The sequence below is a fragment of the Notechis scutatus genome, chromosome 1 (assembly GCF_049901735.1).
Source record: "Notechis scutatus isolate UNSWTSFEM ecotype Mainland chromosome 1, rNotScu1.2, whole genome shotgun sequence".
NCBI lineage: Eukaryota > Metazoa > Chordata > Lepidosauria > Squamata > Elapidae > Notechis > Notechis scutatus.
The window spans coordinates 266,154,889-266,299,067 of NC_142009.1; the positions used below are offsets into that span (position 1 = coordinate 266,154,889).

Consider the following 144,179-nt stretch of genomic DNA (forward strand, 5'->3'; position numbering starts at 1 on the left):
CTTTGCCTGGTTTTGGGTAAAAGTTCTTTTTTACAAAAAAATTCAATATGTATATAAATATTTATAATATTTACATACAAGCCATGCCCAGGCAGTCACATGACCACCAAGCCACACCCACAAATTAGGCCATGCCCACAGAACCAGTTAGTGGTCCCTGGGATCTAAAATTATGAGTTTGGTGGTCCCTGAGGTCCAAAAGGTTGGCGACCCCTGGCTTAGAGGACCGTAAAGCACTGCAAAGCGGTATATAAGTCTAAGTGCTATTGCTCTTGCTATAAATAGGCATTTTTGATAAAGTTGTGTGGATGTTCATTTTGTTGGGAGATGTTGTATAGGTGATCTGTTTTTTTACTGGTTTTCTAGTTTGCTACAGTGTATTTGTGCTCATCTGAATAATGTTTTTATATACCTTGTATTATTTTCTTTTTCCCTTGAGAATGTTACAATAAATAAAAATACAATAATAAAAAAACTAAACAGGAAAGACTACAACATCTCAATACCAGCAATCAACTATCAGGTAAAACAATGACAAACACATGTCAATCAAGCAATAAATAATACCCTAAACAAGGAGTTGCCAACTCAGACAATTAAGCCATAAACAACAGCCTAGTGAAGGAACTATCAATGAGAAAACAACACCTCCACCAACTTAGACAGGCAAACTACTGTATGTAAACAGAGCAAACCCTATTCCCTTCTAACATTGAAGATGTTACTTAGCCAGGTAATGAAATGTCTGCACAAAAACAGCCAAGACCAGAGACTCAGAGACAAAACAAACAAGCTCCATAAAAAGCAACATGAATCAGGACCCCCATCAATTCTGAAAGATTACTTTTATTTAGTGGTTTTAACATTCTTATCAAATGGTTCTGGGTGCCTTAACAGTTCCTGAGTTAACATTTACCTCATGCTGCAGATGCTCTAGCTGCAAAGAACGACACCCACATTGATGGCAACAAATCTCCAGCCATCAATTTACCACACACACCATAATTTAGGGAGACCTCCAGTGTGTTACACCCAAAATGCTGGCACTGAGCCTCAACTCCTTTGGGTTTGTACCATTATCTGCATATTTAACACTTCATTGCAGATCCTAGCCAAGCCATAAATCCCTTCTGGGAGCAGAAATATGAACGCTTCAATTGGCACTCTGCACCAACAGCTTGAAGTACTTCTGTTGACCAGAGTAGTTGCAAACTGCCCCTCCTAGACAGTTAATTGTACAGTGAGTAAAGATAGAAGTGTCAGCTCTGTGCCCTACTGTTTTGTCTTCCAACATTTAGCAATTGGACTGAGCAATCCTATCTGGGATCCATCAACCATACAGGGCAATTGTCTGCTTCTTCATGTTAATTTCTCCATTTCTCCAGAAGCTGACTGAAACATATTGATATAGAGTTCAGCTGATTAATAATACATGAAAAAGAAAGCAAGGAAATATTTCCAAACCATCAATATTTTCTGGATTAAGGCATAGATATCCAATTGTTAACAGCTATTCTTTGTATATTTCAGATTTTGGCCACTAGTCATTGGTTTTATAGCAGTGAATTTCAGCTGCTCATACTTCACATTATGTCAGATGCAACATGTTGGGTGCTCAAAAAGCACTCCATTGTTTGATGCTGTCCTATTAATTCATTTTACTGTTAATTCCAGTTAATTCATTTTGCTGTTATTTACTTGCAGACATTTCATTACCTGACTAGGTAATATCATATAGGCATGATTTTTTCCTTGATCATTCTTTGATTGGGATATTGTTTTCTGCTTGTTTGCCTGGTATTAATCCCTGCTTATCTTGATTGCTGGTAAGGAGGTATTTTGGTTTTCTTGTTTCCTTTTTAGATTTTTTATTGTATTTTCTAATGGTATGTATATGTTATGTGCCTGTTGATGGCTGATTGGTCTGAATGCCTAGGATGCTCGGTTTCCCAGTTGAAAGTTTGGTTGAGTCTGTCCATGTGTGTTGAGGTAATTCCCTGTTAGGAGAATGAGTGCACACAGGGAGACATAATGAGAGTGCTGAGGAATGACACATGACCAGCACACAGATACAGTGAATAGTAAAATGTAGGTTTTACTTCCAGTAAAAGGTTAAGCAAAGTCCAACAAGCAGTCCAAGTCATACACGGTTAAAGCAGTCAGTATTCAGTCCAAGGATAATCCAAAATCAAAGTCCAGTATCATAAACAGTTCAGTAAATAGACTCACATCAAATCCAAGAAGAACGACAATCAGCAACAGTCAATAGGGAAAAATGCAGGAACCAAAAACATCCAACAAGCAACTACCAACAACAGAACATAACAACCCAGGTTTCTGGCTCCATCTTATGGCCGTTTGAGGAACCACACCCAATTACCATTTTTGGCATTCCCTTAAAGATACAGTATTAAACGTCTGTCCTGGTTTATATATTTCCAACCCAACTGTTAGGTGACTATCAATTCCTAACAATGTGTTGTGAAATTGAAGGAGTTTTCTTTATCTCTGTTGACTGCTTGTTGATGTTCCTGGATGTGCTCTGCTAATTTTCTGCTGAAATTTCCTACATAGTTGATTCCATATTTCTGTGGTTCTTTTGCATTGCCCTGCCTTGGCACCCATAGATCTTCTGGCAGCATGCCCATGAAAGGAAACACTTGATAAACCTTTGTCCTTGAGGTGTTGCAACAGTTTTCTATGTGCCAAGGAAATTGCCGACACAATGATTATCCTTCTCAATTTGAGCTTCTTTCAAATAATGCTTATTATCAACAAGCTGATTTTTGTATGGTCGTTTTCATAGTAAGTTGCTTATATAAAAGAGCCACATTCTCAAGCAGTGCAACATTGGAGTACAGGCTTTCTAGATCTGTCTCTCTGGGCTGGATCCACTTCAGGAAAAGCAGGTTACTGCAAAAGCCAAATTTGTCAACGTACGAGTCTGCGGCTGAATACAAGTAGTTGAGGACAGCCACAATTGAGTCCAAACTTTCACCTGCTAAGCAAAACAGTTGCTAAGTCTGTTTTCTACCATTTTATGACCTTTCTTGCCACAGATATAAAGTGAATCACTGCAGTTATTAAGTAAATCATTTCATCGTTAAACGAATCTGGCTTCTCCCATTGATTTTGCTTGTCAGAAGGTCACAAAAGTTGATCACTGCAAGAGTCATAAATACATGACAGTCGTTAGATGCCCAAATTTTGATTATGTGACTATGGGATGTGACTCCTGCAATGGTTGTAAATGTGAAAAACAGTTACAAGTTACTTTTTCATGTGCTGTTGTAACTTTGAATGGTCACTAAACAATTGATTGTAAGTCAAAGACTACGGTAGTTTGTTTTCAAGGCATTTCAGCTTTAAATATATTTGTCATAAAATTATCAGCATATGAAGTTTGGCATTTCAGAGTCCCTAACCATACTCTACCCTTCTGCATAGGTATTTGTCAATCTAGGCCATAAAAATTTGTGCCATCAATATTTCTTAGACATAAGATACTACAATGCTCTGCAGTTTTCTTTTTTATGAACCTTATTTTCTTATAAGATTCCCTGCAATTGTTTTAGTCTCTTGGTTTACTTATCAAATGTTTCACGTGCTTTTTCTTCTTTAGGTCACATATTTATTCTTTCTTTTTCTTAGATGAATTGCTTTTTCTGCTTCAAAATGAACCTCTCATTTCAGCTTTCTGAAAATGTTCCTAATCAAGCTATTCTTCCTTCTTTTTTTTTTGGCAGAATATGAAGCGTTTCTTTCAATCTGCCTCCATCATATTTTAAAGGAAAAGAGGAAAAATGCAGACTTTGCTTCAATTAGTCTTTTTCAGCTGGCAAAAGAATTCAGTCAACTAAACAAAATGTTGCTTGGACCATGACAATAAGGACGGGAATGTAGGGAAGTTGATAAATGAGGATGTCATTGTATGAAAGATATCCATGATTTATGGCAAAGACAGTAAGGATTGTACGTAAGAATATTATTAGCTTCAATTAAGGAAAATAACTTTTTTTAATGAAAACCATTTTTATGAGCTCTTTACACTCCATGCAAAGTTTAACATAAATTTTCCAGCTGAAATGAATAGAATATTTCATGTGGGTGGCCTTTAGGGAGCATTGGCATGAATAATATCTATTGTGGTCTCTGATCTCCTCATCCTTGGTTATTTTTCAGGTGTTTTACAAGAAATTTCAACTGTTACTTGTCCTGTTGCTTGGGGCCTCAATGTGGGAGTACCACACTGGAGGTGGTTGATTGTCCAAAAGCAGCTCCCACCTCCTTCTCCCATCACATTCTGCTCCTTTCCTCCCCAACTTTTAGCTTTTGTTATAATTTGTATTTTTATAATTTTATTTTGATTGTACACATTTGTGTGTGTGTGTTGCATGCGCACGTGCGCACATATGTAAGTATACGTATATATGTTGTGGCTCTGAGTCCTGAGTCTGCATTGTTAGAGGAAGAGGACTCGGAAGATGAGGAGGTGGAATTGGGAATGCCTTCCTCCCCAGGACCTTCCTCTTCGGCAATGCCTTCCTCCCTGATTATGCCTCAGGTTTCGGCAGATAACCGAGAGGGACAGCCTGAGGCTAATCAGGAGGAGGAGGACATATCGGAGCAGCCTCTGACAGAGAATCAAGCAGACGAATGCTGGCTTGATGCTAGGCAGTGTCGCAGGAAAAAGTGTGAGCTGCAGCGTAGGAGGCGTGGACGAATGAGAGAGTGAGCTGAGTCATGGAGACACCCCCCCCAAGGGATAAAAGTGGGTGTGTTTTTTCTGAGAACTCTGTACGGGACAAAGTGTGAATTTTCTGTCGAGCTTCGGTGTATCTTGTTTCTTGAAAGCTTTCGTGATTAATGTTTGTGGTTATCTTGTCAGACTTGGCAGGCAGCGTGTTTGATACTGCCAAGAACATTGCCTGCTTAAAGGAATTAACTCTGTAAATACTGAATCTTCTTGCCTGCCTGTATTTGGTCGGAGTTTGGGACTTCTCATCTTCCGTGGAAAGGTGAGACATAACATACATACATACATACATACATACATACATACATACATACATACATACATATATATATATATATATATATATATATATATATATATAATTGTGATTTTAGCAGCTTACAACATCCATATATATGCAAACAAATGTAATAGCAATAGCACTTAGACTTACATGCTGCCCCATAGTGCTTTATTTTTTCTGGAGGTATACAAGGTCAGCATATTGCCCCCAACAATCTGGGCCCTCATTGGAAGGATGGAAGACTGAATTAACCTTGAGCCGGTCAGGATTAAACTCCTGGCTGTGGGTAGAGTTAGCCTGTAATACTACATTATAACCATTGCACCACCAGAGCTATTTAATAATTAAAATAAATATATTTATGGTTATATTTGGATGTTGTAAGCTGCCTAGAGTGACTTTGCAGCAAGTTGGTGTCAAATAAATTTAATAAATAAATAATGGTAATAGCAATAATAATAGCACTTAGACTTACATTCAGCACCATTGTGTTTTATGGGAGGTGTACAATGTCAGCATATTGCCCCAAACAATCTGGGTCCTCATTTTACCACCTTTGGAAGAATGGAAGGCTGAGTTAATCTTGAGCTGGTCAGTATTGCACTCCTGGCTGTGGGCAGAGTTAGCCTGCAATACTACATTATAACCACTGTACAACCAGGGCTGTCTAATAATTAAAATAAATAAAATTTTCCTCTGCCATCCACTGTCTTCTTCCTCTCAATATGATAAATTGGCAGTTTTATCATATGCATTTTAATGAGGAAATAATTAACTGAAAATTAATTTTGTAGAAAGCCCAAAAGCAAAACAAACAAAACAAACAAAAGGAACAAAGAAAAGATTAAACAAACAAAAAATATATCGGGAAATTAGAGTACAGAATGGAACAGGATATGAGGTATAACTTCAGTGGCTCATCTCCTCTGCTGTGTTCCAGTTGTTACTGACTCTAGTTTTTAACTTCATATATAATTGGGGGAAGCTGTGCCAAAATGTCTGAAATGTGGTTTATGCATTTAAAATAAAAGCTATCGAAGCCAAACTGGAGATGGTAACGAATGATAGCAATAGTAATTATTTTAATCCCTATCCAAAAGAGCACATATCCCATTAAAAAGAATGTGGACTGATTGCAAATACAGATTTGAAACCCTTGTTCCATGTCTTTAACTGTATATCTGTCAAAGAAAACCTTTTCTTATTTAAGGTCAGGAGTGGGATTCTATCGGTTCGGCCCAGTTCTATAGAACTGGTAGCTCTGAAGAGCAGTTGACACTGAACTGGTTTGCTCGGAAGATCTTCTTTGCTTTGGTTGGGCCCACCTGCCTGCCAGGGCTCTAGATGGTCCTTTATTTCCTGCTAAAGCAACCTTAGTTGCTTTGCGCGGCACAGCTGAGTGCCATGCATCAGCAGGAGATGGTTATTGCTTGCAGGAGAAGTTGATTTGCAAGTACTGCGTACATGTGCTCAGCAAAGTGCGCGCTCACCAACCTGGTTGTTATGTTGGTAGGATCCCACCCTGGTTTAAGGTGATTCTTTTTATTATATGGAAAGGTAGAAGGTTGGGCAAAATGGCACGATTCCAGCTTGCCAAGATGCTTCCTCCTGATGTCCTGTGGCACTTTGCCTTCCCCAAGGATTAAAGGTGAGATTGATTCATCATGACTGGTCCCCTCAGTAAACAAAGTTTCTCTGTGTATACTTTGCATGCAGAAAAGTCTTTTTCTCTGTTAAAACATCCAGTTTTCAGAGGAGAAAGACCGTTCACCTTGTCAATATACTTTGAAAGGTCATTCGAAGCTCTGCAAACTTCTCTTATGTAGCAGTTCTACCAACAGCTGTTCATTAGTTGCTGGGCTGCTCATCCAATTACATGGCATGGTCTGTGTTATTCTGGAAGTGCAGCAAACCATTCTGATCCCTAGAGTTTGCATCTGAAAAAATTTAGTGCCTCCCTCTGCTCTCTAGCACAGGGAAGATTTAAGTCTTTAATGGTGCTTTAGCTTTTTTTTTTTTTAACCAAAAGTGGGCACCATTTTCTAGGATGATTAAATACTGAGAGGATAAAATTTCATAGCAATTGATGCTAAATTGATGTACATTCCTTTGAATTCAAGGAGCCGTAACTTTTTTTCTTTTTTTCTTTTCTCCCAGAACATAAAGAATATTACAGGACATTATGAGGGAATGATTTATGCCTAGGTTCATAGAATTCGACGGTTTCAAGCAGTATGACATTTTGGCTGCCACAGTCTCATCTTGCACAGCATTCCGAAAACCAATCAGTGATCTTTTGCTAGCACAATTTGAGTTGTACGCTCAATTCTCACTCTCTCCAATTACACTATGAATGCATGGGCAGCCTTACACACACATGCACACATTAAAAAAAACAAGAAAACTAAGGAACTATCTGTGAGAATGAACAAGGGAAGTCATGCATGAAAAAAAGTTTCATGCATGTGCAATTCTAACCTGTTTCTGCTCATCCCCAGGGATATTAAGTACAGTGGATGTGCTCCAGGTCCTTTTGGTTAAATTGTGTCATTTATTGGAACCTCGGCCTTCTCTGTTGTGATCCCTGCCCTCTGGAACACCATTCTCCCCAGAGATCTGTATGGCTCCCACTTTAATGACGTTCTCCCAGGACTTGCAGAAGGATGGGTTCACGAGACTCTCTTGGTTCTGTTTTGTTATAGGGCATGCTTTTATTTCTGGGTATGGGTATAGTTCCTTTCAGTTTTTACTCTTAAAACAGTTTTACCTCTCTTACTTTTCATTTAGAAGCTGTCCAGAATCATCTGGAATTGGATGGCCTCTAAATAAACAACAAATAAATACTGTCTCCACCTCCTCCCCTGCCCAAATTGTGGGACAGAATATATTGAGAGAGAGAGAGAGAGAGAGAGAGAGAGAGAGAGAGAGAGAGAGAGAAAGAAAAGAAAAACAGAAGAAAGAAGAATGGAAAGTTGGATAAAGAAGTACACTGAAGGGGAATCAAAAATCATGTGTGTGTCCATCAGGTGCACACATACATACACACACACAGAGCCTAGGAAGACATCAATGTGAGATGCACCGAATATAGACTTAGTTCTCCTTCCATTTTCTGATGTTATCATCCACTCAATTACAACTGGGGCATCCAGTCATAAGTGGCAGTTGGATTATGTGGCATCCTTATTAGCAATAGCACTTAGATTTATACACCCACTCATAGTGCTTTATAGCTTTCTCTAAATGGTTTACAGAATCAGCATATTGTCCCCAACAGTTTTACCAACCTCAGAAGGATGGAAGACCGAGTCAACCTTCAGCCAGTCAGGATCGAACTCCTGGTAGTGAGCAGAGTTTGCCTGAAATATTGCTTATTCATCCCGAATCCAATATTCTTCTTTCCTGCCTTCCCCACTAAGTTGCTTCCTTCTTCACTTTCTTTCTTACGATTAAGATTTTCTGTACAGAAGTGCCTCTGTTGTGGCAACAGCATGTTTGTATAATAGGCCAATATTCAACATTGGTTGAAAACTATGGCAAAGCTGTTAAAAGAGTATATTCATGTGGTTCCTATAGCCCCAGCAACTGGCATTTCAGTCTAGCAGGGGTGGCAGGCAGTGGAAATTAACACTGGGTTTATCCCTGAAGGAAAAATTCTCTCTCAACTTTTGGATCCAGTGTTTCCTATGGTCCTTTAGATGTTTTTACAGAAGCCACACAATTGCACAATTTGTTTACATCCAGCTCAGTAATAATTCAAGATCCTTGCTAAATACAAACCTTGGCAATGCTATCAAGCGATTGGGACTTGGAAGATGAACCAATGATGGATGGATTTGCTGGGACATTAGACTACTGTGATTAGAGCTAGGGGGAAGTTCTCTCACTTTTAGCTGGTCCTTTAGAAATCTTATGGAAGGATTAAAGATGGCTTTCCCTGTAACTATGCCTGTAATGGGAGACGAAAGGCAATCCAAAACCATGAGCTACATCAGCACAACTGATTCAGCTGGGGGAGAAAGCCTTGCATTTCAAAGTTTCCACAAGCATCAGTTGCTCTTTAACCAGAGTTGTGCTTGCCAGGCACCATCCCAGTTCCTTTTCCATTGTGGGAACTGAGCCTTTCAAACTATTTTGACTGTAACCAAGGAATTAGGGAGATGGATGAAGGCAGCCGAACATGTGACAGTTTCCTAAAGAATCACAGATGGAGAGCAGGCTGTAGGACAAGAATCATCCAGACACATCTTGGGCACAATTCATCAGAAAAAAAAAAATGACATGGGAAGAACTCACTTCTCTGCCTGAATCCTGAGAAATAAAATAGCCTTTCCTTTTCTTTTTGCACAGACTGGGATAAGTTTTATATGGGGTTTTTTTTTTCTCCTCCCTGATTCAACCCATAAATATTTACAGCATTTTCCCTAATCTTGTGCTCTCCAGATGGGAGAACAACTCCCAGAATTCCTGACCACAATTTAGTGTCCCTTTATATTTATATTTTTAAACACCCCACTTTAAAGAATCACCCATCCCTGGACTCCAGATTGTGATAGTTCCCAAGTGAGTCAATGCCTCAGAAATTTGCAAGATGAGGGAGAGCCTTCCTGGTGGTTCTCATCCTTCTTGAATTGATACATGGGAATGTTCTGATCCAGCTGAGCAGAAGGTTTGTAGAAACAGGGTAAAATGCAATAAATGCTGATCTGCTCAGGGGCCTCTGCTGGTGGCAAAGAGGATGGTGTGGGGGGGTGGGGAGCTGCTAACTGTTTCACCACATCTAAAGACCTATCCTTAGCAGCCTTGGAACAATGAGTTAACAAAAAGGTCAACAGCAGTTTGTAATTGTTTGATATATTTGAAGTATAGAAGTGCAAAAGAAGGAGAGGCGGAAAGAAAAGCTTAGGGTGATCCAAGTGACCGAAACCAAGGTGGTGTAGGGGGAAAAAAAAGCAGGTCTGGAGACTGGATTAAGAGAAGAAATTCTGTACAGCAGGGGTCCCCAACAACCGGTCCGCGGACCGGTACCGGTCCGTGGAACAAGTCCTACCGGGCGCTGGCTTGCTGGCGCCGCCATCTTGTTTTGATGAAAAAGTGCTTCGGTGAGCTTTTCCGGTAGAAAGCTCACCGGAAGCACTTTTTCATCAAAACAAGATGGCGGCGCCCAGCTGATGTCGGTACCGGGCCGCGCCATAAAAAAAGGTTGGGGATACCGGGCCGCGGTGTAAAAAAGGTTGGGGATCACTGCTGTACAGGACAGTGACAATCACAGTTACCTTTGGAACTCCTACTTCCTTCTTATAGCATCAAATTTAGTTCATCTCAATGCTTTTATAAACAAGTGGGACTTGTAGCTGTGATGACCCAGGGTGTGGCAGAAAGGCAACACAGCCTGATAATAAGTAGGAATCCCTTCATGAGCTCCAAACTTTCCCCCCAAGGTCTTGATTACCTTCTGGGCTGGAGAAAAACTCTCCCAGGAATAGCCTTTGGTTGCAGAGATTCAAGTACAAAACGTTGTCAACAGAAAACTTTTAACTATAAGTCCAATCAAGGAAAGATGAGGTAATTAATCCAGCAAGGCAAGATAAGGAGTTCCAGAAGGGAAATAGCATGGCAGTGAATCAACCCAGTTGGAAGGATGCCAGGAACGCAGGTAACCACAGTCAATACAAGAAAAATTCACATTTGTTCCCAGAAAACGCAGCTCTCAGCTGCCTCTCCTTTAAACTCTCTTCTCAGTTGTGCCTAGTGAAGGGAATCAGGGCCTTTCCTCCCCCGTAAGCCACACAACCCACATTGCTCTCTTCTCCGGTCTTCCCTGCATGCCCTAGGATGAAGAGAGGGTAGGCCTGGGTCTTCCTCTGAACTCCCTCTCCCTTGTTCTACCTCTTCCCTGCTCTGCCCAGCCTGACCCTTCCCCAGTTTCCTCCACAGCCAATGGAATCACACTCCTGCTCCCTGTCAGCTGTTCGTCTTCCTCCTCGGATTTAGACTCCAACAGGAACATGACAGTAGCAACACAGAAGCACCTGTATTTATGCCCTGCATCAACTTCTAAGATAATTATTAGTCCAGTATTAAATTCATTCACTTTGGTTGATAAAGTCCATAAATAATTTCTTGGAACCTGTTTCTCTCACCTGGGTTTAGCTCAAATCCCACCTATACCAATACGGCATGTCAACATATTCCCTGATGATCACTAAGCTGCCATTCCACATAGCTAGAAAACATCCAGTTGAATCCATTGATTCTAGAGCAAAGATTGGCAACTTGCAATCTGTGGGTTATGCTGTTTTGCAGTTCTGTGAATTTCTTAAAATTATTGATTGAAATTTGATGCAAGCCATTGAACAAGGGTAATATGCGTTCTCAACAGTATTCAATAGGAAATAAATGCATCTGTCTACCATAGATTCAGATACTATCCCCAAAATTATCTCCCTCCCTCATGGTAATGCTATAGTAACATTCACTTCACCCTTCAATTGCCAAGAAAGTAGTAACAGTAGTAAAGGAGTAATTGTAATTGTACTAATGCTATTTGTTTCTCCTGAAAAAAATTGACTTCTCTCCCCTTGAAGGTTTGTTTGTTTGTTTATAAAACGTGCATGCTGCCCATCTCGCGGAAGGATTCCTGAATACAATGAAACCCACCCTCTAGACCAGGGGTGTCAAACTCGATTTCATTGAGGGCCACATCAGGATTGTGTTTGACCTTGGGGGGTGGGGGGGGGCACGGCCAGTTCGACATCACTTGTGTTGGGGGTGCCTGTGACAGCCCCAGCAGAAATGGAACTTGGGCGGGCTGTGCACAGCAGAGGTGGTATTCAGCAGGTTCTGACCAGTTCTGGAGAATTGGTAGCAGAAATTTTGAGTAGTTCAGAGAACTGGTAGCGGAAATGTTGAAAACTGGTAGCGGAAATGTTGAACTCTCGAGTTCCAGATGATTGGCTGGGTTTTCTTTTGTTGCCCTGAACAGGAGAACGGAGCTGGAAAGCAGGTTAGTGGGGTGGGGAGAGAATAGGAATTTTACTGTATCCTTCCCCTGGAGTGGGGAGGGAATGGCGATATCCTTCCCCTGTCACGCACACCAAGCCACGCCATGCCCACCAAGTCATGCCCACAGAACAAGTAGTAAATTTTTTTGAATCCCACCACTGGAGCACGCCCTTCCCCAGCTGGCAGAGGCACTGCAGGCCAGTTGTTCACTGTTCCAAGGCAGCCCCACAGGTCAGATCTAAGCACCCTGCATGCCAGATCCAGCCCACGGGCCTTGAGTTTGACACCCCTGTGCCAAACCACTTAAGTCCCTTGATTTTAATAGATCCATGCCTTTAACTCTGCAATGGAGTATAGCTTTTGATAGCCACGTAATATTTAGAGGGCTCTAACTGGGAGTAGATGACTCTGGCCCTGTTGTCCTTTCATAAGACTGTAACTACTTGGTTATGTGCCCAAGCCTGGAGAGACCAAGGCTATGAAGGGCTCTGTTTCCTGGCTAAATTAAGATCTATGGCAGTAGTTTTACTTGTTTTGACTTGTTTTATGTTTTTATGATTGTATGCTGCTCAGAGTTACTGAATAGGCAGCTAGAAAAATCAAACGAAGAAACAAATAAAATTCCTGATATCACTGAGTCAGAAATAGTTCCATATGGATTGAATGAAGTGGCAATTCTCAGAAATTCTAGAAAATTAAGTCCTTGCTTGATTATGGATGGCTTAGGAGGCCAGAACATAAGGGTTTCAAACTGAGCAAATAAAAATTTGACTTCAGAATATGACAACATCAGTTGAGAGCATAGATAAGCACCTGGTGAAAAACAGGACCATTACTTAATTGGCACAATTCTGCCTTAACATTTCTTCTGTTACATTTGCTCCAAAGATCTATCACTCAACCCATGTCTGGTTACCTGCCTGAAAAGATAAAACGAGTAGCAGAAATGAGAAATGTTTGTGTTTAAATGTTTGAACATATTTAAAATTTTCCTGTCTGCTACTATTTGGTTTTACTAGAGTCTGAAACCAGGACAATTTTCAGATGTTTAAGGCAACCTTTCTTTGAAGCTGAGCTTGAAATATTTCAACATGTCATGATGCACTTTTAGCATTTACTTTGGTCTTCTGTGAATGACTAAATATTGAACAAATGCACATGGTTGAATGAAAAGTGAGAATATTGAAGCAAATAAATCTAGTTCATTCCTCTCTTTTATTGGGTGTCTTCTTGCCTTACTGAATCTCCCAGTTTTCAGCAGCCATAGCAGGTTTCCAATGGGCAAAGTGGCTTCTCAAATACCTTTGCATAGAACTGGAACCAGAGAATATAGATGGAAGGCACCGAGAGAAGATTACAAACCATTTATTTTCCATGAAGTGAGGTAGAAGGTGTGGCATTTTTTAATTGACACACAATCTGGGGCAATTATCCTGTCCCTCATTCTCAATATTATGAAGTCAGTGAAAGAACAGAAAATAGAGATCAAACTTTTTGTTCATTTTTATATTTTAAAATTAAAAAGCCACAAGCTTAAAAAGATGCAGAATTCAAAATACTATAAAACTATAATAAAATAAAAAAACTTAGTAAAGAATATATATATATATATATATATATATATATATATATATATATATATTTATATTTATATTTATATTTATATTTATATTTATATTTATATATTTATATTTATACATAAATACAGATACAAACATATAATGAGTCATTTACATAAAAATATAAATATATTAATCATATTTCTTATTGAGAATGTTCAGAATGATATTTCAGTTTAATTTGTTACATTGTCAGTATAGACATTAAATGATGAGAACAATTTCCTTCAGCATAAGATTTTTCAAAATCCCTTATATTAATTTTTTTTATAGAAAAAGTGATTTCCTACATGTTGAAATTCTAGGAATCTCATAATAGTAACATGTTTGGCATATAACACCAAGAAGTGAACCAATATCTAATATAGTAGAATATATTATGAAAGTTTGTTATTTTTTTTTCAAAGATGTTAAATCAGAATAAGAAATTGTGCATCCCCACAAAATATATATATCATATCTTGCCTACAACTGCATCAATAGAACCTAGAAGGATCAAAATTAATGTGGTACATTTTTAATGTGGACTTTCACACCCCCTATAGGTCATCTTCGTGATAAATTCCTGATGGCTTGTTAAAATATACTTCAAAAGTGCTTGAGACTCTTTATATTCAGGTCATTCTCTTAAGATAATTTATTAATATATGAAATTGCAATATATGTTTGCTTGTAAATCATGGAAATATTCAGCATTCTAGGTCAGGGTCAAACTTATTATTTCAATAATGCTTTTGAACCTTTTAGAAGCTGCATCATGAAGCAACATGTTTTCCAGTTTCCAGAATGGAATAAAACCTTTTTCACCCCTAATTTACTTCACATTGAGTGATTGTCTCCTCCAGCATTTCTAATAATGGGAAATTGTCTCCTGGTGCTATGAGGTAATTTCTGGCAACACAATATCACTGTAAATTGCTCTTGCTTTATACAGGCCTATACCATTCTTCAAAAGTGGTTAATGTCTTTCATAGATGTGACTCCAAATGTTATTCATTTGAAACCTGATTAGTACTTGTATCTATTTGAGGGTCTCGGAATAGGGAAAATGATGCTTTAGAACATGGGTGTCCAACTTTTACAACATTAAGTCTTGTGGACTTCAACTCTTGAACAGCTGGGGAATTCTGGGAGTTGAACTCCATAAGTCTTAAAAGTTGCCAAGGTTGGACACCCCTATTTTAGAAGCATTCTTAGAGATATTCTGGTACTGAGATATTGTCAAAAGTGGTAGCTACAACTGCATGATTGATGCCTTACACTTTTTACATATAGAACTTTCATCATGTGGTCTGCTGCCATCCTCTATGGACACTTTCTGAACTCTTAAAGGGAAAATTTAAAATATTCTATTCTCCGTTTGAATCTGGATTCTGCCAGTGAGCTGAGGGTGTGTTCTGTGTGATTGTAATATGTTATCTTATAGAAATTCTAAACTTAGTGGGTTATACCAACAGAAAACGTGTGCCAAAAGTCATTTGCTGACGGAACTCAGTGAACCCGAGAGTCCTATTTGCAAGGCCAACATTTTAGTCACACCATTCTACTATAAATACCAATCAGTTGTTATAATTCGTTCTGTGACTTTACAAAAAGGATTTATAACCATAAGTTATATCATTCTGTTTTTGCTCATCACTAGAATAAGGTCTCAAAATGAATGCAAGGTATGCTTATGATTACATAGTTTTTTTGACAGAATACACTGTCTTAATTGTACGTTGCAAAAACACTTACTTAAAAGGCAGGACAAAAACGAGATAGATAAATAAATAGATAAAACTAGTTTGGCCTGGTGATTAAATCACCAAGCTAGAAACCAGGAAATGGGAAGTTCTAGTCTTGCCTTAAGGCATAAAAGTTGACTGGGTAACCTTGGACCAGTCACTCTCTCCCAACCCAACTTACCTCACAATAATAACAATCACAGCCTGAGATGGGCTTCCAGTTTGGAATTGATTTTCAAGCTCAATATATATGACATACACACACACATATTGTAAATTTGTATATATTTGCACATATTTAGTGCGTGTATATTGCAACTGATTAGAAACAGACCTGTATAAATTATTGTAAAGGCTATTCTAGTGTTTTCTAATATAGTAACAGGTAGACAGTGTAAACAGTATCTACCCAATTGCCTTACTTTCTTAAAGGGGGAACCTAGTTGTTTAAGATAACATTTGAGATTACAGAGTGACACCCAGTGAAACTTGAGAAAATTGCAGCTACTTGTAATCATTTGCTATTTTTTTTAAAAAAAATAATAATATCAGCTATACAGTACATAAACTTAAAGCTTTTCAATCCACCCAAAACAACATACCAAGAGATAAGAACAGATGTGGAAAAGGCAGACTTTAGACTCGAAGGAATAGCTCATAGTGATATATTTATACTATTGAAATATTTTAATCATTAACTGGGAAAACATTAAGACCAAAAGAGAATGAGATAAACTGAAAGCAGAAAATGTTTCTGAGCAGAATTCCAGTAACCTCTCTTTTGCAATTAAATAAATGCTCCTCACTGAAGAATAAAGCATATTTTTCTCTATTTTTTTTCTTCCGTTGATATGATTATAAATATATCAACATATGCACAAGTTAAATTTGACCAGAAGGTGGCATACATTGCTGTCTGGAAAACAATTGTATTATAGTACTGACCAACTTTAAAATATTCTAGTTGTCCATGGGGTAAATAGCAAAACCAGAGGAATCAGCCAAATGCTTTAGTTAGCGTGTACAGCACATAAAGATATCTGCAACACAGGTATTGGTAGGGGGTAAGAACAAATTCCTAGAGGCAGGATAAGGCTTAGGATGGGAAAACAAGAACCAGCAGATGAGTTCTATCAAAGTCTTCCCATTTCAGTCCCCTTTTTGCTTTGTGAATAGTAAACGCAAATGATCACAATTGACAAATGGATGCGAACAAAAACCTTTAGGTAAGCAAGAATAAATGAACCATAGTACTTATTGATCTAACTCTACCCCCCACCCCCACCCCATGCTATGAAATACTAATACCTTTCAAGAGCCCTGCTTCAGTTCCAAGTCTTTTTGGATAAACACAGAAAAGCAGATAAAGTCTGCAGTAATGATTACAGAAAAAAATGAGATTTTTTTTTCTCAGAATGCTCATGAAAGTTTTGTAATGATTTTCTGTCAGATCCATCTGTAGGAGACTAACTCTTTAGAGACTGTAACAGAATTTATGATATTCAAGTACCTCTACCAGGATCTTCCTGGGGAAAAACCCAGCAGTAAATAACTAAAAAAATACAAGAAAAGGAATCTGTCAGAAATATTAATGTAATAAATCATCTGCAGATTTTTATTGAGTATATAGTTCATGGTTATTAATGCAGTGAGGGGAAATCCAGCACTAAGGTTGAAAATATACAGTATTTTCTTCCATTATCCAACAAAACACCAATTACACAGTGCAATAAATATTAACACTTTTATTACTGCTATTCATTGACAGGGATTTATGTGTATAAGCTGTAGTTTTCCATCCACTGAAGTCTCATTCCTTCATAGAAGATAGAATAACAGATTTGGAATGGACCTTGGAGGTCTTCAAGTCCAATCCCTTGCTCCTACTATGCTGGTCAAATGGTTTTCCAGTCTATTTTTGAAAACTCCAGTGATGGAACATCCACAACTCCAGGAGGCAAACTATTCCACTGATTAATATTTCTCACTGTTGGAAAAATTTTCCTTATTTCTAGGTTGGATCACTCTTTAACAAGCTTCCACCCATTACTTCATGTCATGCCCTTTGATGCTTTGGAGAATAAATCAACCCACTCTTCTCTGTGGCAACTCCTCAAGCACTGGAAGACCATTATTATGCCCCACCTTCATCTCTTTGATAGACTAGACATACTTAGCTTCCTCAACCATTCCTCATATGATTTAGCCTCCAGTTCCTTTATCATATTTTGATGCACATTCCTAGGATCTCAATATCTTTTTTGTATCATGGTGACCTAAACTATATTCAGTATTCCAATTGTGACCTCACTTGGGCAGCATAAAACAGCATTATCACTTCTCATGATCTTGATGTTATCCCTCTGTTGATGCAGCCGAGAACTGCATTGGCTTTTTGGGCAGCTGCAGCGTATTGCTGGCTCATACTTAAATACACTTAGGATGCTTAGATCTCTCTCATAGTTACTACTGTTCAGCCAGGAACCATCTATTTCTGCATCTAGGCATTTGGTTTTTCCTGACTAAGTGCAAAACCTTACTTTTCTCATTACTGAACTGCATCTTATTGGATAGGGCCCAACGTTCAAGTCTGTGGCGATTGTTCTGAATCTTGAGTCTATTTTCCAAAGTGTTAGCAATTCTTCCCAGCTTGGTGTCAGCTGCAAACCTGATGAGTTCTCCTTCTAGCTCTGCATTTAGGTCATTTATGAAAATCTTGAAGAGTACTGGGCTTAAGACAGAACCTTGTGATACCTCAGTGGATGTTTTCTGTATCCTGTACAGAGGTGGATTTATAAACTGTACAGATGCAGAGAGATAACTCAATAAGACATCCATAACAAAGAACATTTATTGGTTCATCAGGTATCCTCATAACTCACGTTTGTGATGAAGTTCTTCTTTTATGACCAATCCTTTGTATATCTGCCTTATAGTAAAAGATGGTTATCTCCTAACCCATCTCGTAGCGATAAAAAGCAGCTACCATGAGTTAGTGAGTTCAGGCAAAAGTGAGGAAAACTCCCCCAACCCATCGAGGGTCAAACTAGTTACCAATCAGGATTACAGATGTGGTTACGTGACATGGACTACATTTCCCAGGATACCTTTAACTACATTTACCAAGATGCATTCCCTTAAGGGGACAGCTCATAATTCCTAAGTAACTATCCAATTCCCATAGACTGGCTGGGATAGCACACTCCCCACCTGGAACTGTAAATTCCACTATTAAAAGAAGAGAAAAAAATTAACTATAAACTAAGATAAGCAGTAGACAGTAATACTAACTGAATAGCATATAACTATATAACTAAGATAAAACAGTAAATATTAATAAAGCATCAAACAAAGCAAAGCATGCAAAGCTTGAGGTTCAATCTTCAAGTTCAGCCTCTTGGTGCAAGTCTGCTGGTCACCTCTGGTGGCCTTTTAGGGTGTATATGTTGCTACGCCCATGTTAGGTTGCAGTCACTCTTGGGACATTTGAATTAAATTGATTAAATTGTCCACAATGGTTTCAAAAAAGGGATTATCAATGGAGAAACACTCTGGTCAATATTTGAGAAACTGTGTAAAAAATATATATCAAAGATTGGGAAATTTCTCCTTGAGCTCCAGATGTAGCTGTGGGCAGCATTGCTTAGCTCTCATTTCTTTGTGGAAGAAAAAAAGAGGGAGGAGAATTTCCTGCCTACTCTTGAAAAAAGGAAAGAAATGGTAAGAATTCTTTAACTTCACTGTAAATTTTTCTTGACCACCAGATGGGGCTGTAGGCTGCTTTACCAAGATGTGATGTTGCCCTTTAGGAAAGGGGTGGTTGGTCCCAAAGGTATTTATTCTTTACATGATGGAAGAGAAATTCATCAAACAAGTACAACAGTTCAAAGAGTTATTTGCAGTGTGCCCTTGTTATGCTTAAATTTTTCTAGCATAGAAATAAGATGGATAAACTCTATGCTTCATGAGGGAAAGGGAATTTCTCTCTGTTCACATAGCTTACTTGCTGGAGCTTTAATTTATAGCCCCAATAAACCGGCCAGACAAGTTGTGAAAATAGCTGGAGGCTTCTCTTATTGCCTCTGTGGTTGGATAGAGAAAGAGTGGGGGGGGGACTTTCTCCCAGCAGCCAACCAGGCTTTTTAAAGTTGTACAGGGAGGCAGAGAAATCAGCATTTGTAAAGAGCTTCTATCTCGTGGGCAGCCCATTTCTATGGTGACGAGGTATTTTAATTACTGACTTCCTGTGGAAGCTTTTGGTTGGAATGGCCAGTGAGATGCAGTCCTTGTCTCAGAAGGAAGAAAAAAGGAATAAATTCTCTTCAGTTGCTGAGAATTGTAGCTTCATATGCATTTGAAAAAAAAAATTGTAGGTAGTAACTGAGGAGCAGGGCAGATGGGTAAAACCTGGGTCCTCCCTTTGTTTTACAAATGGACTCTTCCCAGTTAGGAGTTGTAATTTGAGACACAGCACTTTTCCTGGAACCACGATGTGTCTTTATCAGTTGTAAATTGGCTGGAAAGGATCTCTTTTATGGCTTTGTCTCCCACAGCTTTCATTTCCATTTAAGACTACAAACAAGATTTCCCAAACTTTCCAACTGCATTTGTAGAAGATTTAAAGGCAGAGGCTTGGCAAATGGAGTCTCTGAGATAGCAGGAAGACAAATTGAGCAGAGAAGACGGGGGTAGTTCTCTTTGTTTGTAACATGTGGGGGAATTCCAACCCCTCCCACCATCCACAGCATATAAAGAGTTCTGATGCTCAGAGTGAGAGACGATGGGAATGCAGGTTTAGATTAACATTGCATATTCACTTGTGACTTCAATATCACTTTGCTTTATCACCAATGTAAATTAACAGTTTTATAGAGATAGGTTAGGACTTCATCTTTTACTTTTCTGTATCCTGTACAGAGGTGGATTTATAAACTGTACAGATGCAGAGAGATAACTCAACAAGACATCCATAACAAAGAACATTTATTGGTTCATGAGGTATCCTCATAACTCATGTTTGTGATGAAGTTCTTCTTTTATGACCAATCCTTTCTATATCTGCCTTGTAGTAAAAGATGGTTATCTCCTAACCCATCTCGTAGCGATAGAAAGAAGCTGCCATGAGTAAGAGAGTTCAGACAAAGAATGAGGAAAACTCCCCCAACCCATCGAGGGTCAAACTAGTTACCAATCAGGATTACAAATGTGGTCACATGACATGGACTACATTTCCCAGGATACCTTTAACTACATTTACCAAGATGCATTCCCTTAAGGGGAGAGCTCATAATTCCTAAGTAACTATTCAATTCCCATAGACTGGCTGGGACAGCACAGGATGCTTCCGTCCATGTAGAGGTAGTTCAGTTGTGTTAGTAAGTGTTGTTGGTCAGCCAATTGTGAATCCATCTGGTGGTGATGCTGTCTATCCCCCTATCTTACCAAGAAGTGGTCTACTTTGTCAAATGCCTTACTGAAATCTAAATAAACTATGTCCACAGCATTTCTCTGATCCATTAATTTTAGATATTTCAACAAAGAAGGCAATAAGGTTTGTCTGGCATAATCTGTTGGTTTCTAGGTGCTTCATTTATTTCAGGTCAGAAATAAATTTATTAGGAATACTGGAACAGTCTCAGCCTCAACTTCTGACTCAGAGCAGTTCTACAGGATCCTGAATAAGATACCAGTGAAAAAGCGGTACAGTCTTTTACAAAAATTTGGAATGAGATGAAGATGAATGAGATGAATTTCTGCCTTATGGAGGCAGAAATTAATGAAGTTTATGAATCAATAAATGATTTGCAAAATTAAGAAATGTACCAAGGAATATTCTTGTACTTTGCCAGAAAGAAAACCACAGATCAGATTTTGCAGCAACATTTTGCTATCAGATTGAACATTAACGATACAAATGTAATTGTACTTAAACAAATCTTGACTAGAACACTGGGCAGACCAAAATAGTAACATTACTGAGAAATTCAAACAGAAAAATATACCATTTTGATGATAAATTGGAAAGAGTGTCTTCACTTTTTTTTTTAAAAAAAAATTTTTTATTGGTTTTTAAGACAAACATAGACAGACAAAACATTGAAAACATCAAGCCATCTGCCATATATATACATACAGTGTGTCGGTTGGTTTACAGATTGTTTTGTGCTTCCATTTCATAGTCTTCTTTTTTTAAAAAAATTTATTTGAGTTTTCACAAAAAAAAAACCCATAATATAAATAAAATATCTTTTTTGAAAGTAGCATGGTCCCGGGTTACACTTCTTCGTACAGACACAAATTCAATTTCATGCTCATTTTTATGTTCTGTTTCATATCTTATTGCTATTTTACATTTTCTACATAGCTTTTCCCCTCTTTTAATTTTCTCAATTTTATTTTAATTATCTCGTCTCAATTCAAACCATTATATTTATACTTTTTGTCTGTCCTGTTTCAATTTCATATTATCTTTTCTCATTAAACAAATTTTCTCCTGTAATTACTAATTAGAGTATGACACCATTTAACTCTTATTTAAGCTTCAATATATACCTTAAAGTTATAACATTCACTATAATACATAACTTCCATTCGAATTCTGCTTGGTACATTCTTAAAATACACACTATATTATTAAAAAAAGATTATAAATATATGTAAATAAAACACTTTCCATTCCAATTCAGTTCTATCATTAATATTAATGTTCATTAAAATCTTAACTTCTTTAATATTACTTTTCAATTAAACATCATACTTCTTTGGGAACAGTTATAAGCTTTCCATAATTAATTTTTCCCCCCTATTCCTCTTCACTTATATTTTATAAAACATTAAATAATTAAAATGTTCTCATCCTTTCCTAATTCAATTCTCTCATTCGTTTTATTTCATTTATTTATTAACAAACATTTCACTGGGTTACAATAACTATTTTATCCATCATTTTAATCATACATTTCAAATTTTCTAAAATTATTTCTCTTTCTAATATAACAATACAATCTTATGTACATTTACAGAATCCCTTTTTCAATTAAATTTTCACCCATTATTTCTAAATAGGCCCTGTTTCTCTATATCTTGTTTCTGTCCTTTGTAACTTCTTTTCCTTTCCTTCTTCCCTCTCTTCTTCTCCCTCCCCTTTTTACCCCTTGTCTCTCTACTTCTATTTCTCTCTTCTGTATTCCCCTCTTCTGTTGCTTTCCAATATTATACTTGTTTTTCAAACTATTTTTCTTTTCTTTGGTTGTTTTTTTAAATCTTAAACTTTTCATTCTCTTTTCCCCCTTTCCTTTTTCTTCCCCACATAAAATTACTTGTTCATTGAAGATGGCTTCTTCTTTGTCCCAATCTTCTTGTTCTGCAGGAGTTTCTTGTTGTTTCTCATAGTTCCAAAACTCTTCTAAAAATTGAAATACAAAGCCAAAAGAACTTCTTCCTTCTTGTGCATCTTCTTTATACTTTTTAAGTTCCATCTTCAATTCTGTGGTGCCATTTTAAAAACTTTTAAACAACCACCTGATTGATTTTAGTCATTCAAATGCAATAACCAAAAATCCAGAGATCACCAAGTAATCCAAATACTCCCAAGCTGTTTCTTTTTGCTTCTTTTTTCCACATTCTCTTCTTGGGGTTCTATTATTTTGTTGCCAAGTTTCAGTTAAAATGTATCTTTTAGAAGTCTTGTTAAAGTTTTACTGTAGATTCCTTTTAATTCCAGGCAGTCTCCTCCCTTTTTTCCAGATCCTGCCCTTTTATTCTTTTTCTCTCCTTTCCCGCTTTTAAAAACTTTTAAGTATCCAGAAATCTTTATTATCCCTTTGACATTTTATTTTCAGCTTCAATGCCTATTTATGTCAAAATGGATTTTTTTTCCAATTTCTTGCTTAAATCTCTTAGCTGTCAATATAGGGAAAGGGAGAAAGAGAGAAAAAAACCAAATCCTTTCCCTTCTCTCTCTTTTGCTGCTTCAAAATCTTCTTTGGGAATGTTACTTTTTTTTTGGTAGTTTAAATTCCAGGGTACCTTAGTTGTTGCTTTTGCAGTTTAACCCAGTTAACCAAGACTTTCTCTTCTTATCTTCCTCCTGCACATTCTTTTCCGGTCGAGTTCTTCTTTGAGGTGGCCATTTCTGACCACTGCTGCAACCACCTTCGGGAAAGGGAGTAATGGCCAGCTGAGGAGGAGAGATACGGCTCTCCTCAACCCTACTGGCAGTCTCCCCCTTCTTCACCACCTCTACGGGGTGGCTTAGCCCCGAAATCAGCTGGCTCGGGGCGCTCCAGCAGCGAGCACGGATCAAAACCATGCACGATCGCGGTTACGGTCTGCCCGCGAAGAAGCTCAAACCGGAAGTCCCCATTTCATAGTCTTCAATGATACATTGTATATATTCTCATATTTTCAATCAAATATTAAGTACATCAATATCATTGTTAATTAATCATTTGACTATACTTTTATTCATTCACGTTTTATGAAATAATCCATATTTTACTTAATTTGTTTTATGACAGTTAATATTATCATATCAAATCTATCCTACAATCATTTTGTAGATATAATAAGAAAAGAATACATCTTTATATATTTATTATTTTCTAAGAATCTACATATTTCATTACCATGTTTTATTGTCTAACCATTGATAGAATAGATCCCAAATTTTATAAAATCATTTATCATCTTGTTCTCTGATTTCAAATGTCAATCTACTCATTTCAGCACATTCCAATATTTTCTTAATGATTTCCTCCTCCTTTTCTAATTTTTCCAGTTTTTGGCAAATACAATCCTAGCCGCTGTTATTACATTTACAATCAAGTATTTCAATTCTTTACTATATATTTCAGGCAAAATTCCCAATAAAAATATCCCTGGTTTCAAATCTATATGCTTTTTTGTCATTTTTTCCAACTACGTGTGCATTTTAGTCCAATATTTTTTGGCATCCACACAAGTCCACCGCATATGGTAATATGAGCCTGGTATCTGATGACATTTCCAACATTTTTCGGATTTGTTCTTGAACATTCTTGCTATTCTTGTCGGGGGGAAATGCCACCTGTAAAATATCTTATACAAATTTTCTTTATATGCTGTTGACATTGTCATTTTATAATTTTGAGACCACAATTTTTGCCATTTCTCAAGATCAATCCCATATCCAAAATTCTTCCCCCAAGCAATCATAGTTTCTTTAACTTGTTCTTCTTCTAGTTTAATTTCTAATAAATATCCATATAATTTTTTAATCACCTTTTCATCAGTACCTGTCAAAATCTTATCTAAATCAGTCAGTTTATCATAGAAACCTTCTGTTTTAGAATCTTTGTCATACCTTGAATGTATTTGCGCATATGAAAACCAATTCATCTTTATACCTTGTTCCTCTAATTTTTGCATGGATTTAAGTTCACCCTTTTCATTCAATACTTCACCATATCTAACTGTTTGTTCCTTTTTATATATTATCGGATAAGAAAATGCTTCAATAGTCGATAGCCAGACTGGTCCGCGGCCCGGTGGTTAAGGACCCCTGCTTTATACCACAGAAAAGCATGCCACCCCAACAACAGATCATGACCTTCTAATGTCAACAATCTAGTATTTCTTAATGTTATCCATCCCTTAACCCAGGGGTCCTCAACCACCGGGCCGCGGACCGGTCCCGGTCCGTGGAGCACTCTGTACCGGGCCGCAAAGAAAAAAAATTTTAAAAAATGGCGGCTTTCTTCACCTTCGGTGAATGCTGCTGGGATCGGGGATCAAGGACACAAATGAAAGAAGGGGAGGGAGGAAGCAACCAAAGCCTGTCCTGCTCTCTGGCTCAGCAGCTTCGGTTTCCTCCCACCTCGTTCCTCTCTCAGTTGCTCTCTCGCTGCTCCACCAGCCCAGGAAGAAACTGCTTCAAAGAAGCCGGGGAGGCGGGTGGCTTTTCCTGTCGCCGCAGCTCCTCCGAAGCGCTCGGTCATCCCCACCCCGCCCGCCCACGCACGGTTCAATTCAGTGCTCCGTTTTGCCTGCCTGCCTGTCTGGTTGTTTGGGAGCAGCTTCGGCTGAGAATAATAACTATTCGCCTCTTTTTATCAGCCGAAGCTGCTCCGAAACGAAGGCAGGCAGGCAGGCAGGCAGAACGGAGCACTGTGGATTGAACCGCGTGCGGGCAGGCGGGGTGGGGGTGACCGAGCGCTTCGGAGGAGCTGCGGCGACAGGAAAAGCCATTCCCCCAGCGAGAGAGCGACTGAGAGAGGAACGAGGCAGACACCTGAGGGAGGGAGGGAGACACCTGAGGGATGGGGCTGAGGGAGGCAGGGCCGAGGCGCTCCCTGAACTTGGTGGTTTGCTGGCAGACGTTTTATTACCCGACTAAGTAACAACATCAGATGTTACCTAGTCAGGTAATGAAACGTCTGCAAGCAAACCACCAAACTCGGATTCTTCTCCCCTTCCCCCCCCCCGGTCCTTGAAAAAGTGTTTGTGCTTGAAACTGGTCCCTGGTACAAAAAAGGTTGGGGACCACTGCCTTAACCCACATCAAATTTGTAGCTTGATAATACAACTCCCAATTAGGCAAAGCAAATCCTCCTCTTATTCTGGCATCTTGCAAAAGTTTTAACTTTATTCTCGCTTTCTTACCTTGCCATATATATTTCAACACAGTTTTATTTAAATCTTCAAAATAATCTTTTCCAAGCCTAACTGGAATTGTTTGGAACAAATATAAAATTCTGAGTAGTATATTCATCTTGATTGTTGATATTCTCCCTATTAATGACAGTTGTAAATTTTCCCATTTCGCCAAATCTAGCGCTATCTGCTGCTTAAGTTTGATAAAATTATTCTCTTTTAGTGTACTACATCTTGCTGTGAAATGTATCCCCAAGTACTTGATCTTATTCGTGACCTGAATTTTCAGTACATCCGCCAGTTCTTCCTTTTGTCTTGATAGGATATTCTTTGTCAAGATCTTTGTTTTATCTTTATTTATTTTTAAACCAGCCACCTTTCCATATACCTCTATCTTTTCTATCAATTTTGATGCTGTTTCTAGTGGGTCTTCTAAAATGAAAACCAGATCATCTGCAAATGCTTGCAACTTGAATTCTTCCTTTTTAATTTTCATCCCTTTTATATCCTCTTCTTCTCTAATATTTCTGTTTAACACTTCCAAGGTTAACACAAACAACAAAGGTGATAGTGGGCACCCTTGTCTTGTTCCTTTTCTTATGTCAATAGAGTTTGTCAGTTCTCCCTCTATCATTACCTTTGCTGTTTGGTTATGATATATAGCTTCTATTGCTTGAATAATTTTTTTACCAAAGCCCATCTGTTCCAGCTGTAATAACATGAATCGCCAATTCACATTGTCAAATGCCTTCTGTGCATCTAAAAATATCAAAGCCATTTGCTTTTCAGGATGTGCCTTTTAGTATTCCAAAGTGTCCAAGATTACTCTCATATTGTCTTTAATTTGTCTCTTTGGCAGAAATCCATTTTGATCAGGGTGGATAAAATTGTTTAAGTATTTTTTAAGTCTTTCTGCCAATATTGAAGCAAATAATCTGTGTTTAGTAAGGAAATAGGTCTATAGTTCTTGATTTGTAATGGATCGGCCTCCTCTTTTGGGACAAGTGTAATATAAGCTTCTGACCATGATTTGGGTATCTTCTTCTTTAACATAACTTCACTCATAACTTCTAGCAATGGGAGGTTTAACAATTCTTGTAGTGTTTTATAAAATTCTGCCAGAAGTCCATCTGGCCTGGTGCCTTTCCATTGTTTTGCTTCTTAAGTGCTTCAGTTAACTCCATCATCGTTACATTGCTTTCTAACATTGTTTCAATCACTGTAGATACTGTAGGTATCTGGGGTAGATTAGCATTCTGTAAGTACTGTTTAACTCTTTCCTCATCAATATTTTCCTCATCAATATTCTCTTGTGTATAGTTTCCCAAAATCGTATCTATTCTGGACCATGATAAACGTCTGTTTGAATAGAAGTTGTATTGTTTAGTCTTAGCATTTCTTTCTCTCCATGTATCTTGTTTCATCTATCATTTTAAAAAAGGATTTAGGGAGAGTCTTTCTGTTTTGCTTTGTTGTTTTCTGTGCTGTATAGCAGGGGTCCTCAACCACCGGGCCGCGGACCGGTCCCGGTCCGTGGAGCACTCTGTACCGGGCCGCAAAGAAAAAATAAATAAAAAAATGGCGACTTTCTTCGCCTTCGGTGAATGCTGCTGGGATCGGGGATCAAGGACACAAATGAAAGAAGGGGAGGGAGGAAGCAACCGAAGCCTGTCCTGCTCTCTGGCTCAGCAGCCGGTTTCCTCCCGCCTCGTTCCTCTCTCAGTCGCTCTCTCGCTGCTCCACCAGCCCAGGAAGAAACTGCTTCAAAGAAGCTGGGGGGGTGGTGGCTTTTCCTGTCGCCGCAGCTCCTCCAAAGCGCCCGTTCACCCCCACCCCGCCCGCCCGCGACTGGTTCAATTCAGTGCCCCGTTCTGCCTGTCTGGTTGTTTGGGAGCAGCTTCGGCTGAGAATAATAACTATTCGCCTCTTTTTATCAGCCGAAGCTGCTCCGAAACGAAGAAGGCAGGCAGGCAGGCAGGCAGAACGGAGCACTGGGTTGAACCGCGGGCGGGCAGGCGGGGTGGGGGGTAAACGGGCGCTTTGGAGGAGCTGCGGCGACAGGAAAAGCCACCCCCGGCTTCTTTGAAGCAGTTTCTTCCTGGGCTGGTGGAGCAGCGAGAGAGCGACTGAGAGAGGAACGAGGCAGACACCTGAGGGAGGGAGGGAGACACCTGAGGGATGGGGCTGAGGGAGGCAGGGCAGAGGCGCTCCCTGAACTTGGTGGTTTGCTGGCAGACGTTTTATTACCCGACTAGGTAACAACATCAGATGTTACCTAGTCAGGTAATGAAATGTCTGCAAGCAAACCACCAAACTCGGACTCTTCCCCCGGTCCTTGAAAAAGTGTTTGTGCTTGAAACTGGTCCCTGGTACAAAAAAGGTTGGGGACCACTGCTGTATAGTCCAATTTATTATCTACAATCCCATTAAAGTCTCCCATCATAACTATATTAGCATAGTCCAGTTCAATTATTTTCATATGTAATTTTCTATAAAATTCTTCTTGATTGACATTCGGGACATAGATTGCAATCAGGAGTGTTTTCATATTATTGTCCATTATTTCCACCATTAGCAATCTTCCATCGTCATCGGTATAGATCAATTTCGCTGGGATAATATCTTTAATGTATAAAACCACTCCTCTTTTCTTGCATTGTGTCAAAGAGGTAAATATTTTCCCTAATTTTGTTGCTTTTTAATATGTACTTCTTGTAGGCAGATTATATCAAATTTTAATTTCTCTAATTGATGGAAAGTTTTCCTTCTTTTAACAGCTGAGATAACAGTAAAACAGAAACAAATTAGGAATGGATCCCTAAGTTTGTGAAACCATAATAGAGGTAAAAATAGGGGAAATGGCTGGACCAGATTATATATCATCCTTGTTATATATGTTTTAAATTATTACATCTGCTGTAAAAAAAATATGAATTTTATTTTACAGACTGGAAAGACAACAGTTGAATATAAACTAATATACTATTAATACTTAAGTTAGTCAATATCTTATTTCACCAAAAAGCTACAGCAAATAATGGCAATAAGTTATTTATGATGATTTTAACTGAGAGGGTGAAAATAGTACTACAGGATTTTATTGGTGGAATTAGTGTGGGTTTTTACTCAAAAATAATTGAGAGACAATAGTAGAAATGCATTGGATAGTTTGAAATATCTAGAACAACACAATGTATTGCAAGCTGCATTGATTTTTTATTTTGATGCAAAAAAGGCCATTGACAATTTGAACTGGACACTCTTGTATACATTTTTGGAAGATATGGACATTGATAAGGGTTTTATTACATGAGTAAAATCAATTTACACCCTACAAAGTGGACAGAGAATTGTAAATAAACCAACAAATTTTGTGAAAGGAACAAGACAAGCTGTCCCATCAACACTGTTGTTCATATTAGTGGAAGAATTGGAAGTATTTTGGAAGCATTGAGAAGAGACACAAAACATAAGATAAAAGAATTGTTGAAATGAGAATTAAAAAGAAATATATAAATTATGGGTGTTTGCTAAAGATTTAGTCATAATTTCTGAAGTTCCTTTGGAAGTAATAGAAATATTAATGGAAAAACTAAACGATTTTTGTGTATTAGCTGGCTTTATAATTAATAACCAAAAGACAAAGAGTTTAACAAAACACATGAAAAACCCTAAAATGAAACTAATACAAAATTCCCCTCATTTTAAGTCGAAAAAAGTAAAACATTTGGGTATTACCATGCCAAATATTAATTGCATATTATATCAAAATAATTATGTCAAGACATGGAATGAAATTAAGAAACACATGTTAAGGGGATAAAAATAAATCTATTATCTTGAATACAGTTTTTGTTTGAAAGAATGTTCATTTTGACAACTGATATACCATTTAGGAAATGGCAGTAAGATATATCTAGGTTTGCATGGCAAGAGGAGCAACCAAGGATTAGATATAAAGTCTTTCAAGATGCAAAGGAATAAAAAGGAATGGGATTGCCTGATTTACATTTCATTTTGTAGCCTGGTTAATAGTGAAGCATGTTAAGAGTGCAGGCTGAAATGCAGCACACATTTGGAGTGTCATCCCTGATGTAAACCTTTTTCTGGGTATTATAGTTTCAGACTGTAAATAAACATATAGCTTGTTAAAAGAAATAGTATAATTGTTTTAGCCTGATCTCGACTTCATATATCTAGATGTGGGGTCCTTAGTTTTCTCTGATCTTAGTTGCTTTCTTGCAGACTGTTTCATTACCTAGCTAGGTAACATTTGCAATGTAGTAGATATCTAGATGCCCCTTAGATGGTAGCAAATATTTAGAGCAAGTTATTTGATATTACCTACTGGTGCTCTCGATTGTTTGGCATTAGCAAAATGTTTGGGGATAATTTTTCAGCAACCATTTACAGATGAAACATTTTTTTTCTTTTCAGTTTTCAAAAAGTAGAAATTTATCAGGCCGTCTGTTCTGATTTAAAGAAAACATTGCCTGTTGAGTGCCTCCTGATTGTGCAGCTGTTGAAAGCATGGGAAGACTGCCAGGTGACAGCTGGCAATTCTAGCTTAAACACGCACTTGATGGTAGCACAATCAGCCAGGCATTTGCCTGTTTGGGTAACAACCGAACAGCTTGGTTTTGTCGCCAAAAGGTGGAATCATCCTTTAAGGGATGATCTGGAGTAGAAGCCTTGTAGAGAAACATAGGAGGAGACCTGTGTTAAGTCTATTGTAAACAAGGTTCAGAAGGAGTCTAGTAGCACCTCTTCAGGCAAACATTTTTTTTCATTACAATGTTTTTCTTAAAAAAAACATCAGCTTTTCTTAAAAAGGCATCTGATGCAGCAGTGGGAGCCTGCCTGTTCCACTACCGGTTTGGTGAACTTGCGCACCTAACGTGTGCGTACTTCTTTCCACACACCAGCTGAGGCCTGCAGCGCCAATCAGCTGAGAGGATAAGGGAGAAAAAAAGCACAGGGCAGGTGGGAGGGCCAATCCTGCACTTTTCTCTTTTTTATCCTCTCAGCTGATCATTGGAGGCTTTTTTAAAAACTACCGTTCAGGTGAACCGTGCTGAACCGTTGAATACCACCATTGATTTGATGAAATGAGTAAACAAACGCCTTTTAAACAAATTATACTCCGAAAAATACCTGACTCCTTCTAAATTTTGTAAGACAAGATGGTTACCAGCAAGCTGATTGCCCTATGACAATAGTCCTTATCCCTTGGATGAAGTAAACTATAAAAAAAAAAATCTCAAGCTATCAGTTTCTATATCTCTTTTGGGTCTCTTGAATTTGCACTTTAGTTGCAAAGTTAAGTCCTCCGAGCTGGAGGTGATAAATTGACGATTACTATTATTGTCCTGTTGCTAGGAGCTAAAAGGCAGATTTGTCAGCAAAAGATAATGTGAAGTTGCTAGCCTCTGGATGAATCACAACTGCTGGACTGACAAGCAAAGATTAAGTGTTTTTTATACTTAAAATAGAAAAGGGCATTTTAGCCTGGGGTACACAGACTCCTTTGGAGTCCGAATAGCTTTCTAGATGTCTGTGAACTTGGATGGGGGGAGGGGGGAAGTTACTTTATTTTTTCTAACCTATTATTGAGATTTTGCTTTTCATTCAACTGAATGTAGATAAAAAAACCTAATTTATGCCCCCAGATGCCAGAAGTGCTAATTTTAATAAACTGAATTTATGTTATTATTATGTATTCTATTCTATTATACATTTGAACATTAATTTCCTTTGTAAAGCAATTAAAAACATTTTTCAAAGAAAGGATTCACAGGTTTCACCAGACTCTCAAAAAGCACAAAAAGAGAACGAACTCTGAAATACCCTAAGTAGGGATACAGTATATTAATGAAGAAACTTTGTTCAGTTTAAATCTTTGCATTTTGCATTTTATTTCAATGAAAGCCCCCTAAGGAGAGAATAACTTCTCTCAGATCTGGGGCTTATTTGGAATTTGAACTCTCAAAATGGTTGCCATACTTGTTTGAGTTATATTCAGGACCTCATAGCTGTAAGCATAGCCCTGTCCCAAACATGCTTTTCCAAAAAGGCAACTGGACTTTCCTTGTTGTTCTTTGAAGACGTTTCGCTTCCCATCCAAGAAGCTTCTGAACTAAAGAAGCTTCTTGTATGAGAAGCAAAACATCTTCAAAAAAAAAACCAAGGAAGTCCAGTTGCCTTTTGGAAAAGCACCTTTGGGACAACTATGACCTCTCCATAGACAAGCATATTCCTGGATTAAAAGAGGAAGTGTGGCTTCCAAACATCTAATGCATTTCCATAGCTGAAGATGGGCTAGAACATGAACTTCCCTCTCCACAATGCCAGTCCAACCCTTTAGCCCCTCGGCTACTTTGTGTTATTTGTAGAAGGCATATTGCAGAGATTGTTCCCAATTACAAGCTTAACTACCCTTGAACTAATACCAGAGGCCTGCTTCACCATATGCTCCACAGCAGCCTTTCACAATCAGATGCTTCTAGAACCTGGACTTCACACTGTCGATGGATTCTGGAGATGGAAGACCAACCCATCTGATCAGTACAGTGGTGGGATGTCGCCAGTTCAGACCGGTTCAAGTAAACCGGTAGTTCCGATGATCAGTTGGCTCCGCCCACCTGCACCTGTCCTATCCTGTCCTTTATTTCCTGCTTTGTAGCTCATCTCAATTGCGCGGCACAGCTGATTTCCCCCCCCCCCACCCCCTGCTGTTCTACTTGCTGTTCTACTTACTGTTGCTGACTTGGAAGGTAAGCACCTAATGGCTGCTTACCTTCCATTTTCTGCGCTGCATGCAAGCGCTCCATTTTCAGCGCTGCGTGCAAGCGCCTTAGGCAAAGCGCGTGCTCACTGAACCGGTTGTTAAACTGGCAGCATCCTACCACTGGATCAGTACTAAGTGGTAGAAGGCTGCTTTGGTGTAAAACAGCTGCAGACTTGAAGTAATTGAGACTGAAATCTAAATAGGTTGCCCTTGAGGCCCATAATCTTGATAGATAGCTTTGGTGAGAACTGGTTGTAAAATGCTTTCTGGAATGTCTGTCTGTCTGTCTGTTTATCTCGCCTCTCTTGCCAGCACTTGCTCAGGTCCATTTTTGGAAACACAGAAGATGCCTTCTCTTGTATTGCTCCTAATTCAGGGGACCCCCAACCTTTGATTCATGGACTGGCACTGGGGCATGGCATGCCAGAAATCAGGCCATGCAAACAAGTGAAGCCCCATCTGTGGGATGCAGGTAGCCCACCCCATCCAGTCCATGGAAAAACCTCTCTGCATGGAACCAGTCCCTGGTGCCCAAAAGGTTGGGGGCCACAGTCTAAACTATAGAATGCAATTCCTTCTGATTTATTTATTTTATTTTATTTATTTATTTATTTGATTTGCCAATTGTTTACAAGATAATAAGTATAAGCGTATACATAGTTGTGAATACATGAAATGGGTACATATAAGAAAAATAAAAGAATAAGAGAAACAATAGGACAGGGACGGTAGGCACGTTGGTGCGCTTATGCACGCCCCCTACAGACCTCTTAGGAAGGGGGTGAGGTCAATAGTAGACAGTCTAAGGTTAAAGTTTTTGGGGTTTGGGGAAGAGACTACAGAGTCGGGTAGAGTATTCCAGGCGTTGACCACTCTGTTGCTGAAGTCGTATTTCCTGCAATCAAGTTTGGTGCGGTTTACTTTGAGTTTGTATCTATTGTGTGCTCTTGTGTTGTTATGGTTGAAGCTGAAGTATTCATTGACAGGTAGGACATTGCAATGTATGATTTTATATACCATGCTTAAGTCAGACCGAAGGCAGGCGTAATTCAAGGTTTTCTAGTTCTAGAATTTCAAGTCTGGTGGCATAAGGTATTCTACAACGAGTAGAAGAGTGGAGAACTCTCCTTGTGAAATATTTCTGGACTTTCTCAATTGTGCTAATATCAGATACGTAATGAGGGTTCCAGACTGATGAACTGTATTCGAGTATTGGTCTAGCAAATGTTTTGTATGCTCTGGTTAGTAGTGTGATATTACCAGAGAAAAAGCTACGTAGGATTAGGTTAACAACTCTTAATGCCTTTTTGGCTATGTAGTTGCAGTGGGCTCTAGCACTTAGATCATTAGAGATGAGTATTCCAAGGTCCTTTACAGAGCTTGGGTCATCAACAAGTTCTTGACTATTCAGCTTGTATTTTATTTTCTGATTTTTTTGCCAATATGTAAGACAGAGCATTTATTTGTTGAGATTTGAAGTTGCCATTTGTTTGACCATTCAGATACATAGTCGAGATCTTTTTGAAGGGTAGCAGTATTGTCTGTGGTATTGAACAGCTTTACATCATCAGCGAAAGAGAACGCAATTGCTCTTAATATGATCGCAGAGGTCATTTATGTAGAGTATGAAGAGAGTTGGTCCTAGAACACTGCCCTGGGGGACACCACTATTGACAGGTACTGGATTTGATAGGACGCTCCCGATTTTGACCATTTGTTGTCTGTTTGACAGGAATGCTTCTATCCAGTTATTCAGTTGTCCAGAGATACCATAGGATTTTATTTTTAGGAGTAGTTTGTCGTGTACCACTGAATCAAAGGCTTTACAGAAGTCTATGTAGATTGCGTCTATTATATTAAAACATTAACCTGGCTTTTTCAGTCTGATTGCCTTTTCAGCTGATTCAAAATTTATATTAATTTTTGGAATTTTAAAGTTGGAAGAGGCCATTTAGGTCCCTATGTTCAATCTCCATTTGGGGCATACATTTAAATGAAGGCTATGCTGATAGAGGGCTATCTTTTCTCTGTCTAAAACATCCAGTGAAAGGATCTGATCATCACCCCACTCTCAATGGATAGTTGGTTTCTCTGTTGACCTGCTCTTCCTGTTCAGACTTATTTGTTTAATTTTTGGTTGCAATCTCTCTTCCTGTAATATTAACCTCTATGTTTTACCCTCTCAAACGAGAGAGGATCCATGTCAACAAACACTTATATGGAGACTTACAATACTTGAACATTTTTCAAACATTTGTGAACAATGATGACACACTCAACTATGAACTATCCTATCCATTTTATATACCATTATGTAAGGGAATAAAGCCATTCAGACAAACCCATTTAAGAGGGTAATAAGAAATACACAGCAACAATGCACTGAAATCACTGTAGAAGACATAATGTTTGATAATTTACCAGTTTTGGGACATGACAGTTCCTTTTGGTTTTATTTCTCTGAATGTGTTTATTGGAGGCTATCATTTTACTTCCCAACAAGGATTGGAGGTCAGAGGTTTCTAAAGGGCTGCAGAAATGGATTGAAGATGTAGTTCACGACAGTAAAAAATGTATATTGGACAGTAACTGAATAGTGAAAACCAGTTCATCAACAATTATACCACACATTCCACCCTGAAAAGAAGGGTTTTTAAAATATAATTTAGGAAAGGCCAGGTTCACCTATTTGGGGAAAGGCACACCAGTCAAAGAGAATCCCCAAAATGTAGCAGTGATGAATCTTCTCTTCCTGGTTTTCTCTAGCTATTTGGACCAAGGAAGATCCCCAAATTGAAACTTATAGGGAGAATTAATACTTGGAATTCTCTAAAGTGCCACACCCACCACTTGCAGGTGTGAAACCAACCAGCTGGGAAGAAAATACGACAAGCAACAAGTGGTTGTTTCTATGAATCCTAGCACTTGCCCAGCTGTTGGGCACAGTTGGCAATCAAATATCCACTTGACCCAGAATAGCATTTTTATTTATTTTTATTTGCCACACATCTTCTTTGGTGGCAGCTGCTGGCATATTTGTGACTCAAACCGATATTCATGAAATATTATGCACAGGCTGAAAGAAAACAAGGTTGCAGCTGCCATGACCTCCAACTGGCTGCAGAACACTCCCTACTCGTGCATTTTAAAATCCTCGGGTGCATCTGACAATTTCTACTTTATAACAAGATTACGAAGCGGCCATGAAGGTTTATTCCCCCCCTCCCCTCCTCATAAAAATAAGCAAGGTTACTTTCAGAAAATGTTTAGCATTTCAGAAAGTTAAGATATTCCCATCCCGTTAAACATGTAACTCTCCCAATCACCACCTTCCCCGGTTATATGTTCCACAGTGGGGGAGCCAGTACTACGATTCCCAGAATTCTCCTCTGGCATGGCCACTGACAACTACAGGTTGCCGCTTGTCCCCGTTGGAGCAACTCGTGTCTTTTTTTTTTTATGCCGATCCTTTCAGGCATTCTGGTGCCCCTTCACCCACCTACACTCTGGATGGCGTGCAGGCATGTCTAACTCTCGATGCAAAGGGCATTTCTGAATAGTTTGCGTCTGTGCCTGGAGGGAACATTCAGGCTATTAACCAAAGGTGCATATATAAATCGAGGGACAGGAAGACGCCAGGATCGCAATGCATTGAGCTCCTTCTGAATGACGCCTTGATCTGTTAATTAGAAATTCTGGAATCTATGCATACGATTCTGTCCCATTGCTGAAAATATGAAATAAATGCCCAGATCTCAGCGCGTTGAGCCGTCCGTCTAAACCGCAAGAAGAGAGTCCTCGCCTCCAAGGCTACAGTGCACCTGCAGAGAGGCTGCCACGTGATCGAGAAATTTGTATAATTCTAGATGGTCGGAATTCCCCGCTCCCCCCGCGAATCCTGGTTAACCGAAACGGCGATTTTTTTTGGGGGGCGGGGGATTTCCCCGGTTTCGCTAAACTCGGTTTGGCTCATGGGCGGTGAATCTGGATCCTAAGCCTGGAAAATCCATGAGCGCAGGATGTCATCAAGCTAACCACGGTTTACTCCGCACGCGCGTAAGTTCAGCGCAAGGCGCGAACACGGGGTCCGTGGGGCGTTTGGAAGAAAACGCCCCGCGGCATATCCACGCGCGCGTGTAAGGGGATCAGAAATCCCTGCGTTCAACGCCGAGCACGGCAGAAGAGAAAACGCAGGAGGCAAAAGAGGGAGGGGTGGAGGTGGACGGAGGTCCCACTGGTATTTTGTGAAACACTCGGTCGGCAGCGCTTAAAGTCAACGTGGAAAATAAGGCGTGTCGTTCCACCTCCCTCCTCTGGCCTCCAGGTTACGAGCAGAGTTACTGGGCTGTCCTTGCTTTCGGGCAAGCAAGGGTTAAAACGTGGAAGGCGTCTCTGGGCTGCCCCAGAGGTTGGCCCTTGCCGCTGCCACCACCTCCTCCTCCCGAGCGGACTGAAAGCAGCTGGGGCTGAGAAACGAAGCCAAGCGGAGCCAAGCCACCTCGGCTCACGTTGTTTTTCTGAGCCCGCGCGAGCCTAGAGCCAGGGCGCTTTCATTGCACGGCGGAGCTTCTTGTCTCAGGTAACGCCGGGCGTCGTTGCTGCCCCTTGAGGGGAGGGCGATTCTGGGCTGCACGGTTGGGGGACTTCGTGGCTTTGGGTGGAGGGGGGAGCGAGGACAGATGGGGTCCGCGAAGTGGGGCTTGCCTGCCCTTGCTGGCTGCCTCTGCTTCCTTAGGGGCGGGGAAGGGGGCTCATCTGGACCAAGGGTGAGTCTCCCCCTCAGTTTCCCCTGAAGGATCGCTTTTGCCTTCTCCCTACGTCTTCCCTCTGTTAAAATCCCCCACACACACATACACTTATTTTCGGCGGATAGATTTCGTGTCTGAGCATTCTCACATGACGGTGGGTCTTTTTTCCCCCTGAGCAGAGTTTCCCTCCCCCCAGTTTTTTTTTTTTTTCTGCTACGCGCTGAAGGCATGCAAGGATTGTGTAGTAGGGCAGTGATTTATGTTTGGAAGGGACTGGGGATGAGAGAGGAGGGGGAGAGGGGCCACGTCTCCACTTAGGAGAGCCAGCTTGACAACTGATTAAAAAAATAAATAAATCCGGAGGCCTTTTCTCGGGTCTCTCTTGGTCCTTTTGCTTATTCCCGAGGATCCGAAGCTCGCTTGATTGATTGAGTAGGGCAATGGACTGTTTCTTCAGGGAAGAAGGGAAGGGGGTAGGAGGAAAAGCCCCCACCCTGTTGTTTTGGCTCTGCTTCTTCTTCTTCTCTGGACAATAGTGGCCAGGCAAGCAGAAGTTCAGTAGGCGAAGACTGTTCCTGGCATTAGGGGCATTGCTAGGAAATGGTTCCACTTGAGAAAGGAAGGGATTTTCCAGCTAAACAGCACTGGTGGGAAGGGCTGGTGGGAACTCTCTCCCTCCTTCCTAAGGGCAACTGGTGGATTCCTTTTACACTAATCCTCTTCCCTGACTAGCAATAGCCTTTGGAAGCTGTCTGGCTGTTGTTCAGGGTGTCAAGAAGGGAGTGGGTTCAGTGACTGTCAGAAAAGCTCTCCCAGATAAACAAGCACCCACACACTCTTTGCTATTTGAGCATGAAGTCCATCAAATTACCAGCCAGCTACTTGCTGAAGTCAAAGTGTTGGCTTCTTGCTTTCTCCAGCTGTGAATGAAAAGCAAGTCAGTTTTGAGGCCATAATATGTTAAATAGACTTTTGAGCTTCACACCCTCCTTCTGAAGGTAAAACAGCTGATTGGGAGTGAGAGGCAAACCACTAATAAAGAACAAGGTGTTCCTTTTTACTGCCAGCTGAGAAGGGCAGGGAGCTTCCCTTTGCCCAAGGCTGGAAATTCCAAGGTTTCTGTCTCTACTCTTCACTGAGTGAGCATGGAGGGAGGCAAACAATAGATAGTTGTGTTTGCTTGCTCACTGGGGCATCTCAGTATAGAGAATGACTTCTGCATGCTGGAGCCATCTCATCCTGCTTATAATCTCTCTAGGTAGGGCATTTTAGAGGCTAGGTCATCCCAGAAGTAGCCATCTGGCCTCTTGGAACTGTGTGTTAAGCTCAAATTGTCCAGTCCTTATTATTATGGATTGAAAAGGTGAGTCATCAGGTAGAATGCTCAGTTTAACATTCAGGGAGATTGAGCAACTAAGCAACCTATTACTTCTTTCCCGTCATTTTCTATTAAGCTCCTTTTTACTTCCTTGTCTAAAGAGAAGAACTGAGCATGCAGATATTCCAGTTTTCCCAACTTGTTAACCTGGTGTTATGTCATACTAATTACCCATTTAATAAGGATGATGGGAGTTTTAGTGAAGCATACCTGGAAAGCACTGAATCGGGGGAAGTTGTAATAGCAGGGGGGAGAAGGAAAGCGATGTAAGCAATTGCTGAACAACAATACTGTTGCTTCCTCAAGTCCTGCGGAGAAGGTCAGAGAATTTCACATGAACTGAGCAAATGTATAGATGTGGCAGTTCTCTTTTTGGAAGAGCAGCTGTTTTCTCTTGCTCACTATCCTACCACTTTGAATAATACAGTAGGAAAGATTTGAACCTCTGGGTAGAATCTCTTGTATCTTAGAACACAAGATAAGGTTGGAAGGGACCTGAGAGATCTTCTATTAGCGAGAAAATATTTCTTTAGCGGCCAACCTTCCATGTTTTATTGCTTGCTGGGTTCACGGAAGCTAAATCAGGATTGCTTGATTCACCTGAAGTTTCCAATTCATAAACCAGAGATCAAGATTTCAAAACCATGATACTGTAGTTGATAAAATTAAATCAAAAGTAAACAATCTCCTTACAGTTTCACACAATATGTGTACACTGTGAGATAGGATTCCCATATTCTAAGATTAAGTTTGTTTGTTTTTTCTGATGGGCACCTGAATGTTGTTTGATTTTTGGTAGTGTGATGTAACCTAATCAGGATAATTGGTAAATCATTGTGTATAAATGAAATTATTATCTTATGTTCAACACATTGTGGTTAAAATAGGATGGTTTAATATGTAAAACAGCTGCCATGTGGCAAGAAGTTCTAAGTATTTGAAGTAAGAGGTAAATAAATGAGAAAGTGAATCTGGAGAGCCAAATCTACATGCTACACTGCCCAGAATAAAGCAAATCAAGTGTACAACAGAGGCTGTTTGCCTGTTGGCTCTACACCAGACCTGCCATATTGGACTTGCAAAGTTCTGAACAACTTTGATTCTACTGATGCTGGAAACTATTTGTTGCCATCCAGCGATCTTCTACATTTTTGCTTTGTTGAATCACTTCATTTTTTATCTTCAGAAAACTAGGATCTTGGAAAACTGGCTGGGCAGGGAAATTCCAAGGTTCTATGAAAGGTCTTGCTCTTGCTTTCTTTTTCAACCTCCATTTTTGTGTGTGTGTGTGTGTGTGTTGTGTGCTGTGGTGGTAGGAGAGTGACAATATATCATTACAATATGTCATTTCCTCTGTTGCCTTTCTTTCTTTCAGGATAAAACTGAGAAGCACATCCATTCGATTTAGCATTTGATTTGCTGTCCTGTATGGTTGGGCCCTCAGGAGTATGTGGAGAGAGTTAGTGGGTTATTTTGCTGCAGAGTTGGTAAATCCAGTCAATCTTCAAATTGTAGGCTGATTGCACTGGTACCAGGCTGAAAGTTCACAAGACATAATTGCCATAATAGCTGGCTATTGGGAGTCTGACGATATTTGGAGAGGGGTGAAAAATAATCATTGAAATCATTTTAGATGTAGAGGCAGGGTTGGGGGATTGTATGTAATCAGTTGAACAGGAAAAATGAACAAAGGGGCCTGGCCTTGAAACTATATTAGTAAAAGAAACTTAGGTGTGACACAGAAGATGTATGTTGAAGCACATCCCTGTATATCTCCACCTGCCCTATCTTCCAAGCTTGTCTCAGCTAGTGGTGTCTCCTGATGATACATTGAATTTGTTTGACAGTCATATTTTGCTAATGAAGTGACCTAATGTGCATGAGCCTCTGAAGTAATAGTAGTATCTAGCCTAGGTTTGTGTGCCATTTGTAATTTGGAGGTATGAAGAAGTTGAGGCTCTCCAAAAATATATATAGAGAGATTTGTTAGGGGCTTCTAAAGGCAACTGGAATGCAACAGCAACACTATTCTGATTGGTCTCTAGGACAGAACTGTGTTGTGGTCATTATCACAACAACTGGAGTGGTTTATAAAGTCCCAATAAAGACAGCTTTTTGAAGTGAAGTTTCACTTGTTCAGACTGATAAACCAATTAAGTTAATTTGGGCAAATAATTGTATGAGTTGGTACATTTTGTAGCCAAATATGATTGTTTTCCTGATCCAATTTGAGTCACCTAGAATTTTCCAGATCCATCTTGATCAAAATGTTCATGATTAGTTGTTTAATGGACTGTAGTCCTATGTAACTATAGCTCAGAAAAGGATACCATGTTGGTGTAGCTGGGGATCTTTTTCAGGCTGCTTAGAGTATCTTGTTATGTTTAAAATTTGGAATAAAATTGAAGTTTTTGCTAATAGAAAAATAGGCTAGGAATACTTTAAATATATAAATAAATTGATGTGCAAGGAATGAGAAGAATTGGCAGATGCTGTTAAGAAATTAGGATTTACTTCCTAAAATATAACTGTTGTCTTCTTAGCTCTGTTTCTTACCCACTTGTTCTCATCCTGTGGAATACAAGTCAGCAATGAGGTATAGTGGTTAAGGTATTGGATTCTGTATTGAACTCTAGTTCAAATTTGCTCTCATGTATGGAAGCTGATTGGATGATTTTTGGCCTTGACATTGTTTCTCAGACCAACTTACCTCACAGGATTGTTGCTGGGATAAAATGAAATGAAAGGCTTTTGTAGCCTGCTTTGAAATCTTGGAGAAACATGGGATATAAATCTAGTAAATCATAGCAACCTAGATGATAGGTATGGATGCTTTCAAAATACTTTAATGTGGAGAATTGTGGCTTGAAGAAGTAAAACATTCTTGACTAGAATTTTCTATGCTTCAGGAGAAATATTTTTCCCTGTAGATTTGGATCACCACATGCAAATTAAATGCTTTCATTTGGTAACTCTTGAATGTACTAACTAAACTGTCTCTTCCATTTAATCTTTTACAATGGCTTTCATTTGTGGGTGTATTTACATTTTCTGATCAAAAAACTTCTACCTTGCTGTCTTGGATTATAGTGGCAAGAACTAAATTGTATGCCGTAAGGTTGGCTCGAACTTTTTGCCTTTTGTTTTGTTGCTATTGTAGTCTTGGATGATTCTTGGCTGGGCATACTGATATGCCAAATAGGCATAACACTGAAATGGAAACTTCAGAAACTAATGGCTTGCAATTTTATGGATGGATTTAGGCCAAGCTTGGAAGGTTCAAAAGAAAACAAGTAATTTTCTGAAACTGTACATGCAAAGGGCTCATTAACATGCAAGGCAGAAACTAGCTTTCTGCAAAACCTCATAAAAATATAAGCATTCTCAGCTGACCCATTCCAGAGAAGTTGGTTTGTAATCCTTCAAATTATCTACAGATGATATAAAGTGGTGAGTTAGAGGCAGTTCTTACATGAAAACCAATTGATATAGAATCAGGTCTGCTTCATCAGAAAGGGAAACAATTTTTTGTTTTCCTTGAGCATTTCAGATATACCATAGGGCAATTGTTACTCTGTGGGTCCTTCCACAGGGCAACAGTTACGTTGGGTCTACAACTTCTGTAGTAGCATCATCTTGCCAAAAGATATATGAATAATTTTAATGTTAACAGACATGTTGGACAAGTTTGTGTTAACAAGCAGATACTTGATTATTGCATGCATGTACTGTTCTCTCCAGCAGTCTGAATATTTCAAGTTAATAAGAAAATGTTTATTTTGTGCAGTAAACAGTAAAGCAGCCATACTGAGTGACTCCAGACATTAGTTTTAGATATTGTGACTGAACCAAACTGCAAATAATATCCCATCTAAGCTGAGCCTCTCAGCTTGGTGTAAAATATAAATCCTGGTGGAAGAAGTAGATCTACACATTGCAGCAGTCTATGCCACGGCAGCTGCATTTTAAACAAAATAGCATAAGGATGACAAATAACACTGCAGTTATGTTAAATGTAGGCTAAAGTTGATTTATATCCCAAAGCTAGAATCTTCCTGAGAGTGACTTGAGTTAAAGTTTGTTTAATGACTTATGTCAAAATAGGAAAAAAAAAGTCCCTAATCTTTTCACGAACTAGTTTGGTAGGTTAAGGCATCAAACTACAAACCAGAGCATCTTGAGTTCTAGTCTTGCCTTGGACACAAAGCCAGCTGGATGACCTTGGGCCAGTTGCGCGTTCTCAGCCCTAAGAAAGGAGGCAAGGGCAAACCATTTCCCAAAGACCTTGCCAAGAACTGCAGGGACTTATTCAGGCAATTGCTTGCAGTCAACACTGGCTTGAAAGTGCCAAGAAACAAAACAAAACCCACCTTCCACAGGGCTGATGCTATTAAAAGGTAAAGGTATTCCTGTCAGTCATGACCAACTCTAGAACTTGGTGCTCATCTTCTTTTTTTGGCCAAGGGACACAACGTTGTCCAAAGACAATTTCCATAGTCATGTGGCCAGCATGGTTATATGCCAAAGGCTCACTGAATGTTGTTACTTTCCCACCAAAGTGGTACCTATTAATCTACTTGCATTTGCATGCTTTCAAACTGCTAGGTGGGCAGGATTGCCATTCTATTAAATTAATCTTTTCAACTTGAACATTACAATAGAATGAAGTCATGCACCTGGACAAATTTGCTGTAATACTCTTATCTTTTGTACATCTTTAACAAGACCATCTATATAGCACATAAGAAACAATGTATGTCAATGCCTCCTGTTCCTGCATATGCATCTTACATTTGTCAATGCCTCCTGTTCCTGCATATGCATCTTAACATTTTACATTCAGTTGTAACAAGGCCTATGTAGTCTTTATTATTCATAAGGGGTGTTTGTTTTCTTTTAATTCATCATTGTGAATTAAAATCTGAAATCCAAAAGAACAAGCCACAGATGAATTTGGCAGGTATCTTAATCATAGACAGCATTCATACTATTAAGATGCTGGCATCCTGTTGCCAAGGCTGCTGTATCTCCCTATGAGGAACTGAGTGGTATTTCATTTCAGATGAGTGGAGGATTGCAGCCAATCCTCTCTGTTCCTTCCAGCCCAGAAAAGTGAGTTATGGAATTTTATTCTCTTTTCATTGTAAACTTTCATGTTGCCTCTCCTTGCCATTCTTCAGTCTTTGTTCCATTATCCCACAGAAAAGGATTTTGCTGGTTAGAAATACCTTTCTAGATACAGTGATACTTTGGGAATTGTAATATTGCATTACTGACTTTTCTTGAATTGCAATCAAGGATTGAGGAGTAGGCAGGAGCTTGACAGACCAGTGTTCTGAGTACTGGACACGCGAGGACGCCAAATATATGATCTTGGTTACCTGAAAATAGTGCTGGTTTAGATTAAAAGACTGGCAAGGTTCAAACAGCATTTATTTGGTTTCAGCATACTGTGATGGGTGAACTCAGCTGCTGTGGTTGTAAATGTTGTGACTTAATGTAAAGTGTGAATCCAGACACCGATGGCCTATTCAACAAACCATGGTTATGCAAAATCATGAATACTGCTTCTTCTCCCACCTGAAATTACATCAGAATTTTCCTCACCTGCATGGTGAGATTTGTTGAAGTTAAGACGTCCCAAGTTTGAAGATTTTGGCTGCTTGCCAGTGTGAGTGGGGGAAGTCAGCGTTGCATAAAATCTTCAGCCACAGGTTTCTATTTTGGTCTCAAGTAATTTACCTTAATTTTTTATGTTCCACTTGTTTTTCTAGTACAGATAGTAGACTATGGTAGGTCAAGCTCTGTACTGTGTACTCTGAAGAGATCTCTGCTCTTAAGTCAATGCAGTGCCCTCCAGATACATTGAGACTAAAGTTCTCATGCTGACTGAAACGACTTTGATTACTCTGGGAATTCGTTGTTTCAGCACAATTGTTGTCTCAAGGTCTGGGTATAGTTGGCCTATGGTGTAAATAGTATTTCACAAAATTTAGGATTTCTGCCAACTGTTTTTCCCCCCCCCTGCCTTTGTTATTACTATGTTTTTAGGGTTGGTGTGTGTCTAACTTCAACTACATGGAAATGCCAGCTGAGCTACAAAAGGAGAGATAATTTCAGCTCTTTAGGGTCAGTCCTTAAGCTGACTTTGGCTGCTTCTGTGACTATTGTGTACTGTGTCCTCTGAAGATCAGCCAAAGCTATGCCTAGAAACATTCACAAACATTTCCTGTGCATGCAGTTCTCTGACTTCAGTCAGCAGCTGAGACCATTGGGGTAAAGGTATACATTTTAAGCAATGACATTTATTCATCCATTTAAACATCTGGTTTGTATATTTACCCAGCTATGTACAGTATAACGAAGCTGGATTCCACAGTGATTCTGAGTAGCATATAAAACTTAAAAAATGCAAAAATAACATAAAGAAGAAAGCACAATAACATCCAGACAGAACAATAAAGAATAAAACCTAACATAAATATTCCCATAAGAATCCTACCACCCGCCCATGTCTTTAGGGAAAAAAAAACTATGCTTTTAAGGACTGTTAGAAGATAAGTTGGCCATGGCAAGTCAGCTGTGGTGAGTTGGCCATGTGGGAATTGGCCGTGGCGAGTTGGCTATGGAGAATTGTCATAGACCCCCTTGGAGCATGCCAAGTCTGTCTGATTGTACAGGATAGTCAGAAATTTTTGGAAGTAGATGGAGATAGATGGACCTATGCGTTAAAATGGTGTTAAAATTCAAAATGTAATGCATTTGTGCTATTCCTATCCCCTTTCTCTTCATATGTTCCGAACTGTCTTCAAAATATTGATTGTCATTTCCTTTTTGTACAGACTACATTTGGCTTGAATTCCTATGTTAAACGCAGGGATGGGCTGCTACTGGTTCTCACTGGTTCAGGTGAACCGGTAGCTAATTTGATGGCCAGTTTAGTGAACTGGCAAATGCCACCCCTGGCTGGTTCCCCTGCCCCTCCCAGGAGCTCCCATGTGGCCCGTTTTCGAATTCAGGTAAGTGCGGATGCTCGGGGAGGCCAAAAAATGGGCCCTCCTGTAAGTTCTGGAAGGCCAGGGAGGCCGTTTTTGCCCTCCCGGAGGCTTGAGAAAAGCCTCCAGAGCCCAGGAGGCCAAAAAGCCTCCCAGAAGTTCTGGAAAGTCAGAAACGTGCTTGTTTCTGGCTTCCGGAGAGCATCCGGAGCCCAGGGAGGCCATTTTCACCCTCCTAGAGGCTTGCGGAAACCTCTGGAGCCTGGGGAGGGCGAAAACTGCCCCATCGCAGCCCGTTTTCACTTCCAGGCCAGGGTGATGCAGGAGGCTGACTAGGCCACGCCCACCATGGCCATGCCCACCCAGCAACCGGGCAGAGAACCAGTTGCTACATTTTTTGAAGCCCATCCCTGGTTAAACACTTTGTGCACGTGTTATGGAAAAGACAGCCTGATAAACAAAATGGTAAACTTGGTAGCATTTGCTCCTAATGGCACACCTCTGTACTCTGTTATAAACACCCTTCAGTTTGGTTTTGTAGTTGTATAATTAGAGATCGTTTGATTTAGGCTTAGTGGCAGTTTGAACCTAGTCATTTTGGGTTGTAAAACATGGCTTAGTGTGGTATGTTAGACTTTGCCATCAGCAAATGATGGTTTTACACAATGTGTGAAAGTTGCTTTGGTGTCTCTAGTAGAAGAAATTGTTCCTGCTATAGTGTGTACAGATATGAAAGTTTAGATAGAGAAGAAAGAATAATGTTTTAAGGAAAAATTCATGCTGTTGCAAAGTCCAAATGGCAGTGTTTTCTGCCAAGTTACAGATGATTCATTTTTTTAAAAAAGTTTTTTAAAAAACATGATGGTTACAAATGCGCGCTTGCATAAACTTCAGCTTTTTCAATAGATTTTTTCCCCACCTCATCGGGAAGGGTCAACAAAATCCAATCTGTCACTTCTGGAAATGTTTCATCTTTGCTTTTAAACCTTCTAAGGTTTTGTTTGAGGCCTTGAGGATAGCTCAGTTCAACTGCAGTAAACATTGAATCAGATATAGTGAATCTTAGAAGAAGGTAACAGTCTGGAGAAACTTGTTATTCCACATGACTTCAACCTGCTTATGACAAAAACCTCTCCGGCCACTTAGAGGCTGAGGATGAGGGTGCCCTTCTGTCACATAGACATTGAGCCTAAATGCAGTGTGCTTCCCCACTCTGGCAGCATTTTCCAGAATCTCATCCACTTCTGTTCCTTTTTAAACTGGAGTCACCAAAGGTTCAGCCTGATTGCCAATGTGTCACACTGTTTTATGTATATATGCAGCATTCCTAGAGTAGCATAGCATCAGAAAAACACAACTTCTGGTTGATACGCCATGCAGACAGCAAGCCCTTGTAAATAGCACTAGCACTTAGACTTATATACTGCTTCACCATGCTTTACAGCCCCCTGAGCAGTTGACAGAGTCGGCATATTTCCCCCGGAACCTCATTTTACCGACCTCGGAAGGATGGAAGGCTGAGTCAACCTCAGCTGATGAGAATCGAACTTCCGAAGGGCAGTCAGTCACAGAAGTAACCAGCAGTACTGCATTCTAACCACTGCGCCACCATGTCTCCTATTCATAAATGCACGAATGCTCTCTTAGCTTTCTCAAGAGATGAGATATAGGCTCATTGAAACAAGCTAAGGATTGGCAATATGGTGCTGATGACATTGCTAACATGGGGCCTCCAGAACTGAGGGAGAAGCTGACATGATTTGAGAAGTTATCTCAGACACATTTGCTCATTTACTATATTAATTTGCAATTGATTTGTAGTACTCACATCTAAAAGGGGCCTGGTAATAGCACAACTTGAAAAGAGGGATAGCTAGGACATATTTTAAAAATATGTGGAGCTATTGAGAAAGAGTAAAAAAGATATTCACAAATATTCTGACGATAGGTAGATCTAACAGCAGATTTTGAATCTTGGGGGGGATATATTGGAGTCCACTATCTGAGCGGCTGTACTCTGATGTTCATACTTTATTTCTTTATCCTAGCCTCTTTGTGTGAATCTTCATGGGTGTTTGTATTTGGAGAAAGAGTCATCTGTGTCTTCCCAGTTTCTTTTTAATAACGCATAATTGCTATGATTTTGCTGTTTTCCAATTGTAAAATTTGGAGTTTTCCAACTGGAGCACATAAAGCCTCTAAACAGCTGTCATTTCATTTGAGGAAGAGTATTGCTTTGTAGTCCAGGATTGTAAATTTCTAAGCATGTATCCAGCAAGTTTTAATATGAGAAATGAGTGGAATAACAAATTCTGTAGATGAGAGAAAGTTTGCAATGTTACTTTGCATCCAACTACCATCAATTGGACAGTAGGGACCAACAGTAAAAAAGAAATAATATTCTTGAAAGATGCTGAAAAAGCATGTAGTAAAAGAAAATGAACTTCATGTGGCAGTTGTTAAAAGATGCATGTGGAAAAGACAATTGGCTGAGCAAAATTTCCCTCTTTCCATACAAAGGAACAGTATGAAACAAATTTTAGTTTCTGCTAATTATTTCATGATTTCCAGATTTTTTAGCTAGCTTATAAATATTTTCCAAATGAAGAACTGATGAAGGAGCAGTGAGTTAACAGCGAATTGTGACACTAAGGAGATCTTGATATAGACCAAGACTCTGAGACTACTGAAATAGTAGTCTGGGATGATAGGATTGTACTCTTTTTGATATTTTAGATGTCTTTAAAGACTAGAGCTAAATGTAAAATCATTACCTTAAGAAAATCACCCAATTTTACAGTTTTTATTTTGAAAGTAAACACTGAGTGACTTGTCCAGGCAGTGCCCAAGAGTCAATACTGACTCAAAGGCTTACTTAGATGTTTCTTAGCACTATTTTGAAGTTTGCTCCCTATTGCCCAAACCAGATGTTTTGCACACATTGAATGACCTGCTTTCCACATAATGATTAGCAGTAAAACCATTTGTTTTGGCTGTGGCATAATTTACTTTTCCATACATCATGGCATTGCATGATGCGTAAACAAGACAAATATGAATTCTTCAGCTAATTCTTTGCTGTTAAACAATAACTTGCCTTAGGATCATGTTATGAGTGGCAGATTTTTTTACTTTATTTGCTCCATATTTGTTAGAATAGCTTTCTTGGGATTTACAGAAACTTCCTGCTATTGTTGACATGATGAAAATCTTGTTGAACCTCAGATTCTGCCCCTTTGGAATGAGCATATGATATATTAATGCAGTCAAAAATGGGCAAAACTTCTGGCACTACGCTACCCTCCCAACCTCCCCCTGCAGAAGCTGCCAAAAGCTTACTTCACCTCTCTTTACATAGATGTTTTGGAAACCTGTTGAACCTCTTGAATTTGGGATGGTAGTTTCGTTGCAAGACAGTCCTCTGTATTGAAAGGCCTGGAACTAAAATAGTGCGCATGCAATCAAAAATATTAAATTATGTAGAAATCTGATATTTACTGCATTAAATACTGACTCACACCTCTAGCAGAAGAATACATTCCTCAAATTCTAGACCAAACTTGCTTGGTTGGAATCACTCAGCTCTCCAATTAGATGGTCAGCACCAAGTTTTGCCAGTTTGACTGCTATTTGCTAGTTTACTTTGAAAATATTACTTTGACAGTCCCTGCTATTTGCTAGTTTACTTTGAAAGTAGTTTACTTTGAAAGTTCCTCTGGACTGGTACCGTGTTTCTCCAACAATACGGCCTCCACCAATAGGAAGACCCAGCATGTTTTCTAGGCATAAAATCAAATTAAGCCCCTCCCCCCAAATTTAGGCCTAGTTTAAAACATGCAAAATGGGGGGAAGGGTGGGGGGACTTGCCATTTGGAGCTGCCGCCACCGTTTGGAGTGCTGTTGGAGCTGCCGCCACCGTTGGGAGCTGCCGCCGCCGTTTGGAGTGCCATTGGAGCTGCCGCCGCTGTTTGGAGTGCCGATGGAGCTTCCGCCGCCGTTTGGAGCTGCTGCCGCCGTTTGGTGTGCCGTTTGGAGCTGCCGCCGCCGTTTGGAGCTGCCGCCGCCGTTTGGAGTGCCGAGGGAGCTTCCGCCGCCATTTGGAGCTGCTGCCGCCGTTTGGAGTGCCGCCACCACGTTTGGAGCTGCTGCTTCCGTGTTTGGAGCTGCTGCCGTGTTTGGAGTGGCGGCGGCACTTCAAACGGCGGCGGCAGCTCCAAACATAGCGGCGGCACTCCAAACGGCGGAGGCATCTCCAAACGGCGGCGGAAGCTCCATCGGCACTCCAAACGGCGGCGGCAGCTCCAAACGGCGGCGGCAGCTCCAACGGCGCTCTAGATGAGGATGAAAGGAGGGGGAATTAAATCACCCCCGAAAAGACGGCCTAGCCGTTTTTCGGGGCTCAAAAATAAGGCCCAGCCTTATTAAGTGAGAAACACGGTAGATATTTCCAAATATTTTCCAAATATTCATGAAATAGGACATTTCTTTCCCTCTCCTCACTGTTTGCTACAGGTTTCTGTACAAAGTGCTGAGGTATGTTAGATGGGCTTGGTGGGCTCTTTAAGAGACCCTCTACAACAAGGCTCTTCAAACTTGGCAAGTTTAAGACTTGTAGACTTCAACTCCCAGAATTCCTGACCTAACATGACTGGAGGAGGAATTCTAGGAATTGAAGTCCACAAGTCTTAAAGCTGTCAAGTTTGAAGACCCCTTCTCTACAAGAAAAGACTCTTGTCAGTGTAGGAAAAAAAGTCAGGCTGGGCTGCTAATTTGAGGGGATTTAATTTGAGCTAATTGAATGAGAATATAAAATATAACATACCAGTCCTGCATGCATTTACAAATAACCCAGGATCATTTGTGATATCTAGTATTGGTTTCCTCAAGGTGCGAAGCTTGTCTTATAATAATAATAATAATAATAATAATAATAATAATAATAATAATAATAATAATAATAATAATAATAATAATAATAATAATAATAATAATAATAATAATAATAATAATAATAATAATAATAATATACTTTTTTTAAATTTAAGGAAACTAGCTTAATAACTGGACCCTCATTTTTGTTACGGTCTAATTCTACAGCCAGATGATGAAAAATCGGCACATTCTAAGTTATCTGAGGGGTCCTTGGTTCTCTGTGAGCTTGGATGTTTTCTTGCAGATTACCCAAAGTAGTTAACATCATCGGTGCTAGCCCTCATTTCGATCCTGAGCTAGAAATATTCTCTTTTATTGGTCTAAATTATCTTTCTTTCATGTGAAGAAGATGTATGTCAGAAATCTTCTAAGATATAAGAACGTATGAAACACTCAAAAGATGCAAGATTAAGAGGAAGCTATCTAAAGGGACAGTAAATAGACACAGCTTAATGACGTAAAAGTCTCCCTTAAGGTCATTTCCATTTCTAAAATTTTCTACTAATTCTTTCACATTATTCAGATCCTTCTGATCAGCACTCTTTTCTGCTAAGAGCATCAGATAAAAGTACCAGATCAGTGGTGGTTGTCATGTAGATTGGGGCCATCTATTCTATCTCTCTCTCTCTCTCTCTCTCTCTCTCTCTCTCTCTCTCTCTCTCTCTCTCTCTCTCTCTCTCTCTCTCTCCCCCCAATATCCTGTGAAGTTCCTGGGAACATTGCTTGCATATACTTCTTGGCACTACAAAAAAATCCTTCATTTAATATGCAGCATGTGTGGTGGTCTGCAGCTTCTCCTCCTCCTCCTGGTTTTCTGATTTTGCTGTTGCCCTCAGATGCTGAGAATAGAACTTGAATGATTAGCAGGGGATAATAATGGGACTCAGCCAATGGCCTGGCCCCACACCAGAATTCATCTTGTGGAGTGAATAAGGAAAAAGAAACTTTAAGAAAAAGCAAATAGTAAGGCCTGGTAGGCGCAAAATAAAGCCTTATGAATACAAGTTTCTGTTTGTGTTCACAGGCCAACCAAAATATCAGCTTCTGCTTCGCAATGGTGATACAGTGTACAGTGTAGCCTAGAAAGAGAGTGATGGCCTGCATATTTATTAAACAATTGATCTCGGCTAATCAAACATATTTTTGGAGGGGAAAAGAGCTGCAATTTGAGAAATAGGATAAATGAAGAATAGCATAGACTTATTCTATGGAGGGGGGACAAATTTTTACAATTTTTTTTACTCCAACTTAATATGAAGGAAAAATCAAGTAATTGTCTTGTACCAAAACAGATTTAAGTACCTTTGTGGTAACTTTAGATTGTTTGTGCTCTGTATCGAACAGAAACACAATCTGCCTGAAAGATGCCAATGTATTAAGCAAAAAGATTGATTTTATTTTGCCTTTACTAATCTCCATCAATGCTTATACTTTAGTGCATTTTCATCGGCCTCTTCTCTTTTTTTAGAATTGTAATGCATACTGTTAACCAAATATTTCAAAAAGTAAAATAATGGTGTCTTTTGAATCTTGTTAAGAATGTTCTCATTCTCTTCACGTGCTAACTTAAAGATTTTGATATTATTTAATGTATATGAATATTGTGATTTGGGCCTCTGGAGAGTTAAATAGAACTATTCTCTGGATATATGACAGTGGTAAAGACTGCCTGGGAATGAAGGCACCATAAATACTATATCTTTCAGTGAATCCATTGTTCAAGCAAGGTGGAACTTCAGTTCCATTTCTTTCTCTGTCTGATCTAGGGAGTGTGTGGGTTGCATTTTTAGTTTGGGTGAAATCCAAAGAATGACAAGAAAGTGCAACCTTCAAATGTAGGCAGGATTGGGCAGTCTTGGCAGGAAAAGGTTTTCATAGATTAATTGTGTCAAAAGTAAATTGGATTATTTCTTATCCATGTAGTGTTTATATCTGCATGTCTGTCTGTCTGTCTGTCTGTCTGTCTATCTATCTATCTATCTATCTATCTATCTATCTATCTATCTATCTATCTATCTATCTATCTATCTATCTATCTCATCTATCGTCTGTATATGCACATTAAGCTTCCTAAGGAGTCTCCTTAGTGCCCTGGACTTCTGAAGATGAGAAGCCTGCTGATTTATATTAGTGATCTATAGCATGCCTTGTTTTACTTAGTGGCCCAAGCGAAACTAAGCGATCTTTCAGAATCAAAATGATCGACAAAAGAGGAGAAGGGCTATAATCTGGGCTGTGACTGGTCGCTGCCTTCCTTGTCACGCATTGAAGTACCTTGTGCCGGATCATTTGGAGCGGGCCGTGCACAAGTGGGCCCGCCTTGTGGACTTAGGACCGCTGATTTATATATTGTTATAGAACTATGTTTTATCATTATGTTATCTTTGGAATCAAAAAAGTCTTCTTTCATTGTCACAGCCTTGGATATCTTGTCCTAACAACTTGTTACTATTTTTTTCTATGTGGTCAGTCTTCTTCCAAGCCTTTAGCCATGAAATACAGTTTCTTATTGTTCAGACAAAATATTTTGTGTAACATATGTTACACAATTTTTTTTTAAAAAAAAGGTCAGTGTTAACTGTAGTTTATGAAGTTTACCTTGTCTAAATTGCAAGGAATTCTAAATGGTGTTCCTGAGTGGTGCAAAACGATTTGTTACTATGTGGTCAAGAAAAGTAAGCCATACAAACAGGGAGAAGGCTTTTTGAATTTAGTATTATTTCTAAAATAAATTTGATTTCCAGAAGAAAATAGAATAGCTTTAGATGTCATATCCCGTATTTTGAACAATCTCCTTTAACTTGTTCGGTACAGATTTAGGCTAATTGATAATATAACTTTTTTTTAAATTAACCAGTGTAACCCTATATCCTGTGCTGATGAGGAAGCTAGTTTATTTTGTTTTTGCCATCTAATCTAAAATAGTAAAATAAACTATTTTAAGAAAATATAAGCGATATTATTATTATTTGTTTAGACTGTTTCTAGGTTTAAATAATGTGTTTCACTTTAACATCTCAAAATGATTGAAAAATTATTACATTTTATGAAACTCAAGTACTGTATTAAAAACAAAAACAAAAGCTTGATGGTGCAGATTTACTGTTAGTGCCAGTTTTTATCTCTATTTTTCTTAGCTTAATTTGATGACTGTCTTCTAGAAGAAGTTGGGTTGACAGTCTTCAGGGTTGGATTAGATGACTGATTCATGAATAATTGTCTTTCTAAATAAAACCATTCAACTGTAAGTAACATTAAGATCTCTGCAGTAAATTAACAAGGCTCCTCTTTTATAATTATATCCCTCCCTCATGAAATGTTACATATCTTGTCGTTAAAAGCAGAATTGAATTGTGATCCTCCCACCATTTTACTGCCAACTCCTTGGGTAACAGTTCTTGAAAGAATGCCAACAATTACCTGTTTGATTTGAGAAAGTGGTTCTACTTCTTCACTCTTCTTACCGCCTACACTGTTACATTGTTAATACTATAGGAGACAGCTTTATCATCAGATATGTAGGAGCTGGCCCTGACCTGAGATCTGGTATTTCAATAGTGCTTCTGGAAAGACAGTGTTCAGCAGATTAAATGTGCAGGTCTCTCCCTTCTATTCATAATTTCAACTGAGAATGAAGAGATTCCCACAAGCCAGGGTATTTTCTTGAGTACTGAGAAAATTGTGCCCTTGATGGTCAATCTAGTCCCATAACAACCAGCACTTCTGTGGCAGAAGAATTGGAATTGCAGGTTTATTTAAAATAATTCAGGTTTCTTTCATCTCTTGTAGTGATTTCTCTTAGGCTCACAACAAGGAACTCACCAAGTATGAGTACCCATGGAATGTACTGTATTTTTAGATGGAATTTATTTTTAAAAAAACTTTCAAAATAGTTCCCTTAGTTATTCTCCCTCCAGTGACTAAGAATTGTGTCACCCAGAATTGCCTTTGGATGGCTATATAAATTTAATAAATAAATAAAATTATAATTAAGGCTATAAACATAACTTTTTTTTAGATTAAAGGGCCACATTTATTCTTTGAGTAATATGCTGGGGGTCATTCTCTGAAAAGAAGGCTAGGACAGGGCATATATCTAAATTTAAATGCAATTAAAGAATCTAGTGAATATAATTATTCTTTTATTCTTTTCCCCTTCTGCCACTTTAAAAATTATAATTTAATTGCAAGTTAAGAATTTCTTCCAGTGATTTGAGAAACAGCATGGTGTCTTAGGGTTGTGTTGTGCTCTTCTGAACTAGAAAGAAGATGCAACACACGTATATAATATTGATAAACTGATCTATCTTTAAGATTGTACTATGGAGATTAAACATGTAGCTTTATTTCCCAATTGCATCATAGCATCAGAAACAAGATGCCCAGAAGTTCTTAGTCACTCTAGGGCAAATGCAAAATTACATGTTATGCTACATAAAGTGTAATGTAATTAAACCTTACAAAACATGTGTTCTCTTTGGAATGGAAATAACTCAGTAACATTATAATTAGTTTCTTCTCTGCCCAAAACTCTGTTAACTAGGATTACCTTTTGCTAATAGAAACTAAAGAATAGTCAGGGTTAGTAATGCAATATTTATTGTTTAGGTTTTATACACAGATTCTGAAAAATAGTGCTGCTGCTCTCATTCATAAGATTGTTATCTTAATTATTCTGAACTTTATGGAATATTACTGCAGTAACTACAATTTTTAGTACTTTTTGTGGAACCTCCTATGTCAAATATTCTTTCCTTTTTTGGCTTGCACACCTCAAGGTTCGTGCATCATTGAGTCTCTTGAGTATAACCCAATCAAAGCAATTTCTGAAGTCAGTAGAAGATATTCTGCAATTTTTGAAATCTTTTCAGGTGAATGTTATATTTAATGTTATTTAGGAATCTATATTTATCTTATTACAATAGTATTAGGAAATTGTACACTCGGAGCCTAGGCATTAGAACTGTGTGGAGACTCATTTTGGAGCAATGATTTAAAAGAGATTCACTCTCAGGGTTCGAATTGATGATTTGATTTGAAGCATTGAATTGAATTAGGTATCTTTGAATAGCTTTGGGGAGATTTAAGCCAATTCAGTGGATTTTCTGATGTTGGCATTGGTATTCATGCTGTAAGTTTCTTTGCATTGTTCGCTGAAGGAAACATTGACTGGTATGATGGGTTTTTTGAAGTTGTCATGAATAGCAAATCAGTGAGGAGAGTCTTCCTATGAAAGAATTTTTGTTTACAAAATCCCAGGCTTCTCTTTTCTTATTTTGTGTTACCTACCTATTATCTTATATTGAATAAAACTTGTGCAAGTGAATCTTAGCTTGTGTGGGCATGCACTAATCTGTTTTCTTTATATTATAGCAGGACTACATATATAAGAGCTGTGGTGGCACAGTTATTAGAATGCAGTATCGCAGGCTAATTCTGCCAACTGCCAACTGTTTGATCCTGATCAGCTCAAGGTTGATAAAGCCTACTGTCCTTCCAAGGTTGGTAAAATGGAGACCCAGATTGTTGGGGAAAATATGCTGATGCTGTAAACCACTTAGAGAGGGCTGTGAAGCACTATGAAGCAGTATATAAGTCTAAGTGCTATTGCTATAATAACTGTAATACCCACTTCTCTGAATGCAGAGAATACAGAATATTTGCAGGTTGTCAGTGGCTTTGATGCAGCTGCACAATTGGAAGCTCCAATTTTTATTTTGTGGTATGGAATACATGTAAAAAAGAGGCCGAAGTTTATCAGGCCATTGCAGCTACCAACTTCGCTAACACTCCATGGGCACCTGTGGTAAATTGGAAATGTATGTATTCTTCACATCTCTTATTTATTTATTTATACATTTCCTTGAATTCAGAAGCGATCCATTTCCACCAGACTCTGGGCAGCTTAGAACATTAAAAGCAGGAAAACAATGTGATTGAAGTTCATGTGTTGCTGGAAGAGAGAAGATAAGTAATGTAATAATATTCCACAAGGACTCAACACCAGCCTACCTCAAAGTCTAAGAGAACTGCCATGTCTTCGAGCCTCTCCAAACATCCTCAGACTTGAGAGCCATCTAGATGTCAGGGTGGGAGGGTGGGGTAAGATGGGGTGCTATTCCAGTGAACAAATACTGTAATAGAAAGGGTGCACTGAGCTGATAGGTGACTTTTTGAGCAAAAGGACCTGGAACACATTCACTCTACTTGATCTTTCAGGACAAGCAAGAAGCTACTTGAAGTAGGCAGTCCCTCCTATGAAAGCCTGTATCCTGAACAGGCTACCTTTAAAGATAGCCTTTCTATTTTAATTTGGTATTGTATATTTTATATTTCCGAAATTACATTGTGACCTACAATGGCAATAAGCCTCCGTTAGTGTAAGATCCAGACTGAAGAGAAGTCCTATCAAGCTTGCTCTTGTAAAATCCTAATAAAGATTGAATATCCTTTCAATGTTCATTTACGTTGTAAAATCAATTCAGAGGCTTTACCTTTTCTTGGCATTTTTGCCCCGTTTAGTAATTATCTCCCCAGATTCATTTCATGCAGCATCTAATCTTATAGGCCAAATAAATACGTTCATTCTTGCACCATGGTAGAATTTCTCCATGTTTGATGAATGCAGCTTTAAACAAATAAGTATCCCTGGGATTATAGTTCCTATCTACTATTACAGTCATTTGTACACCTTACTGAACATGCCTTTCTCTTCCAAGCTATATATAGCTAATTCTGGGGCTAGAAGTTCTTCTCTAAGCCTCTTGCTTATTGCTGCAGCTTCATTCTAACCTAATAAGCATGCTCCATTGTGGAAAAGAATTTGGTGACTCAATCAATGTAATTGGTTTCAGTAAATTGTGTTTGATCTGGAAATTAATACATAGGTACAGGGAAATAAATGTTTCACATATTTTTGCTCTCTTTTTTCTTCTTGTGATGAAGAGGTAACATAAGTGGGTCTTCCTAGATCTCTCAGCTGCCCTGCCCTGTAACTGGTTCTTGTTTTATCCAGTTAATTGTTGATAGTCATTCTGTGTGCCTGTGGTTTTGAAACTTATCATAAATTTTGAGGTTGTTGATTATGGGGAATGAATGACTGAAAGTACATAACTTGTACAGATATCGCCTACCAAAGCAAAATCTTTTTGGTTCTCTTTTTTCATTTAAAATAGTAAAATTTTAAATTGTTGCATAAAATCATTATGAATGTGGCAACTTATATCCGTATTATAACTGATGGTTCAAAAATTCGATCTCATTGTTTCAACAACAAAATAATAATAATTTAAAAACAAAGTAGCTGACAGCCTACCATAGAAAGAATGCTTCAAATATCAGTCAACCACTGAAAAACCTCTGACAGAACTAACAGGTGTAGATGCAGACGTCCATGGTGTAGATGCAGACACCCATGCTTAACTTCTAGGTGGATTCAATTATTGATAATCTTTCAATGAATAGTTTCATAGCCATTTATGGCTTCCAATATCAGCAATTTAAATTGAACCTATGGTAGAATCAAACTGGTGTTGGCCTAGCTCAGGGTTGTCAAAGTGGTGGCCTGCGGGCCAGATGCATCATGCTGAGGCCACTCCCACCCCAGCTCCATGAAGGGAAAAAACGTCATGATACATTATGTAACAGCAACATGGTGCCATGGCTTTTGACACCCGTGGCCTAAAGATAAAGGTTCCCCTTGCATATACGTGCTAGTCATTTCCAGCTCTATGAGCCAGTATTCATCTCTCTTACAAAGCCGAAGAGAAGAGCACTGTTCGAAGACGTCTCCGTGGTCATGTAGCTGGCATGACTAAATGCCGAAGGCGCACTGAATGCTGTTACCTTCCCACCAAAGTGGTCTCTATTTTTCTACTTGCATTTTTACATGCGTTCGAACTGCTAGTTTGGCAGAAGCTGGGACAAGTAACTCCCTTACATGGTGCTAGGGATTCGAACTGCTGAACTGCCAACCTTTCTGATTAACGAGCTCAGTGTCCTAGCCGCTGAGCCACCACATCCTCATCCATGGTCTAGCTGGCATTAAATTGGTATAATATGGTCTAACCCTAAAAATATCCAAATCTCATTTTGTACTAAAGAATGCTTTTAATTAGTTTTGAAGGCAACCTTGCTTAGAGCATGTTAGGCATACACGAATCTTATTTAGTTCTAGCATCCCTAGGTGCTTGGGATACATTAACTGTGGAGAATAAGAGGTCCTGGAGTTTTTGCCATGGTTTCTTGTGGTGCTTTTAAGCATTTAATGCTCTCAGTAGAGGAGAACATGCACCACGTTGATGGGTAGCATAATTTCAAGTGATAAATACAGTACTTTTGCCAACAGATAGACAATAGTTTGGAGAATTGGTTTTGAACATACACAGGAAGGCTTTTATAATAACTTCTGGATGCTTTTAGACTAGGCTTTTGTTAGGCAACCACAGAATGTTATAGAGGATCCAAATGAGGCTGCTTTCCATGTGTAATCCTTCCAGGTCTTCTACTTTTTATGAGTCTCCTCCAAGTTCAAGCTGAATTCCTGTGGATTTCATGGATGCATTCATTTTTTTCTTGGCAATAATAGGGAAGTGATTTGCCATTAATCTATTCCGTGGATAATTTTCTGATTCCCAGTCTAGCCTACAGCACTAGAAAGTTCTGATGGTCTGCTGTTCCTGAGATCCAAACTTTTTAGTTTGCCAAAATCATCTAAGTATCCAACTACCGTATGTATCTTTTTTATTTCCAAAAAACCCTCCAACCTGTCAAAGGGAAACTGGAATAGGTGTGCAGTGCATCTTGGTTGTTGGTGCTGAAATCCTGTGAATGCAGAATTTAAGTCTATTCAGGTGTGGGAAAATGTGGATGTTTTCAGCTATTTATTGACTAGAGATAGTAGTTACAACTCTTGATTTGGATACATGCATCAGAGAAGTTTGTACTAGATGTGTTCTTTGTTCTCTTATCGCCTCATCCTTAAAGCTTTCTACTCTCTGGCAATCTTGATGGCATCAATTTCCTCAGTGTGAATTGCCAAAAGGCTAAATTGGGAACAAATGCTTGAACATGCTTATTTCTTCTCCCCCCCCCCAATCTCTTTTCTTTTTATGTTGGGTCAATTATATTGTAAGCTTGAGAGCAAGAAAGTGTCATGAAGTCTAAAAAGACTCCTCTGGGAACCTTTTGGGCTGAAAAGTTATGCAAAATGGCTAAAATATTTTTTTTTTATATTTTATTTTTGTATATTCAGTTGTAGAAGTTTTTTTTGCAGGCATTCCAAGCCACCCTTCATTGGATCATGGGTCTTTTGTGTTATTCCATTCTTTAGCTACAAGAAACAAATTTATCCCTGTTAGCTCATTATGAAGAACCTGAGTATCTTGGCTACTCCTTATAGTTCTCTACCGACTTGATTTACTAGCTGATATGAATTTAGGAATAATAAAGGGAGCCATAATTTTTGAGATTTTTCACACCTCTTAAAAAGCCCAGTTTCAAGTTGGAGTTGCACAAATCTGATTCTGTTCAGGCTTGGTGGCCACGTGATCTCCACATTACAAATTTAAAGCATAATGCTGTGTGCAGTTGGAAGAGGCCACCCAGCCTGCTTTTGTTCTTGGTTAGCCCATCTCCAGACGATCTGGACTGAAATGCAGAATCACATATGCCTGTCTGGAGCCCTTGGAATCCCTCCCACTCCACCCACCCTGGTTCTCCATATGTACTTCCTTGTATAAATCCAGCCTCTTCTTTGGTTGCCAAATTCCTGTGGATACTTGACACCATATGTATGTTCTTCCCCAGCCCCTCACTTATCCAGAGCTCCATCTCCTTGGATTCTTCCAGTCAAAGTGATAAATGCTCTCGTGGCTTTTCGACCATGGTGCAACAAATGGTAGAGGAGACTTAGGATAATGGCGGAAAAATCAGTGTCGGGACTTGGTTAGGAAACTCACCAGTTTTTTAAAAAGCTAATGTATTCATGCTTTTCCACTTAGTGCATTAGGATTACCCAACTATTCCATAATAGGCTCCATTCTGTTCTTATTCCCTGTCCAGTGAGTATAAAAATCTGTTCATCAACATGATGCTGCTAATAAGTTTTTCCTTGTTTTCTTTGTAAAAAAAAACCTGAAATTTCCCGTTTAGCTTGATGTAGCCTGAACAACAACTTCTGCTCAACATAACTACGTGACATAAGCTTGTGCTGCTTTAGACAAAACTGAGCACTAATGTCAGAAGTTGGGTTGTTTGAGTAAGCGCAGGGAGATGGGGAGAAATGAGGATGGAGGCCATTATTGCAGGTTGGTTAGTGAAAAGAAGTGACATGGAAGAATCCAGAAATCTAGCGCTTGCAATATTTTTAAGCTTTTGATTAATGTTCGATTATAACATCACATTTCCCTTTAAATCATGCAATCTAGAAATATTAAATGTATAAAGGCCGCACTTGGACTGATGTTGATAAGAGCCATGGTGGCGCAGTGGTTAGAGTGCAGTACTGCAGGCTACTTCTGCTGCCTGCTGGCTGCCTGCAGTTTGGCAATTCAAATCTCACCAGGCTCAAGGTTGACAGCCTTCCATCTTTCCAAGGTCGGTAAAATAAAGACCCAAATTGTTGGGAGCAATATGCTGACTCTGTAAACCACTGTAAAGCGGTATATAAGTCTAAATGCTATTGCTATTGCTATATAGATAGCCTCCTGTATCTTTTGCAGTATATATGACTCAGTTATTTCAGAGATGGGATGTTAAGATGCATGTAAACATTTAACCACATTGAACAGTGAATAGACTGGCTTTAGTCCTGTCTCAGGAATATGGTGCTTCTAGGTGATGCAATATAGTATCTAGGTGTTGGTAACACTACCTATTAATGCTGACATTGCATTTTTAAGAAAGCATCCTCTAAGCTTTGGAGCCCTGGGCCACTGCTGACATTTATTGTACAACTTCAGTTGTCACTGGTTGGAAACCCTTTATGGACTTCTTTGATAAAAACGTTAAAAAATGAAGTTATGATTTGACAATTAGAGTAGAATGTGGAAAAAATGGACCCATGTTGTAATCTTAGGGAGGATGAAATATAAATGCATTTAAATGGATTTAAATTAAGAAGAGACTGAACAGCCACTTGTCTGGAATAGTATAGGTTTTCCTGCTCGAACAAGAAGACCACCAAGGTCCCCTCCAACTCTTATTATTTAGTAATTCTGATGTAAGGAATATCTTTTTCTTTTTTCTTTTTCTTTCTTGGTCTTTTTTCTTTCATTTCTTTTCTATTTCCACACCACTTTTCCTTTCTTTTCCTTTCTTTTTTGTTTAAATATGTATTGTTTTTACTTTGAAAAAAAACCCATCTTTTTAATAAAAATTAATTAATCAACTTGAAATTTGACAGTGGACAAGTCATGTTGGGATTTTCCAGTGCACTGATAACAGTAAATTGGAGGATTCGATGTGCTATGGGTGTTTCAAGGGTGTGAAATAAGTCTTTTAATGTTACAATCGTAGTTAAGGAAATGGGGCAAACAAATCACCTCTTGGGTTTAAGCTTTTGTTCATGGGATTAAATCGGCTCACATAGTCAACATAATGGTTATAAACTCTGTAGAACATTCTATAGTAGGAAGTGAAAATACAGCCTTCTGATTGGGTTCTGTGTGGCTTATGTGCCTTTTTTCGGTGAAGCAATTAAACTCTAGAGAATATTAATTCTGGAAAATTAAATGAAGAATTTATGAATTGTGAATATTAAATTAGAAGATTTTAAAGGTTAAAGTACAATTGAAACCAGAAACTATTCTTTTGAAGCTAATGGGTAAGCAACTATTTAAAAAAATCATTTTTTATAACTGTAGTGAGATTATTATATGCTCAAAAACGAAAAAGTTCAACCCACAATGGAGGAATTGTTGGTGAATATGATTAGAGAAGAATTGATATCTACATTTATGCTTGATTGGAAACCTTTTGCATGAAATGGAAAAAATGTACTTATGATTTGTGGTTTGATGATAAGAAAAAACTGGAAAGTAGGGGAAAAAGTGACTTTTCTTTTGTAACCACACAGTAAAAGATAACTATAATTCTATATATATTTGCTGGAAAGGAAATTGGAAGCTGCTTCTATTTCTTTTTATTCTTTCTGCACTTTTGCTTTTTTTTGTTCCTCCCTTCTTCCTTTTCTTACTCTTTTATTTACTTTTTTCTTACTTTACTTTTTCTTAGTTTATGTTAGTTTTTATGTTCTTCGAAGACTTTTCAATACAAATTCTTATTCAAAAATCCTCCTCCCTATTAATTAGAATAATCTGAAGAATCTGTGAAGCATACCTTTCTATTTTAATTTAGGGATTCAGCTGTTCACTCCCAAGGAACTACAAAACATTTTCCTATGTTTTGTAACTGTGTGTCTGACTTCCCCTGACCGTGCCTTGATCTGGATAACTTCCACCATTTCCTAGCTTTGTATACTGTAATTATGTCAGCATTACCTTGTTATAATTCAGTAGGCAATTATACTGGGTTGACAAACTGAAAAATGATGTTCTTATCCCTGTAAGATTTTTCAGATTGACTATTTCTATGTAGCCTACCTAGTTTAACCCATAGAAAGATCCCTTTCTCTTTTTACCTGCGATAAAGCCATTCCATTATTGAGATTTGATAGGGAACCAGTTCAAACAGCTTCAGGATCTTTGTCAGAGCCCTTCCTTACTTGCATCAAACCACTGTATGAAGAAGCTTTCAGTTATGATCTCCTGGTGTTTCAGTCATATCATCTCCAGACCATGCCTGAGGCAACTTTAAGTCTTCCTTACCTATATCTCTTGTTAATAGCAATAGCACTTATATAGTGCTCTACAGTGCTTTACAGCACTCTCTGAGTGGTTTACAGAGTCAGCATATTGCCCCCAACAATCTGGGCCCTCATTTTACTGATCTTGGAAGAATGGGAGTGAAAATACAGTTTTCTGCCTTGGTTCTATGTGGCTTATGTGCCTTCTTCAAACAAAACAAAACAAAAAAATGGTTACCATCAGCGAAGGAATTCAACTCTTGAGAATATTATTTCTGGAGAATTAAATGAAGAAAATCCCAACATGACTTTGTCCATCAAGTTTCAAGTTGGTTAATTTTTACCGGTATTAATTTTTTTTTTTAAAAAAAAACAACCTAATATCAGTGAGAATCAAACTGAGTCAACCTTGAGCTGGTAAGGATTGAACTGCCGAATTGCTGGAAGTCAGCAGAAGTAGCCTGCAGTACTGCATTCTAACCATTGTATCATCACAGTGTTAAAGTAATGATTTTCCTTCTCACACATTTTTTACAGTGGTTGCAACCTGACATTCTTTGCCTGATCATTGGCATAAGTTGAACCACCAATAGGTAGGATTGGCCCAGATTCTATTAACTACTTACTCTGGTGGTGGCATGCCCTTTCCATTCTGAGCCCTGTCCTCTAGGGCTATTATGTTTTGCAGAGCAGGAAAATTAGTTCTTTCAAATTGGATTTTCTGTACAACTGTGCAATGTCACAAGAGGGAAACTTTCCTACCCCAATTTAGTGCTGTTGAGGAAGTAGCTCCCTTAACAGATGACAGACCCAGGAGAAGGACTGTATGTTGGGGCAATCTCAGTTCATAGTGCAATCGAAGTTACCGTGTCAGCTGGTAGGTTAAATGTGCTCAACCCATGTTTAAAAATAGACTGATGGGCTTCCCGTGGGTTGTGTAATGTAGTTGATGACTCTTTCCGGAAGAATCATTCACTGTTCCCCCTTGCTTTTCAGCAGCTGCTCAGTGCAACAAATACCGTTGTTCAGCTAACAATGTCATAGGACAGAGAGGTTGCACAATGCAATGGGAAAAACTGTTTTGTTTTTGTTTTTTGCTGCATCACCAGGTTTGGTATTGTACTGCAGTGGAAAACTCTTTAGTATTCTGTCCCATGTTCCTTCTACTTGTTCCTTTAGCTTCCTGTCTCCTCTTCTTCCCATCTGTCTCAGTTTGAGAATTAGCTGATGGGACTGGGAAAAGGTGGTAAAAATTTCCTTGGAACCTCAAGATTAGCAATCTTGGAGCTTTGAAAAAGCTGCCCTTTTCCCCCTTTTTTCTTCTTCGGCCTGAGCAGCAGTGAGAAGCAAGTTTTTCTACTTAATTAAATCTGCTGCCCTATTCAGCTTTCTAAGATTGCTTCAGTCTCAAACCAGCTAAGAAGAGTGATTGGGAATGTGTTTGTTTGCTTTTCCTATTTCTTAACTTGGTTGTTTTTGTAACAGCTGGTACTGTTTTATTGAAAGGAGGAAGCCAGGAAAAAAATCCACTAGTCTCTTTTATCGATTTATCCAAACAGCACAATTTGGTTCTTCCTGTTGCAAGATTAGAATCAGTAGGGGGGAGAGGGCAGCAAATTGTCTGCCAATATAATTATAAGATTGGTGCATAGCACTTTAAATATACCCTGGGCAAGAACCCTATTTTAGCTTTCCTGTCTTAAAGAGAATATGCTGTGGATTCAAGGCTTTGCCTTGCCTGCCTGCCTGCCTGTCTCTGTCTAATAATTGGCATGAGGGAGTTTTCAAGAGGTTACATATCTAGGAATGGGTAGAGGACGGTGGAAATAAGTATTGTGGGTGGGGAAAGATTCCAGTTCAAGGCAGGAACAATATAACTCAAGTTTGCATTTTTACAATGCTTCCTTGGTCAAGAAATGGTTCTGCTTTCAAAGAGAAAAGTCTGCTATCATCCTTTCCTTCAGTGAAGTCCAGATTCACAGTTAACTTAGCAGCTCACTAGAGTGAGAGTGTGTGAAAGATCTTTCAGTGTGAATGGAACTTAAGAATTAAAATTTTCTAGAGGAAAAACAATTATCTAAGCCTATGGTATAACATTATACATCAAACTTTTCCATTTGTGACACATTATCCATGGGAATAAAATTAGTTACGAAGAATAAGTATTATTCTTTTCCAATCTTTCTTTGTCAGCTATTTTTTGTTTTAGTTTAATGACTCTTGCCTGAACAACTTCATGCAAAAGAATCTAGTTCTTCATATCTACTTCCCATACGTAAAACTGGTTCTTCCTCTTGATTCTCTGTTCAGATTGCTTTGTACAATTTAGACTGGGGGATTTACTTTGGCATAAAAGTGAATCCTTCCTTTTGGATTTATTCTGTATCTTAAAAATATTATCAGATTTATGCTATAGATCAAGGGGTCCCCAACCTTTTTGGTTCTGTGGCCTGGTGGCAACAGCAGCTTTGGCAATTTCAGCGGTGGGGGTAGGAATGGTTTCATGCATGAAACCTAAATCCCATGCATGCCCAAATAAAGTTTTACATGCTCACCCACCACTTTGATGGCCCTATTCCCACCAGACCATGACCTAGCAGTGGTCCATGGCCCAGGGGCTGGGAACCTCTGCTAAAGATTATTAAGAATTGAAATATGTTTCTGGAGTGCTATGAACACTTTACTATTACTATTTTACAATTACTGTTACTATTAATACCTTTACTATTGCTATTAATCTTTTGAATTTCATTTTGCTAGAACACTGGGCCGTATCTAACAAAATGAAATTCAGTGTAGAGAAAAGTAAAGTCCTACACTTAGGCAAGAAAAACCAAAAGTACACATATAGACTGGGTGAAACCAGGCTCAATAGCAGTAACTGTGAGAGGGATCTTGGAGTCTTAGTGGACAACCAGCTAAATATGAGCCAGCAGTGTGCAGCAGCAGCCAAAAAAGCTAATGCAATCCTAACTTGTATTAACAGAGGGATACAATCAAGATCAAGGGAGGTACTAATACCACTTTATAAAGCCTTAGTAAGACTAGACCTAGAGTACTGTATCCAGTTTTGTTCACCACATTATAAAAAAGATGTTGAGACTCTAGAAAAAGTACAGAGAAGAGCAACTAGGATGATTAGGGGACTGGGGGCTAAAACATACAAAGAATGGGTACAGGAACTGGGCTTGGCTAGTCTAGTAAAGAGAAGGACCAGGGGAGACATGATAGCAGTCTTCCAATATTTGAGGGGCTGCCACAGGGAGGAAGGGGTCAAGCTATTTTCTAAAGCTCCTGTAGGCCAGACAAGGAATAATGGATGGAAACTGAACAAGGAGAGATTTAACCTGGAAATAAGGAGAAACTTTCTGACAGTGAGAACAATCAACCAATGGAATAGCTTGCCCTTGGAAATTGTGGGAGCGCCATCACTTGAGACTTTCAAGAAGAGATTGGACTGCCATTTGTCAGAAATGGTGTAGGGTCTCCCGCTTGGGTGGGGTGGGGGGGGTTGGACTAGATGACCTACAAGGTCCCTTCCAAGTCTGATTATCTGTTATCTGTTACCTTCTCATCATTCCTTATCACCCATCCCCTCCCATTTGTGACTGTATGACTGTAACTTTGTTGCTTGTATCCTTACAATTTATATGGACTGTTTCCTAGTATGATTTGATTGCTTATTGTACCCTATGACTATTATGAAGTGTTGTACCTTATGATTCTTGACGAATGTATATTTTCTTTTATTTATACTGAGAGCATTTGCACCAAGACAAATTCCTTGTGTGTCCAATCACATTTGGCCAATAAAGAATTCTATTCTATTCTATTCAGTGCCAATGGAACTTTTAAATTTCTTTTTTATTGTAAATGAAGATTATGCTTCTCGCTGAAGCTATTATATCTGTAGGTCAGGGGGAAAAGTCCTTATGCTATGATAAATCTCTTAACTTTTTTTAATGTATTCATGTGCTTTTTGGGGGGCACTATTGACCCTAATTAGGGGAGAACCCAGTAAGAGGACATTAATTGTACAAAGGCATTTATGTGAAGCCCCTTCCATACTCTACTTACGACTTTATGAAAGATATTCTACAAGCAGTTGAACATTCTCAAGCTTACACACTTCAGGTGCTACCTGAAGAACAAATGGAGAAGTCATTGCCAAGAAATGGCAGGAGGAATAATCCAGACAAAGGGAATTGTATAGGGCTACAGTTAAGTATAAATAAAGTTATAATCTTGGGAGAAATCTCAACACAGTGCATGCAAGTGTTCTAAGAACAGTACTGCAAATAAAAAGCTGCAAAAAATAAAATAAAAAAAGGAATAGAAAGTATCTGGTTTGTTTGAGAAATAGATTGTAAATTGTTAAATGTCTGTGGAGATTCTTAGTCATCCAGGTCATGGTTGTCCCAAAGGTATTTTTGACTCTTGAAGAGGCACCTTTGGGACATTGGAAATGGTTCCTTCTGTAAAAGAGTTGTTGCAGAATATTAACTGAAAGAGTGTCTAAATTCAACACCTGCTATATTCTTATTTCTGCCTGTAAACAGCTGAACTTAAGTATACATTCAAATTTGTGATGTTTAACTCTGTCCCTTATATAGATTGTGTCAGCTTCTATTCTTTTAGCGATTCACTGATAAGTACAATTTGACCAGGTGCCCAACTTTTTGTATACAATTCTGCAAAATTCTTTTTCCTTCACAAAAGAACTGGGGTTTAGAATAGCAGTTATGATCTCTGTATGTTACTCCAGGTGCCATGTTGTTGCAGGCATTACGCCTTCTGCATTTAGAATCCAACTTATAAATATAAAATTCAGTTAATTCAAACTAAACATCTCTTCAGCTTCAAAATTCCTGAATGTTTGGCACAATTCATTTTTGCAGCTGATTTAACAGCTAGGTTTCATTGGTAGATGATGAAACAGTTGTGATGTGGTATACTTTTAATTACAGAACAGTGATGTACTGGAACTGTGTAAACACATGGTCTTCTGATATTTCATTTTGACTGTATTTGACAAGTTTAATCTGATCGGTAGCTACAAACTTCCTGGCTGATTGCCCCCAGGGATGGGTTGATTCCTATTAGTAAACAAGGGGATTATTAATTCTGCCACTGCTTATTTGTTTGCTGCAGGTAAAAGGAAAGTATATAGAACACTTATTTAAAAGATCATCATACTTACTCATTTAGTTGTCTTTCTTTCGTAACTTTAAAAAAATAGCTTGATTAAAGAGCTTGGAGATAAAGCTATGTTTATAAATCTTGTCTTTGGACCCTCAAGATATCTGGCAGAGTCAGGACTTTAGGCTCTTACTGAAGGCCAGGAGGGTTGACTTACTGTATATGTAATATAGAAACAAGAGAAATGCCATAAGCACAAAGGGGTAAGGACAGCACAACCTCAGATAATCCTTTTATGTAGTAATTTCTTCTTCAGTGTACCTAATATATGCACATACTGTAGAAAACATTGTGCACTTGTGGAGTTTCGGATAGCTGTTTCATTTTCCCACTGGCCCAGCTGAATAACATTCCCAAAGGATTACTGAGAAAAGCAGATACCGTATTTGCCGGCGTATAAGACGACTTTTTTGCCCTGAAAAAGATGCCTCCAATTGGGGGGGTCGTCTTATATGCCGGGTCGTCTTATATGCCGGCAAATAGTAATTGGGAAGCACTGCAGCTGCCCGCGGCTGAGGCACTTTTGCGCACCGTGGAAACGAATCCCGTGAAGCCGAAAGGAGCAGCCAGCCTTCTCCCAGCTCCCAAGGAAGCGAGGCTCGCACCGCCCGAGCTCCGCTGAGGTATCCGGCTGGGGCTGTCAGGAGTTGTTACCGCTGGCGCGGCTCGCGGCTCCAGTCCGCGTTGCCTCGGGAAGGGAAAGGCAAAAGCCGCGGCTCTTCCTTTTGCCTTTCCCTTCCCGAGGCAATGCGGACTGGAGCCGCGCTGAGCCGCGCCAGCGGTAACAACTCCTGACAGCCCCAGCCGGATACCTCAGCGGAGCCCGGGCAGTGCGAGCCTCGTTCCTTGGGAGCTGGGAGAAGGCTGGCTGCTCCTTTCGGCTTCACAGGATCGTTCCACGGTAGACAAAAGTGCCTCAAAAAAAAAAAAAAAAGTGCAAAAGTGGAAGGCGTGCGGAAGAGGGGCGAGTATATAACAAACTATATTTTGAGTGGAAATGTTGGGGGGTCGTCTTATACGCCGGGTCGTCTTATACGCCGGCATATACGGTAACTTGTTTACAGACTTGAAAATTAGAACAACAAAAACGAGTTTTGATTAACACAGGGGAACAATCTTTCTGAATGGAAAATGAATGTGTGTATTTATATGTGTGCACACATACGAGCAATCAAAGGTTTCCAATAATTTAGTTGGCAAGAGATAATATTTCCCCTCTTGATTGGAATCCAGTTTTCACAGTAAAGGATGTAATTATAAGAAATGTGATGCTCCTATCATAAAAATAATTACTTTGAGAAAGGTAATGCCTTTGTGCAGTGGTTTCTCTATTTTTTTTTTTCCAACTATAGCTTTTGTAAATGCCTTATTTCTGCATGTAAGCGTATACTGAATGAAGGCAAATATATACATCCCAGGATAAGTTGCAGGAATGTTGTGGAATACATTCTGATAGAAGTTATCTGAGAATGGGCTCCATCATGAGTCCGAAAGCATGGAAGACTAAACCTTTGGTCCCAGGGACCAACCCAGATTGGATCCTGCAGTATACTGTACCTCTCATATGGGAGGCCCAACAATAGTTTGTGTATAGAAGAGTAGTTGTGTTATAGGTTCTACCCCAGTAATATATATCATGGTATTGTTCATTGGTGGATTGATAATATCACTGATTCTGGGTGAGAAAGAGCAAGCTACCCAGAAAATAGCCAGCACCTATGCTTCTCTTGTCCTGTCAAACTCGATTTCATTGAGGGCCGCATCAGGGTTGTGTTTGACCTCAGGGATCTGGGTCAGGATGGACATGGTCAGCATGATATCACTCACGTCGGGAGGGAGGGGTGACTGTGGTGGCCTGAGCATTCTGCCAGCGAAAACAGAATTCGGGAGGTCTGTGCACAACCTTTGCAAGCTCCGTTCTGTAGGCAGAGACACTGCGGGCCGGTCCTTTGCTGTCTCCAGCGCAGCCCTGTGGATCAGATCTAAGTACCCCATGGGCCAGATTTATTTATTTATTTATTTATTTATTTATTTATTTATTTATTTATTTATTTATTTATTTGTTCATTCATTCATTCATTCATTCATTCATTCATTCATTCAAGTGATTATAATATAATAGGTGTAAGTATAAACATAGTTATGAATACATGAAATGGATACATATAAGAAAAATAAAAAAAGAAACAATAGGATAGGGATGGTAGGCACATTGGTGCGCTTATGCACGCCCCCTAAGATGCAGTCCCCGGGCCTTGAGTTTGACACGCCTGCTTTAAGCCTTTCCTCAATTAGCAGGATAATGTGCTGTGCTGAAAGAACGTGGTATGTGAAAGAGAGGAGAGGCAAGAGGTATTTGTATGTGGAAGTATGCCTGAAGCAGCTAGAAAGAAATAATTTTCTCTAGCAAAACTCACAAGGAGTAGGACTAATAGGACTCATGAGAAGTAGCAGTAGGAGTAGTGTGCAAGAGTGGAGTAGGAGTAAGTCGTGAATATAGCTGTGAATGCTTGTTTGAATGTGTTGTTTAGGGACCTGTGTTGTTGTTGGCTCTTTTGGATATGGAGTCCAGTAAATTGAATATAGTTAAAAGAACCTGTGACATTCTGGTGATACAGATTTGTGATGGTTTTTTCAGTAACTTAGGGCTAAAGATAATATAGTTTGTTAAAGAGACATGAGGAGTTAATACTGTTTAGGAACGTTTCAGATTATAGCTAGGTTGAGTTTGATCTATGGGCAAATGCTTATACCAATTTTTGTGAATGAAGTCCAAAGTTGGCCTTTTGTATTCGTAATATTGTGCATGTTGCAGGACAAGATAGCTGGGCATTAACATGTGAAACAGGAATTTGGACTAATAATGCAGTGCTAATTCGGTTTTCTGTAGCTTTGATGGATTCCCTGGGGTTCATGAGGAGCTATTCAGAAAAGGCTTTCGAAATTTTTTTTTTTTTTAATTGGAAAAAAACCTGGACATTTCGTCATACCCTTCTTTCCCTTTCCCACAGTATCTTTTACACTTCTTTCAGTAGGCTGTTTGGAAGCTGAGGCAGTGGAGGAATAAAGAAGTGGAGCAGCAAAACATGCTATGTGTTTGGTCTTATTGATGTATGCTTTTCCAAAAAGGCTGGCTGGGTTTATATTACAAAATGAGAATGAATAGATTGTGAATTTGCATCTTCCGACCTACAGAAAAAAACATCTTTTCCGATAAAGCCCAAATAAACAAGATATGCACGATAGTGTGAACTTCAGGTTAAATATATCCAGAAATCCTGCATTTAGCATTGTCCTAAACAAAATATCCTATTATACCATCAGCTATGGGAAACCATTTTGATGCCCAACATTATGTCCCAGATGTGTTAGAACTTCAGTTCTCAGAATTCCAAGCTGTTGTTCCTGCTGGTTAGAAACTCTGGGGGCTTATGGGTTTTGCTGAGGATTATCCATTTGGAAGATCATTCTCGAATGTGGCATTTGCAAATTTCACTTGAGTTTTGCTCAAGCAGTAACTTGAGTGGATGCCCCGCTCCCAACGGAATTCTGTTTGTATAAATAGCAGCTATACTTACACTACTAAAATACATGGAGCAATTACTCTTTTTTTGCAATGTGCATATAATTTAAACTTAAGAAAATGTTTCCTAAGTTGTCTTCCTCCCCCTCCCCTTATTTATCTTGGAAAGAAGAAGAGCTGTTTCTGAAACGCTTAAGATAGAAAATGCCAATTTTAGAAAACAGGCTGACCATATCCTACAGCATCTTATCTGCATTCATGTTTCACTCAGCTACTCTCAGTAATGTGTTTCCATTTGTTTATCCTGTTTAAATATTTTCATCCTTAATATGGAACATAATACATAGTATGTAATGTAGTATATAAGATAATGTGTAAGATAATATAATGTGCTAGTGCCTGGGGGAGAAAGATGTTCTAATTCCATTCTGATCTTGGTATTGACCTAAATAACCTAACAGGATTAGAAGCAGGTTTTAGACTGGAGCATCATATCTGGCTTTATTCCACCTTCCTTTGCTGAATGGTTATTTCACACAAGGAAGCTCTGATCTGATCTGCTGGTGGTTGAAGGGCTAGCTGCTCTTAAGACTGTCATGTTTTATTTCCTGTTGCATTGTTATGGAAGGTCATTAAGGATGTTGTCAGATTCTAGTTGCTCAATATGGGTCATGAGAATTGCCAGCTGATTTCCTATTTTAACAGCTACGGAAAAGGTAAGTTTTTGGTGAGTCATAGAAAGTGAAAGTCTCTGATGATTGACTAGGTAAAACAAATACGCATTGTCTCTATTCAGCATTGGTCTTCAACTTTGAAATATCAACACAAGCTAAGGCACATTGCACAGCTGTTTCATTTCTGTTTGGGTATAGTTGGAAGAGGTTTCTTTCTTTTTTTGAGTTCCGAGCAAATTTTGAATAGGGGGAAATCTAAGAATGTTTCCTTTTAACAGATCAAACCATCTATTGGAAAACAAATACCAGAAAGGAAAGACAATGTGAATCCTATGTTGGGTTACCTGGCATATCTTGTATGCAGTCGGGGTGGGTGAGAAGAGCAGAATAATATCAAAGATGGCTATTCATTTAGTTCTTTCTACTTCCTAGGTCTGAATAATAATAAGAAGAAAGATGGCGTCAGGCTGCCTGAAAGTCACAAAATATTTTCTTTTCCTCTTCAACCTTCTTTTCTTTGTAAGTATTTGCAGATAGAATCTACACGGTTTTTAAATTAGCATTATGCCAGGAGAAGTGAATCTGTGGCCCTCCAGATGTTGCTGAAATTCTCCTAGCTCATTCCTCACCATTGATGACACATACTGAGTATTCTGAGAGTCACAGTTCAGCACCATTTGGTGGGCCATAAGTTTCTCTTCTCTTTCCTAGCCTAATAGCACAAGTAAATTATAAGACTTATTAGAAACAAGGGTTCCAGCTATCACAAAATCATTGCTATAGGGCACCAGCACAAGGCATAAACTGAATGGGATGTTTAATTATTATATGGGGAAAAATAAATTTGTTTATATTCAGTTGAATGGAGGAATATTTAGCAATATTGACGATATGGAGGGCTGGGTAACAATCTGGGCATTAAGGGTTTCCCCCCTAAAAACATTACTCAAAAGAAGAATTGGGCAACATGATGGTCTCCAAATGTTTAGGAAATAGCCTCAGTAACCATGGCCCTGGCCACTGGGATGAATAGTTAATGACTTCTGGGACCCCAAACATTTGGGAGGGTATTAAAATGCTATTGTATTCAGATATATTGTTAACTGTAGTCAGGATACCATCTTACCTATAGGATATTTGTTTTATGATGACCAATATAAAGGGCACATTGCAAATGAATAATAAAATAATAGAAATATTTTATGCAATCTAAGCTAATCAACTCTATGAAGATATATTGAATTGGATTACAACAATGTGGACTGGATGATTAAAGTTCATTAAGGATTTCAGACTTATTTAGCATTTTGGTATTATTGAAATCATCAAAATATTATGTTAATGGTCTTATTTCACAACTCAGTAACTTGTTAATTAGCTGGAATAATGAATAATTTTTCTCATATAAAATAATTCTCAAAGGAAAAAAAGACATGGTATTGATTGTGTATTATCTATAAAAGTTTTGGCTTAAGTGTTTTGTGTGTTGTACACTCTCTTTGACACACAGCCAAATCGATGGCCAATGCATGTTAATCAAGCCCATTTCAAAACAATGTTCATTGCAGTAGTCAAGATAAGCAGTAAATCTATTTCTAGGACAAAAAATCAGGAAAAAAAAAAGACTAGACATAAAGGCCAACTCTTCTTAAAGATGATGTCTGCGTCAAAGCTCTTTATGTCGCTATTTAGTTGCAGAGGGCCATAATATAGTTAACTGATATATCTCTGCTGCTCTTGCAGTGATCTAATCACAGATATCGACAATTTCCCCTTTCACTCTCTTTCTAGATGAGTTCCTTTGACAAAGTATTAATACCTTGATTTTTTAATTAAGACATAAATTTATGCAAAAGGTGCCACATAGGAGGTCTCCAGAAGTTGCTAAATTATGGCTCTATGCAGCCAGCACCAATATGGGCTTGGTATGAAAAGTTTGGAGGAATTGTTATATTATTATCTGTTCACAAGAATGTGAATCCATAGCTGCCACTTCTTTAGCTGGTGTTGGTCTTCAAAAGCATTGAGTTCTTCTCAAGAACCTGGAATGTCATATTGCATAATATATGCAGTTCAAGCAGAGTGGCTATTTGCAATTGATGGATACAATTTTTGTCAATATGCAGGTTTTCTAAGTGCCATCCAGGAATTTTTGGTATGGCACCTAGCATGCCAAAAACACTGGGATCATTATGGCAGGCTTAGGCCCATAATCTTTCAGTTTTTAGATCTTAATACTTTGTGATCTTCTCCAATTCTTTGCTTTCTATTGTACTATCCTCTGGTATTGCCACATCAATTACCCATAGTTTCTTTTTTTCAGCCACAGTTATATCTGATGCATTATGAACCAAGATTATCGATCTGTATTCAGAAATCATACAATATTTTAACCCCCTTGTTTTCTACTACTGTTTTCAACTCTTGTGTTCAGTTTTTAATTGCTGGCACAATTAAAAGTTTATTAATTAAATTTTCAATTAATTAAAATTTTTACAGATGTTCCAGAGAATCATTTTGATGACTGTGTTATGTTTTTTTTTTAATAATCAGTTTACGTATATTATTATTATTACCATATTCCTGCTTCAGAAGACTGCCAATCAAATACTACCCACACTGTGGATTTCTAACTTATTTCTACAGTATTTTAGCTAATTAAAAGTTGAGTATATTCTAAAGAAGATTTTATAACCCATGTTTTTTTTCCTGGCTGTTTATAAGAATAAAATGTGTTAAATTAACTTTTAAATGATAATAAAGGATAAAGATAATAAAGAAATGAAGATGCTGGCAAGTCTATTTAGAACCTCCAAGTACAGGGGAAATTATTACAGGAAGCTATTTTACTTGTATGTTTTATTTCTAGCTTTATTATTATTTTATTTTTATTTATTTCACCAAGACTAACTCTAGTTATTTTATCTAGATTACACTTTTGCATTTGTCATGATAAAATATGGTGAATCACAAACTGGAAATAAACATGAGATGTGAAATATATATTGTTTCTGATTTGTTGATGTTTTTGCATTAATAGCTGAATTCAGACCTATAAATATTCTGCTAGTTGTTAGGAATAATAAGATATTTTCATTGTTTTATCATTGTACACCATATTAGAAAACACCACCATCAAATTATTTTTATTGAGATGAAATGCATACCTCACATTTCAGAAAGCACCATCATATTGAAGTGGTTACTCCGCTTGTTTCTTTTCATCAGTTCAGTCACATCCAACTTCATAGATTATTCTAAATTCTTTCTAATATTTTACAACTTTATTTAATATTTCTAGGTTTAAAGCAGTATTTTGCTTGATAGAACCTCTCAAGAATGTTATTTGCTGATCCTGTTTTGTTTCTTCAATTGTTCCTAGTATAATTGATTTTTCAAAGGAATTCTAATATATGACATGATCAAAATAAGACAGCCTTAGCTTGGTAATCTTAGCTTCCAGTGATATTTCTGGTTCAATGTGATCTTCTTGTTCATCATTTTTGCCGTCCAAGGTATGTAGATAATCATCTCCAAACCCATAATTTGAGGGAGTCTAGGTCCCCCCCCCCACTCTACTTTTCTTATTATCCAAACGGTGTTTTGCAACTGTAGGTAGTGACAGGAAAAAATGATAGAGTTCATTATTCTGCTTTTGGTATCAAAACAATGCTTTTTGAAATCATTTCCATGATTGTCATTGCAGCGCTCCCATTGTTTAACTTTGAGGTCTTTGTTTATTCAGTTTTGATCCTGAGGAAAATAAAATCCTGAACTGATTAATTTTTATCTTGCAGTTATCATCACAACTATATTGTTTTTGATGTTCAGAAGAAATCTTGTCTTTTTAATTTCTGCTTGCACTTTTATACCTTATTCGGTTTTACAGTATAGCAATGTCATCTGGATATCTTAAATGCTTTTATTTCAATTTTCAAGTCATCTAAATTAAAGTTCCTCAATACTGCCTCAATATATAAATTTAATAGAAAAACTGATAGAATAGTAGAAGTGAATCAGGAGTTTTGGAATGCCCTTTTCTTTTAGGTATTTCCATAATTTTTCATATTTAGTGCAATGAACAGTTTTACCATAGTCAATGAAGGATAAATATACATAATTTTGAAATTTACATGCATGTTCTGTGAAATCTAATTTTATTATTTTTTCTAGTTTTATGTTAAACTTCTTCATTTAGCTGTTTTGCCTCATCTCTATTGCCCATAATTTTAGCTTTCTTTTTGGTTCAGCGATCTGGATAGTTTCTTTTGCTCACCATTTATTTCCTTGTTTTCAGGTTTTTTAATGTGTATATGCAACATGTTTCTGAACTGGTTTATTGAACTGGTTTATTGATGTTTTTCATTTTTTCCTTTCTCTTATCTAATTAAGCAAATTGGTATTGTTCCTTAATTTCAGCTGAACATAATTTCTTTTTTCTTTTTGGTATCATATTTCCTGGGTGTTCAAATTTGAATCTGAAACAGACTTTGGCTACAAATAGTTGTGGTCCAAACCACAGTCTGCAGCAAAAGTAAAGAAATATGTTTTTTCCCCCCACTGTTGGCTGTATAAGATGTAATCGGTTTGGTTGTAGTACAGTCCATTTTGGGATGCCATGTATTCATGTGACATTCATCAATTTTGATGTTGGACTATTCCATAATGAATACTGTATATATATTGGCACTTGATGTAGCACTTTATGAATGTCGGCACAGAACTGCTTTATTTCTTCTTCAAATGTATCTTTTGTTCCTGCATAAATGTTGGAAATTGTGACATTTGGCTGTATATCTTGGACAAAACAACCTGTGATCCATTGGGTCACCCTTTTAGAGATATTTCCTTACTTAAACAAACAGTAATTGGTGCTGTTTTGGTTTTAAAATTAAAGAAAATGAAACCATCATTTTATTAAAGAAGAAAGATCTGTAACAAGACACAAATATAGATGCTTCTTATTTAACAAAGGATACTTTTGATGACAACAATTGTGATTGATCTGCCACATACAGCTGACTATGCTGGAATACTGGTTTCTCCAGATAAATCATTCTCCATGGTTTGTTCTCCCTCTTTATATATAGTGACAGCAAAGCATGAATGAATTCAGAACTGCCCACTGAAGAGGAACCTTCTGATAAATTGAGTGTAATTCTTGGAATCAGGACAATGTCATTTTTTGCATGCATCAAAGTTTATCTTTGCTACAATGACATTACTGGGGAGTTCTTCCACAATCATCCCAATTTCAAACTCTTGGAAGATTCCTAATTAAAATTCCTTATTAAAATGGCAAGAGATTCTATCTTCCATGCTATGGAAAATGAATAGCACTAGCTCCTTCACTGAATGCATTAAAGGAACAATAATATTTAATCATTCCAGCTAATGCATGTGGATTATTTTTATCCTTATTTCATTGAGGGAACCATTGTAGAGTTCTCTGAAAACAGTTCTACAGGATTGTCAAATGTGGTAGGTGAAATTTACACATTCTTCCATACTTTTTGCTGACAGAACCATATATATCTTCAGGTAGCCCTATTTAATCATTTTGATTTTTCTGAATTTTGTATTTTCCAACATCCAGTAAGAACTCTGAATATCTTCCTTTTTCCCGATTCTACCACAGGTTTCCCTTCTATTGAAACTTAACAAAAGTCTCCATAAGTATTATTTTTTAATGCCTGAATTCTCCACATCAGCACCATTTCCTTGTTTTACAACTGGTAAAGGCTGCTGAAAATTGCAACAGCAAATGGTTAACATTCTTCCAAATTCTCCCAGTCTTCCTTCATTCCCATCTCCTATTAGTCCAAGTGTAGAATCTTGGAGTATTCACATAATACAGTGTTTTTGTAAAAGTGTGGTCCTTCCCTCATATCATTATTCTGTTGCACAGCAACATATTGAAAGAATATTGATTCTGTTTTGGAAGGTGCACTTAAAGATGAACAATGGTTAGTTCCCCTTGTGAATTCGAAATCCAAATATTGCTGCAATGGCTTCAGAGGGCTCACTATATCTGCCTATCAAGTACTGTATGATTTTGTCTTCTCTGTTCAGTGCAAAAATCGCCTGATCACTACCTGTGTGGTATACTTGATGACATATTTTATGAATTTGACAGATGAGCATATTTCTACATTGAAATGAAAAGGGATGTCCACCCATTGAGGAAGGTAGGTCATCCCTGTCATCCTGCTTGATGTCCTTCAAATCCTCCCATTTCTGATGACTGACTGCTTTAGAGAAGATATGAATCATCACCACACCTTACATGCTCATTGAATCCTTTGGGGTACCTCTTACTGCATATACCATGTTTTCAACATTCTTAGTTTCTGCTGCAATGTGGACCATGGATCATAATGCTGGATAGAAAAAAGAGAGGAAGGATAAACATTTGCTAGAATTTCCCAATATATTTGTTAGAGTGAGAGTAGTAAAGCTCAGTCTGGCAAGATTCTGTCTATTGTGTAGGCAAACTGAATTCTGGCTGAATTGTTCTATGTCAGGTGTTCCCAATCCCTGGGCTGTGGCCCACTATCAGGCCTGTTTGGAACCAGCTGCATGAGTGGCTGGCCAATATGTATGCACCTGTGTGCCAGCCTGCTGCTTGCACGGCCTGGTTCCCTTCTCCCCCCACCAGGCTGCCAAGCCATAAAGGTTGGGGACTGCTGTTTTACATCATTCTTGGGCTTAGCCTGACATATGTGATGAGTCAATTCCCTGCTGCTGGGGTCAAGGAGGGATTGCAAGATTGCCTGGAAAACTGCCATGGAATGTTGAAAATGGATATCATGTGAAAGCAGCTAATAGCACTGAAGCAGCCATGTCTTCCCCAAATTTCATTCATTCAAGAATCATGGATCCTAGATTTTGAACACATTCTGTAATTTAGCCCATTTGAGGTAGCTTGGTTCAAAACTTGTAGCTATATTTTGCATTGTTCGCCCAGGTAAAGGTCATAATGAGAGTGATATATAGATAGTGTTATCTAGATTCAAAAAGTTATTGTTCTAACTTTTGCTGCTCAGAATTGTTCGATTTATTTGAGTTTTCTTTTGTACTGCCAGTTCCATTCCATTCCTTCTGATGTTGCCATTTCCAGAATAGCATATTGTAAACTTACCTAATTGAATGTAGATATTTTCAGACCCTGATGTTATTAATATCTAAATGCTCCATTCATTTCTTTCTTGCTGATATCCAGGTTCCCACACTTCATGCTTCATACATTCTATGTTCTAGCCCTGTTTGTTTTTCCCCCAGCATGATTTATTTTGCCATAGGCTTCATCCACTGTGACACACAAGCAGAGGTACATGTTCTGCATTATTATTCTTTAGCTTACTTGTACATGCTTACTCTGTGCTGCTCTATAAACCCTATTCTTGATTATGTACAGGTGAAACTCAAAAATTAGAATATCATGCAAAAGTTCATTTATTTCAGTAATGCAACTTAAAAGGTGAACCTAATATATGAGATAGACTCATTACATGCAAAGCAAGATAGTTCAAGCTGTGATGTGTCATAATTGAGATGATTATGGCTTACAGCTCATGAAAACCCCAAATCCACAATCTCAGAAAATTAGAATATTGTGAAAAGGTTCAATATTCTAGGCTCAAAGTGTCCCACTCTAATCAGCTAATTAAGCCATAACACCTGCAAAGGGTTCCTGAGCCTTTAATTGGTCTCTCAGTCTGGTTCAGTAGGAATCACAATCATGGGAAAGACTGCTGACCTAACAGTTGTGCAGAAAACCATCATTGACACCCTCCACCTCAAAAGGTAATAGCAAAAGAAGTTGAATGTTCCCAAAGTGCTGTATCAAACACATTAATAGAAAGTTATGTGGAAGGGAAAAGTGTGGAAGAAAAAGGTGCACAAGCAGCAGGGATGACCGCAGCCTGGAGAGGATTGTAAGGAAAAGGCCATTCAAAAGTGTTGGGGACTTTCACAAGGAGTGGACTGAGGCTGGAGTCAGTGCATCAAGAGCCACCACACACAGACGGATCCTGGGCTTCAAATGTCGTATTGTTCTTGTCAAGCCACTCCTGAACAACAAACAACGTCAGAAGTGTCTTACCTGGGCTAAAGAAAAACAGAACTGGTCTGTTGCTCAGTGATCCAAACTCCTCTTTTCTGATGAGAGCAACTTTTACATCTCATTTGGAAACCAAGGACCCAGAGTCTGGAGGAAGAATGGAGAGGCACACACTGCAATATGCTTGAAGTCCAGTGTGAAGTTTCCACAGTCTCTGTTGATTTGGGGAGCCATGTCATCTGCTGGTGTTGGTCCACTGTGCTTCATTAAGTCCAGAGTCAACACAGCCATCTACCAGGATATTTTGGAGCATTTCATGCTTCCTTCTGCAGACGAGCTGTATGAGGATGCTGACTTCATTTTCCAGCAGGACTTGGCACCTGCCCACACTGTCAAAAGCACCAAAATCTGGTTCAATGACCGTGGGATTACTGTGCTTGATTGGCCAGAAAACTCGCCTGACCTGAACCCCATAGAGAATCTATGGGGCATTGCCAAGAGAAAGATGAGAGACATGAGACCGAGCAATGCAGAACAGCAGAAGGCTGCTATTGAAGCATCCTGGTCTTCCATAACACCTCAGCAGTGCCACAGTCTGATAGCTTCCATGCCATGCCGCATCGAGGCAGTAATTGCTGCAAAAGGGGCCCAAACCAAGTACTGAGTACATCTGCATGCTTATACTTTTTAGAGGTCCGATATTGTTCTATGTACAATCCTTGTTTTATTGATTGCATGTAATATTCTAATTTTCTGAGATTGTGGATTTGGGGTTTTCATGAGCTGTAAGCCATAATCATCACAATTATGACAAATCATGGCTTGAACTATCTTGCTTTGCATGTAATGAGTCTATCTCATATATTAGTTTCACCTTTTAAGTTGCATTACTGAAATAAATGAACTTTTGCATGATATTCTATTTTTTTTTAGTTTCACCTGTAGATTAATGGGGGATGGAAGTAAGGGTCCTTATACCATAAATCTCCACTAATCTATTCCAAGGCCTGGTCATTATTGAAATCCAACCATAAAATGTGCTAACATTACTAGACAGTATAATCCCAGGTGAAAGAAGAGCTATCCCATAGTTTAACAGTCTGTTGGGTTTTTCCCCACACTTTAAGGAGTACCTGATCTTGACATCTTTTTTTTCAAATATATGGATGTCCTTTCATCTTTTTTCCCCTTTGACAGTCATTATTTAAGGGGTCTAATTGTTTGACTGCACTTGTCATTTACTCTGATTATCTGTTTTCCCACCAGCAGCATAAATGTTAACACAACAGCATGGCAAGTGCTGTATTTAAGTTACTAAATAACCTTTTGATCTCATTGCTGCAGTATGATTTGCTAAGCATTTGGTTCTTGCTTTTCTTTAAATATTGTTGAATTCAGTCCAGTAACTTTAATTTTTTACATAACAAAATTAAAGCAAATAAAGAATTCATATTTCTAACAAGGTTTTGTGAACATCTTATTCAAAGGTCCCTAAAAATTAGGTATTTCAATAGGATCATTCAATATTCGCCAATATATTCAAATATTAATCTCTCATTTTTGGAAAGCTGAGAATGGCAGTATAATTGTCATCAGTTGCCTTTAAGACATTATTTTGAAGTGCCATGTTTGTTAGTTAATTGTATTTATAATGACTAGTGAGCCATATGTTCCATTTCAAAATAATATGTGATGAAATGTTTGATAGTAGGATCAAAACTCTAGGCAGTATGACCTATTTTCCAACATCTATTTCTCAGTAAAAAAAAAAAAATTCAGTTGCCTTTTATGGACATTCTGATTCATCTTTCTCTTGCAGTTTATTCTTCTAGGTAAAGATTTCTCAGGTTTGGCAACATCTAGATGTTTTGATTTTAACTCGCAGAGTTCCTGAGCAATGGTGATGCCAACTGGGGAATTCTAGAAGTTGAAGTCCATGTGTCTGGAAATTGCCACGCTTGGGGAACATTATTTTCAGTCAATGTAGTTTCAGATACTGGAAAAGCTTGAAAGGGCTGTAAAATGTTTATATGACCAGAAATGGAAAGAAGCCTTAACTCCTACAATGGAGTGGATTGAAAAGATAATGGTATTAGTAGGGATGGCGAACTTGACTGGACTAATTAGGGACAAGAATGTAAATAATGTTGTGGTTACTTGGAACCACTTCTGGGCTTTCTGCATGAAAGAGGGGGGAAAGGAAGTTTTGACAATTAAATGGGTTACCACTATAGAAATGGCTAATAGATATTATTTGGTATAACTAAAATGTTGATACTTTATTATGCATCTTACTGCATCAGAAAAAGTTATTGTTTTTTGTTTCTTTCTTCCCTCACTCTGTCTCCTATCCTCTTCTCTTCTCCCCTTTTCCATTGTTTTTATTTTTATTTTTTTTATTTTATATTAAGAAAAGAAGCTTTTAATAAAAATACATTCTTTGACATCCTTCAAAGAAGGATTATTACTTAAACGGATCTTAACAGTGGCTTAACATTACAAGAAATGCCTAAAAAATAATGTAAAATGGTAGAAATCATAACATTTAAAAAAAAATTATATGACCACCCAATTCCCAGTGATGAATAGAGGGACATAGCAAAATGAAAAATCAAGTGAGATTCAGATGCCATTTGGATCTAGAGCACTTTCGTTGCAGAAGATGTTTGTGGTATTGAGATTTCACTTGCAGTATTGCTTTGAGATTTGAGCCTTTCCATCCTTGTAATTGTACATCCCTTTTATAGGCTTAGTGCTGACCCACAACTCCACTAAATCGCTAGGTAAAATGAGAGGTTTGCTTTCTCAAGTTGTGGATAACCTCCTTCTGCCACTTTCTAACTCTAGGCTGTGTAGAGCTTGCCTACAACATAACTTGCCCAGATAGTGCATCTGGCACACATCTGGAGCTGCTTTTCAATTTGCTTTCTGCACTATTTCCCCACTCCCCTCTTTTTGCTGTATGCTTTGTTGTTTTTAACTTTTGAGCAATCAGCATTCCATTTAAGGCTGCCAAGGACCAAAGGTCATTTATACATGGTTTTAGCATACAAAAGAAAACGCTCTTTAAAAAGAAATTGTTACAAGGGGATAGGACTGAATTTGTATCAGTAGGCGATGTAAAATTCATTGCATACCCATTTGAACTTGTCCTCAGACTAATGGACGACACAGCTAATTCCTGTATATAGCAAGCCTGTGTTCAGAAGCTCTTTAACAGAGTATCCATTGTATTTATGTTTGCTTTCAAAAGATCATAATGCTTCGTTTGGAGAGTGTGTGTAATTACTGAGTCTTTTTTTGCTGTAGACTAGTCTGAGCTTCTCAGGATACGAATACTGTTCTTATATCTTAAACATCTTCTAGTGTTGTTGGAATCTAATGCAATGCTAATAAACTGTGGCAATGGAAGATATAGGAATTAAAGCAAATCTGCAGCCGAAAATTATCTATACGACTACTGGATATTATGGATATTAAGTCAGGGACCAGTTGGGTGATATTAGGTTAAGGTGTAGCCTCCTTGAATAACCTAGTTGGAGATAAAAATTGTGATGCAAAAGAAAATAAATATTTAGTAAAATAATATTTGGTTAGGTCATCTCTCACAAAAAACATGCTTCTTTCTCCCTAGTTCATCATTATCCATAGGTGTATGGCAGGGAAATGACATACACTGTGTTTAAGATACATACCTTAAATTAAATGTTACTGTAGGAAATAGGACACGGAGGTTGGGATGGCACATACATTTCCTTGTAGGGTGTGTGGGACAAAACCAGCAAGTTATTTTCAACATCCTATTTTGATTACCAGCAAGACAGGTAATTCAGGTTTACTTGATGTTTAAAAATGTTTTGAATGTTGATGCTTTAGGTGGCACATGATACCAGTCTCTGTGGCAACTTTTTCATGTCAAACAGCAAACGGTGAAAGGCACTTCAAGGAACTTAAACTGAATGATTGAGAAGAAGAAGCTGTCAATCTACAATGGTCTACAGAAGAGCATTGTCTTCTGATAATCCCTGCTTGTGGTTGGATCACTGCAGCAGTTCAGCGAAGTAGATATTTTCAGTCTCTCCCTCCCAGCTTTCCCTTCCCTCTGACTTTAGTTAGTGAAGCCAAGTATGTTCTTGGAGCTCTGTTGAGATGGCTCTGAACTGACAGGAGGTGGATGAAAGCTGTGTGATTGAATAACTCCAGAGCTGAGCAGCAAAGTATTTTCCCACAGCACGCACAGAAAGAAGTGGGAAGTCTCTTGAGGGCTGGCTGAAGAAGGAAACAAGTAGCAGGGAGGAAGAAGCCCAAGGAGAATAGACGACTGGAATTCTTTCCATTAAAACTTTCCACTGGTTAGACTATAGGAAGAAGCTGGTTTCCGGGGTTCTTCTCTTTGGCTCCTATCATGGCTCTACAATTTGCCTTAAGATTTGGAAATCTGGGCTTTTATCCCATTTTAAGGCATGGCAGCCTAGGGGAATCTGAATCAGAATCTTGTGGGTAATGAATGATGAATTAATAAACAAGCTAGACTTTTATTTGTGTGACACCTTAATAGGACAATGTCTTATTTTCTCAGTGATGAGATTTTATTGAGTTCACAGGCAAGTGTGCAGAGGATTTATTTTTTCATCCTATGATGATCAATGAGGTATCTATGTGAACTACTCTTTATTACTGCTGGTACAAACCATTTGAGATGATAGACCTATCTTGGAATTTGTAATGCTTATGGTGTAAGAAGCCCCTCCTGATGCATTATACACATAACTGCTGTCCATTGCAGAAGGGTTAAGAGGAAATCTACTAGATCAGATGGATTCATCACTAGTGAGTTTCAGTGTTGGGTTTTGGAAACCACACCTTGTCTACTGGTCATTGTGATGGCAGCTAAGCTATGATCATTTACTCAGCCCATTGCTTTTTGAGTTAGTGTGTCCTCAAGGCTACCCAAGACATAGTTATAATCAAAAACTTGTTTCACATAATCTGGTATAATGAATATTATCTATCCATAGTTCTGGAGATATGAGTCATGAGCAATTACATTTATAAAAAGCCTCTTGACCATTTACCTTTTAAACTGAAAGCTGCAGGGCTGGTTAGCAGTCTCAGCTGTACACATGAAGCATTCTGCACATGTCCCAAAGTACAGTTTATATTATCTGGAGTAGCATATGGGCACAGGGAACAGACTCGGGGGGACTTGCCAGAATGTTATTTATGAGTGTGTAACTTATTTCACTCAACAGTATTGCAAGTAGTGTACAAACACAACCTTGGCAACCAAAGCAATAACAGCATCCAAGTCATTTCAGAACCACAGCTGGAAAGATCTTAGTCTCTGCATTTTAAAGTGTTGTTGGCACATTGCAATATTAAAAGAAGATTGCTGTTCATATTTCACATAGTGTTTCTTGGATAACTATACCTAGGCTGCAAAAATTTTTACAGTCAGTAAATCCTACGAACAAGATAAAGAAATGTCTCTTTGCTGTCATGTAATAGTCATCTAGATTTTTGTAATCCAAATATAATAGCTCTACTTTGCCACACAGTGAATCAGTGTATTCAACGCTGCCCTTGTGTTTTCTTTTTTTCTCTATTGCTGTTAGTGTTCTAGTTCATAAGCTTTTGCTGAACACGATACTGTGTTTTATTAAAGGAACAACACTTCTTGTAATTGTTCTGCCCATTGCAAAATTAAAGCTGTTCTATTTCTCTCAATTCATTATGAGTAGGTGTGAGGGGGTTTTTAAAGGTTTTTTTTTAAGTCATGAAATTGTCCCACTACATATATCATTGCAGGCATATTTACATATTTAAATGCTGGTACATCTTTTTTTATGCTACACTTTTTTGCTCAGAAATTTGTTGTTCTTTCCAGAGAGGAAACATTCCCACCCAGCTGTTAAAAACAAACAAACCCTCTGCTATAATTTAATTAGTCACCTATTTTCCTTTGTAAAATGCATTAGTCATATATTTTTCTCAAATCCTGAATAATTGTCATGATGTGGTCAAAATTGTATGATGAAGGCACAGGATACAACGTGGTTAGAGGCACCTCAAATTTTGCATTAACATTCTTTATGGGAAAAATGAGGGCGGGTGGACAGTAAGAGGGCTAGGAGAGGTAAATAGAAAATCTGGATGGACCAAAAGAGAGAAGCTGGTAGCTTTTAAGATTGCAGACCACAACATTGTGTTGATGGTCCAATTTATACAGGTAGTCTTCAACTTACGACCACAATGGAGCCCAGAATTTATGTTGCTAAGTGAGAAATTTGTTAAGTGAGTTTTGTCCCATTTTACAACTTTTCTTGCCACATTTGTTAAGTGAATCATTTGTTAAGTGCAGTGATTAAATTTGTAACACGGTTGTTAAGTGAATCTGGCTTCCCCATTGACTTCGCTTATCAGAAGGTCACAAAAGTTGGTCACATGCAGAGGTGGTATTCAGCGGGTTCTGACCAGTTCTGGAGAACCAGTAGCGGAAATTTTGAGTAGTTCGGGGAACCGGCAAATGGAGACCTCTGACTGGAGATTTTACAGTATCCTCCCCCTGCCATGCCCACCAAGCCACGCCCACAGAACTGGTAGTAAAAACAATTGAATCCCACCACTGATCACATGACCCTGGGACATGGCAACCATCATACATATGAACTAGTTGTCAAGCATCCAAATGTAAATCTCGTGACCATGTGGATGCTGCAATGGCCATCAGTGTGAAAAGTGGTCGTAAGTCACTTTTGTAACTTTGAATGGTCACTAAATGAAGTCAAGGATCACCAAGGAGGACATTGTGCATTTGGCTTTCTTTCTCTTGCTTGGCAACAAACAGCCTTCTAGGGGTATAATATAGCAGGGGTTCTCACTTGTGTTCAAAACGGTTAATTTAGTTACTGCTCCAGGATTGTAACTCAAATGACCATAACTGCAGTATCATGTTATGTAGGCAAGTCTTCTAACCGTGAAAAATTCCTCATTTGGAATTTTACATTTCCCAGAGTGGAATCTCCTTGTCATGGGAATAAGGAAGGAGAATTTGAGAATCCAGGTTGGAGGGAGGAAAAAGGATCAGGGTACACTTTTCTTTTGGTTTCTGTTAAGATGAATCCTTTCTGATGTCTTGTGGAATGCAACATTGTGCTATTCGTTCTGTTAAACACAGTATACTTTTTTTTTTCTTTACTGTTCGTCCTAGGAAACAATTTGCAAAATCCTGATGCTTTTATTTAATCACAAAATAAACCCTGGAATACAATTTAACAGTTGTCAGTTTTAACATTATTCAATTTCATCCCCTATACAGAGGAGCTGTAATACAAAGAAATCTTGAGTTTTATTTTCTAGTGATGGAATTGGGATTCCTCCATTGTTGAGGTCTTTATTGTCCTGCAGCTGAACTCTGTTTTGACATGGAAGTCTACAGAATGGTCCAGATTTATTTATCCATCCCCAGGAATGATTTGCGATTAGCTGAGTAAAAATGGGTTAGAGCAGCATAATAATTGCTGCCCTGTTCTCAACTGTGTGCTGATGGCAACTTATGATGATGGGTGGAGTTTGCCAGCTGGCAGCCATTTACAGCACACTGCTGCACTGCAGTGTGTTTGCAACCTGCTTGCCAAGATGTGGCACTGTGCCACCGGATTTACTGCTGGTATGACTGTTGTATGATTTGTAGCCTCATTGAATTTGTTTGGTAGGCAAATATTTAGCATAAGTATCCTTTGTAAGGGACTGCAGAGTTGCTTCCTGTTTCTATACAATTATACATGTTTAGTTGTCCTTTAGCTGTTTCCTTGTATTCTTATCATTCATACAAAGGGTGTAACTCCATTGTGTACTTTATTATAAGTATAGTAATCGGTCTGAGTTTAATGACATGCTAGAAAGAGAAGGGGTGTTTGAGAACTTATGGAATGTTGCTAAGCCTATGCACATAGCTGTCATCTAATTCTTCTGCCTTAAAAGTAGAGGTGCACAGCAAATTATAAACTTGAATATCTATGGAGATTTTCAGTCATCCAGGTCATGGTTGTCCCAAAGGTGCATTTTTCAAGAGGCAACCGGACTTTCTGGTTTTTCTTTGAAGACGTTTCGCTTCTCATCCAAAAAGCTTCTTCAGTTCTGACTGGATGGTAGGGAATGGAAGGATTTATATTCTTTGCAGACAGCTGGTCATTTGAATTCTTTTAAACTTGAAATTAGTTCTCACTGAATATTTGAGTTTGTACCTGTTCAGGAAGGTTTGCATGGTGGATTGGTTACCCATGTAGAAAATTAAAGCACACTTCTCCATTCATTTAAAATCTAAGTATTAATTTTAAAAAAAGATCTCAAAGAAAATGTGATGATCTCAGCAATTAGTTTATACTTCTGTTTATGTATGTCACTCTTTAACTGAAACAGGGAACTTCACTGGCTATAAAGGCTGAATGGAACTGTAAGCTACCTTTGTTGAATTGCACATCATAAATACGGATTTTCCTGAGTGCCCAGAGACATTTGTATGATTCTAGAAGCCAAAAAATGGGGTGGGGGTGTGTGGAAAGAGAGAAGAACTGTGATATGAAAATAGAAAAATGGCAGTCATTGTTTGTTTCCCCAATTTTTAATGTTATGTTAAAGAGAATGCTTGGCCTAATCTGGTGAGAAAATTGGAAGGGTTCTGGCAAAGTCGTAAGTTAGAGATTCTCTGGTTGAGTAAGTACCAAGTCAGTGCTAATTCTTATTTTTAGCTATGTCTGTGCGTCATCTCTCTGATACTCAAGACATGACTGGGTTCAATATATTTGTCACATGTATTGGAAAGACTAAATAGATTTTCCCCCTCCTTAAAAAAAACAGCACGTTTTCATAGTCACCATCTGTCTTTTACTGCTGGAAATGTTTCACCCTGACCCGTTATAGAAATAATTTTGATAAAGGCATGAATTTAAAAAAAAGTATGACTTATTGTAGTTTGTAACCCTATTTCTATTTTTCTGTGAGCTGTTTTGGATGCACTTATCATTAAAACTGTTATGCAAATTCATGAAACAAAATTTAAGATTTATATGATCTTTTTAAGTAACTGAATTTTCTTTTCCAGATCCTGGGTGCTGTCATCCTAGGTTTTGGAATATGGATTTTGGTGGACACAACAAGCTTCATTTCAGTTCTACGTAAGACCATTTTAAATTTTCCTATTGATTTATGTATAGTTTTCTTGCCTTTGAAAGTAAATTCCAACAGGAAACACTGTACATCTGAAGAACAGTCCATCTTTAGACCTTAGTCCAAAGCAGGGATGGCTTCCTGCTAGATTTAGAAAAAGCTAATCTGCTTTTTCATGTGAGACTACATCAGGTCAGACCAAGGGCACTATCCTTGTAAAATTATTTTCATGATAATTTTTACCCCTTTTAGCAGAAATGTGAGGGTAGTTTTCAGAAGTTGGCAGATTTCATAATGATTTAAAAAGAAGATACTTTCCTGTTAACAGTATGTGCTATTTCTGCTTTCTGTATTTACATTTCTAACTATTCTTAGCTGGATCACTTCTGCAATGTTATGTTATCTATAAAGAAGAATTAGTCAGACACAAAAATGGCAAGTTGAATGAAGCCATGTCTCCTTCCCGTCTCCCTTTAATACTCATCTACAGTTTTAAACAGTAAAATAAGAATTAGAACATGATCTGGTTTTGTCTTATGATCTGTAAACCAAATGTTTATAATTCTGTAGGCTAGGCGGATCAAAGTAATTCAGTTATTGCTACTGTGTTCTTGGAGCCTTTAATATGCGAGCACCCTTTAAAAAAAGTTTTCTTCTTCTATCTTGTAATCACATTGTGCATGCAGAGATTCCTGTTTCCTTCCCAGAGATTTCCAGATGGACTCTTTTTTTCAATTCTCTTGTTTCCTCCTCCCCCTTTTTCCCTGGTAACCTTAACAGAGAGTTTGGGAAGGAACTTGACACAGCAGGGCATTCCATTCTATTGCCAAAAAGGCCTCCCTCTTGTGCTAGTCTGGAATTTTTCCCAGAAAAAAAAAGTAGAGGAAAAATTGTGCAAGAGAGAATAGAAATTTGTAGCCTTATGCCAGCAAAGTCTGGGAAATTTTTCTCAACAAACCAAAAAGTGCTACAGATCAAGAGCCCAGCTGAGGCATTGCCTTTCTGCAAGGTTGGTCTTAAAAGCTCTGCTTAGGCCACTTTGTTAAAAAAGACAGCACCATTTGATGGGACAGGCTTGTCAAAGTATGTAGAATTTCCAACTGGGTACTGCTCTGAAGTTGAACATCTTAAAAACAGAACATTACTGAATATTTCACGTGTGCTTTAAGTCAAAGGTGGATTATGTAGTATTCCTACCAATTTTTGAACTGGATATTATATCAACCCCAGCTAGCATGATTAATGCTTAGGGATACAAAAGTGGTCATCCAAACGTAAGTCAATAAGAATTTATCATTATGTGAAATCTGGACAAGACATGCTAACTTCCAACCATGGCTAATAATCCTTTCCTGTTTTATTAAAATCTCAGAAGCACTAACCAGTATTCCCAAGTCAGCTAGTATAAACAAACCTACCAATTGGGACTTACATTTTCACTTCCCTGAACACTAGAATGCATTTTCAATTTCTTCGCATCCTTCTGGGTCAATTCCTTCCCCTTCCTCTGGACCATTCTTTTAAAATACAGCTATGTGTTCATTTCCTCACAATCACATGACCAATAAGTGAGTGCTCAGTTTCCAGTGCAATGCATGTAATAGGATTTAGCTGTTTGTTGTCCAGTGCTTTGATTTCTTGGCTAGAGAACTTAAAGCAGAGTGCTTTATCTCTCTTGAACAATTATCTTGCTTTGCTGGAACATAATAAATGTGCATCTGTTATATGTAGTTTTTTTCCCCCTTGGATTTCCACAGAGACCTCATCATCAACTTCAAAAGTTGGAGCATACATTCTTACTGCAGTAGGAGCTCTCACCATGTTAATGGGGTTCCTGGGCTGTGTTGGAGCGGTCAATGAGATTCGCTGCCTCTTGGGACTGGTAAGCAGTACATGCAGATGCTGGTAAAGTCTTTCTGGCTTTGAGCTACAAGTCACAAGTGACAGAGAAGCATCTAGAAAGCACAGAATATATGCAAAAATTGCCATATCTGTGGCATCTCGGTATGCAGTATATCTTTGGAAGTTGTTACAGAAGGAGCTCATTCTGTGGTTGCAATCTGATTGTGGAATACTTTCACAAGAAAAGCTTTCTTCATACCTACACTTACAGTCCTTTGGAGGTTCAATTTGCAAACTGGCTGACTTTGATGTTGCTGTTTTGTTTTTTAATGAATTCTTATAGATTCATTAGGTTTTGCATATTTGTAATTACCATCTTTAGTTTTAAAGAAGGTGATAAAACAGTATGTTTCCCACATTCTTTCCAAAATTGCCAGTATTGCCCTGTAAGGAGGGATCTTACAGTAGAGGCAGAAGGCTGCAATCCTACCCCAGAATGTCTTCTCTCTACCAGCAACTTCTCTTCCTCGGGAGAAAGACTGAAAGTCTTCAGGGAGGATGGAAAAGATCCGTAGAGACTCTTGCACTATTTCAGACCTGTTCAGATACCTTGTCTAAACCTGTGCCAGGTTTCCATTAAAGCACCTCATGGAAGCAAGCTTAGCAAATTCTGTTAGCTTATTGTGCTCCGACAGGCAGAAAATGGAAATAAATCTCTTTCTGATACATCAGCAGATACTCACTGGGCTCCTGGCAAGAAAGCATTCTGGCTTCGTAGCTGAAGCTTCCTATTACATCTGGTTGTACTGTCTTCCATAGGACCCCCCCCTCCTCCCGTCCCCTTGAAGAACTCCACCTGTGAAGTAGTACAGATAGTCCTTGACTTACGACCACAATTAAGCCCATCATTTCTGTTGCTAAGCAAAATAGTGATTAAGGGAGTTTTGCTCCATTTTACGGCCTGCCTTGTCACCGTTGTCACTGCAGTTGTTATGTTAGTAACACAACTGATAAATGAATCTGGCTTCCACGTTTATTTTGCTTGTGAGAAGGTCACAAAAGGTGATCGCATGACCCCAGGACACTGCAGCTGTCATAAGTTTGAGTCGGTTGCCAAGCATCTGAATTTTATTCAGGTAACTGTAGGTAAGTTAAATGGTTGTAAGTTTAGTTTAGTTTATTGTCATTACACCTCGTACAACAAAATCAAACACCATCTTCTGTGCACATCATGACCATGAAAATAAACACAAACACACATCCTTTATACTCCACACATTGAACCGAAAACCCGCAACACCACACCAACACTACTATACAGTAGAATTCAAAAGAGCTACTGCTCTGGGATAGAAGCTGTTTTTCAGCCTATTTGTGCTTGTTTTTATTCTGTACCGTCTGCCAGATGGTAATAATTCAAAAAAAGGGTTCCCAGGATGAGATGGATCTTTGAGAATGTTTTGAACTTTCTTAAGGCAGCGGGAACTATAAAGCTCTTCCAAAGAGGGGAGAGGGCAACCAATGATCTTCTGGGCAATGACGTTAACCCTCTGGAGCACTGTCCTATCTGCCACTGTGCAATTGGCAAAGCATACAGAGGTGCAGTATGTTAGAATACTCTCTATGGTGCAGCGGTAGAAGGTCACCAGCAGTTTTTCATTCAGTTGCTGTTTTCTGAGAAGTCTCAGATACCTCTACTGGGCCCTTTTGACCAGTGCTGCAATATGAGCACCCCAGGTCAGGTCCTCTTTTATGGTAACACCCAGAAACTTAAAACTGGCCACTTGCTCCACTTGGTCTCCATTGATAAGCAAGGACTGGATGTCTGATCTGTTCCTTCTATAGTCCACTATAAGCTCCTTGGTCTTATTGGTGTTGAGGACCAAGTTATCGTCTCCACACCACAAGGGTGGAAAACGGTCATAAGTCACTTTTTTTCAGTGCAGTTGTAACTTTGAACGGTCATTAAACTAACTGTTGTCAGTTGAGGACTATCTATATACCAAGTACTAATGTCACAAATGTGAGAAAAACTTTTCATTTGTTTTGCAGTATTTTACTTGCCTATTGCTGATTCTCATAGCCCAAATAGCTGCCGGCCTGCTGATCTATTTCCAGAGGAATGCAGTAAGTGACACTTTTGTTTCCCAATTTCTTTCCTTGCTAAGGTTGAGGTTGTGTTGTTCTGATTCTTATGCATTTCCAAGTAATGTCTTAAAAACAAGATTTAGACATGCAGTTTTTCAGCAAATATCACTATAAAGTCATTGTTTTTTTTAAAAGCACTCTTCTCTATCTCTTCCAATCTGACATTCTTCATTTGGGTTGGAGTTATTACTGTTCGTTGTATTTGCATGAAGTGATAAAAATAAAACTGGTGTTTGTTTGTTCCTGATTAGATGGAAAAATGATATATGTAACTTGATAATCTGGTACTTTCTGTTACAAAATTTACAACAGCAAGAATCACAGAACTATAAATATTAGGTGTGAGTTAACTAAAACTAATTTTTTTGGGTTGTTTTTTTTTTATATTTTTGAATTTCTTAATATGTACTTAGGAAAATATTTAAGAAAAAAAAGCATGTAACTTTATTTAGGGGATTTTGAATTCCTGTTTTCAAAACAGCTTACCGTCCTTCTTAAAACCAGGAACTAAGACCAAAAATTAAGCAGCAAATAATAGAAAGAAAAAAGAAAGAAAAAGTAGTGTAGACACCAACTAACTGTAAATATTTTATAGAATTTAAGGAGAGTTTTTTCAATAGCTAATTTTTGTTAATCACCTAGAATTTAACAATGATTAATTGCTCAAAGCCTTCTTTGCTTAAAAGATATATTAATAAACTGGGAAATAATGAATACTAGTTTCTTGCTTGTTATATACAGTTGCACTGGACAAGAAATCTGGATAAATGTGAATAGAAATACTCGGCCTACTTTTACTATTTATTACATGGTTTAAGTGTTTTCCATTAAAAGTAATGCAAGTTCAATTCAACAAGACTGTGAAATTGTACAAAATTCAAATTTAAAATTCAAAACAGTTCAGTATTGGTTCAGAAAACCACTACAGTAAATATATCCTGAGAATTTTGGGTAAGAAATGAAGCAACAACAAAAGTTTAACTTGCCCAAAAAAGTAGGTTTCTAGATGAAGTAAAAGTGGACAAAATCCACTGCAGGAATGAATAAATAAAAAATAGAATCTGAAGGCTTGAAATACGTGTATAAAGCATTCAGAGCACTTTTCTCTCTTGTAATAAGCTTTTTTCCACTATCCCACTTCTTAGAAAGAACCTCTAATTTTTGGTTTATAATCTTAGTAATCTCTGTACCCATATTTGCTATTTTGAGATGTTCCATATGGCTTGTGTAGAATTTCAATTTTCAAACAAGAAAAGAAATCAATTTTGCCTTTAATGTCCAGAGACAACAAAAAAACAGTTAAAATGGCAACCCAATTTTAGTCATTTACTCAGCTGCAAAACTATCTTTCAGATTCTTGAATGTTGAGTTTACATTTTAATGTAAACTTAATTAATTAGCACTTTGCAAACCATGAGAGGAAATAACAGTATATTTCAATAGTTATACTTCTTTGAATGTTGTGCTGCAACCTCTAATAAAAAAAGAAATTAAAATATTAATCTGTAAAGCATACTAAATTCTGAGTAAAAACTGCTCTGATGCCAAATTACATATCAATTTTTGTTTAAAAATGTACTAATTTTTCTACAACCTTTTTTTGCAAGTTAATGTGTTATGGAGATAATAACAGAACCTAAGAGTAGTCAAACTGAAGTTAGTTTAAATTAAATTTAAAATTAGTTTAAATTAAAGACAATCGTATATTTTTAGACCCCCTTCCCCTCAATATCTTGACTTACAGAAGAGAACAATGTGGCAATGCAGAGTAATGAATTTATGTGTGTAGTCTAGTCAGGAGAACTTTTAATAATGTGTAATATTGGAAAAAGTGAGCGATAGTTGGGAAATTCTACTCGTGGAATCTGGGAGGTTTTGCACAAATTTGTTCCTGGCAGTAGATTGTAAGTGCTTCTATCACTCATTTCTCCCCCCTCCCTTTTCCCCCCCTTCCATCAAGGTTTTGGTTTTAGTATCTGTGCAGTAAAGATGGAAGGCTACATATGTTTCTTCAGGCTTTCTTTAATAACGGGAATTGATGAAGCCTTGTTTTTCTTTTGCTTATTGTGGGGAAACCTCTGAGGAAACTAAATGTAGATTCTGTTGGCAGGAGAGGTTTAGAATACCAGACTGTGTTCTCCTTCCCAGTATTCTGGATTATGAAAGTTGACTAAGTTTCTACTATAATGTGATTGCTACTATAATGTGATTGGTGTGAAAGCAGCCAGCTGTCCTCTCTTACACTGGGTTGATTCATATTCCATATTTCGGCATTTAGGCTGGAAGAATTCGCTAAATCCCATATATTGTTTCTTCATTTTTATTCAGAAACATAGAGGCACTCCCCCCTCCCCCCCAATAATGCTTGCTTTAAAACTTCACGAGTCTGCTTAGAGCTTAATTATGAATTAAGCTGAATGAATTATAAGATTCATTGGTGGATCCCTATTAATCTTTAAACTATCTTTGAATTAAGTTTTCTCCAAGTTACTTAAAGACCCATTCATGTAATTATACCATTCAGAAATATATATTGTTACGCTGCTCTTCAAACCTAGATTCAGTCATACAGTTCACTAGCCAGTACTCAATTTGTGCAAATTATTTCCATTTGTTAAAATAGCTGATGGAAACTTCATTTAATGTAGGTTGAAAACATCACAAACTGATATTGCAGTGCTTCCTGCATATTCATCCCTATGCTCCTGCTCTGATAGGCCAGCATTAGAGAAAAAGGTTTCTGCGTTTCTCCATGTTCCTCAGAAAATATTTTTCAGGTTTAATTTATGTAAGATTTTCATAGGTTGCCTTAACATTGCCATATGACAGTAGAAAACCAACATTTGTAAGTCATCCTGAAAATGAGAATTGTAAACTGCCCAACACTTCATTATGAAAGGAAAATATAAGCACTGCAGTAAATGAAAAAGAAAAAAAATTCTCTCATTTAGTGCCCACAGTGTCTAACATTAATGCATTTTCAAACAACAAATAGTCCTGAGCTCATGCTAATGTTAATTTTCCTGATCATAATATGTCTTTACTGGACAGGAACATTTACATTTCTTATCAAGTCCATATTATAGCAAATTGAAAAAGGTCAAATTTTACCCTGATCAATAACAATAAGACCCTTTATGTTTAACATGGTGTGATATAATTTTTAAAAAGCAACCTTGCATGATACTTAAGTAACTATAAATTTCATTCCCTTTACATTTTTCTGTGTGGAATCAGGCATACCTTAGTTTTTGATACTAGTAGATTAAGTAAAAATTGAAAGCATGGACTGCAGTTTGACTTGAAAGTTAATTCTTAATAGAAACTTTTGACCTTTGTGGTAATTTCCAGTTTCACTAAGAGGAAATTGTGAAACATTTTACTGTTCTTGTCTGACATCATCTTCTCAGTCGGCAGATAGTAATCCAGACACTTGTGCCATTCATAGCTCAAGAGATGAGCTTGCATTTTGCTGACTTGACACTTGCTAGGGTTCACACCGCAGGATATTTTTGCCGTTTGCTCAGACATGTGTCCTAAAAACAAAAAGACAGATGGCTGCCTTCTTTCCAAATCTGTAGCAGTTGGCAATATTTTACAGCAACTCTGTTTTGCAAGAACTTGTTTGTTGTTGCTTGTGTTTCTTTCTTTATTCTGTGATTGCCATATAGTCTAATTGCCAGAATATGAATCCTGGTGAGTTTAGTGCTCAGCACTAACAGACTGATATTCATACTTGTTCTTAAGATACTAATAGAATAGCTAACAATTATTTCATCACATCTTAGACATGGTTTGTAGTGTTGAGTGAAATGCTCTGACTTGTCCCTTACTTTCTTTTTGTTGATAGAGAAAAATGTTGTTATTGTTCCTTCTCTTTCCCTCTCTCCAGTTCTTACTTGCAGGACATTCTGGAAGACACATCTAGGGGAAAAAGGAAAAGGTTCCCTTATTATGGAATAAAGTTCAAATAATTTATATATCTTCAAATGTAAGATGAGATCAATAATCACAAGACCAGTGCTTAATTATGTTTTTGTATTATTTTTACTAGCTTGAAGCGGAAATGTCTGGGATCGTTAGTGAACTTGTCCAGAACTACAATCCTTCTGACGACAATAATAAGACCCTTGAAAATGCTTGGGACTATGTCCAGTTACAAGTAAGTTGCCATGCAAGAGTTAATGAGATAGTGGTATTGTCAATAATACATACGGTAAGGTTTTTCTTGAATGAGAATAGTAACATTCATCTTCATCTAATTTAATCATAAATTAATATTGATATTTGAAGATTGGCTTCAGGCAGAAGTAAGTGGGTAGAGAACCTTATGAATCAAGCCCAAGTTCTAAAATGAGAAACAAGTTGCTTTCATAGAGTGGGTCATATCATCAATATACGGTCTTTTTGTTTTCTTCCGGTATTGTTCTCAAGATGCACAATACAGAGGTACAAGCAGGAGATCCTGTTGAGGTACTCATTTGTTAAAACCTCTTTTCACCAAACAATGCTCATGATATAGAGTTCTACTGTATATCCAAGGAACTTATTCAATCAATCACTGCAATCTCAACCTATCTTTTCTCTAGAGCAGTGTTTTTCAAGATATATAGTTTTAAGATATATGGACCTCAACTCCCAGAAAATGGGCTTCAACTTGGGGAATTTTAAAATTGAAATCTATACATCTTAAGGCAGTCAAGTTTGAAAAATGCTGCTTTAGAAGCTCAAGGCAGTATACATAATTTCCTCTTTGTATTTTATTTTTTAATTTGGTGACTTAGATTAGATGGAAATATGAGATCACTGAGTTTCTTACTTGAGCAGAGACTTGAACCTGAATTTCTCAAATCCTAGTCCAATTCAAATTGAACATGTGTGGAGAATATGGATCCATTGACATGTGTGAATAATTATGCAATATCTAATTTGCCAGATGTAAAGTTTGGCATGTCCTGTGCATGAGATCTACTTCGGGTGTTACCACAGAAAAATGAAGCATGCCGGAATTGTCCACGTGTTCAATTACTACAGGGTGCAAAGCTGCATCGTGGCAGTGTATTTATATATACATTTTCAACACTGTGACCGCATTTACTAGCGAGTTCCATATGTGAAAACTTGTTGCCATTCAAGGTCCACAGACAGTTTTCTTATAAAATCAGACACAGTTTATTTCATATTTTTAATTGTAGGCTTCACATAAACCAGGGCTCCTGAGTCATTCAATGACACAGTTTGTATACATTGTTAAGGTTTATACTGGTGGCCACCATAATATGCTTACTACTGATGGCTCTTGACAGCAACCATCCCTGTACTCCTGTCATTCTTACCCAAGGGCCTAAACACCAGTTCTTCTGTATGTAGCCTATAGTGCCATCTAATATAGTTTCAGATTATCACAGCATCTGGTTGGTAAGAAGCCAACAAAAATAAGACTGGGACTACTTAGCTCTAAGAAGCTACCAGTTATATTGACTTGGTCCAGACATTTGTAGGATACAAATAAAGAGCTGGATTATGTGTCATCGAGTTGGTGTTGTCTTTTAATAATCATACATGATCTGTTCCTAATCTGGTCCTTCAGGTTTTCCAATGGTGCACCCATCATTGTTGTAACTGAGTCCATCCACCTTGTTACTGGCCATTCTCTTTTTTTCTATCCTTCCTTTTCTAGCATTATACTGTAAGTTTTTCATTTTGCATAAAATACTCAACATGATATTTTGACCCAGGTCACTTGAGCTCTGAAAAAGAGTTCTGGATTGATTTATTCTATGATGCATTTGTTTTGGGGGTTTTTTTCCCTTCTTCTTTGCTATAGTATTCTCAGGAGTCGTCTCCAAAACCAAAGTTCTTCTTCTGTTGATCAGAATGTCTTCTAATAGGAAAACTGTTTTGTACATCTGAGTAAATGCTGTTCCATTTCTTCATCTGATAATTAAAAAGCACATATATAATTTTTCTTTAGTCAAATAAGGCTGTATTAAAATATGGTGCAGAACTTGTTTGGGCTTCTTAACAAACCTAAGTATAGCTGAAGACTTCCATTAAATGTAGTCAGTGGTTTTCCTTGGATAAGGGAAGCTGCTTACCCTACATCAGAAGCAGCCTCCAAATTGATAGTATTATTCTTTGCAGAGTATGATTTGATGTTCTGCAAATTTGTAGTCTTTTCAAGGCCAACTGTCTCTTCTAGTAGACATGGCAGGGGGTAAGGGTAGAGAGAGCATGTATCAGGCTTAAAATCTGTAGCTTAAAATCACTTTTATACCAATACAGTCAGATTAATTGGACATTGGTGTTTAATAAGTTCTTTATCCACTCATATTCTCATCACTCTGTCTTAGAGATTATATTGCATTCATTCAATATGAGAGAAATTTGAGTTTGGTTTTCTTCCTAAATTAATTGGGGACATTTTAATTGAAGCTATTAGTTCACAGACTAATGTGTGTTTTACCATAAAACAAAAACCTGTAGATTGTCTCCAAGTCAGAACAGAACATGGAGTTATGGTCTTTGTGAACCAGAAATGAAATAATGAAATTCATTTTAGCTAGTTAGGACTAAGTAAACTCTCAGTTACAATTTTTTCTCACAGTTTTGTAGCTATTGCATAGATTACTATTACCATTTTCAGCAGGTTTCTAAATATATATTCTATTCCCAACAGCAAATTGACTCTTATTTACATACAGTACAGTATATTATATAATTAAGGCCTACTTGGTCTTTCTTCACAAATGAAAAGTCTTGCCAACTTTTTATAAAATCCTATTTTAACCACAAGCTAAGAGGAAAGAATAGTAGAAGAGCTCCATCTTTTGGTGACTGGCTATTCTTAACAATTGGCCTTTTTCATGCTAAGGAAATAACTCTCAAGCTGGTGTTTATGAGTGAGGCTGGGAAGTGCCTCTATAACATACTTCTTCAATCACTTTCAAAGAACTAGCAATTCAGGGCATTACATTGGATCTGGAGATCTTCAAGCAGAATGAAATCTAATTGCCTGCTGTTCCAGAATACCATTGAGTGAGAATTAACAATGTTGTATATTCTTCAAAGTGGAAGAATATACAACATTATGAAAGCATCTTTTTTTTTTTTTTTGGTGGCTACATTGAGTTTTACAATTGTTACCCCCCATTTGAAACTGGATAGGAAACTCACAAGCAAATAGTGTGCTGGAAAAGTTGCATCCAGTTTCATTGTATATAATGCCATTTTGGTTATAGAATTCTTAATAGATCTTATAGGGAGGCAGCTTCACAGTCAGCAGCCTTGCCAGTTGATTTGTAAGCCATTTCCATAGAAGCCCTTGAGGGGGTAGTTCTTATTAATAGCACCATTTTTGAAGCTAGTCAGACACAGTCCTATCACAATGGACTTCTCACATTTTCAGACAGGTGAAGTAGTTTCATATATTGGGATGTGCTTTCATATGAAAGACCTACTCATTTTTAATAATAAAAATTGTAACAATGGCTACAAAATATGCTATCCATCTCACACCTAACAGTGAAAATTATAAGATTTATTTGTTAAATAAATTTATACAGCTGCCCAACCCACATAAAATTACTCCCAAAGTTATCCAAAGGAAAAAAATCAACCCACTCCTGCTTATTTTTTTAGTGTGGCAAAAGAAATCATTTTAAATGTCTAAAAGAGGGACATTTTGTTGGCATTTTGTTAATTGTAGAGGTTGAAATGAATTCTCTAGAATTAACAGAGGTGCATTTTACATGGTAGTGTAAATGTAAGGATCCTACAGGTATTAACTTTTGATATATTTTGCCTTCAATGTGACTAAAGTGAAGAGGATGATTCTGCTTTTATGAGATTTGCTACTATTTTTTTTCCTCCTTAAAATTCATTCCAAACTCACAAAATAGGTAACTTCATCTTATTTATCTTATTTATTGAATCAATTAACATGGCATTTTCTGCTTGATTTTATTACCTTAGATTGTAAAGGAGAAGTGAATTTTGCTATATTATGGTGAAGGTGTGGTTTGTTTTGTTTGTCTGTTTTGACTCCTGGCAAGTACATGGACAAGTCCATGCAATTTTTGCTGGTGTTTTTTTTATTTAAATAATTGTATGCTACACATAGAATTTTATTGAGCAAGATAATACCACTAAAAAAAATGTAATAGTGACGAAAAGAGAAGCAGAAAAATCTTCTCAGGCAAAATGTGTCATAGTTCTGAGTAATGCTCTCAATGAATTAGTTCAAAACTCCGAGGCTGTTGCTGTTTCAAAGATCTTGCTTATTGGGCACATCATACTGGTAGGTTCAAAAGTCAAGCCAATTCTGAATAGTTCCCGCACTTTGGCATAATTAAAATATAGATACTGGCCACCCCCCTTTGTGTCCCAGATCACGTTAACCAACCAAACAGGTCTTGGTACTCCCCTCCTGCCGTTGCTAGGATACGCTGGGTCAGCTTCAGCTCTCAAGAGCCTTATCAGTGTTATGTCTGGCACTCTAAAAGGAAACATTCTACATTCCACAAATCTCCCTCCCCCTTTAGCATGGCAACTGAGAAAGGAAATAAGGAATGTTTATGGCTTCAGTTAGAGTTCTTTCGATAGTTGACAAAATGGCCCTGTGACACTGAACAGGAAGTAACAAGGTGCTGTTTTCCTTTAAACATAGCTACAATGCTGTGGTTGGACTGGGCCAGAAACTTGGAAAAACAACACAGCTCTTCAGGGAAAAAACCAGACATTCTATCCTTGCTCTTGCTCCAATGACTCCTCTAACTCGCAGTCGGAAGTGGGTTTCTGCCTCCTGGATATTATTTCCAACTCTACAACAACGGATGACTGGCCAGTTAAAAAGCAGGTGAGTGTCTCATTTGGGGAAGTTCTGTCCAGAGATCTCTTGATTTTAAAAGAACAGAGAGAGAAAATGCTACCAGCTTTTGTTTACCTGCTTTCTTTCTCTTCCTCCCTTCACTCTCATTTTGTTTGGCATTTGGTCTGAAAGATTTTTGGGAGGACAATATAAAATATTTCTTTTCATTCTTTTTAATGACTTTTGAGTTGATCTTAGTTGTCTTCCTGGTTGAAGGGAAAGTGTTGAAAGTGGATGTAACCATGGACATCTCCTTGACATGATTACAGACTGCCCATTCGCCCTGTCATTCTGAGAATACATTTTGCCTTTTTATCTTTCATTTTAATTCTTGGAGGCACTTTTGAAGCCCATTTTATTTGCCTCAATCTCTCCTATCTTATCCGTCACTTATGTAGCCTGCTACATATTCATACACAATTTTGATTTCAACAAATGCATCCATTAGAACAAATGCTAATGTTCATAGACATAGTATATACTCCAAAACAAAAGTTTTGGCATTTGCTGTTTTCCTAGCAGTAATACTTTATGAGTTTCCAAGACGCATTCCGATAATGGCTTTTTGGTGACAAAATCCTGGAAAAGATTTTTATACTATGCAGTTCTTAAGTTTACTTTATTGGCTCCAAAATTTAGTTTTTCGCTTGGAATATATAAGTGCTGCTTTTTCCTCTAGTGCAGCGGTCGCCAACCAGTGGGCCGCGGACCACTCATAGGTCGTGAGAAAATTTTGGTGGGCCGCAGAGAAATCTCATCCCCAGAGCACCCCCCCCCCCAAAGCAATTAATCCAGGCTGCGCAGAAACACAAAGTTACTCAGCCCACATGGCCCGCTGGAACCCTCCCCGCCCACTCACTCCTTACCCAGCAAACTTGTCTGCTAAGTTGCTATTTTTCCTTTTTCCAACCATCATCTGTTCTGCTGTGCCAGGAGATTTAGATTAGCTAGGAAGCAGGAAATGGTTGGATTTCTTGCTTTCTAGCTAAGCACAGCCGAACCTCCCTTAGGATTGAAGGTTTGCTTGCAAGCAAATTCAGTGCAGACTCACGGCAAGCAAATTTGAGAGGCTGAGCTAGCCGATGGCAGATAGATAAATCACTGAATGATTCTGTGAGCAACTCAATCTGCCTGCTTTGCCTGATTTTGGATAAAAGTTGCTTTTCTATAAAAAAAAAATCAATATTTACATACATGGTGTGTTGTGAGTTAATTTTATGAGTTTGCTTGTAAGCAAATTTTATGTGACAGACTGAGCTAGCCAATGGCAGATAGATTTCTGAATGAATCTGTGATTCTGTGAGCAACTCAATCTGCCTGTCTGCTTTGCCTGATTTTGGGTAAAAGTTGCTTTTTTTAAAATAAAAAATTCAATATTTACATGCATGGTGTGTTGAGTTAATTTTGTGAGTTTGCTTACAAGCAAATTTTATGTGACAGACTGAGCTAGCCAATGGCAGATAGATAGATTTCTGAACGAATCTGTAATTCTGTGAGCAACTCAATCTGCCTGCCTGCGTTGCCTGATTTTGGGTAAAAGTTGCTCTTTTTTTATAAAAAATTCAATATTTATATAAATATTTATAATATTTATATACAAGCCATGCCCAGGCAGTCACGTGACCACCAAGCCATACCCACAAATTAGACCACACCCACAAAACCAGTTAGTGGTCCCTGGGATCTAAAATTATGAGTTTGGTGGTCCCTGAGGTCCAAAAGGTTGGCGACCCCTGCTCTAGTGCAGGAATATTTCTGATGGGTATGGTTCAAATTCAGTGTCCAACAACCCTTTGGAATCTAATTGGGTCACAAACCAGCAGTAAGGAAATAAGATATCCTGGAAAAAAAATCCCTGCTTGTCAGAGATAAGAGAATCCTAGACTAAAGAGAAAATAATAGCTTTCTAATTTCTTTTGGCCTTATCCAGAATAGTCATTATAAATAGAAAATATTTCAAAAGTACTCGTGCTCTAGCTCAATAACACTGTCCTGCTTTTGATAGTTATTATCCATAATCTTATAATCTTGGTAAATCAGATGTGGTACGTATCTTCCAGGGATGTATGAAAGGTGTGCAGAATTGGTTACAAGACAACCTTGGCATCATCCTTGGGGTATGCACGGGGGTTGCAGTCATTGAGGTAGGTGTTCATTTTCCTGCATTTTGAAAAAAGCTTTTTTGTTAGTGGCTTTGCTTGTAATTACAAGCAAAGCAAAATATTATCTGTATGTACAGTACATCGGCTCTTTGGCCTATGAATACTTGGTACTTGGTGGAAGTTAATCAATTTTCCTTTTATTTATTTATTTAATATATAAAATACAGAGAAAAAATATAAATAGGAAATTAGGGGAAGGAAAAAGAGAGGAGAAAAGAAAGTCTGAGGTACAAGGGAGAAAAAAGAAGAAAAAAGACACTGACTTCCAACTCTTTTTAGCACAGTACAAGATAAAAACACTCTAGCCTCAACTTTTTGCTTTTACACATTTGCATATAACTAGCCATTTCTAGAATAACAAATCTTTCTGATTGACGAAACCAAAGTCAGCATTTCATTTTTTTTTCATCACAGGCACACAATCCAGAAGTGATATCCAAGTGAAAAATGTACTTAAATATATTCTCTATAATCAATTTTCCAAAAAGTATGAATTGTTCTTTCTATTCCTTTTTTAATTATGTCTTGGCTAAAAGTACATTTTTAAAAAAATCTAGATCTATCTGATGATTGGAGCCTTTTAAAGAAGATAGTTTTGATTAAATGTTTTCCTGTCAGCTTCAATTTATTCACACTAGCAATATTGTTTATGATTGAAAACAAAGAAGCAAAAAGGGAATGAGAGAGAATATGTCTGAGGGAGATACTATGAACCAGATATAAATAGATCCAAACCTGAAGACTCAAATATCCGAGGAGATCTGGTTATTTGCTCCATCTACATCTCTTCCATTGTCGTCTCTCAATTAGAATGATCATTCTATCTCTCATGGCTGATGGAGATTTATTTCACCTCAGCAGGTTTCTGATTTCCATTTTTATTATGTATGAGTTCCTATCTGCTGATGCTGCTTTTTTTGTCCCGACATGTTTCAATATGATGACAAATCAACTATATTGGTCATGGCAGGCTGAATATGGTTCATTAGCTGCTTCTCACATTTTTATTTGGAACATTTTATTAAACATATGAAACTAAATGCAGCAGTCCACTCATTCAGTGACTGTTCAATGATACTGAACAAAGGAGGTACTTAGGAGGGGTCCTTATAGTTGTGTTCATTGCAGCATTCGATGATTATGTGGTAATTATTTGTGTGCTCAGCAACCTGCATGCAATTGCAATGTTGCAATATCCTGTGGTCAAGTGATCAGAATTTGTTCCAGCTTCCACCAAACAAAGTCAGTAGGGAATTATGTGACTGTGGAATGCTGCAACCTCATAGGATTCACTTAACAACAGCAATGGGGACTACTGGACTACTGGAACTATCATCATAATTTGGTGCAGTCGTGTGATGCCCTACATTATGATTGCATTGCTTAGCAATGGAATCCCTACTCCCAGTGATCATCAGTAAGTAAGAACTAACTGTAGTAAAACTCATACTATGAAAGTGCTTTTCACAGTAATTTTAGCAAAATATAGCTCCCTCTCTAGAGGAGCTTATAACTGCAGTTTTGACAATCAGAGGAGAACCAAGAAGACTGAGAAGATGAAGGAAGTTGAGATAAAACATGTGGTGGTGCAGTGGTTAGAATGCAGTATTGCAGGATTCTTCTGCTGATTGTCAGCTGCCTGCAGTTCAGCAGTTCGATTCTTATTGGTTCAAGGTTGACTCAGTCTTCCAAGGTTGGTAAAATGAGGGCCCATTGTTGGGGTCAGTATGCTGACTCTGTAAACTGCTTAGAGTGGACTGTAAAAGCACTGTGAAGCGGTGTATAAGTTTAAGTTCTAAAACCAGAAAAAGCACTTTGGCTTAGTCTTAGGTTCCATTATAAGAATGTATTTGGTCTAAATCTGAATAATCGCTGAACAGCTAAATTCTGGCCAGGGATTCTCCATTTCTTTATAAGTGCAAAGAACCAGCCTTTTCATCCTTCCTTCCTTTTTCTCTTGCAGTTGCTGGGAATGGTGCTGTCTATCTGCCTCTGCAAGAACATTCACACTGAAGATTACACCAAAGTGCCCAAGTACTGAGAGACTGCTGGTCTTGAGAGCTGCCCCAGAACACATGGAATGCCCCTTTCTTAAACCCAGGCTATCTTCATCCCTCTGGTGACAACTCTGCAGTGTTGCTGCAGTTCAATTAGGTTGCGTGGTATTGATGAATTATCTGAGGGACTTGGGCAGCCTCCTTTTATCTCTTGACTGTTCTTTTATGAAACAGGCCATTTAAATCTTCTCCTTGTGAGATACCCTGCACCTTTATTGCCAGCACCTCTCCCTCCCTTCCTTTTATCCACATTTGTTGATTGTGACTAAGCTTAGAGTATCCCCATATTCCCATTGTTGCAGCTGTTTGCTATATGTACATAATCCTTATACTGTTCATTGAGGAAGATCTGGAGGGAGGGGGCTTTAGCTTTTGTGGTTTATTTTTTTTAATCACATGCTTTTAGAAATACACGCTGTAGAGCGGAACGTCTCTCCTCTAAATAATCGGATGCCTGTATCTTTTTTAAGCTTCAGTTCCTCTGATCTATTCAATTGATACCAGCCAGATCAAGAATTGGACTGTAAGCTTAAAATACCACCGTTTACCTTTTGGACAGGGATGTATGATACGGAAAATGTGATATCATTTTTCTCCTTTCTACCATACTCCTCCCTTTGGGAATCCATTACATTGGAGACATTTTAGTGATCGCTTCTCCAAGGATGAGTCTGTCCTGGCTCTCTGACATCGACTCCTGGTTTGCCAACTTTATTCGAAGTGGTGATGGAGACTCTATACATATTTCCAGTCACATTAGTATGAATCTTCTGTAATTCTGTCTTCTCTTTGTTAAATGGTAAACTTATACAGAATTGATTATTGTTCATGCCAATGGTGGCAGGGAACACTTTTTCTGGCCTTTAGTTTATATGTACCAAGGAAAGTACATAGCTCTTCTTGCCTCCTTGGTTGGGGATCATGTGACCTTGGAGTCACTGTAGTTGCCACCAGAACCCATGTTGCAGGAGTCACTGTGAAGAACTTACTGTTGATATTTGTACTGGGAGATGCTTCTCTATTCAAAAGCCATGTGAACATCTATATTCTAAGGCAGAGGCCTCCAAACTTGGCAACTTTAAGACTTATGGACTTCAACTGCCAGAATTCTGGGAGTTGAAGTCCACAAGTCTTAAAGTTGCCAAGTTTGGGACCCTGTTCTAAGGTGATGCAAGGAAACAGCCCAGTTTCACAAGGGAAATCTCTCCTTCCATGTTAAGGAAAGGCTGCTAGTACATAAAACTGTGAAAATGAAAGTCAAGATTGTGGTCACAGTATGATTAGCATTCTCTCCTGATACCATGGCTCTGGTTTTGCATGGAGAGCTTCCATTTGAGGTGTGCCAAAAAAGGCAACCAGGAAAACTTAACATGTCCAGAACTACAAGTCCCTTACATTAACAATTATTAATGTATAGATGAAAGCATGAATGCTACGTTCCATCATCTCACAGCACAGAAGATACTTTTTGCAAATAGGAAACTTTATCTTTGTCTACTGAGGGAGAATGAAATGGGTTTGACATAATTTAGAGACCAAATCTAGTTAAGAGTACCTGCATTCCCATGCTTTCCTACCTTTCAAATATTATAATTTCTTATATAACTATAACAAGGAGTGATTTTGCTAGATTTTGCGCAGTAAGACAGTTGGATGATTCAAGAGTCCCATCATTTGAATCATTTCACATTAACAGTGTAGCAAACATTGGTCATTTTATTTGAAATAATGGTCCAGGTTGACCCTTGTCAGTCATCCATCAGTCACTGTTTCATTTTTGAATGAAAGGCTGTATAGGCATCACTTCATGCTTCATTTGATAAACTTCACTGATAAAGTGTTTTTGTGATGGTTCTTGTTCTCTTGGATTCAGCTCTGAACAGAAGAATGCTGGAGTCATTTTGGATTTTTTTTTTTTTTTTAGAAACCACTTCCAAATGAAACAAATGCATGTACAGATTTAACAAATAACGGGTGGGTATTTCAGTAATAAAACATTTGCTTAAAAAAATAACAAAATGTTTCTACTTTCATTCTTGTTGTAGTATCAACCTATCTTTGTTTAGGAGGCTAATGATGCAAACGGGGAACTCCTGCCCCCTCAGCAGGAGTACCTACATTGATGAGCATTAGTTGGGCAATAGAACTGGATTGGCCACAATAAGGTTTAGCAGCCTGTTTCAAACAATGACTTTTCCCCAATGTTCTTTTATGTGTAGGACCTCCCTACTCTAGTCCTAGCCTACTTATGCTAAATAAGAAGATAAGTCTAGATAAGTTCAGAAGACTTCCCAAAGAAGTGAAACATGTTCAAAGAAATCAGAAAGTCAAGTTGCCTCTTGTAAAATCACCTTTGGAACAACCATGACCTGGATGATTCAGAATCTCCATAGACATTTAGCTAAGATTTTCTTTATTATTACTTTTTGCCAACCTTCTAAAACTGTAGTCCACTAGAGGGTGCTGGTGAGAGAGAGAGAGAGAGAGAGAGAGAGAGAGGAGGGGGGAGGGAGGGAGGGAGGGAGAGAGAGAGAGAGAGAGAGAGAGAGAGAGAGAGAGAGAGAGAGAGAGAGAAATGTAGAATAAAAGCTGTAGAATAAAATGTATGTATGTAATGTTTTGGACAGCTTTATGTATTGTCTGGAGAATACTTAGAATTCTTGATTTTAAATTTTTTTTTTTACAGACTTTCTGTTTAAGTGCCACAACGAATCATCTTTTAAATAAAAATGAGTAAAAATATAGAATAAGTAAAAATATAGAATTTAAATTTACATATAAATTATGAAAGTTTAATAATACATAAAGGTACATATCACCAAAATTGAAACAACTGAGGTATTTAAGGAGAATTTTAATTACCTTTATTTGGAGCTGCTGCAGTAATATACCCTATATAGAGGACAGGGCTGGATTAAGGTTACTCTCAAGGCCTGGATTCAACATGCAACTTTGTGAGAGTGAGTGGAGCTGTCTGGGTGTCAAGGATAGATATAAAGTAAAAATTGCTTTGGATTTCAGTTGGTGAGGTAAGGTGAACACTGCTCGACACGATTTATAGTAGCAAAAGCAAATAGCATAGGACTTGGTCAATTCTCAAGACAACCATTCACATCCTTGTCTACTCACTGCCTTATGTAAAAAATTAATACATGAACTGTATGTGGGGCTCCTTTGAAGACTACTCAGAAGCTTCAGCTGGTCTAGAATGCAACAGAAGCAATGATGGGCTTATCTCACTATGCCCATGTGACATCTCGCTTCCACAAGGCCCACTGGTTAATGTGTTCTGGGAGCAATTTAACGTGCTGGTTATTAACTATAAAGCCCTTTATGTCATAGGACCAGGTTATTTGAATGACTGCCCGTCTCCTATGGTTTCTGTTGTATAATCTGGCAGAAGATGCATGCCATATTTCAGGACTCAGGATGCTTATCTTCTATGTAGCATGTCAGGGTTGCAAGCAATAGATCCATTGCAAGCAAAAACTCAAGAGGCAGATAGCTTCAAATAATAGCTTTATTGGAAATATATTGGCATATATCTGGTGAAAACAGACTCTGAAGGGTCCCTTGGTTTTCACCTAATTAAAAGAAAAGTTTTCTCCCCAATCCCAAATGATCAGTCACATGGCCCATGTATCTGGTGACATCACTCCTCCTTCCTCTGTCCAGGTGTGAGAGCATCCTTGGTTCCCAAGAGAAAGTATTTTGACTTCACAACCCCAGCTATCTCTAATCCCTTTTTGAGCTGGATTTTGCATTTTCATGTAGAATAAAAGCTTTTCAATTTAGCTGTAGGAACAACTGGATGTCACTTTATTCCCCCCCCCCCCAAAAAAAAGGGGTGTTTCATTTTCTCATCCTTCATAAGAATCTTCTAATTACATGAAAATGCCACTAAAACCACATACCACATAGGTTTCGGCTGCATTAAATCCAATTGATGTCTTGCACAGTTAGCAGTAAGAAACTGAGCTTTCTGTTTCATGTTGGCTGAGGAATAGGTTCTATTTTAACTGTCTAGTTTTTGGTGGGCTTTGGAATGATTTCTCCTTTAGCTCTAATTATAAGCTTAAATTCCTTAAACATGAGCTTGAGCAGGAAGAAACAGAAAGAAAAAATTACTAACTTTCATTCACTCAGCAATAAACAAGGTGAACATATTGAAAATTTCCATAAAACTACAGCATTGAGAAAGCAATGGAAATAATTTTTTCATCTTTACAGTGGGAGAAGGAAGACAGTAATTTAGCCAAATCTCTGGCATTACATTGTCTTCTCTTTAAAACTTCCAAATTGGATCTACTTGCCTCATAGTTGCTTTTCCTAGTTGTTTTCTCATGCAATTAAGAGAGCATGTTGACACAATATTACAGTATGTTCCTAATTTATCATCATAGTTTTCTCATCTCAATTTTCTTTGTTCACATGAGACACTAAACTATGAACAAAAAACATGGCCTGAGATTTGGTAAAGGGCTTAGTTAAATTGCTGTTGGCCAGTAATTCTGTAAAGCAGGATTGTTCTGCTTTGCTCATTTGCAAATGTAGGGTGCTTGGGTCTGCCTCCCCACCAACAATCCAAGCGCTAATATTGGGAGCTTGATCAGGGGAAATAACTTCTGTGTACGTGTCCATGTGCATGGAGGATGGTTATGTGATCAGATAAGTAGTGGTCCAGAGACCAATGCTAAGGAAAGTTTTGATTAAGGTTTTGGTTTATTTAAAGTTAATTCCTCTTTCTCCTGTTGTTTGTTATTTTGCTCTCCAGAATGTGCTTTGGTGTACACAAACTTACTTTAACATCCAAATGCAGTTGCTGCCTTTCCTGGGATCATAAAATATAGAATAATAGTGTTGGAAGGGCCTTGGAGGTCATCTAGACCAGTGGTCCCCAACCTTTTTTGTACCAGGGACCAGTTTCAAGCACAAACACTTTTTCAAGGACCGGGGGGGGGGGAGAAGAATCCGAGTTTGGTGGTTTGCTTGCAGACGTTTCATTACCTGACTAGGTAACATCTGATGTTGTTACCTAGTCGGGTAATAAAATGTCTGCCAGCAAACCACCAAGTTCAGGGAGCGCCTCGGCCCTGCCTCCCTCAGCCCCATCCCTCAGGTGTCTCCCTCCCTCCCTCAGGTGTCTGCCTCGTTCCTCTCTCAGTCGCTCTCTCGCTGCTCCACCAGCCCAGGAAGAAACTGCTTCAAAGAAGCCGGGGGGGGGTGGCTTTTCCTGTCGCCGCAGCTCCTCCGAAGCGCCCATTTACCCCCACCCCGCCCGCCCACGCGTGGTTCAATCCACAGTGCTCCGTTCTGCCTGCCTGCCTGCCTGCCTTCTTCGTTTCGGAGCAGCTTCGGCTGATAAAAAGAGGCGAATAGTTATTATTCTCAGCCGAAGCTGCTCCCAAACAACCAGACAGGCAGAATGGGGCACTGAATTGAACCACGCACGGGCGGGCGGGGTGGGGGTGAACGGGCGCTTCGGAGGAGCTGCGGCGACAGGAAAAGCCACCCCCCCGGCTTCTTTGAAGCAGTTTCTTCCTGGGCTGGTGGAGCAGCGAGAGAGCGACTGAGAGAGGAACGAGGCGGGAGGAAACCGAAGCCGCTGAGCCAGAGAGCAGGACAGGCTTTGGTTGCTTCCTCCCTCCCCTTCTTTCATTTGTGTCCTTGATCCCCGATCCCAGCAGCATTCACCGAAGGCGAAGAAAGCCGCCATTTTTTTATTTATTTTTTCTTTGCGGCCCGGTACAGAGTGCTCCACGGACCGGGACCGGTCCGCGGCCTGGTGGTTGAGGACCCCTGATCTAGACCAACCCGTTGCTTGAGTAGAAGACCCTGTACTTACATGTACAACACTTACATGATCTCAGGAAAGAAGGCACAGTTGCTTTCAGATGTTACAAATGGGAGTACTGAGAGTGCTTGTATGTTCTGAAGTCCCTCATAGAGACTGAGTAGGAAAAAAAATAAGGAAAAAATATTATATTTTAATGGGCTACAGGCCCTTTAAGCAATTAAGACTCAAAGATGTCAGCAGTTGGAACTGCTGGAAGTTGGATTTGAAATAAAAGAAAAGCAGGGTATCAGCTCAGCTCAAGACTGTATTATTTATTTAACAAGTGATTGAATAGAATCCATCACTTTGAATGATTGATCATGGCTACTGAAACACAAGAAAGAAAATTAAACCTCTTTGTTACTGATCCAGCATGTCTTAGAAGGCATTCATTCCCTATTTATTTGTAAGATTTATAAACTACCTTCTTCCAAAGGCTCCAGCTGGTACATAAAATAAATCAAGCACAATACAGAAAAATAATATAGCTGTAGTGTAAACAGTAACAAAACAATATTTGGCAGAACTCCTAACTGTTTAATGTGCATCAATTTTCACAGAAGAAGTAAAGTTATCTTGGCCTACTTGTGGGTTCAAAGTAATAAGATATAAATTCCTCCAGTGATATCAGCAGGTTCGAAATACGATCAATAACTGTTCTGTTCCCACAATGGTAACCTGTGTGAGACAACAGGATGAAAAAGGTTTTTTTTAAAAAAAAACATGCTCACAACTCTCTCGAATAATTCCCATTAACCAAATCAGGGCAACTTCATATAGGAAATATGAAGGTAGGAAGAAGAATGCTACCTCCAATGTCTAGGCTTTTGGCAATGGCTGCATTTGAATGAGGTTATATCCTGGAACACCGCTCTAGTATTCTCTTTTAGGAACCCATATGCATCCTGGGGAAGGAAATAGCAGATGTTATAAAGACCAGAGAACAGACAAAACAGGAAAAGGACAAATGCTGAGGACCACAGCAAACAACGTTGGCCTTCAAGTCAAGGGCTTCATTACTTGGCACCATTCACCCCTCATTTTTTTTCATCTCCTCTTCTTCCTGTTTATCCATCGCACTTTTCACTTTTTGCCAGCAGGGGTCATCCCCAGACTCTATAACTGAAGAACTTCTCTGAATGAATCTGGATTTTATCTGAAAGGAAGACCATTTTGTCTGAAGATTAACTTTGAAAATAAGAGGGGGTGTTCATAGATTTTGCAACAATATACTGAAAGAAGCAGATTAGTTTTTCTTCCCTCTCCTTCCTGTGGCAGGGACGTTCATCTCAAATTCAGGCTTATCTTTTTGAGCAGATGCCGTACAGGATTCCCCATTCTTTTCAGGGAAAAATGCAATGTGAGAACTGGCAAGCCTCACAATGAACGTTGGAAAATGATACTACTAAATATACTATTTGGGACTTTAGTCATTCTTTCTTTTGAAATGGAAAGAAAAGAAATATTGTGTGCAAGTCCCATAAACTGCAGATGCTGGAAAGATCTAAGCTGTTTCCAGTGTTAACAGCATTTCATCATCTGCCTCAGAGGTGGTATTCGGCAAGTTCTGACAAGTTCTGGAGAACCAGTAGAAATTTCGAATAGTTCAGAGAACAAGCAAATACCACTTCTGACTGGAGATTTTACAGTATCCTTCTCCTGCCATGCCCACCAAGCCATGTCCACAGAACCGGTAGTAAAAAAATGTGAATCCCACCACTGATCTGCCTGTTCTGTGGGATGTAGGTAAGGACAATAATTGAGTCCCTGAAAGTCAAATTTAATGATTTTGGGAAAGAAGCTGCAATGGGTATGGCAATGAAAGCAAATGTGCGATTTGGTGTAGGAAGTTAGCACCCACCCCGCTCCTAGAAAAATGAAATATCCTGGGAAATATTAAAAAGGCAGAATATTTCCTCTAAAAAGAATAAAAACTCAAGAAGCAGAAACTCACCTCAGAAGCAGAAGTCACCCCCATCTTTGTTAATGGGTGGGCCATGAAGGCCTGGGCCAGAATACTTTACATAACAAAGATCTCCAGGTAAAGCTACAGCAATTGCCAAAAGCGCTTTCAGTGCATCATCCAGCAAGGCTCAACCAAGCCTGGAACTCAGGACAGCCTACAGAGTTGCCCCTGCATGGCCCCATGGGAGTCTGACAACCAATTAGAAACAAGCTTCAATTCAAATCCCAACAAAGGTTATAAAACCCAGGCATTCTCAGCACTTCAGTCTTTTTCTTTCTTGATCTCTTCCTTCACCTTGAAGCATGTGATCATCCTTCCTTTTCACTCTGGAGCTCCAGGCCATGTGGTCCTGTCCACCATTAAACCTTCCAAACAGCCTCCATGTTTCCAGTGTCTTTTTCCCCAGAAGGATAATTCTTCCAACATTGGATTTTGGGTTGATTTTCCCAGATGTTCTATTTTTTTAAATGCTAAAATTATTTTGGAATTACTTTCTGGGGAGGTCTTTTCTTTTTTGTTTTTTTAAATATACTCCCTGCCTTAAGCTGATGATATTCAGGAGTAGGTAGAGAGGATGAAGGAACTTAATTGGTGCTTGACAATCACAATTGTCAAGGTAAAAATCATGACTTGCTACAATGAATGTTTTGCTCATAAAAGCTGAGAAAACTAACTCGTCAAAAGAGCACCATGTCTCAGCATAATCCAGGTTTAAACCAAAAGACTTCAAAGAGAAGAATAAGAATAATTGAGCCTTGGTGGCACAGTGGTTAGAATGCAGTATGGCAGAGTTCAGATTGACTCAGCCTTCCATCCTTCTGAGGTTGATAAAATGAGGACCCAGATAATTGGGGGCGATATGCTGATTCTGTAAACTGATTACAGAGCGCTTTAAAGCACTGGGAAGTGCTATATAAGTCTAAGTGCTATTGCTAATCATTGCAAATGACAGTGCAGATGTTAAGTGATAGGCAGTGGTTTTTACTGTTGTCCATGAGCAGGAGGTTGTCAGCCATCAGGTCATGGTTGTCCCAAGTCCTTGAAGACTTTTTGCTTCTCATCCAAGAAGCTTCTTCAGTTCTGAAGAAAGAAAAACAAAGAAAAAGCATCCTTGGTGGGGGGCAGAGCTGGCATCTCAGTGGTACAGCGTGCGATCTTGAAGTTCCAAGATCATCACTGATATCTCCGTTGCAGGACGGTCCCTCCGGACCTAAACCATCCCATAGAGATGGTGATTGAGGAGGGCACATCCTGTCGATCCCAGGGACATTGCAAAGTCCCTGGTTGATCCAGGAAAAGCCCTTTTTGCTGGCAGCAGAGAGGCAGCCTTCCAAGCTGCCGAAGCTGGGACAGCTCTGGAACAGAAGAGATTGGAAAGAAAGTGTGTCAGTTTGGTGAGATGAACTTTTATTTATTATTTCTTGGAGAGAACACTCTGAAAAAATTAAAGTGGACTAAAAGTGAAGAGAAAAGAATTGAAGCGGCGTGATTAATTGTCAAAGTGAAAGTTTTTTTTTCTTTTTTCCCTTTTTATTACAACTTTGAATTTGGCAAAGCTGTTTAACTTTAAGCTGGACTGGTACTTTTTAATCTTTTTTATTTTTGTTTGTATTTCTCTCTTCCTTTTTTTTAAACAACCCTTTTGAAAATCCCTTTTTGACTAAGATTCTTCTGCTTGACTTAAGATTAATTTTTTTCCTTTTTTTTTTTAAAAAAAAGGGAAAAGACTACTTTTTTTTAGTTCCTGGTTGTAGATTGAGGAGGCGGAAGTGAAAGTGAAGGAAAATAAGTAGCACTGCCACCCAGAGGCTTGGATACATTGTTTTTTTTTTTTTCTCTCACTAGCTTGTGTTACAGTCAAGGACTCCCAGCTTTGTATTGGAAAAGATAGAGATGAGCATGGCCGTTTGTTTATTCAGGTACTCATTTATACAGATAGCTGGAATCTGGAGTTGAAGTTGAAAGAAAGAAGATTGGAGTGACCTTAAAAATTCTGAGCTGATTTATCAAAGAGCCTTGGATATTTGGTGGCAGAGGCTTGTTTTATATTAGAATTGCTTTATACCTTTTGCCTCCCTTTCTACCACCTCCCCCCACTAGTGGGGCTCTTTTTTTCTCTTTAATTGGATTTTAACTTTTTAAACCAGGAACTAGAATGTAAACCTTTTATTTTGGTTTTCTTTTTGTTTATTAAGAGGAACATATAGAATAATTTTCTTCTTTCCTTTTTCCTTTTTTCTTTTTTCTTTTTTACATCTACCATTGCAACTAATTGGATTAAGGTATACAAGTGCCTGAAGATTTTCTTTTTCCTTTTTTCCTTTGGAGTGGCAATTGCTTGCCTTGTTTTTTTTTTCTTTTTTTCTTTTTTCTTCTTCTCTTTTTTCTCTCTCTTTCTTTACAGATAAGCATTACAAGATGAGTAGAAAGACAACAGGCCCAGCTTCTTCGATACCAACTCCCTCACCATCTGGAAAACAATGATCTATACAATATTACAACAAGAAAAAGAGAAAGAGAAGGAAGTGACATTACAGATGATTATGCAAGGAATTCAGAAAATTGAGCAAAAAATTGAAAAGACAGATGAAAAAGTGGAAAATATTCAACAGATGATGATGAAATATGAAGACAGATTCAAAAAAATTGAAGAAGATATACAAAGAGATAAGAAAATTGGAGATATTGATATTAGTTTGTGCAATGTTGAGAAGGGCAGATGTGAACCATTAGGATGGGAAATAGACAAATCAGAATTTTACCTAAGATTTCAAAATATAGAAGAAGGAAAAGGTGAAAATCTTGGTGAAATAATGGCAGAAATATTGGCAGAATAACTTCTAAAGTTATTTCTATTTGTAATATAACAAAGCTATCTTATGTACCTTTGCAGAATCCCTTTTACAATTAGATTTTCACCCATTATCTCTAAACAAACTTATGGTTACAATCCTTATATCTTTTCCCTGTTTCTCCATTTCTTGTTTCTGTCTTTTACAACTTCTTTTCCTCGCCTTCTTCCCCCTCTTCTTCTCCCTCCCCTTTTTACCCCCTCATCTCTCTACTTCTAACTCTCTCATCTGTAATCCCCTCTTCTGTTGCTTTCTAATATTATACTTATCTTTCAAATTGTTCTTCTTCTTTTTGGTTGTTTTTTCTAATCTTAAACCTTTCACTCTCTTTCCCCCCCTTTTCTTTTTTCCCCCCCTTAAAATTATTTGATCATTAAAGATGATTCTTTGTCCCAATCTTCTTGTTCTGCAAGCGTTTCTTGTTGCTTCTCATAGTTCCAGATCTCCATTTCTAAGAATTGAAACACGAAGCCAGAAGAACTTCTCCCTTCTTGTGCGTCTTCTTTCCATTTTTAAGTTCTGTTTTCAGTTCTTCTAAGAGTGATACCATTTTAAAAACTTTTAAACAACCACCCAGTTAATTTTAGTCATTTAGATGCAAAAACCAAAAATCACCAAGTAATCCAAATAATCCAAGGCTGTTTCTACTTGCTTCTTTTTTCCACTTTCTCTTCCTGGGGTTCTATTATTTTGTTACCAAGTTTCCATTAAAATGTATCTTTGAGGAATCTTGTTAAAATTTCACTGTAAGTTCCTTTTAATTACAGTTCCATTCCTTAATTCCAGGCAGTCTCCTCCATTTTTCCAGATCCTGCTCTTCTATTCTTTTTTTCCTCCTTTCCACCTTTTAAAAACTTTTAAATGTCCAGAAATCTTTATTATCCCTTTGACTTTTATTTTCAGCTTAAATGCCTATTAATGTCAAAGTGGATTTTTTTTTTCAGTTTCTTGCTTAAGTCTCTTAGCTGTCAGTATAAGGGAAGGGGAGAAAAAAACCCTAATCCTTTCCCTTCTCTCTCTCCTTCGCAGCTTCAAAATCTTCTTTGGGAACAATGTTATTAAGTTTAAATTCCAGGGTACCTTATTTGTTGTTTTGCTGTTTGACCTGGTCAACCAAAACTTTCTCTTCTTATCTTCCTCCTGCACATTTTTTTCCGGTCGAGTTCTTCTTTGTGGTGGCCATTTCTGACCACCGCTACAACCGCCTTCGGGAAAGGGAGTAATGGCCAGCTGGGGAGGAGAGATGCAGCTCTCCTCAACCCTGAAGGCAGTCTCCCCACTCTTCACCACCTCTATGGGGTGGCTTAACCAGCCAGCTCGGGGTGCTCCAGCGGCGAGCACGGATCAAAGCCTCGGAGAGATGAGGTTTCGGTCTGTCACCGAAGAAGCTCAAACCAGAAGTCCTCTTATAAAGCTTAACATGGATGAAAGAAAATTGATGACGATTAACATAAATGGACTTAATTTGGCTACTAAAAGAAGGAAAGTATTTCATAAATTAGAAAAATTAAAATTTGATATAATCTGCTTACAAGAGGTACATATTAAAAAAACAACATGAATATATACTAAAACAAGGAAAACTAGGGAAATTATTTATGTCGCTGGCACAATCTTAAAAAAGAGGTGTGATATTATATATTAAAGAAACAATTTTGGCAGAACTAATTTACACAGATGATAATGAAAGGATTTTGATGGTGGAAATAATGGATAACAGCGTTAAAACACTTAATTGCAATTTATGCCCCAAATGATAAGAAGAATTCTATAGAAAATTACATACAAAAATAATTGAATTGGACTATGCTAATATTTGTATGATGGGAGATTTTAATGGAATAATTAACAACCGGTTGGACTATAAAACACAGAAAACAACAAAGAAAGTTAGAAAGATACTACCAAAATCTTTCCTGCGAATAACAGAAGAATTTAATTTAAAAGATGCATGGAGAGAGAGAAATGCGCAAAGTAAGCAATATACTTTTTATTCAAACAGGCACACATCCTGGTCTAGAATAGATATGATATGGATGTCAGCAGAATTATTGACTAATGTACGACAGATTGAAATAGAAACAAGCACTTGGGCAAATCATAATCCAATGTCAGTTATTTGGAAAGGACACAAGATGAGATCTAGATGGACTTTAAATAATATGATACTGAAAGAAAAAGACTTTAAACAGAAAATAGAGAAAGAACTTGTTTTCTTCTCCAAAGAAAATAGAAAAGAGGATACATCTTTACAGAATCTCTGGGACACAATGAAGGCCTACACAAGAGGCTTGATAATAGATTATACTAGGAGAAGAAACATAAAACAGAAAAAGACATTTAAGACATTAGAGGATGACTATAAAAGACTGGAAAAAGATTTACAGATGTTCCCACAAAAAATACATTAAAAATAAAATGGATATAATTAAACATAAAATGAGACTAATGGAAAAAGAGGAATTAGCACAAAAAATTAAAAATGCTAAACAGAATTACTTTGAAGATGCAAATAAACCAGGCAGATGACTAGTTTATAAACTGAGAAAGGAAAGAGAAGCAAGAAGAATTTGTCAATTGATAAATAAAGAAGGACAGGTTTGCTATGGAAATGAGAAGAAAAAAATTATATAAGACTACTACAGAAAACTGTACTTTCAAGAGAATATTCAAGAAGAAAAAGTTAAACAATATCTTCAGAAAGTGAACCTACCTCAGATACCCAAAAACATTGAAACAATGTTAGAAGGGAGTATAACAATGATGGAATTAACAGAAGCCTTAAAAAAACAGAATGCTGGGAAAGCACCAGGTCCAGATGGGTTGCTAGTGGAATTTTACAAAACTTTTCAGGAAATATTGAATTTTCATCTTTTAGAAGTTATGAATGAAGTTATGTTAAAGAAAAGAATACCAAAAACATGGTCAGAAGCATACATTACACTTATATCAAAGGAAGGTACAGACCTACAGCAAGTTAAAAATTATAGACCTATATCTTTATTGAACTCAGACTATAAAATCTTTGCTTCAATTTTGGCAGAAAGGCTAAAAAGATACTTAAATAATTTTATTCATACTGATCAAAATGGATTTCTGCCAAAGAGATAAATCAAAGTCAATGTGAGAATCATTTTGGATACTCTGGAATATTATGAAGCACACCCTGAGAAGCAAATGGCCTTGATGTTTCTAGATGCTCAAAAAGCCTTTGACAATGTGAGTTGGTGATTTATTTTACTGCAATTGATACAAATGGGCTTTGGTAAGAAATTTATCCAAGCCATTGAAACAATATACTATGAACAAACTGCAAAGGTGATGGTGAATGGAGAATTAACAGAATCCATAGATATAAGAAAAGGGACAGGACAAAGCTGTCCATTGTCGCCTCTGCTGTTTGTGTTAACATTGGAAGTCTTGAATAGGAATATCAGAGAAGAAAAAGAAATAATAAAAGGAATGAAAATTAAAAAGGAGGAGTATAAATTGCAAGCTTTTGCAGATGACCTGGTATTTATATTAGAAGACCCATTGGAAACAGCACCCAAATTAATAGAAAAAATAGAAGAATATGGAAAAGTAGCAGGTTTGAAAATAAACAAAGACAAAACAAAGATATTAACAAAGAATATGTTAGCAAGTTGAAAGAAAGAGTTGGAAGAAACTTTAAAAATACAGGTCACAAACAAAGTTAAATATTTAGGGATTCATATTACACCAAGATGTAGTATGCTGAAGGAAGATACCTATGTTAAACTCAAACAGCAGATTATGACAGATTTGATGAAATGGGAAAAACTGCAACTATCATTGATTGGGAGAATATCCACAATTAAGATGAATATATTACCTAGAATTTTATATTTATTCCAGACAATTCCTATTTGATTAGGGAAAGAGTTTTTTTGAAGATTTAAATAGAATTGTGTTGAAATATATTTGGCAGGGTAAAAAAGCAAGAATTAAAACTGTTACAAGATGCAAGAATTAAGGGAGGGTTTGCCTTGCCCAATTGGGAGCTATATTACCAGGCGACAAGTTTGATGTGGGTAAAGGAATGGATAACACTAAGGAACAGTAGATTATTGACTTTAGAAGGCCATGACTTGCTGCTGGGAGGGCATGCCTTTCTCTGGTATAAGGGAACTAAAACACAGGGGTATTTCAGAAGACATTATATTTGTGAGGCATTGTTTTTAAACTGGGAGAAGATAAAAAGACAATATTACTTTAAAAATCCAACATAGATATCAACTATTGAAGCTTTTTCTTATTCAATCATATATAAAAAGGAACAAACAGTTAGGTATGGGGAGATATTGAATGAAAAGGGTGAACTTAAATCTATGCAAGCGTTGGAAGAACAAGGAGTAAAAATGAATTGGTTTTCATATTTGCAAATACAATCTTGGTTTGATAAAGACTCTAAGGCAGAAGGTATTTATGACAAGTTGACTGATTTAGATAAAATTTTGATGGGTACTGATGAAAAGGTAATTAAAAAACTTTATGGACATCTATTAGAATTTAAATTGGAGGAGGAACAAGTCAAAAAACGATGATTGCTTGGGGGAAAAATTTTGGATATGGGATTGATTTAGAAAAATGGCAAAAATTGTGGTCTCAAAATTATAAAATGACAATGTCAACTGCATATAAAGAAAATTTGTATAAGATGTTTTACAGGTGGCACTTACCCCTGATGAGACTTGCAAGAATGTTTAAGAGTAAATCGGATAAATGCTGGAAATGTCATCAGATACCTGGTTCATATTACCATATGTGGTGGACATGTTTGGACGCGAAGAAATATTGGACTAAAATCCACACATCATTGGAAAAATGATAAAACAACATATAGACTTTAAACCAGATATCTTTTTATTGGGAGTCATACCGGACATATACAATAAAAAACTGAAAGATTTGATTGTAAATATTTTAACAGCAGCTAGAATTGTATTTGTGAAGAACCGGAAAAATGACAAAATACCTATGCAGGAGGAAGTTATCAAAAAAATTATGGACTATGCTGAAATGAGTAAACTGACATTTGAAATTAGAGAACAAGAAGACAAGCAATTTTATATGATATGGGATTTGTTTTATCAATGTTTGGATAAAAAGACATGGCAATGTAATAGACTAGATAATTTTGTGATAGAAATTTAATAGACTGATATAAAACATAATATAGATATATATAACCACTGGTTGAAAGTATAACACAAATTTTAAGATAAAATTTGGAATATCTCATATAAAATGATGGAATAAATAGTTTAGTCATGGATGATTAATAACTGATAAATATATAAGCATATGTTAGTTCAACAATGTCAAGACTGATATAAATTGTGAGTAAATGACTGCAAAAGGATAGCACAAAAGATATGTAACCAACTGACACACTATATGTATATAAAATAGAAGATGGTTTTATGATAAAAAAAGAAAGAAAGAGAGAAAAAGCATCCTTGGGACAACGGGAGGAATGGTGTATGGATTAGAATTGGGAATTTTCACCTTTGAGTGAAAAAAACCAACCCCTTTTCTATTGGACTGAGTTTCTTAAGACTGTCTTTCAGCAACCTCTGAGAAGCCTCAGTTGGTTGTGATCTTATAATCTTCCCACCTTGTATCTCTTCAGATTCTCTACTTTGGCTCAAACCCAGTTCTTTTTGTGGGTCCTCAATCTGCCTTATTGCAGTGCTGGAAGAGAATCCCTAGTCTTCACACAATATGCCTTGTTAATAGGACCTGCTACTTTCAGAATGCTGATTCTCCTTCAAAAGCTCCAAGTCTTGCTCTCTTTGGGTATTAGCTGATCAGAATCATTTTGGAGTCAAGCAATGCCTAAGTCAATTTAGATCAATGGTTTTCAAACTTGGCTATTTAAAGATGTGTGGACTTCAACTATGCTGGCTGAGGAATTGTGGGAGATGAAGTCCACACATCTTAAAGTTAACCAAGTTTGAAGAAAAAACATTCATTTAGATAATAAATACTAAAATTCTTACATCCCGTTTCTTTTTTTCCACAAATATATTTTTGTAAAAAAAAAGACCAAAAGAAAAAGTAGCACAACACATGAAAACAGAAAAAGACAAAAAGCTTTTAATTATGAAAAATCCAGGACACAAACACACAAAATAATGCATCCTATTGGACTCTGACTCTTAATGTGGCCAATTCCTGCATTCTCGGCCCCACTTCTTTTTCTTTCCAAGACTTGTGATCTAGAACTGAGCTAAGGTAAGCTAAAATTTCTAAAAGCTTAGTGTGTTTTACATGCTTTCCCTGCCTTGTTTTTCTAAAGCAGTTATGACTGAAGCTTTGGTTCCAGAGATTAATATATTAATGTATTGGGGAAGAGGCTATTTTGATTTATATTGATTTTATGATCATTTTAGTCCGGTCTGTCTTGTGGTTTTTTTGTTTTTGTTTTTATTTTGTATGGAGGGATTGGATTGGAGTTTTTTTTTTTTTTAGGCTGCCCAGAATCCATTGAGATTGGGCAGCTATAACAAATTTGAATAAACAAAAATAAATAAATAAAACTTCTCTAGGAAAACATTGATATAAAACAATGCTTGTTCATGTTATCTGTGATTATTTTATCCTATGGATATGAATAGGTTATCATTTGTTTTAAACACAGTGAACCAGTAATTTAATTCAGAAATTACCACTGACACAGTTGTTGCTCTTTTTACTTTTTGTGGCAGCCATATGAAAGACAAACATACATACACACACACAAACACACACAGAACTGCAGGGACTTGTCAGAAGACTGTCTATGTCTATTATAAATATCTTGAAGATTTTCAATCAACCAGGTCATAGTTGTCTCAAAAGTGCTTTTTCAAAATGCAACTGGACTGGGTTTGTTTGTTTGTTTGCCTTTTGAAAACGCACCTTTGAGATATGTCTGTCATAGTTAGTCACATCAGAATCAGAGAAAAACTGCAATATCTACATGTGTATGTTTCCTGTCCAGTGCCTGCTTAATCACAGGAGTCAGCCATAGGAAAAGACATGGAATAGCAAGTTTTCCTTCTCTTTTCTCCTGTCACAACATGGATCCCCTCAAAGCGGTAGTGAAACAGGCAGTAACAGAAAAGAGGAACAGCTGGATCACAGGGTCAATGATAAGCCTTCTGCCGAATGATGCACCTTTACCGACACCTAGCTGCACCAGTCTTCTTCTGCTCTTTGCCTATTAGCTGCAAGATAAAATATAAACATTAAGGGAACAATTAAGAAATCTTAATATTATTAAAGTTAATGATATCCAAGGTTATGAATCTAATAGTGCGGTAAAGGCCAAAGAAGAGTGAATCACTAGATTCACTAGTCACACAATTACAAGAGCCATCGTCTCTCAAAGATCGTAATGCCTTTCTGTTCCTTGAAACTTTGTTTTCAAAAAGCTGCTGGAAAGTGCTGACTATTTCCTCTCCTTTTTCTCTGGGTAGCAATTTTGGTGGATTCAGCAAGTTTTGCAGGGTAACAAAATGTTGTAATGAGGGTGGTTCCCCATCACAGGAAGTAACAGAGTAACTGCATAAAGCTGTCCTGTGACCTTCTCATTATAGAGGGATTTGGGCATTTCTGGAATGTAATTTCTTTTTTATCTTTTGTTATGTCCAACTTTATTGAGAGTTAATAAACTATCTTCCCACTTCTATTCCCTGGGATATTCATGGCAGTTTTCTGCCATGTTAATAGCCCTAGAAGACTAATGAAAATTCTATTGTTGGGGAAAAAAGGGTGCATACAAGAGCAAACACCCTTAGCTTGATCATTAAAAGGATTTTTAAGTCAATCATGACTGTCTTTCACTAAATCAATGATTTAGATGAGGGAATAGAAAGGGAACCCATCAAATTTGCAGATGATGCCAACCTAGCAGGAACAGCCAACACCCCAGAAGATAGGCTCAAGCTATAGAAGGATATTGTCAGACTTGCACACTGGGATTTATCAGATAACATATTCAGCATTAGAAGGAAGTGGGCCATGATCTCTATTCTTATACAGTAGCTTGCTGTTACAGTTGTTGTTTCCTTCTTAATAATTCCTTGAATAAGCAGTGCTTTCCTGCTTGATTGTTTGCCTGAGTTGGTAGTTCCTTGATTAGGATATTGTTTACTGCTCGATTGTCTTGTGTTAAGCTGGTAGCAATCCCTGCTTATCTGGGTGATGATTACTAGAGAGGTGTTCTAGACCCCTCCCCATTTTCTGTAAAGTCTCTTTCCAGTGGTGTGTAAATGTTGTTTGTCTCTATGTGCCTATTGATGACTGATTGCCAATCTTCCAGGAAATCCCCAGCAGTTTTGAATTTAGCTTGGTCTAAGATACTCACAGTGTCCTAATTAAAACCATGGTTAAGTGTCTGCCTTCTGATTGCCATTTGTGTTCATGAATGTCCTCTACTAGACTTCTGCCTATCTGTCCTTACATGGTGGCTATTACAGGCCATAAACTGTATGCTGAAGATGACTCCCGTTTTTGTTTTTTCTTGGGTTACTGGATCTTTGGGTTTAATAAAAAATATTCTGGAAGGTTTTAGTTGGTATGTATGCTATGATGTTGGGTGGTTATAATAGTCTGTTGGTTTTTTATCAGGTCTTTTTTAATGCATGGCAATGTTATCCCTTTCATGGCCTGTGCTGGTTGTACTGTTGTGGGTTAAGTGGTCAGGCACTTTTTGATAAAGTTGCATGGGTATCCATTTTGTTGGAGATTGTTTCCTTTTTCTGATGTTCTGACTTGCTGCAGTGCATTTGTTCTATTCTGAATAATGTTCTTGCATAGCTCTTCTTGTGGGAGATTGGGTTCTTCCTTTGGTAGTAGAGCATTTGGTTAGTGTGGATAGCTTTTCAATAGGCTTGTGTGTTTCCAATTTGCTGCCATTTTCTCTGCTGATGAGGATATCCAAGAAGGTAGTCAGGGGTGGGATTCAAATTTTTTTAACAACCAATTCTGTGGACATGGCTTAGTTGGTGGGCAGGGCTTGGTGGTCATGTGACTGGCTGGGTGTGGCCAACTCAACATCACTCACATCGAGGCATGCATCTCATCGCCTGGCCTCTCATGACTGTGGGGATGCTGCAACAGTCGTAAGTATGAAAAAGGGTCATAAGTCACTTTTTTCAGTGCCATTGTAACTTTGAATGGTTACTCCACACAAGCAAAGTACCAGCAAAGGAGGGGAAAAAAACTCCAGAGAAGTTCCAGAGACAGGAAGTCTATTCCTGCCAAGAACATAATAAGGGTTAGCGGAAAGGCAGTTTCTGTAAGCAACACCAGAATGTTTCCTTCTTGCTTTCCTTACAGGATTAGGCCAGTAATTTCTTCTAACAACTGGTTCTCTGACATGCTCTAGAATGTTAACAATCAGTTCTAGTAAATAGGTGCAAACCTGTAGAATCCCACCCCTGAAGGTAGTGTGTTATTATTTTTTTCTTCCCTTGTAAATTTTATTCCTTTGAACATGTTGTTGATAATTTCTTGTGTCTTCTCTAGTTTTTTTTATTATGACAAAGGCGTCATCTACATATTGGATCCATACTTTTGGATGTATACGTGGGAGTGCTATCTAGACACTGTGTTACAGGCTTTGCTCTGAATCTTAAGAATGGTGATTCCTGTGGCTGTTCCTCTGATTAGATGTTCAATAAAACTAAAAAAAAAAAAAAAACCATAACCCTCACTTAATTGGCCAGTGTTATAAAAGGAAGAGCCTGGGAACCAGACTTCTGTTGGCAAACTATTTTCCAAAATCATACTTTACTTCCTGAATGTGTGTGGCTTCCGATTCCCTGATTGAATTTTGACAATTTGACACTCAGCTCGAATTCCTGGATTTGTCCAGATGGAATCTTGGTGATTGGTTTGTTTTTCCTGAGCTCTTGCATTCCTGCCCTGTGATGAGATTTATAGTTGAAGTCAACCTCTTTGATTTGCACCTGCATTTGTAATTGGTAATTTAGGATGTGGAGTTATGCCAACTATCTGAAAACCTGCAGGTAAACTTGAAGTAACCAGAAGACTAGAGGAAGAAGGTGAGTAGCAAAAGGGATGAATGAGCATGGTGGGGTGGAGGAAGAACAGATTTCCCTCTCACTTCAACTGAGTACATAATACCCTAATATGTACTATATGGAATTTTATCTGAGAAGGCTCCGAAAGATTAAAGCCAATAAAACTAAAGGGCCTTTATACACAATGGGCTGTTATCAGGTGGAATAACAGAACCTTGAAAGCATTGACAGAGTACCTCTTTGCCCTCTCTTATACCAAGCAGAATCAAAGTGGGGTTACCCTGAGATTCTTTCTCATCCCCAGGCCTAAATTGACAATTACTTAGTGGTTCTTGCATTCTTTCTTCAAAGCTATCTTCATACTCTACAGAGGTGGTATTCAACAGGTTCTGACCTGTTCTGGAAAACTGGTAGCAGAAATTTTGAGTAGTTCAGAGAACCGGCAAATACCACCTCTGACTGGATATTTTACAATATCCTTCCCCTGCCATGCCGACCAAGCCATGCCCACAGAACCGGTCGTGAAAAATTTTTTGGAATCCCACCACTAGTCTGGCCATGAGGGGTGTGATGTGAGGTCACAATGCAACCACCAGCCTTTGTTACTTGTTACTTTGTTACTTCCAAAATCAAACACAAGTATGTAATTCAGGGAGGTTGTGTTCTGATGCATATTCATCCTTTGCTTCTTTCACCCATATATTGACACCTATGCACTGTAGACCAACAGCAGTAATTTTCCAAAGTTGTAGGTACCTTCTATCATCTATCTGTGCTGCGCCTTGGAAATACCACCTCTGACTGGCCCCACCCCCATCTATTCTCTGCCTTCTGAGTCCCAGCTGGCTGGGTGGGTCTTCTATTGTTGCCTTGCACAAGACAATGGAGGTGGAAAGCAGATTAGTGGAGTGGGGAGGGAATGGGGATTTTGCAGTAACCTTCCTCTGCCATGCCCATCAAGCCACACCATGCCCACCAAGCCACACCCACAGAACCAGTTGTAAAAATGTTTGAATCCCACCACTGATACTCTAGTCTAGTATATATCCTGATGAGTTTAACTACTGCCCACAGTGGATTGTGCAAACATCAGCATACCTTTTCCTTGAGATATTTTGTTCCCAAATCAATCGCAGGTGTAAAATTTAAAACGATTCCTTCCTTCTTTGCCTTTTTGCGTAAAAAGTTTATTTTGTGTGGAACATCTCTTTGCAAAAGGGTTACGACAAAGAAATGGTAGAGTTAGGGAAAGTAGCAAGCAAGTTTGATTTCAAGTCACCAGAAAATACTCCTTTAGTAGCCAGCCAGCTTGCCTCCCATGCTGCTAATGCTAATTGCAAATGGCAGGCAGCTGTCTTCTGAACTTGAGCTCCACTGCTGATCTGTGCTATTCAAATGAGCCCTGGCAGATGATGGCAGTTCACGCTTGACTGTCATTGCTCACTCGCTGATTAGTTCTGGAGGTTTCTCCTAGCCTGAGTCTGCATTTGATTGTTCTCCCACAGACATTACTGCTTTGCTAGAGCAGCATCTTTTCTATGGGCATCAACATCCTTTGGCTCTCATTTAATCTAAATGGAGGCTCATTAGTCTCCCAACATGTTTCTTTTCACTTTTTACAATTAGCCAATGCTGGAAATAAAAAAAACACCCCACCTTCTTTTCCAGGTGTAGGCTTGGAACTGTGATTGCTTGAAGTGAAGGCATTATTGAAACTTGGCAAGCAAGCTTGTTTGCCAATGTGCTGGTAGAGAAATTGCTGTGATTTTCACATGTGCTTTACACATCTATGCGCGCACACAATAACTAGATATCAATGTAGCCATGCAAAAAGAAATACAGAAAATATAGAACTTATCCAGAAACGTACATGAAAGAGATCATTATCCTAACAATTGTTTCCTTAGATTGATATTGGTAGAGTTTTGGCATCCCTGTTCTTCTAAGGGTAGACTGACTGCTTTTCCTTGTCTTGACTAAAATTTCTTGGATAGACTTCTGTTTAAATACCACGGGCAGAACAAATGCTACAGATGAGGAACATAACTGAAAACTAACATTTGAAGCAAAGACAATGGCCTTCTGAAAATGGGGTATAAACCTCTGTTTCTCCAAGAACACTTGGGAGTTGGTTGGGAGAATTGCAGCTCTGTATGTAACTTGAGGCTGAAAATAGTAGCTGGATAGAGTAAACCCAGGAATTTCAGTTGTACTTCTGAATGAATGAGTCAATGCAAGGCCTATAGCACAGGTGTCAAACTTGCGGTGTCACATTGCCATCATGTTTCAGCATTCCAGCAAATCTCCATTCCAATCAGTAACCCCGAGACAAGCATAATCTCAAAAGTACCCTTATTAGAATAGCACCTGGCACATCTGTGGAATCTCGAAACTAAAAATTTCCTGGATTTCCCACAATGTCCCAACTACAATCCACCCCCTTTTCCCCCATCATCAAATCACATGGACCAATCACGATCTGTCCCAGTGTAAGATCCTTTTTCTCTGCTGCACCACACTTAATAACCTTGAACTAAGAAAAGAATTTTATTTTGTCTACTTAGAACTACTCAATTGAAATCACCCCCTCCCACTTTCTCAGGCTATGTGGCAGTGTGGAATATGGCTTCCAAAGCTGACATCACTTGACGTTTCACAATGTTTTTTCTCTTCATGGAGCTGGGGTGGGCGTGGCGTCATGCATCCGGCCTACGGGCCACCAGTTTGACACCCCTGGCCAGTAGCATTGGTATAATATGGATCTTTCTGACTATCAATACACATTTGGGCTTTGATATCACTTGAAGGTTCCTGATGGTCTTTAAATGTAGCTCCATGTAGAGTGCAAGGCAGTAATTTAAGTGAAAAATGATAGTGGCATGAACACCAAAGGCAAGTTCCTCATATCCAGGTACTGCAACTAGTACACCAGGCAGAAATGGACAAAAGCCATCTTGGGTATAGTTTCCATTTACTGATTCAGTAGAAACCAGTAATCTAGGAGTATCCCCAAGTCATAGACTCTTTTAAGTAAGGTAAGGGAACTCCAAGGTATAAGCAGTCAATCTTGTTAAGGTTTAGTGTTGACTTCTTACTCACCCAGACCTTCCAGGTACTGAGCCAAGACTTTGACAGCATCTCCAGTGAGACCTGGAATAATGGTGAAAAGCTGGGTGGTGATACTGAAGGCTAAACTGCTGGATGATCTCTCCCAGTGCCTTCAAGCAGACATGAAATAACAGAAGGGAATGAATGACCTTTGTGTAAATCTACAAGAAAGCTATTAATGCATTGATGTATTTTCCCTCACCATTCTTGTATTTTTCACTGCTTAGAAACCTTTGGAATGGAGAAATTTACAACTCTTGTATAGTAAATACATATGTTAAAATAATAGTTGTTCTTGATGCGTAAATTATTTCCAAATGTAGAGATTTGCGTCATATACTTTTTAAAAAAAATAAAAGTGTAGGCTTGTTTCTTAATATTTACAAATAAAGAACAGAACCGTGCATCATGAGACCTTAAAAATGTTTCGTAATAAGAAAGGCTTTGCATGTACAACCTCACATTTTGTAAACCATGATCTGTAAATTGTGTAAGATGCCTTTTGACACATGACTGGGAAGTGGAAGATCCTGAGCTTTTTGATGTTTCTTAAAATATTTGAACCATGTTAAATGAGATCAAGCACTTTTCTAGTACTGGCAGCAGAAGCAGCAGCAGCAGCAGCAATGCTTGAGCTATAACACCAATATAATTTATGGGAGCAGTTTTGCAAGAAAGAGCTTATTTTCTCAGGGACTAGGAAAACGGAAGGAAACCGTGAGTGTCGCAAAGTGTGATGAATTAATTTGTTTGCCTGTATAACATGACAAGAGTTGCCCACGGGCTATCTCATGAACAGAGATGGTAGAATCCTATATGTGCTGCCAAGGTAAAATGCTAGTAAGGATACTGTCACTTGGGTGATAACAGGCATTTGTGACGGCGAACCCATAAAACATCGTAGAGGTTGACAGAATCTGTTAACCTCCCTCTGTGTTTTTTTCCATGTCTATTCAAATTCTGTGAATTAGGTTGGCTATTATCCAAAAAAGAAGAGCTTCTAAAAGGTAAACTGTTGGAGTTGATTTGAGAGGAGACTAATAGAGCATATATTTTTTTACCTTTGAGTTTACCCTCATTTATCTGAAATCTGAGTTACAATTTCAGTCAGAGGCATGCTGAAGAATAAGCTCAGGAAAACTTATTTACCTATGGAATAAGTAAAATGCTTACTACTATGTGCATCACTTTGATGGGGAAGGGTCTATCACCGTGATGGTGAACCTATGACACACATGCCAGAGGTGACACGCAGAGCCCTCTCTGTGGGCATGCAAGCTGTTGCCCCAGTTTAGCTCTGCCATGCATGCCTTTGTGCACCTCCTGACAGCCAGCTGGTCTTCGGATCTCTGCTACACATGCACGGGGGTGGGGCACATGCATGGGGGCGCATGTGCAGGAAACACACGCATATTGCATTTTGGGGGTGTGCATGCGCGCACTTTGGGCACTCAGTGCCGAAAAGGTTAGCCATCACTGATCTATCAGCCTGAGAGAGACTGACTGGTGGAAGAACAATGGCAACAAGTAAACTAGCTTTTATAGGAAGAGAGTGGGAAGGATGACTATCTACCTTCCAAGGATTTGGACTATGCCTCCACATATGCACACACATTCTTTAAACATGGCATTCCTGAAAGATAAATTGGTGAATAGAAATTGCATGGCTGTCTAGAGCTGAGGTCTGGAGGAGAAAGCTGATATGGCATGCTTTGTAGTGATTTGCCTGGACAAAGACTGAGGGAGGCATATGAAAGAGAAAGAGGCATTTAGAGACCTTGCTTTCATTTGGCTACTTCTGCTAGTTCTGATGCTTGTTCTTGAGGATCACAGACCAAGACAGAATGGAAATACTGCTTACAAAATGACCCATGCATCTGTCCAACAGTTTCCTATAGAAGTTAGCCAAATGAGTTTGGGTCTAATTGTAGAAATCCCCAATACTTGTAGTTCTAGGTAGTGTTGAGACCACCATAACAGGAGTAGCCCAAAATTTTTCCAACTTCTTTACAGCTCCTACACTCAAAAACTGTTCTAAGGGTTTTCACACCTTTTGAAACATGTTTTCTACAAGAAAGAACAAAAAAATCAATTTCATTAAAGGGTGACATTCTGATTTTTACAATCTTTAACAAACCATCACTGTTTTCATGCAAACTGCTAGAGCAATGGGGCAGGGTGAGGGAAAGTAATTATGTTTTATGTAATTTTGTTTTATTTTGACTAAAAAAATTAGTAACTTGTGACTTGGTTTTCTTTTTTAGGATAACCCTGTGACATGATATAAAAATGATTATGTCCTAACTTGTTTTGCTGACCAATTTCTTATGTCTTTTACAGCCATGTTAGAAGCAGAAAAGAAGTACTTCATTTACCAGCTACATCATGTGAGAGTTATGGAGAAGACAGCATGAGAGAGTGAGATGTTGACAGCCAAGGATCTGGTAGTTATTTTATTTTATTTATTTGTTTGTCAAACATGTATAGATATGAACATAAACATGAACAAAGGAAATAAATACAGACAAATGGGAACAGTAAGACTGGGGTGGTAGGCACGCTGGTGTGTTTATGCGCGCCCCCTTTAAAGACCTCTTAGAAATGGGGTGAAGTCCATGGTAGACAGTTTGAGGTTAAGCTGTGAGGGGTTGAGGCTGTAACAATGTGATAACAATGATGAGACTTTACAAGTTTCAGTGGGTCAAGAGGATTCACAGCTGTGGTTACTGACGCCAAATATAGCATATGCTTGTGTAAGGATGATAATAAACAGTTTCACTGAAATACTTCTTCATACTTAGGCTGAAGCTATATCTGTTGAGCAAGGGGAATTCTCTAGTGTGTTGAATTCTCTCAAATAAGCTCTTTGCCCTTTCACATTTCATAGGTTCTTTGATGCAGAACTAGTTCCCTTTATGGAAAGAAATGAACTTTCCCAAGACTTAGTAGAGAGAGAATGAGCCCTTTTCATGGCTTTTCCTGGAAAATAAATTAGCTGTTATTATTTCAATTATCTTTTTTTTTTACTATAGCTTCCTTGGACTGGGGCAAAGAATAACTTGCATTGGTCATCCTAAATGTAATATCTAATATGATTTCTCTGGTAGTGTCACAAGCACATACGTTACAAAATATGCATTTGTAGAATTTCTTGGCTCTGGGATTTAATGTTTGCAATAGAGATGAATATTTGTAGTTTAGGGTTGAACTATGGAATCCTTAAGTGCTCTCTGAGCTTGGTTGTTTTCTTGTAGACATTTTATTACCCAACTAGGTAACATCTTCAGTGCTGGCGGGAGTGGGATTTGGTCTCTGTTTATATACCATGGCTTGTCTTGTCAGTGTTGGTGGGACTGTTGTTTTCTTTTTAGTAGTTTCTTGATTGGGCTATTGATAGATTAGCTGAATAGGTAGTTCCTTGATTATTAACTGCTTGATTATTGGTTTGGCATTAATCTTGGTGTTAATCACTGCTTATCTGGATGTTGATAGCAGGCAAAGAGGAGTTTTGAGGTCTTTTTGTTTCCTCAAGTAAACAAAAAAAACCTAGTCCCCCCCGCTCAAGAATAGGAAAAAAACCTCAAGTCATCTACAACATACAGTGTAAGAACAGTAACAGCCACTACATAGGACAGACAGGCAGAAGTCTAGCAGAGCGCATCCATGAATATCAATTGCCAGTAAGAATATATGATGAAAACTCCTTAATTGGACAGACTTAAAACTATAGTTTCAACTAGGGAACTGTGAGTATCCTAGACCAGTGGTGGTTAACCTTTTTTGGCTTCCATGCCAAAAATTGTGTGCGCGCTTGTGGGCCCGTGCTGTCGTGCCAGCACCCAGAAGGTAATGCATGCTGGTCCTCATGCCCCCTGTGAATGTGACCCCCACATGTGCTGTGTATCTTTGCACATGTGCGCGAGACCCCCATGGGCTGTGTGTCTCTGTGCATATGCATACGTCTCCAGCGCACCCCCACCCCCTACGCATGCGTGTCAGATACCTGACAATCAGCTGTTGGGTGGAGGTACATGCATGCATGCACAGTGGGGCTCTTCCAGGTCACCTCTCATGTGCTGGCAGAAGTGGCTCTGCATGCCACTTCTGGCATGTGTGCCATAGGTTTGCCATCACGGTCCTTGACCAAGCTGAATCCAAAAATTATTAGGGAACTGCTGTAAGCTTGGTACTCAGACAAATGAGCTATTAAAAGGGACATAGAAGTAAACAACATTTATACATCACATTCAAAAGAGACAGTGAGAAAACAAGGAAAGAAAAAGTCTAGAACACCTCAGCTCCAGAAATCAATAGTACTGTATGTAAATGAGAATTGGCTGCTTAATCCATTTAGATCAGGGGTATCAAACTCGCTGCGTCACAGAGTCGTCACGAGATGTATCGTGACTCCCCCCCCCTTTGTTAAACTGGCCGTGGGTGTGGCCAGTGTGTGACACATCCGGCTTACAGGCCAGGAGTTTGACACTCCTGATTTAGAACTAGAATTTGCCACCATTATATGTATGCTAAGCACTCAGTCTTCCTGAACAATGCCTTACATTTCATGATTTTAGGATTCTTCTGCTTTTTTCAGCTCACTCATTTGGCCTTCTCAATCCTCTTAAAGAAATATGAAAGTATTTGACTGCCTTTTTCATAATTGGAGAATGGATAGATTAATTCAATCCATATTCAGATATTTTGGCAGAAAAAGCAAACATCTGATTTCTGTAACAACTACTAAGAGTAAAGCAACAATATGGTTTGGCTAAAATTTAACAACTGGCAGTTTAGAATACTGGCTGGCTATACACTTCAGTAAAGGGGAGGAAATAATAAAAAGGAGAGTAAATAGTATTGGCTAAATACTATTGGCTAGTAATACAGCTAAAGACATAAGGTGATAACTGGAATTACTTTGTTTTCCATCTAACTTTGGACGGTCGCACATTTAAATTTTTTAATGGTTCCCCTTTAAACAAAGGAAATGTTCATATTGGCCAATTTTATTGAAGACTTTGGAGCTGTGTTCTCATGATGTGACCCTAACCTTCTGGAAATGGCCTGATACAGGAAATGCCATTGGCTCCGAAATTCTCTGCCTCCCAGAAATAGTTGATGATGGAAGGCAGTGAGTGTGCAGTGGGTATAAATGTAATAATAAATGATTAATAAATGGTAATAAAGTTTTTACTCAACATGGGATAACAGGAAATCCTCAACTTACAACAGTTCATTTTGTGACCGTTTCAACTTACAGTGGCACTGAAAAAAGTGATTTATGACCATTTTTCACACTTTTGACCGTTGCAGCATCCCCATGGTCACATGATCAAAATTCAAATGCTTGACAACTGACTCATATTTATGATGGTTGCAATGTCCCGGGGTCACATCAGGGGTGGGATTCTACAGGTTCGCATCTATTCGCTAGAACCGGTTGTTAACATTCTAAGCAGTTCGGAGAACCAGTTGTTAGAAGAAATTACTGGCCTAGTCCTGTAAGGAAGGCAGGAAGGAAACATTCTGGTGTTGCTTACAGAAACTGCCTCTCTGTTAACCCTTATTACATTCTTGGCAGAACTAGACTTCCTGTCTCAGGAACTTCTCTGGAGTTTTTCCCCCCTCCTTTGCTGGTACTTTGCTTGTGTGGAGTGACCATTCAAAGTTACAATGGCACTGAAAAAAGTGACTTATGACCCTTTTTCACACTTACAACTGTTGCAGCATCCCCACAGTCATGAGAGGCCAGGCGAGAAAATGTGTGCCTCAATGTGAGTGATATTGAGTTGGCCATATCCAGCCAATAACATGACCACCAAGCCATGCCCACCAACTAAGCCATGCCCACAGAATCAGTTGTTAAAAAATTGAATCCCACCCCTGGGTCACATGATCCCCTTTTGCAACCTTCTGACAAGCAAAGTCAATGGAGAAGCCAGATTCACTTCACATTAAGTGAATCACTGCAATTGTTAAGTTGGTAACATGGCTACTAATAATTGCAGTGATTTGCTTAATGACCATGGCAAGAAAGGTTATAAATGGGGCAAAATTCACTTAACAACCATTTCACTTAGCAATAGAAATTTTGGACTCAATTCAAGTCAAGGACTGCCTATTGTTAGACTGTGATGCTGCAAACTTCTCTTGCTATTAGGAGAGGGTTTTATTATTTTTTTTATGTAGCTATTATGTAGATCAATATAAAGTGGACTGTGTTAATAGATTAAATGTTGAATTATTATATTTTATGTAGTGCATTTATATATTTTGTTGAAATGCTTTCATAACATTGAAATGCTTTCATAACATGTGAAGACCACCTGCAGAACTCTGCACAACAGATGAACAAGATATGTCCATCAATGTCTGTGTTAGTGTGTTGACAAGGTCTTGGGAAGTTATTGTACACTTTATGGAGTCCGTTCCCAATATACCTGTCTCACCACTGCTGCCTTTGAGCAGGAAAGTTCCCTTGCCCTGCCCTCCAGAACAACTTCTTCTGCAGCATTTTTGCCTGTCATGTAGCTTTTAAAACACAAGAACCCTGCTAGGAAAATTATACATCAATCCATCCATCTCTTTATCCATAGGGATTTAACTACTCTCAATTAACTTTTCTTTCCTAAGATATACCTTTCTATTCCAGACAGGGACAGAATACAAATGGACAGCTGTAGAAACTGAATAAATAAATAACAAAAGGAAAATATGTTCTACGGAGAAATAATACTCTAAAAAAAGTGATAGTTTAAAAAATGGGGGAAGGAGGGCTAACAGGCTGGGGAGTTTTTGCCATATTATCTGTGGTCTACCTCTTTCTTAGATCTCTTGTTGCATACTTTTCAACATGCACATGAGTGCATCAGTGACCAGGTGGTGAAAAGGGAAGCTACATTAGGCGGAAACATCTGATTATGGGAAACGTTCTTTGCAGACCTGGAGAAAACGGGAGGTGCTTAGCTGCAATCTTGACTATTGTTATCCTCCAAAGAACAATTAAAGGAGAACCACCCAACATTCTACTAGTCTTTGTAATCCTAAAGAAGTGGAGGAAATCAGAGACTTTGCTTAAGTCTTTTTAAACCTTCCTTGTTATTACAAACTGAATCCACAGATGTGTTTAAGGGCAGACATGGATTCAAAATTTAACTTCTAATGGAAATAAAAACAATCAATCCTTGCAGCTCACTTGTATACTTGCATGTAATATTTAGAGAACTGTCAGATTGGCAATCTGGATGATTGTTTAATTTCTGTGTTTAGTTCAGCCAACTCAGAGGCTGAAGGAGTGCCTTAGTGGTTGCCACCCACAACTATTCCATCTTTGGTATTTTCTGTGGATTTCCTATCTTTGTTTATTCAGCCACTACCTCTGCTAGAGATTTTGAACAGAGGCTCGATGGTCATCTACCAGAGATGCTGATAGATGGTGGGGGATCTGTACTGAGCAGAAGGGTAGACTAGAAGATCTTCCAACCCTGTGTTTTTATCATTTATGGATCTATCATCCTATTAGTGTCCTTATGTTTGATGCTCCATGTTTCTTCTGGGTTTTTTTCTGGACCTCATAAAATCCAGTCATCATGGGAAAGAGTCATTGTTCTAATGCTGGTTCTATTGGGAACCTTTCACTCCTTATTTCAGAGTAATTTAAAATTTTGTCTTGATTTAGATGATATAGTAGTTTAGATGATATAGTAGTTCAGTTTTTTGAAATGTGGGTGTCTGCATGAGGGTTATGTATAGATACTGTACACACACATACACATGAAAAATGATGAGCGAATGATGAGTGGGAAAAAAAAGTATCTGTCTAAAGTGCATACTATAGAGTGAGCAGTTTGATGTAGAAAACAGATGTCTCAAAAGCAGGAAGGAAGACTCTCCGGAAGGTTGAAGAATGACAAAAAAAAAAAAAAAAGAAGTATTTTTAAAAAATCTTGATTTTTGTTTGAAACTAGGAAATCATGACTAAAAGCATGAAAAGCATGGTAGAGTGTCAAAAGGTCAAGATGATGGGTATTATTGCATGATTATAGTCCTGTCTTTTTTTCCACATGTCACACATGCATTAAATGGAAAAATGGAACAAGGCTTGGTTTGTGCAGTCCCACAGACTCCTGGTTTGTTTAGAGTTAGCCCAAACCTAGCTTCTTTCCAATTTCTTTTGTTTGTGGGCCTGTCCAGTGATGTCACCGCAATATTGTGATGTTAATGCTGTCCTCAGCTTCTCCTCTGCTTCAAAGAAAAGTGCAAAACTCTCCCACCCTAACACCGATTTGCTTCTGAATGAAATAAATCCCATTTAATCTAGTGCTGTACAAGTTGTCCATATGCAAGCATTGCTAAATTAATGCATATGTATATGTTTTTAGCAGTGCAAAATTGTTGCTGTTCTTTAAAAAGACAAATGAATCAAAATCTTAAGAAAGATGACTTGGCCTGTGTCTTGCCTACCCAGGAGTGTGGTGTTTACTCAAATGGCTAGAATACAGTGCTCAGTGTTGCCAGCAGGCATAACATAGCATCTGGGTTAGTGCCATGCAAGCAGACAGCTGCTGACATGCGGGGTAGGCAGATATTTGCCAGCGGTCTACCCAGGACCCTGCTGACTGCCTCTCTTGCATGAAAGGCAAAGTATTTATTTCAGGTCATTGCACTGCTGAACTTATATCACTGTTCATTAATTGGGCATAACCCACCAATTATGTTATTAAGAAAGTAGAAATAGTGTCCTTCTAATATTTAGAATGCCAGCCAGCCATGTTCTTTCCAAGAAACTCTGATTCCATCTGGTCTCACCCAGTTTTTCAGCCTCTCTCCAAAATTGGTCAGCATCTGTCAGTTCCACTAGGGTAGACAAGAGCAGGAAATTAATTCATCAGGAAGGCTAACACTATTGTTATTGAGACTGGCTGAAATAACAGAATCTTGCAAAATTGATTGTCCTGTACCTCCTCCTCCTTCTTATACTACAAGGAATTAGGGGAGCAGTTACCTGAGGCATTTCCAAATGTTATCTGATTGATCCAGACTTTAAAAAAAAATTCAGCCCCTTTTGCCTAGGTAATAATTCCTGCATATTTCTGTCACAGTCATCCTCCATATTCTCTATAGAACATTACAGCTACTGAATATCCTCCATCATTATTGGAGTGTATTGGCTTTTAATATTTTTTTCATTATCATTCTTGTATTTCTGCAAATCTTAGCTTTCCCACAAACCTTCTGCTACCTCCCTCTTCTCGTTGGTTCACAGTAGGAGTACAAGTTAGATATTAAAGCAGAATAATATGAAGATGACTTCTCCTTGCCAAAGCTGTCCCAAGATGAGCAGGTATACATGAAGCCATCTTCATGATGCACCTGGAATTCTAGTGTTGATGGTTCTGAACATGAAGTATCCGTTTGAGGGCCTGAATGTGAATTAGTGTCCTTTCTATGACCAGGACCACCAGGACCACCAGAATCCCACCCTTGCTTTGAAGCCATCCTCAAGCCACGTTCCTTTGACTAGTTGACCTTACTCCAGTTTTCTTTTTGACTTGGCCATTTGAGACTTGGTTAGAAAATGTGCTTTTTAAATATGGGGTAGACATAAAGCTCTATTTAAATGAATGGGTAATGTTTTCTTGAATATGTACATAGCCCAGCAGCAGCCTAGCTATGCTTTCATTCTTAGAACACAAACTCTACAAACTGGAGGACTTAGTTGTCCTAAATAAGCAGGGACATTTATTTTAAAGGAGGGGGGGCATCTGAAGGAAAAACAGAGGCAGTTCCTCTATCACTTTTTGCTTTTCTCATCCACTAGACTGTTACAAAACTTAAATTAAAATGAAGACCTAACATACTATCACTTATGTGGGGTGGGAGCTACATCCCAAAGACAAGCAACCACAAACCAAATTCTTCCCAGCAGTAGTCATATAGTGAGGTTAATGTTTCTTAACATTGGCAGTTTTAAGATGTGCATGCAGGGGGGAATACTGGGGAGTTGAAGTCTTCACATCTTAAAGTTGTTAAGGTTGAGAAACACTGATTGAAGCCATTCTTTATCCTCCTGTAGTGATTTAGACACAGGTCCTGTCTTAGTTTTTTTGCTCCACAGAAGAATCTGAGATGCAGATTCACTCTTCATTATACTATTGGCTGGTGGAAAGCTTGCTGCTCCACACAAACTCCCAATCATCCTTGGTAGCCTAAGCTGAGAGAAGTAGGAACATGGCTGGATCTAGGCAACAAAATGTAAAAGCAGCCCTCCAAGGCAAGCTTCAAGGCAATACCCCTGCCCCACATCCCCAAACACTGAAACAACGTAGCTTAAGGTTTTGTTTTGATTGAATAAAGTATTTCAAATTATTATGGTGAACAACATCCTAGTTATTCTGCTTTACCAATTGCTAAAATAAAGCAATATTTCTTACAAGAAATTCTGCTGTTCTTAATGTAAACAACTTGGGTCACTATTTCCCAACTTGAACTTGTTCTAGTTATTTTCTCTAATTTATTTATATTTTGTAAATATCATATGTCCTAATATGCTTGCTTGTTTGTTTAGAAAGTATTAATATGCCACTTACTCCCTTAGTGGCTCCTTTAACATCCATAGAAGCTACTCTACATGAAAAATTTGAAGGATGCTAAGAAAGCTGGTGGACTTTTTGTGATATTGTTTTTTGTTCTCTAATGGAATTTGTACTGGCAGACCATGCAATTAAAACAAATATTTCTCAAGAAATTACAATCTTCCTGGTGTTTTTTTTAAAACATCTTGAATTTGTCATGCTGGTCTATGACCAAATAAAGATTTGATTGACTGATCAACCTTGAGTTAGACATAAAGTATCTAAGCAAGCACTGGGGGAACAACACACCTCCATTTATGCTGAGGTTTGTCTTTCACCAAAACTTGTACAATCTTGCACTGACTCAACCAAATAAGCCCCTCTCCGTGCAGCAGCTATCGCTGAATGCAGAATATTAAGTTCCATTCTGCTGAAGCGTAATGAAAATATAGCTGTGTCCAGGGATTACATTTCTGGTTCAGAATCCATTTGGGACCTTTGTATGCTCTTTGTATGAAGTGCCATCAGCAAAGGAAAACCATAATATTATGATTAGGAGAAACAGTCTTTTTGACAAAAGTTCCTCAAAGCCAATGTGCAAAGCCATAAATGAAGTCTGCACTGATGGAAGAAGTCATCATACAATATGCCTGGCCGATAATAGAAATGGAGGATCACAAACCCTGACTGGATAAAATATGAGAGAGGAATTGGAATTAATGGAATCAAATGCATTCTTTTTTCTATATTGTAGTTCAGAAGCTGTGTGTGTTTGCCTTTGAAGAACATTTTGCGCATAAAGAGAAAAGATCAAAAGGAAGGACTTTCTGTTTCACAAAACATCAGATGACACACCTTGAATAATTAAAAAAAAGTAGCTGGAAGTAACTTAATTCTTTTTCTGGTATATCCAATTACCCACCTCCTACCCAAGCTACCTATTGTTGAAATTCTATCTATGCTTCTTTCTGGTGAGTGATGATAGTCACTGAAATAATTGGGAAACATAAAATGGATATATATCTAGATGTTATGGAGGACTCCACAAAATAGAAAATTTAGTATTAGTTCTCTATTTCACCTATAAAAAGAATTAATTTGCTTGTGCAAGTTAATATTATTCAGCCATTATTCAAATATCAAATACATTACAGCAGGAAATGTAATGGTGCCATTGCTACTATTGTGTGTGTGTGTGTGTGTGTGTGTGTGTAGAGCAAGTGCTTTTATGCCACTTCAGGCACTGTACATGAAGCTGCCCTTGAAAACACTTGGAAGCTGTAGCTGCTCAGAATACAGTGGCACACATATAGTACAATAACAATAGCAATAGCACTTAGATACTGCTCCATAGATTTTATAGCACTCTCTGAGTGGTTTACAATGTCAGCATATTATTCCCAACAATCTCATTTTACCAATCTCCGAAGGATGGAATGCTGAGTCAATCTCAAGCCCTGTGAGGATCGAACCCCAGACTCTGGGCAGAGTTTGCCTGCAATACTGCATTCTAACCACCAACCAGGGCTCTTAGTAATGGGAATACCTCGGTATGCCCGGGTAATGCCCAGAGTTGCCTATTGAGGAGATTGGTGATAGATAAATTTTAAAAATAAATAAATACCACTATTACCCAAGAAACACTGCTGGCCAATAGGCTTCTGGGTGCAGTGTAAGGTGCTGGTTGTCTTTCACGGAACTTAATTATTTAAGGACCTGTCTATTCTCCAACTGTCTCTGCTCATCCTATGAGATTTGATAGACAGGCTTTGGGTCCCATCTATTAGCAATGCTTTCTTGTGAAAACCAGAAGGGATATCATCACTGTCGTATTACTGAATGCATGGAAGGATCCTGCTGTCCTTCAAAACAGCCTTGAAGAAAAGCCTGCCTTTTATTTTAGGCATTAAGAATAGGATTGGTGTGTATCCATTGTGGTGTGTACTATGCTATGCAACTGGTCAAGAGATTTCCCTCCCCCCCCCATCTCCTGGTATTTATGAACTTACTGAACTTATTTTTTATTGTACTTTACTAATGGTTTAATGTTTCATTCTTGTACTTAGTCCTTGTAAGATAACCAACTTTGCTGAGTGGGATTCACTACAAATTAAAATTGTATACTATACATTGCATTAATTTATTTCTAAGAATGCATCAATACAAACATTTTTCTTGATTTCTTTCTTTCTTTCTTTCTTTCTTTCTTTCTTTCTTTCTTTCTTTCTTTCTTTCTTTCTTTCTTTCTTTCTTTCTTTCTTTCTTTCTTTCTTTCTTTCTTTCTTTCTGCTGATGCGATACTTCCTTTAACTCATTTTCCTGAATGGAATCACATGTCATTTAGTATTTTTCTTAGGGGATTTCTAATCTCACATGTGCTAGGAAAAACAAGAATCACTTTTTTTTTTTACAATTTT

The 144,179-nt window shown here is 38.2% G+C and overlaps 1 protein-coding gene and 1 long non-coding RNA gene across 5 annotated transcripts; one reads left to right on the plus strand and one right to left on the minus strand.

Moving 5' to 3' along the window:
* Positions 1-29,219: 29,219 nt before the first annotated feature.
* LOC148133360 (uncharacterized) lies at positions 29,220-37,087 on the minus strand. Its single transcript, XR_015746694.1, has 3 exons — positions 36,309-37,087; positions 35,231-35,339; positions 29,220-30,713 (listed from the first exon to the last, which is right to left on the minus strand). It is a non-coding gene; the product is annotated as an uncharacterized LOC148133360 (long non-coding RNA).
* CD82 (CD82 molecule) lies at positions 36,195-109,390 on the plus strand. Of its 4 annotated transcripts, none has more exons than XM_087951272.1 (9): positions 36,195-36,413; positions 73,496-73,582; positions 90,229-90,301; positions 92,051-92,175; positions 94,188-94,262; positions 98,338-98,445; positions 102,952-103,140; positions 105,213-105,296; positions 107,278-109,390. In XM_087951272.1, exons 2-9 carry the CDS (start codon positions 73,520-73,522, stop codon positions 107,353-107,355), a joined length of 795 nt encoding a protein of 264 aa, XP_087807398.1. In that variant the 5' UTR covers positions 36,195-36,413; positions 73,496-73,519; the 3' UTR covers positions 107,356-109,390. The 4 variants fall into 4 exon arrangements, with proteins under 4 accessions (XP_087807398.1, XP_026520447.1, XP_087807397.1 ...); XM_026664662.2 differs by lacking the exon at positions 36,195-36,413 and adding an exon at positions 37,262-37,388; XM_087951271.1 differs by lacking the exon at positions 36,195-36,413 and adding an exon at positions 39,110-39,254.
* The last annotated feature ends 34,789 nt before the right edge of the window (positions 109,391-144,179 follow it).

Bases quoted from the DNA above. Each gene is read 5' to 3' on its own strand.
- CD82 (XM_087951272.1), top strand. From the start codon at position 73,520: ATGGCGTCAGGCTGCCTGAAAGTCACAAAATATTTTCTTTTCCTCTTC. The intron at 90,302-92,050 runs GTAAGACCATTT...GGATTTCCACAG, and splicing joins AAGCTTCATTTCAGTTCTAC to AGACCTCATCATCAACTTCA. The intron at 98,446-102,951 runs GTAAGTTGCCAT...CTTTAAACATAG, and splicing joins GGGACTATGTCCAGTTACAA to CTACAATGCTGTGGTTGGAC.